This window comes from Amblyomma mixtum, chromosome 3, assembly GCF_055824585.1.
Source record: "Amblyomma mixtum isolate Tamu chromosome 3, ASM5582458v1, whole genome shotgun sequence".
NCBI lineage: Eukaryota > Metazoa > Arthropoda > Arachnida > Ixodida > Ixodidae > Amblyomma > Amblyomma mixtum.
In genome coordinates, this window is record NC_143014.1 from 362,856,205 (window position 1) to 362,998,851 (window position 142,647).

At 49.1% G+C, this 142,647-nt stretch overlaps 7 protein-coding genes, 1 long non-coding RNA gene and 1 pseudogene across 8 annotated transcripts in view; 4 read left to right on the plus strand and 5 right to left on the minus strand.

The window, feature by feature from the left end:
* Positions 1 to 4,367, minus strand: part of LOC149356598 (uncharacterized) — a 10,388-nt gene extending 6,021 nt beyond the window's left edge. The window contains exon 1 of the mRNA XM_089576382.1: positions 4,319 to 4,367. Coding sequence (XP_089432508.1) covers positions 4,319 to 4,367 — 49 coding nt within the window. The remainder of the gene's footprint in view (positions 1 to 4,318) is intronic.
* A 39,267-nt stretch (positions 4,368 to 43,634) lies between these two features.
* On the minus strand, positions 43,635 to 45,411 carry LOC149356599 (uncharacterized; annotated as a pseudogene).
* Positions 45,412 to 45,947: 536 nt separating this feature from the next.
* LOC149356600 (DNA (cytosine-5)-methyltransferase 1-like) lies at positions 45,948 to 46,832 on the minus strand. Its single transcript, XM_089576383.1, has one exon. The coding sequence runs from the start codon at positions 46,830 to 46,832 to the stop codon at positions 45,948 to 45,950; it is 885 nt and encodes a 294-aa protein (XP_089432509.1).
* Positions 46,833 to 49,804: 2,972 nt separating this feature from the next.
* On the minus strand, positions 49,805 to 50,848 carry LOC149356601 (uncharacterized). The gene is made up of 2 exons (XM_089577802.1): positions 50,691 to 50,848; positions 49,805 to 50,136 (listed from the first exon to the last, which is right to left on the minus strand). The coding sequence occupies exons 1-2, from the start codon at positions 50,746 to 50,748 to the stop codon at positions 49,814 to 49,816; spliced, it is 381 nt and encodes a 126-aa protein (XP_089433928.1). The 5' UTR covers positions 50,749 to 50,848; the 3' UTR covers positions 49,805 to 49,813.
* Positions 50,849 to 52,500: 1,652 nt separating this feature from the next.
* Positions 52,501 to 53,340, plus strand: LOC149356602 (DNA (cytosine-5)-methyltransferase 1-like). The gene has a single exon (XM_089576384.1). It carries the CDS (start codon positions 52,501 to 52,503, stop codon positions 53,338 to 53,340), a length of 840 nt encoding a protein of 279 aa, XP_089432510.1.
* Positions 53,341 to 53,632: 292 nt separating this feature from the next.
* Positions 53,633 to 55,393, plus strand: LOC149356603 (uncharacterized). Its single transcript, XM_089577803.1, has one exon. It carries the CDS (start codon positions 53,633 to 53,635, stop codon positions 55,391 to 55,393), a length of 1,761 nt encoding a protein of 586 aa, XP_089433929.1.
* A 6,186-nt stretch (positions 55,394 to 61,579) lies between these two features.
* Positions 61,580 to 62,041, plus strand: LOC149356604 (DNA (cytosine-5)-methyltransferase 1-like). Its single transcript, XM_089576385.1, has one exon. The coding sequence runs from the start codon at positions 61,580 to 61,582 to the stop codon at positions 62,039 to 62,041; it is 462 nt and encodes a 153-aa protein (XP_089432511.1).
* A 2,886-nt stretch (positions 62,042 to 64,927) lies between these two features.
* Positions 64,928 to 106,906, plus strand: LOC149356605 (uncharacterized). Its single transcript, XM_089576386.1, has 3 exons — positions 64,928 to 65,113; positions 65,195 to 65,654; positions 106,653 to 106,906. Exons 1-3 carry the CDS (start codon positions 64,946 to 64,948, stop codon positions 106,904 to 106,906), a joined length of 882 nt encoding a protein of 293 aa, XP_089432512.1. The 5' UTR covers positions 64,928 to 64,945.
* A 22,166-nt stretch (positions 106,907 to 129,072) lies between these two features.
* Positions 129,073 to 133,148, minus strand: LOC149356606 (uncharacterized). The gene is made up of 4 exons (XR_016289826.1): positions 132,587 to 133,148; positions 132,273 to 132,362; positions 131,065 to 131,176; positions 129,073 to 129,187 (listed from the first exon to the last, which is right to left on the minus strand). It is a non-coding gene; the product is annotated as an uncharacterized LOC149356606 (long non-coding RNA).
* Positions 133,149 to 142,647: the final 9,499 nt, after the last annotated feature.

Below are 142,647 nucleotides of genomic sequence, written 5' to 3' on the forward strand. Positions count from 1 at the left end.
CTTTAGCCCGTCTATGCTAAGCTAAGAAATTTATCTTTACATAGCTATGCCCCCGCATCACCAATCAAGGAACAAAGAAAAGTGGTTGTGACAAGAAGCACGCTAGGCCCTTTGCAGAATGCGCCGTCGGAGTTGTCTACGAAATACCACTGACTTGTGGAAAAACGTACGTAGGCCAGACTGGACGCTGCTTGAACGATCGCGCACGGGAACATGGGTTATCGTTAACAACGGGGGAGGGATCAAATTTGGCAAAGCATTGCCTGTCCTGCAGTCACTGTCGGCCACGGCTTAATGAGATCAGAGTTCTGGGCAAAAGTCGAGATTCAATTGCACGTGAAGTGATGGAAGCGTATTTCATAAAGAAAAAAGGACAAGCATGTATCAGTGATTCTTCGGTTGCACTGTACAATAGTGAGGTAGCCTTTCTCGATAAGACGATGTAAGTTCAGACCTTGGTATGCTTTTGATTGCTACATTATGTATAATCTCGATGCGCATGCTCAAAGTGCATTCTATTTTTCTTCCTTTAAATATGTGCCTTGTATTTTGAATAAAATCAGTTGTAAGTTTGCGCTCGTCCCGTAACCTGTCTTGTGTGTGTGTGTTTCGCGCAACTGCCATGTCGAAATTATCTTTACAGCTTCTCTGACCACCTTGCGCCATACGGCAGCGTTTCTAGAAGCAATAAAAATTAAGAAGCCAATGAAACCTAAACAATAACAAAATATGGGGGCATGTGGTTGTGAGGATGACATCAGAATGTCGCAATCCGCTCGGCTTGCTGGCACGGCTGAGATGTACAAACCCACGTGCACGCCGACACATCGTCGTTTGGCGTCATCAGGCGTACACAGTGTCAGTGAACGAACAGCGTTCTGCACACAGTCTGGCGCTCCCCCTCTCAAGGATCCGTCTGACGAAAGCCGCCAGGCAGATGCCGATTGGTGGACTTGCGTTGACAACAGCGAGTCGGCCAATGGAACCGCGAAGGGACACTTCTCTCTGCTTGAAAGACAGTGAAAGGGAGGGATAGTTGGAGGAAGAGAAGAAACGGGCGTGTGGAGGCCCCCCCCCCCCCCCCCCCCCCCCGTTTCTTGCGTCTCTATCAGCCTGCCATCTTCTTTCCGTATCCTCGGACGTGCTTGACGACGAGGAGCCATGCATTCGGCCGGCTCCGTGAAACCTGATGCGGCTGCTTTTGAGAACCGGCGGCTGACGGAGACGTTTACACGGCTGTTGTAGCGGGTCGGCCGAGGCGGCGGCCTCTTCAATCATTCCGCGTCCCGTGCCACGGCGGTGGCGTTTCAGGTGGACACCCACGCAATCCAGCGTTGCCGCCGGCAACCCATGGGGTAGACCCGGGAAGCGAGCTCGTTCTTTCGCACGCTTTTCGAAACTCGTGTGCTGAGTCACGTCGCCCTTTATCCGCTCGCGTGCGGTACGCTTATTTGTTGTTTTGTACAGTACTTCGAAAGGTTACCGCTGACGCGTGTGGGCGCAGCCGCCAGCACCTGTAAATGCAGCGAAACTCCGGCGTCTATGGACAACCTCAGTCCTCGTATCCTCGTCGAGGTTATATTCAGGCGGCGAAGCTAGTTGCCTCGGTTGGGCCTGCACGTATTATTAAGGCGAAAGCCTTTAATGGTTCATACTCGCGGCCATGACTCTGTCCATCCGTCCGTCCATTACATAAAACATTTGTCATTTGGGGCGTTTACAACAGATGACACCACCCATCGAAGCGTGCTAGCCACTATGCAACGCAGACTTCCTGCCAACGTATATGCAGTTCTCCTTGCCCCGCAACGCTCTCCAGAGTCCTTAAGCTAGACAATGAACCTATTCATTGTCTAGCGTAAGGACTCTGGAGAGCGTTGCGGGGAAGGCTTTCGCCTCATCGCACTTTAGATCACCAAAGTGCCCCCTCGATGTTAACTCGTCGAGTACTATACAGGCTAGTATGTTCAGTGTAAAATGGTAAAACTAGCATATTTCTGTTGCCAACTTCGCCACTTGGCACTTTTAGCAAAGATAATGAAGCACTGCATGAACTCAGCGTCTGGTCTGCGCATATATCTCTTAATAATAAATACTGCGAAAACAAAAGCTGCGGTCTTCCGTAAAAAGTTGTAGATGAATCGCCGGGTCGGAGCTCAGTAGTAAGGTCTCCCATTGGTCTTTCGTGTTTATACCTCGTCCCTCCCGGGGGGCATGAGGACATTCCCATAGTATGTGGTCCAAGGTGGCCCTAAGTTCGCAGTTTTCGCATTTGTCTGAAAATTGCCCTGGGTACATAAGACTCCAGAGGGCCGGGTTTGGAAAGGTGCAATTTTGTAACCGGCGCCAGTTGATGGCTTGGGATCTGGACAAGGAGCTATCCGCTGGAGGAAGTCTAGCTCGTTGTAAACGATAGTGCTGCGTAATTTCTGTGTAGGTCACCATGCGATCCCTGTCTGTAAAGACCACCTCGCTCGGGTCCGCCCGGAAGGAAAAGCCTCGGGCGAACTCGTGGGCCGTCTCATTACCAGGCAGGGATGCATGTGCTGGTGTCCAGACTAGTGTAATTTTCCGGTCTATTACATGACGGCTTAGAATTGTATTCGTTAGAGGGGAGACCCGGCCCCTGCTGAAATTTAGTATGGCAACTTTGGAGTCACTGATGATGTACATCGCTTTTGTGCCCACACAAGCCAGTGCTACGGCAGCTTCCTCGGCAGTCTCTGGGTTACCCGAGAGGATGGAGGCACTAATTTTGAGGAGTTGTTTCTTATTGACGACCGCGGCGGTCATCGTTTTCTTACGATACTCAGCGGCATCCACGTAGACCACGTCCTCGTCTTTGTAGGAGCGGAAGCGTTTCTCTAGCGCCTCTGCCCGTTTAACCCGGCGCACTGAGTGATGAATAGGATGCATATTCCTGGGTAATGGAGGTACAACTATATTGTCCCGAATTTCTCCGAGCATGTCAACTTTGGCGGTTGTTCTGTCATCTCGGCTCATCTGACTGGCCGAAGCCGTCGCCGGGAGTCAAGACCTTTCGGCCATCGTATAGGCGGGTAGCCCTCTGGCTACCCTCGGTCTGTTGGACATTAAAAGTTTTCCTATCCTATCCTATCCGTACAAAGATCTGCCGCGAATCTTTGTACTGTTTGTTTGTTCATTCTTAAAAGCTGCCGCATGCGGCTTTATCGCTTTGTTTGTGATGCAAGACAGACTAGATTTATCTCGATTGACTACATAGAGGCAAAGCCCATTTAACGTCGTTCCGGACTGTTGTGGTGACTTTACACGCCGCATCTCAAAACTTTAAAATGTGCACGGCCTAGAGCGGTGGGCATTCTGTTCGACGACCGCCGAGCACGCTTGTTGCTTTCGCCGCCGCCGAGTCATTAATTCCACTGTGGAAGGAGACCAGCCCAATAAAGTTTTCTTTTAGAAGTTCTTGCTGTCTTCATTACTGCCTGGTCTGCCGTCACCACTATAAGTGAGATCTGGTGGAGGTGCTAACGGATGTCCTTGTCGCCCTCACCCTCTGGGAGCCGCCAAAGCAGCCCGAACCGTCTCGAAGACCACGAGAAAGCCGCAGATGCAGTCCCAACCTAAGACGAAGTGCGAAGCAGCCGCTGTCTTCAGGGGCGTTCACCTGAATAGGGACTACTACCGGACCGCACGCGAGAAAAGGACTCCTCAATTCCGACTTCAACCATGGCTACTCCATCCCCCATTTTTTTGCACCAGCCCCGACTGCCACTTACGTTCAACGGTTCAGCGGGGAGGATCCTAAAAAATTGCTGGAACAGTTTGTCCGTGTCGCCGTATTCAACAGTTGGGATGACCAGACTAAAGTAAGCCACGTTTTCTTCGCCCTGGAAGGACAAGCGAGAATTTGGTCCGAAAACCACGAAGCTTCTCTGACGACATGGGAACCATTCAAGCGAGAGTTCCTCAAGACCGGATACCCTTTGTCTCGGGGGAAAAGAAAAAAGGGCTCCCACTATCGCACCTGCTGGCCACTTAGACGGGGCGCTGGAAGACAGCCCGGCGCGACTGCAAAGCGGGCTACCAAGGAGTACCGCGAAGTGATGCGGGTTTCAGCCGTGAAATGTTGACATCGGAATTTGTCTCCAAAGAGAAGGCTGACCCCGCGTACCCTTCCGCGTAGCTTGCCCGTGCATTGATGAGAAACACGCGCGACCAGCTGCACACCTTGGGAATGTCACTCGTGGAGATTCCTGTCTGCACGACGACGATGGCACCTTCCTCTCAAACTCAACACGTGGTGGGGGCATGTTCCCTGGGGAGAGTGCGTGATTACCTTCCACAATGAATTTGGACACGCCTTCCTCCGCAAACACCGTCTCCATCTAGGGATTTTTGGTAAGAGATCCCTTATAAAACCTGGCGCCGAGGACGGTCAAGGACGCCCTCACATTAGTAGCTTGCTCTCATCGAGACTTCGACTGAGGAGCATTCTCAGTTGCTGTACGTGTACATAATGTAAATAGTTGTATAAAGTTTTCCTTGCCTTCCTCCTAACCCAGACTCCTATCATCCTCGTCCAATTATTGGTCCGGCCACGTAGAAGACATGAAGCGGCTTTTTCGACGTGTCGATCCTGACATGACGGAAGAGAAGATGGAGCTTTTGATGTGGGCTGTTGGAGAGGCACTTTTCGGTGGTCTGATCCGCAATCCACCGAAGGCCATCGCTGAATTCTTCAGTAAAGCGGCACGCTGAGAAAATCTTGGAAGCACGAGCCCGCCATTTCCCTTGACAGCTCCAAGTGACCTCGACAACCTTCTCGGGTGGCACGGCATTCGGAGGCAACTTGCGGGATGTCATCCGCAAAATTGTACGAGAAGAGCTGTGTCGCCTGTTACCATCTCCCAGCCAGTCTCAAGTAGCGACCCTTGGGGAAATCGTCCGCATAGAAGTGCAGCATGCGCTTGGCTCCCCTTCAACGTCGCCTCCAACTGAAGCTCCAGGTATGATCTACGCTCTTCGACTTGAACCAGCTGATGCCTAACGCTGCCCCCCTGTCCCCGCCCGCCCAGCCTAGAAACGGCGCTTAAGTCCCAGGAAATGCGACACACCGAGGAGATCCGACAACCGCCCGCTGTGCTTCCATTGCGGTGAAGCCGGCCGTATTCTTCGTCACTGCCCGTACAGCCGTATCGTTATTCGTGGATTTCCCATTGACGCACCCCGACCAAGCTTCGGCCAACGCCTTCAAGAAATCGACGACCACCTGCGTCGAGAGGAGTATGTGCCTAACCAACTTTGTCGCTCACCTTCGCTGCCAGCCACGCGCTTCACGTCGCCATACCGCAGCCACGTAGCGGCTCTTCGCGGTATGTCTCCGAGCCTCCGCAGGGGATACTAATGAAAGCAACCTTTGGAGGTGAGGCTAAAGGGGCTGCGAAACACTGCCTGGGTGAATACCGGCTATACTTCAGGTGGGTTCTTTATGTCACACAGATGCTGACTTAAAAAGAATTACAGGAATCGATGCACAGGAACGGGAGTTATTCAGTGAATAAATTTCAAAATACAAGCAAACAAAACGCTGCCCTCAACTCGATTTTGGCGGGGCTTCCCACTCCTATTTCGCTCTCCCAATGACGGCACGTGGCGCAACCAATCAAAACAGCCAGCCAGAGCACGTCGCGGAAGTTTGTACTCCATGGTTGCCTGCTCTCTGTGAGACTGGCAGCGTTGTTTCCATGCCAGAGCGCCCCTGGTGTTGTTATTTTTATTTTACTTGCCTTGCAGGGCTTTTATCTAAGACAAACAAATTGTCTTTGTTGATATAATATAAAACGCAGACAGGTGACAAAATGTTTCTCTATTTATTCACACAATTTGCAGTATATTTACTGTTTGTCCGGTCATCAAGCTCGCGCCAGGTGATGTCATATCCGCTGCTAAAAACCCGCCACTGTGTGGCGACACCATCAGAGCCATGAAGTTGTTTTGGGGGGGACATTAAAATATTAAAAAACGGAATATACGCGGTGTTACCGACGCTAATAGCACCATTATAACTCACTGTATGCAATCAACAGGCAAAACAGTTAACTAAGATTGTGTTTCTGGGCCCCTTTAATGACGAGCGAAACGACGAAGATACTCCACCGGCCACGTCGTATGAAGATACCGCACCCTAAAAGCCGACGCCGCACCCAAACAGCAGCTCGACCAAGACACAATCCGACTGCGGAATTACCCCGCCAAAAAAACAAAACAAAACATCCGAAAACACGCCGTACACATGCTTAACGAAGGTGTGATCCTACACCGAGGACGACATGCAACTCAAGAACCAGGACATCTGACTTGGAAGACGCTATCGACGGCCGGAAAGTTACCGCTCTAGTCGACACAGGAGCCGATTACTCGGTGATGAATTGAACATTCGCTGCGCAGCTGAGGAAATTCACGACTACTTGGGAGGACCCACAAATTCGCACCGCAGCAGCCCACCTCATTACGCCATTGCGACGATTGACTGTCAGTGACTGTCAAGGACATAGATGACTGTTAAAGTCATCTGTCAAAGGACTGTCAAAGCACATAGATATCCGCGACCTTTGTAGTGTTGCAGATGTTCGCGTGACGTCATATTGGGCATGGATTTTCTAATTGAACATCAGGCGATCATATACCTTCGATCCAAGCTCATAACGCTTTCGACGGATGAAGCCAACCCCTCGATGACTACCATGAAGGAGTATGTTGCTCTGAGTGTCCTGTATAAACCCTTATCAAGCGTCATGGTCACCGTAGGTGCCACGGGTGCCAAGAACATGGAAGCCATCATCAAGGGGAGCAGGGAGTTGCTTTTAGAGCGAGGAATCGGCATCACAAGAGGCATTGCATATTTCTGCGGTGGAACGACGATTCCTTTCTTCGACGAACTATCCGGCATTCTCGACGCTCCACCCTCTCAGATCCGCAATCCGCATCGAAGCTACAGGGAGTGCTTCTCGTCATCGCCGAAGGTCCAACAAACGCTGATTACCAGGCACCGCATTTTAACCAACCAGCACGCCCGACCTCTCTGCCACAGCCCCTACTGTTCGTCGCAGCCAGAACGACAAGCCATCCGGGACCAAGTGGAAGGAATGCTTCGCGACCACGTTATCAAGCCATCGAAGAGCCCCTGAGCGGCACCGGTTGTTCTAGTGACGAAGAAAGAAGACGCTCTTCGATTCTCCCTTGATTACCGCCGCTTGAACAACATAACGAAGACGGACGTCTACCCTCTCCCCCGCATATTGGACCGGCTCTGCAAAGCCAAATATTTCCCATCGATGGAATTCAAGAGCAGCTACTGGCAAATCGAGGTAAAGAAAGAGATAGCGAGAAGACCGCATTCGTCCCTCCAGATGGCCTCTTCGAGTTCAAGGTGATGCCATATGGTCTCTGTTCTGCGCCAGCGACGTATCAGCGAGTGATGGACACAGTTCTGCCAGGACTGCAGTGGCAAATTTGTCAGGTCTTTTTAATGACTCCATTGTCTTCGCCTCGACCTGTGAAAAACACCTAAAAAGGCTTCGAACAGTACAAGAGGCCATGTCACCCGGTCTAACTTTGAAAGCAGAGAAGTACCATTTCGCCTATGAACAGCTGCTGCTTCTAGGCCGCATCGTTAGCAAGTGAGGATTACGCCCAGACCCGCACAAAACAAATGCTATCGCACTGTTTCCACCGCCCGTCGATAAGAAAGCTGTGCGCCGATTCATCGTACTGCGCGTGTATTACCGACGATTTGTCAAGAAGTTCTCGCGCATCGCCCAGCCTCTGACCCACTACCAAAGGCATATGTGTGATTCAAATGGCAAGCACCGTAAGGGGAATCCTTCGAGGGACTTCAGAGCCGTTTACAGTCCTCCAGTCGTTTACAGTCCCCACTGATCCTCGCGCACTTTTATGAAAACGCCGAGACTGAAATTCATACCGACGTAAGTAGGGGGGGGGGGGGGGGCTTAGGTGCTGTCCTCGTTCAGAAAACTGACGGAGTGGCGAAGCTCATCGCGTACGCTAGCCGTTCCCTGTCCAAAGTCGAAGCCAATTATTAGACAACTAAGAAAGAGTGCCTTGCCGTCATCTGGGCTACGTCGAAATTCCGCCCCTACCAGTACGGACGACCGTTCAAAGTGGTCAGCGAACACCACGCACTGTGCTGGCTCGCCAGTTTGAAGGATCTCGCCGCCGCGCTCGGTGGAGCCTGCGCCTGCAGGAGTTTGACATCACCGTCGTCTACAAGTCCGGACGCAAGGACTTTCACACCCACTGCCTGTCACGAGCCCCCGTAGATGCACCGCCGCCGGACGACAAACAGGACGCCTTCCTGGGACCCATCACCTCCAGCTCTTTTTCGCAACAGCAACGCTCGGACCCCAACCTAAAATGCCACATCGAGTACTTGAAAGCCAAGGTTTCTTCACACCCCGCCTCGTTCAAGAGAGGATTGTCTTCGTTCTGTTTACAGAATGATGTCCTCGTAAAGAAGAACTTTGCAGCGAACAAAACAGCCTGCCTTCTTGTTGTACCTGCAAGTCTGTGCGGAGAAGTTCTCCAGGGTTCACACGACGAGCCGACAGCTGGACATCTCGGGGTTTCTCGCACCCTCCGCCGAGTTCAAGACAAGTATTATTGGCCCCGAGTGTCTGCTGATATCGCACATTATGTGAAATCCTGCCGAGATTATCAGCGACGACAGACCCCTCCAACCCGACCAGCAGGATTTCTGAATCCCACTGAACCCCCCTCAAGACCCTTTCAGCAGATCCGCATAGATTTGCTTGGGCCGTTGACCGAAGTCAACATCTGGAAATAAGTGGATCCTTATAGCGACTGGCTACCTGACCCGCTACGCCGAGGCAAAATCCCTACCGAACGGAACAGCAGCAGAAGTCGCCAAATTTTTGGTGGAGAACATTCTTCTGCGACACGGCGCCCCCGATGTGCTCATCACGGACAGAGGAACAGCATTAACGGCGGAACTGCCTCAAGCCATCCTGCACAGCCAAACCAGCCATCGGAGGACAACTGCATACCATCCGCAGACCAACGGACGGACTGACTGACGGACGGACGGACGGACGGACGGACGGACGGACGGACGGACGGACGGACGGACGGACGGACGGATGGATGGATGGATGGATGGATGGATGGATGGATGGATGGATGGATGGATGGATGGATGGATGGATGGATGGATGGATGGGTGGATGGATTGATAGATGGATATATGGATGGATGGATGGATGGATGGATGGATGGATGGATGGACGGACGGACGGACGGATGGACGGACGGATGGAAAAGGCTCACGAACATTTTAAATCGGGGGCCTTTAAAGCATTTTTCGGCCCAATGCGTTCAATGACTGCAGTAACCCAAAGGATCTCGAAGGTGAAGTAACGGCGGAATTTCTGGAATTATTCCGCGGCTTAAGATGCATAAAGAATTGGAGCAAAATGATGCTCAAGGAAGGTTCCCAGGTATTCACCAAAGCGGCACATGCTACGAGAGCCACACAGACGAGAACCCGGCTGCATGGAGTCCTGCGGCACCATCCGGAAAAGAGAGGAACAGACAGGACTGGGTGAGTCGACTAGTCATAGTACAGAAGAAAGACGGTCACATCAGAAGTGTACGATATGGGTGTAGTTATGACGCAGTGAAACGTAAAAATGTGCGAAGAACAGGGCGCCGGACAGGAGAAGACAAGACGAGCGCAGTCCTGCGCTCTCCTACTTCACTCCGGTGTCCTGTCCTTCGTGCAGTTTTATGTTTCATTAGGTAATATCACTGTATGCATGGTTCCACGGCAAGTGAAGGAATCACTTAAGCGCGAACACTTAAGCGTGCTGCTCGGTAATCATTCTCACGCTTAAACGGTCATGCTGATTGTCACGTTATCTCTCTGACTGAATAAATGTCCAGAATATGCACTTTCAGTACGCCCTTTGGCCGCTTTCGGTTTCTTCGCCTGACTTTTGGAATGGCCAGTGCACCAGAGCTCTTCCAAAAGGCCATGTTCCTTTTTTTGACGGCCTCCGATGCGTACTTGTGTGCATCGATGATAACCTGGTGTGGGAGACGCCACTAGAAAGGAGCGTAGCAACCGTTTGAGGAAAGCGCTGGAAAGAGCTCCGACTCATGGTCTGTCTCTTAATTTAAACAACTGCAGCTTTGACATGCAAGAACTCCTATCTTTTAGAGGTGGGGGGGGGGGGGGGGGGTGACAAGATTACTGAACAGGGTATTCAGCCAGATCAGAACTTAGTAAAAACTATTTTGGCGGTGCCTGAATCACATGATAAGCGAGATATTCAACGAATGGTGAGTGTGCTTACGTGCTACTTGAGAACGTACCTTCCCAGGCTGGCGGAACGCACAGCCCCGCTTCGGGAACTGCCGAAAACCAACACTAAGTTCGGTTGGAACAGCGGCCTCTCCAGAGTCTGGATGGACCTGACTAGAGCATTGGCGACGGCCCCTTCTCGCCTAATACTACCCAAAGCTGGAGACAACGGTATCTCTTGATTCATCTTGCTTTTACCTCGGTGCCGCCCTCCGTGAGTGTCACCAGCAGGATTTGAGACCTGCTGTTTATGCTTCTCGAGCTTTGACTGACTGCGAGCGGTGTCAGACAGTAAAAGAGGCGTTAAGCTGTGTATTCGGGTGTGAACGTTTCCACGAGTTTATCTATGGAAAGCACATTCAATTGAAACTAATCATCACCACTAATAAGATCCATATAAAAAAATTACATCGATGACATGCCTCCACGCCTCCAAAGGTTCTTTGCCACATGACCTGTAGCCATGCCTTTAAGTACGTTCCTGGTAAGCATAGTGGGCTTGCGGATGCATTGTCTCGACCACCAATGAGTGCTTCATAACTGCCATTATCACATGAAGACGCCGAGGTTCACGCTGTCTCAGTCCTGTTTGATATGATCACAGAGGCGGCATATCAGATTTTCGGTAGAAACGGCAAAATGGTCAATCCTCTCCTCGGTGGTGAAATGTCTTTGATACAATGAGGCTGTGCAAGGAGAGTTTAAGCCGTATAGTATGAATCGGAACATAGTGTAGTGAACGGCCGGGGTGCTCTTCTAAGGCTCAAAAGTCGTTATGCCTCAAACCCTTCGGACAGAAAGGCTAAGTTGCATGCTGGCCATACAGGAATGAAAAAATGCAAGCAGAAAGCACGCCTATTACTGTTTTGGCCTGGGGCGGCAGCGACCATTGAAGGAATGATTAAAAGGTGCTCCCACTGTAAAAAGTATGCCTACCGCCAACCTATTGAACCATTCAAGATGAGACCGCCGTCAGGACACCCCTTGTTTCGGTTCGGTGTAGATCAGCTTCAGTACACCAGCAAATAATATGTAGTCACAGCACTGCACACATATGCTTCCGCCCCGCCGCTGTGGCTCAGTGGTTACGGCGCTCGGCTGCTGACCCGAAAGACGCGGGTTCCATCCCGGCCGCGGCAGCCGAATTTCGTTGGAAGCGAAGAGGCCCGTGTACTGTGCGATGTCAGTGCACGTTAAAGGGTACAAGGTGGTCGAAATTTCCGAAGCCCATCACTGCGGCGTCCCTCATAGCCTGAGTCGCTTTGGGACGTTAAACCTAAAACCAAACCTAAAGTCAAGGACAACGCAGCGAGCTATGGAAAGGAAAATGATAGGTGTAACGTTAAGAGATCGGAAGAGGGCGGAGTGGGTGAGGGAACAAACGCGGTTTAATGACATCCTAGTCGAAATCAGAGGAAGAAACGGGCTCGGGCAGGGCATGTAATGCGAAGGCAAGATAACCGCTGGTCCTTAAGGGTAACGGAGTGGATTCCAAGAGAAATGGCAAGCGTAGCAGGGGGCGGCAGAAAGTTTGGTGGGCGGATGAAATTAAGAAGTTTGCGCGGATACGGTGGTTGCAGCTAGCAAAGGACAGGGTTAATTAGGGAGACATGGGAGAGGCCTTTGCCCTGCTGTGGGTGTAGTTAGGCTGATGATGATGATGATGAAACCAAATCAAACCATATATGCTTCCTCTGAACTGAATCGCCGGTTCTGGACCAAGGAGCTATTCTCGACGAATACTGTATCCTCCTGACCAAATAAAGTTTTTCCTGTCCCGCCGATTTGCATTAACACAAATCCTGCGGACAAAGTTGAAGGCGATGAGCTCGATTGGCTCAAGGCATGTAGTCTTTACAAAAGGTTCGGGCAAGGTAATGCCATGTATTTATCAAGGTTTTTGTGTCGCTACTTATGCTCCTGCATTTAGCGAACAGAATGTGTTCTGTTATTAACCCATTCATAAGGAGCATCTACAATTCCAATTTAAACGATGCGTGACTTAGAACAAAACGGACTCCAGAAAATATGCCTCACCGCACAGCGCCACCAGCATAGCGAATGGCACCAGACCACTGTGTCGGCTGCTTCAGCTCGACTAATGGTTTGGTTTGGTTTATGGGGTTTAACGTACCGAAGCGACTCAGGCTATGAGAGACGCCGTAGTGAAGGGCTCCGGAAATTTCGACCACCTGGGGTTCTTTAACGTGCACTGACATCGCACAGCACACGGTACTCTAGAATTTCGCCTTCAACGAAATTCAATCGCCGCGGCTGGGATCGAACCGACGTCTTTCGAGTCAGCGGCCGAGCACCATAACCACTGATCCACCGCGGCGGCTGCTCGACTGATGGGATGGACCCAATATGCCATGTGCTAACGACGGCATGAAACAGTGACATTAGCAAGCACGTTAACATGGAAATATTTCATTCTCGTTACTATTCTCGCCCCAGGGAGGCGAGGCCGTTCAGTATTTCGCTATGACAGGCAAAATTACTGACACTACGGCTTTCGACCGGAGTGGATTTAATATCAGGCTTGGCCAAATGTTTAGGGGAATCCCCCAAGGTGGAGTATATTTGTAATAAGGGAGTAATTACTCATTGGCATCCACCCGAGCGCAGCCATACGGCTACAAAGGAAAGCTATACAGCTTTCTCAGAAACTTCGTAGTTAAAGAAAAATTCGTCCTGGTCCGGGGTTCGAACCCAGGACCACCGCTACACCGGAGCAGTCGCTCTACCAATTGAGCTAACCAGGACGGCAAGCTTATGGTAGGGCGAGATCGAATTGATCAATAACTCGAAGTGGGAACAGTGTTGGCCAAATGTTTAGGGGAATCCCCCAAGGTGGAGTAGATTTGTAATAAGGGAGTAATTACTCATTGGCATCCACCCGAGCGCAGCCATACGGTAGCGGTGGTCCTGGGTTCGAACCCCGGACCAGGACGAATTTTTCTTTAACTACGAAGTTTCTGAGAAAGCTGTATAGCTTTCCTTTGTAGCCGTATGGCTGCGCTCGGGTGGATGCCAATGAGTAATTACTCCCTTATTACAATATCAGGCTTTTGTTGCAATTTTGTGATACCATTCGTTCTTGGATTGTATGTTAGCCATGGAGTTTTGCTGCATTCCCTTCTTGTACTTTTTACTCTCCCCACCCCCCTCCCTGTAATGGCAGACATGGCGTTGTGGGAAATTAATTAATTAATTGCGCTTATCTTTTGCGCCTTCCGCTCTCAGTTTGTTGGTGAGCACTCAGTGAATTAAAGGCACGAATTAATTCTAACATTACCATAATGCAATTTCATTCATCCGATACTGTTTCGGTTGTTACCATTTCGTGTGACTGTCTGTTACTAGTGAGAAATAGCGAGGGCATAGGGCAAAACCGAATTGAAAGAAAAAATAATAATAACAGAAGTTAAATTCAAATGAAATCACCATATCACCCCTCACGCTCCGTGGATAACGAAGCACCATGCCACAGCTACAATAGCAATAAAGCTGCAAATACACACAGACTGACGAACAAATCTATTCGCCATTGGAATATACGCCTTAGCCATGAGTGTTCAGCGATGTTTGTTAACAAATAGAGCCTCGTGTTTATATAGACAGTTCCAGCCCAATGAAATAATGTTTTCCAGGCTAGCTGCCTGACGTCAACCGCATCGTTCCGCATGTTACAGCTCTCGCAAGATATATTTTCACAACAAAACGTTGACAACAATGTTTGAACGTCCCGGCCAACAGCTTATGCAAGTAAGACATGATGTTGGGCTAGTCGGTTCATGGTTAGAGCGAAATAGAACTGCGCGAAGACGACGGGACAAAAGAAGGCACGAAGCAAATCGTAGTTCGGCGTGCGTCGATTCTCCTTCGCAATGCCGCCGCAAAGTGGCGTCGAATTCGTGAAAAACACCAATAGGCGAATACAGGCCAGGCACAACTGTTACATACTTTCCTCTTGGGTGGAGTGTAATATGGGAAGTGCATCATCATCAGCCTGACTGCGCCCACTGCAGGGCAAAGGCCTCTCCCATGTCTCTCCAATTAACCCTGTCCATTGTCAGTTGCGGCCACCGTATTCCCCAGCAAATTTCTTAATCTCATCCGCCCACCTAACTTTCTGCCGCCCCATGCTACGGTATAGGCTGCGTGCGCTGGTATGGTGGAGCACCAGCGACCGCATCGCCAGCGCCCCCGCACGGCACTCCTCGCGTTAACTGGATGCCCAGTGTGTTTCAGTCAACCCGTCCGCATAGCAGCCGCGCAGTGACATCGTTGTGAGAATGGCACCTCGGCGGGAGAGCTTTTTTGCGGATTTGTGCAATGTTCGAAATTACAGACATTTCCCCGCTGACAATGAGAAGGCAGGAAATGGAGCATACATTGGACAAAAGAGATGTTCTTCTACAAAAAGGTCGTCGAAAAGATCTTGATAAGATAATCGAAATTGCCCTCATTACAAAAGGCCTGGCAGCAGTTCAACGGTTTGTTTTTGTTTGGATTGCTTTTATTTACGTTCCTGAGCAGAAGTTATGAATTGTTGATGAAGGTGACACCAAGAACGAAAAGTGCGCGTGAGCAGTTCGACAGCACACCGCATAAAAAAAATAACTGCCGACTTGCAGTAAATAGCCATGTCCTTTCGTCCCCAAGGATGTTCTGTAGTGCTGCAAATTCTTACGGTAAGCTTCGTGGCCTGCTGAATGTATTTGGCCGCTGAAAATGTGCTGTACAGCGGTTTAAACTGACCACTTGTAATCCTTGTCAGCTTCTTTACAAGACTTTTTTTCCCAACCGAAAGGTCTCGTTCCCCGAAGACACTCTCGTATTATTCGAAGAAACGAGAAAAGGCAAGTTCCTCCTTTTATGTTAACTCAGGAATGTTTCCAGTAGACTGCAAGATGACTCTGGGAGGGAATGGGAACCTTGCCGAACGTACCAAGGTTAGAGGACTTTTATTTCAGCTATTTCCTCAAAGCACTGATTAAATGAATGCCCAACGGCATTTTGTAAATAATGTACAAAGCTCCCCTGTCCTTTCACGCTATCGCTACCTTTCACTATCGCTGTCTGCAAACTGAACGAGTTGCATCCACCTTTTGCTCCACGGCCACCTGGATCGAGCGCGCGGCGGGGTTGTTTGCCCCCACCTTTCGCCCCCTCTGTTAACCAGATGGCGCCACGCACTCTCCCCAAACTGCAGCGCACGGAGCCTATAGCCTTCTCTTGGAATCCACTCCGTTACCGTTAAGCACCAGCGGTTATCTTGCCTCCGCATTACATGCCCTGATCAAGCCCATCCGCTTTGGTCAGTTGTCATGGTTCAAGAATGCAGCGCGAAAACACAGGGACAAACGAACAAGTGGACAGGACTGGCGCTGTCCTGAAAAAAGAAAGAGCCCCAGTCCTGTACACTTCTCCGTTTTTCCCTGTCTTTTCGCGCAGCATTCTTTAACCATGACAACTGACCAACAAGCTCAAACAGCTACTTTAGTTGGTCAGTTGCTCCGCAGCCTCTGGGGACTAAGCATCATCATCATCATCCTGACTACGTTCACTGCAGGGCAAAGGCCTCTCCCATGTCTCTCCAATTAACCCTGTACTTCGCCAGTTGCGGTCACCGTATTCCCGCCGAGGGTTAATTGGTTTGTTCACAGAAGCTGTGAAGGTGACGGTTGCGCGAAGACGGGACGAACCACAACGAAGAGACACACACAAGTCTCTGTGTCTCTTCGTCACAACAGCATGTACCAACTAGGCCCAACCGAAGTTTCATCGATGTTCACAGAAGGTTGTGGCCAAGTACTACACCAAGGTGGCAAAGTCCTGCTCCGATGGGAGAGTGCGTTGTCGGTTCTGGTCACCGAGTTCAGGCCGCACCCCAGGCCTGGTTATGCAATTTCATCGACATGCGGAGTTAGTTTTTTTCTTTAACCCCGTGGAAAATTCCGCGGCACCGAGATTTGAATCCCGGTCGTCTTGCACGCGAGGCGGATGCCCTACGTCTACGCTGCAACTCTTCAGAGCGTTCCTCCGCATTTCTAATCTAGCTATTTCTCTCTCCGGATCTACAACCTTCCTCACAAATATATTCCCTCACCATTTCCAATAACTCGCTGCCTATGTGGACTTTCGAGCCCAATAAACGCACTCAGGGAGAAAAAAGAAGCAATACTGTATTGAGTTCAGGCGTTAGAAGGAATCCAAAACCGAGCTGCTCGTTTCATAACATCCAAATATGATTCTCGGCTGAGCGTTACTAGTATCAAATCTTCCATTGGTCTAACTCCCCTGTCATCACGACGTAAGATAGCAAGACTTTGCCTATTTCACAAACTTTATCATAATTTCCCGCATTTACGTATAAAAGCCTTATACTGCCCCCCCCCCCCTGGAGATCCTCCCGACGTGTGTTTAATTGCAGTAGTGCTCAGCGCATTCGCGGTACCACTAACGCTTTCAATAATTCATTTCTGCCAACTGTTATATCCGAGTGGAATGTACTTCCAGACGGTATTGTCAATGAAATCAACCCAGTAAAATTTAAACGCTTATTGGTCGCTCATTTTTCTACCCAATTCCTGTAGAAAGCCTTTTTATTCGCTTATTTACTGCCTTGTTAATTTCAATGTGTTTACTGTGTTTATTTGTGCTTGCCACATATATTTGTGTTCTACCTTTGTGACCCGTTATTACCATTTGTAACCCTCCCCCTTGTGTAATGCCCCATTAGGGCCTTTAAGGGAAAATAAATGATGATGATGGTGATGATGATGAAGCGTAAAGAGGGAAATGCCGCAGTCTGTACCCTACCAGAATGCTCCCGAACCCGCAAGACGAGAGGTTCCTTGAGGGGGAGGGGAGGGGGGGGGGGTGTAAGGGCTTGGCCGCCCCCAGGATTATATAAGTATACGTGCTCGGTAACACGCAGTGCCACGGGGCAGCGCAAACAACCGCGATAGCGAGTCGTTCGCAGAAGCTCGACGACGCTGCTGCTGTTGCTGCTCTGCCGGTGTTGCAAGCGACAAGTGGCGACCTGAGGAGCGCTTTCGGCGGAACTCCGTCGTCCGAGCAGCCGGCTGTTTGCTTCGTTTTGTTAATCGCGGTCATTCCTTTTTTATCGGGCAGAGAGGGACGACTCCACTCGCTCGACGCCAGGCGCGGAACAAAATAAAAAAGAAGGTCCGGGGTGCGCATTAAAGCTGTGCCGCGCGAAGTGACAAACCAGTAAACAATAACTCTGAAACGAGCAGTGCATCAAGCAAACGAACCGAGGTGTCAGATCATCGTGGCGAGGTCATGCGTCAGGTGGTAATCCTAGCGTCCCCTTACCCCCGAGACGCCGTGCTTGTCGTCCACATGAAATGAATTCGCTGTACAGCAACGCCATATGAATATTGGCCGAAGAAACACGTGTTGAACAGTGGCGTAGCCAGAAATATTGCTCGGGGGGAGGGGGGGGGGGGCTCATGTTGCAGCGCGGCCTCCTCATAGAATTTGTGGAGGGATGAAACGCAATAATAATAACTGCATTGCCGTATTGACAATGCCATTGTGTATTAGATAACGCTACACATGTCTAGACAAGTGAAATATGTATTTTTTAAAATAAAAGAATACATTCGTATGTCTTAAAAATCGTGGCAGACATAACTGATACCGATGCTTCCATGTTCTTGCGTATTTAGTAAGTACAGAAAATATCACACGAAATCTAGACCTATATCCGTCTGAAACTAGCAAAGTAGTGCACGCCGCTGGTATGAAAAACGTAAAGGCCATGACATTAGCAACTATAGAGGACAGATATTTTAATGAATCTTTGTCGTTCAAGGACCTTTACATTTTTGCACGTATGCAATGGCCAGGAAAAACATCTCAATGACGTTGTCCTTCGTTCCTGTGTCCTGCGCAGCAGCAGCTGCCACCAGTCTTGTATTGCGAGTAATTTCATCGAAATTTTAGTCGCAACAGCGAGCGCATGGACAAACGGGGAGTTCTGCAAAATATACATTAGAAGTGCGAACATGAAACGTAGAATAAGAAATGCGAAGATACAACTTGATAAAGGACACAAAAGTGTCGCTGAAGACATTCACTGTATGTATACAGAAAACCTCGCAACAAGATATTTAAATACACGTACATATGTCTCCATTAAATCTACGTGTCCAAGCAAAAGTCAATCTATATAATGCGTCAAAGAAGGCAAATAAACACCTTGCGCAATCACAGATAGTAAACTTTACACACGGAAAGACAGACGATCCAAGCAAGGAAAAAACTGTGATAGCAGAAGTCGCGATATGTGCGTGGGGCACATCAGCTGGCTCCTAGTCTTGTATTGTCTGCAGCAAAATGAATGCATGGTAAGAGATAAATCTGACCTTGTTTTATTTCTCAATGGTTTGGCACCTCCTGTGCCTAGCAAGAAACGTTTGGTCCACCTCTTTGTTGCATTTCGCTTGTCAGCTAAGGGCTATAATTCCATAAGGGCTATCTTTGTTGCAGTTTTAATGCATTGATCCCTGCCGGCACTTGCAGTTAGAACTGGGGCGCGATTACGAGTCGCTCAAAATCGTCTCAATCGGAAAGTGTCTCAAAAAGTGCCTCATTTGCCCCGTTCCTATTGGTCGGTCGTGACCAGCGGCCATATTGTTTTTTTTGCGTCACCGGCTGACGTCATAAAACGGGCAGAAGTGTTTACGTTGCTTACCTAATTATGCGAGACGATTGAGACGATTTTTCGGGATTGGAACGAGTGGTCTCAAACCGCTTGAGACAGAAAATGGCGGTTGTTTACATGGCCGGTGGCCGCGGGAGCAACGGTGTAAGAGGGTGCATGAAGACGGTTTTGACGTGCCGGACGAGTTTTTTCGACGTTTTGACATAGGAAGGAGCACAATGGCTGTGCGACGAACTCGCCGTTGAACTTGGAGGTGTGCGGGTGAGTGCGCGGTCAGTGGAGCGGCAAGTCTGTGCGCGCCTTCGCCGCCGGTGGGTTTCAAGACACCGTCGGAAATGAAGTAAACGTCGGCGTAGCCCAACCGACTGTGAGCAAGTGTTTGCGGTGAGTTGCGGAGACCACTGTCAAAGTTAAGTCGCAGAAGGTGCGCGCTTTCCGGCGAGACCCCCAAGACAAGGCGGCGGCGAAGGGGGACTTCCTTCGCATAAACTTTCGCCACCACAGTATCCACGGCGGCGTCATCCGAGCATCATCGGAACGGAACGGCAACAACGCCAACACGAATGTCAAGTGCTTAACCCGAAGCGGGCGGCATGAGTTGGTTACGAGGCGTCGTGAGTGATTGTTGGCGCAGTGACCGGGCGCGTGCCGGCTCTTAATTCCCGCAGTGAGATTGCAAGCTCCCAGCAGCTGCACCGGTCTGCTCCCGTTTGTCGGCAGTTGCTGCAGTGTGTGATTATTAGAGAGCGGATTTTAGGCAAATGCCTATTTTTTTCAACGCTTCGTAGGCGTACCATTTTTACATATGAGCACGAATTAGGTGTTGACAATATGTTTAATAGTCTTTTTATAGTGCATATAAATGCCTATTTTGGGTGTCAGTGCCTATAAATGCCTATTTCCGACGTCGGTGCCTAAAAATGCCCGATTTTACAGAAAAGGGCCTTTAAATGCGCTCTGGTTTTACTTTCAGATTCTGTTTACATTCGAATCCATTTCGGTTTTAAGTAGAACACACACGTGGCAACATTAGATGACCTCGTCAGTTGGCTGTGGTCAACACTCCACTACGCCGGCTGTGTACATAATACCTATTTTCCTATTTTCTGCCACTTTATCGAGGCAGCTTATTGACTTTGGCTGTTAAAGTCGTAGCTGACCAGATTGCACCACATTTCGGAAAGTATACGGAGTAAGTTATAGGTAGTCCAAATATTTTCCGGTTGGTTCCATTTGAAACCAACTGTAAAATGTTCCATAAGCCTGCTGGAAACAGTTTAACTGATTAAAATTTCCACCTGGGTATACCCTGCCTTATTTTCGTTCCTTGTGCCCCAGCTGCATGCCATCTTCAAGAAATGGCATTTGGCGGTAATCTCGGAGCAGGCCACACTAGAAAGCTGGCAGTCGTGCGTGTATACGAAAACACATTCGTGCACTCAAGCCATGGAGTAAATGACTCAAACAATATTTATTTAATGCTTGCATGAAGGCCACTCTTCTGGCGTCCCTCCCACGCCACATTCCCTCGATCCTTAAATCGAAATGGTTTCTTGTGCAATGTCCCTGTAAACGATTGTGCAATGTCCCTGTAAACGAACTGCTAACAAAAGCACCAGAAGCGGCGCTGGCGCATCACGAGTTGTCGCATCACGCCTCATTAGTCGTTATTTTCAAGTGGTAAGGGATCTGCACCGGGCTTCTCAGCCATGCCGAAAGGAGAGACCTCAAAGAGCGCATTGATTCGGAAATGGACTACTGATTCCCCATGCTACACTGCAGATGGTGAAGCTGTCTTCCGCCAACCATGCGGAAAGAAGATGAACACGTGTAACAGACGTGTTTTATGGAATCATTTATTGGAATCATCCGAAATTTGTGAGACGTTCCACTGCAGCTCCTCACCACGTTTATTTTACCGCGTGCCGCTAATTCAAGTAGATTGTCTGTGGTTTTATGAAATTTGCGTATTGCCCTCGTATATATTATAGCTCAAAGGCTCAGCTCTTCACGCCCTAGTTATTAGTATGTTTCATATCCTTTGTAGCAGATATCCTTGTGTTTTTCTCGTAGATTTCTTGCGAAAAAAAGTATCATCTGTACCAGCATGAAAAAACTGCAGGACACCAGGCAAATGTCCAACGCCAGAAGCCCTCAACCTCAAGGCGTGTTGTGTTGTGTTGGGTTTATTGGCGCATAAGCAGCTAAGGCTATCATGCGCCAAGAACAAGGTATGGAAAGATTGGCTTGAGCAGAATGTGAAAACAAAGTTGATAAAAACGGTGGTGTAAAGGGCCTAAAAGTTATTTTTATTACCTGGCTGATTAAATACAAACTTTTTAGAAATGGCTGTTTGCAGAAGCTTTTAAAAGTTGGCTAACCTCCGTGGACATCCTTGGCTTGCCAAGGATCTCGAGGCCACCAACTACTCAGATAAAAACCTCAGCCTCCTTCTCAGGACTGAGAAAGTGGCTGAGGTGTATCGTTTTAAGTAGAGAAGCACAGGGTCAGAACATTACAGGTTTTGAAGAGCACCGGCTTCCCTTAAAAAGCTAAAAACATCAAGTATACTAACAGGTGCATGTTCAGCTAAAATCAACGCTGGATGAAATGGGATATGTTCTTTGTAAAATATAGCAAAATATTTTTTTCTTAAGGATTCAAGTTTTGTGCATGATAGTAGTATGTGGTTTACAGTAAGTTCATGTCCGCATTTCTCGCAAACAGGTTTGTCTTCTTTTGTAAGTAGGAAGTTGTGTGTGAGATGTGTGTGTCCAATACGGAGGCGGCATAAAATAATTTCGATGAATCGTTTTTGGTGTGAGCATGATTTCCATTCGTCTAGAATGGGTTTTACTAAATGTAGCTTATTATTTCTTTCGATATTCCATTGCGACTGCCATTTATTTCTTAATTTGCACTGCACCAACTTCATACCATCTTTGTAGGGAATGTACACTTTCTTTATTTCTTTGTTTCGAGCTTTTCCAGCACATTCATCTGCTTTCTCATTTCCAGCGATTCCAATGTGGCTGGGAACCCAGCAAAATTTTATGTCTTGTCCCTGTATTGTGGCGCTTGTTATGTTATGTATGATATCCCCGATTAGTGGTGTGACTGCATTGCTATGGTGAAGTGAGGTTAGTATGCTCAGAGAATCAGTGTAAATGATACTGTTTTGAATGTTCTCATTTATTATTTTTTCGACAGCCACCGAGACTGCGTAACTCTCGGCGGTGAAAATGGATGCGCACTCAGGCAGGCGTACTATTTTTTCCCAATTAGTCTGAACCACAGCACTTCCGACGTAGTGTGCTGATTTTGATCCATCGGTATAAAATGCTTCGTATTCTCCGTATTTTTCGTTGAGTGCTAAATATTCTTGTAATATCTGTTCATGTGGTGTATGTTTTTTCCGAAATTGTGTTAATGTGAAGTCGCACACAGATGGTAGGCAGTACCAAGGCGGAAGTGGATCAGGTTTGCGGGCAATATTAGGCAATGTGTCCATTATATCTAGTTCTTGGCATTTCTCTTCAAAGCGGAGAAGAAGTGGTCTGATTGCTAGAGGTTTGTTGGTAAATAGTGTTCGGGATGGGCACTTTGTAACGAGTGGGTAACAGATGTGTTTAGGCTGGGAACGGATCTTTAAAATGTAAGAGCATGTAAGCATCGTTCGTCTGTCTGCAAGTGGTGGTTCATTGGTTTCCACGTAAAGGCTTTTTATGGGTGATGTCCTGTAAGCACCAGTTGAAAGACGCAAACCCATATTGTGCACAGGGTCCAGTCGCTTCAAGTACGATGGCCGTGCTGATCCATACACTATGCAGCCATAATCTAAAACGGAACGTACTACAGAGCGATAAATCTGTAGAAGGCATACCCGATCAGAACCCCAGTGTTTGCGTGAAAGGACTTTAAGTATGTTCAGTGATAGTGACGCTTTCTTCTTTAGTGCGTTTATGTGAGGCAGGAAAGTAAGCTTTTTATCGAAGGTGATGCCTAGAAATTTGTGTTCTTTTTTAAAGGCAGTTTGGTTTGGTTTAGGTGTAATGTGGGATCTGTGTGCAAGCCTCGTTTGAGTGAAAAAAGTAAGGCTACTGTTTTCTGTGGTGAGAACTGGAAACCATTCTTGTCTGCCCATGTTGCCAGTTTGTTGATTGTAAGTTGTACTTGTCTTTCACATGTAGATATATTGGAAGATGTGCACGCTATCTGAAGATCGTCGACATAGACTGAATATGTTATGGACCTTGGTATAATTTTGTTAAGAGAATTCATTTTTACAATAAAAAGAGTTGTGCTTAAAATACACCCTTGAGGCACTCCATTTTCCTGAATAAAATCCCTCGAAAGGGTTGAGCCTAGACGGACCTTAAATGAACGGTTAGATAAAAAGTCTTTAATGGAGTTCAGTATTCTGCCACGGATGCCAAGCTCAGCTAAGTCCTGGAGAATCCCGAACCTCCAGGTAGTATCATATGCCTTTTCTAAATCAAAAAAGACGCTAAGACAGTGTTGCTTGTGTATAAAAGCTTCTCTGACAGTATTTTCAAGGCGGACAAGGTGGTCTGTAGTGCAGCATCCCTTTTTAAATCCACACTGATGGATATCAAGAAGTTCACCAGATTGAAGAACAAAGGCTAGTCTTATATTTAGGACACTTTCGAAGGATTTGGCAAGGCAACTGGTCAGGGCTATGGGTCTATAACTGCTAGAAGTTGGGGGTTTACTAGGCTTAAGAAGCGGTATAATAATAGCTTTCTTCCAGGCTTCCGGTATTTTCCCAGACATGAATATTGTGTTAAAGAATCTTAAAAGTGCGTCCACGGCTGGCTCGGAAAGATGCGCAAGCATTTCATAGTGTATTTCGTCGGGTCCTGGAGCAGTTTTTTTTCCGGCAGACAGTACTTTGTTGATTTCTTGGAGGGTAATTAGACTATTGTATTCTTCATTTGCGCCTCCACTTGTTGGGAGCCTCTGTTTTTCAGCTGTGTTTTTGTGTTTTAAAAAAGACTGTGTATAGTGAGATGAACTTGAAACTGCAGCGAAATGTTCTCCTAATATGTCTGCCTGTTCCTCTATGCTTGTTTGCGTGCCGGGTGTTGTTAAAAAAGGAATTGTGAATGGTGAAAAGGTGCCAGTTAATTTTCGAACCTGCTCCCACATTTTTTTTGATGGGATCTGACTGTTGATAGATGAAACATAATTTTGCCATGAAGCTTTCTCGGCACTGCGACGGACGTACCGAGCTTTAGCTTTTGCCTTTTTAAAATTCAAGAGATTTTCATGTGTCGGATACCTGCGGAATTTACCCCACGCTCTATTTTGCTGTTTTTTTGCTTCTTTACATTCCTTTGTCCACCATACTTTATGGTTTTGTCGCGCTACTCCTGACGACTGAGGGATAGCTGTGAGTGCGGCAGTTATGATACAATTAGTGAACTTTTCGTTAATCTGGTCAACGGTGAGATTATCTAAAAGTATATTTTCTAAATTTGCATTTGCTCTAAAAAGTGACCAGTCGGCGAGGTGAAGCTTCCAGCGCCGTGGCCTTGTGGGGATTATTTCCGGTGTGGATGTTAAAGTGATTAGTACAGGGAGGTGATCACTGCCATAAGGGTTGTCAATAACGTCCCAGCTAAAATCGTTAAAAACAGAAGGTGAACTAAAAGACAAATCTAAACAGGTCATTTTCCCTGAGGCAGGGGAGCAGTATGTGGCTTCTTCTGTATTTAAAAGGCATACACTATTTGTGAGGATAAAATCTTCGATTATTTGACCCCTAGAGTCACAGCGCTCACTTCCCCAAAAAGGGGAGTGAGCGTTAAAATCCCCGACAACTAGATATGGTTCTGGAAGTTCATCAATGAGGCCTTGTAGATCGTGTACTGTTAGTGTGAGATGTGGAGGAATATATACAGAGCCGATTGTAATTGTTTTGTAGCTGACAATGTTGACTGCAACTGCCTCAAGTTTTGTTTTCAGTCTGATCTCTTGAGCAGGGACGCCGCTTTGTATGACAATCGCGACGCCTCCCGAGAGTCTATTTGACTGCTCACGATCGCGTCTAAATGTTTTATAATGCTTCAGGATGTTCATATGTTGTGGACCTAGAGTGGTTTCCTGGAGACATAAGGCTACGGGTGACATTGACCCTAAAATATTTTTTATGTCATCGTAATTTCTCAATATTCCTCGGCAGTTCCACTGAACTAGAAAAGCCATTTTTATGTTTGGAGTATGAACGATTGGGGGTTTACTTATGTTCTGGGGCCGTTATGGTGGCCCTGCCTTTTTTCCGCTCAAGAGAGCTGTTCCGCCGCTGCAAAGCGGGCGGATCGGGAGTTACCTCCATCACCTCACTGGAGGTGCTGGAGGACCGCGGGGAAGCCGCGCGTGTGTGAGTGTCAGGCCTCCCCCGACGGGGGGAAGTCCTGCGGGATGTCGACCCATGGGCCGGCGCTCCCTGGCTTGGAGTTGGCAGAGCAGCTTTCGCTGTCCCTGCCTGGGGCGTGGGTGGCCCTGCTACAGGCGCAGTAGAACTGGCCGCGGCAGGTGCCGGAGTGCTGTGTGGTGCTACGCCCCCGCGCACCACATCAGCGAAGTTTGGTTTCGCTGTGAAGGAGAATGTGTTGTTAAGTGCAAAACGCCTTCTGGCTTCTTTGAGTGAAATGTTTTCTTTGGTCTTAATGGTGATGATCTCTTTCTCCTTTTTCCAGGACGGACACGCCCTGGAGTATGCAGCGTGGTCGCCTTCGCAGTTTGCGCAGCGTAGTGCTGCGTCGCATTCCTCAGACTGGTGGTCCTTTGATGCGCATTTCGCGCAGGTTTTGTGGCCGCGGCAGCTCTGTGAGCCATGGCCAAACTTCTGGCAATTAAAACAGCGACGGGGATTGGGTATGTAGTGCCTTACGTTGACTTTCAGGTATCCTACTTCGATTGTTTCGGGCAAGCTGCTGGTGTTAAATGTGAGGACCATATGTTTGGTGTCTATTTCCTTGTTATCCTTGCGGATTTTGATCCTGTGAACGTCTATTACATTTTGTTCGGATAGTCCTTGAAGCATTTCAGTTTCTGTTAGGTGGATAAAGTCAGCTTCGGAGATAACGCCTTTGACTGAGTTGAGGGATCGGTGGGGAGTCACGGAGACAGAGATGTCCCCTATGGAATCTATGTTTGCAAGTTTCGAGCACTGGATGCTCTCGCGTAGTTCGAGGAGTAGGTCGCCGCTTGACATTTTGGATACCTTGTAGCCAGGCCCTAAGGTATCTGTTAGGCATTTGGTAACAAGAAATGGGGATATGATTCGGGCTTGCTTTTGTTCACAGTTACTGTGTATAACATGAAATTTTGTGAAAGTTGCTTTCTTTTTCGTGAAAAAGTCTGATGCTTCGTTCCGCACTCTTTTGAGAGAGCGATCAAGTTTGGAAAGGGGGGGAGCCATAAAAAATTGATGTTTTTCAGTCATGGTGCCAGCCACCCACCATGGAGTCCAACAAGGGGACGCGACAGGAACTTGAAAGCAAGTCCTGCCTACGCCAGCTGTACACCTTAACTATAACCTAATATGACTCAACTCAGGGTAGTTGGTCACACACGGTTAACCCTCGCCGCCAGGAAGAAGAGGAAAAAACCAAGAAGGGAGGAGGATACAGGAAAGTTATAAGAAAGGAGATAGGACAGTGAAAGATGGAGAGAAGAACAGGAAAAGGCGACTGCCGATTTCCCCCGGTCGGGTCAGGCCGGAGGTGCCGTCTACAGGAAGCTGGGGCCAAAGTGGTGTGTTGCCTCCGCCGAGGGGCCTTAAGGGTCCAAACGCTCGGCATCGGCTCAACCACCAGGATCCCCTTTTCCCCGGACACGGCGATGCCACGCACGGCTAAGCGCGGATGCTTGGGTCCGTGGTGACGCATTGTTCACCATCATCCCCCTGCGAGGATGTCCCTGCGGATGCTCGGGTTAACCCCGTGGTGTCGCCACTCACCAACGTCTGCATGCTGCAGACGCCTCCCTGCGGGGATCAACCTCAAGGCAATGGTTCTTGACACAAGCCGTTAAAGATAATCGGAAAAATCCTTTCTGCACTGATTTATGCGAGGCCTTAGTGGCGGCAAACATTCCATGGACAAAAATCGAAAATCCGGTATTCAAACAGTTCCTACTGAAGTATTGCAATATCAACGTGCCATCTGAATCTACACTGCGAAAAAACTACCTCAGACCTCTGTATGAAGAAACCCCTTGGAAAGATACGAGATGAGATCGGCGACTCCTGCATTTGGATCTCCGTAGACGAAACAACGGATGCGAAGGGACGGTTTATTGGTCACTTCCTAGCAGGAAAGCTTGAATCTGATGAGGTGGCAAGGCCATTCCTTGTATGCTCTAAGCCTTTGGAGAGGATCAATGGGGAAACTATAGCCTGCTTTGTTAACCAATCCTTAAAAGTGCTCTACCCAAATGGTATGGAAGACAGCAAGGTTTTGCTTCTTTACACGGATGCAGCAACCTATATGCACAAGGCCGCATTTCTTCTGAAGCCGTTCTACCCGCACATGGTCTATGTCACCCGCCTAGCGCATGGGCTGCACCGTATTTGTGAAGAACTCAGAAAGCACTTCAAGGACGCTAAGGAACTTATTGCTTCAGTCAAGGGTGTGTTTTTGAAAGCGCCTTCTCGTGTGTGCGCGTTTAAAGAGCAGTTGCCGGAAGTGCCTCCCCCGCCGGAGCCTATCATCACATGTTGGGGAACGCGGCTGGAAGCCGTTGAATACTACAACTACCACCTTTCTGACTTGAAGACAGTCATAAAAAGTTTCTCAGGTGATGAAAGTGCTCTAGTCAGCAGGGCTCAAGCTGCCCTCTCTCAGGACAACCTCCAAGGAGACCTCGCGTACTTCTGCGCTAACTTCACTTTTCTTGCGAGCACTATAAAAAAAATGAAATGTGGGGGTGTAATGCTCACTACCAACATTGGACTAATTGAGAATGTGCAGCAACGAATCGCTGCTCTTCCTCACGGAGAAGTTGCCGAAAAAATCCGCGCAAAGTTGCAGTCCGTCTTTGACAAAAACGAGGGGTTCTCAGTCCTCAAGCAAATTTCAGTACTTACCGGTGAAAATTCTATGATACCGAACAGTGTAAAGCCATCAAATGTTCCTAAGTACAAGCACGCTACTGTAACATCCATTGATGTTGAGCGTTCCTTTTCAGCATACAAGCTTGTTCTTACTGATAAGAGGCATAAATTTGAGTCCATCAACCTGGAGATGGTGCTTGTCTGCTACTGCTTCGATAGCCTTAACAGTGATTTCTAGATGGATGATGTTTATTTTACCATGGATCCTCGTGGATGTACGTAGGCCCGTGCAGAACTATGATTCTTTTCGGCATATTCCGCATCAAGCAGCACTGTGTGTAACATTTTCTAGCATCTCGTATTTATGGTTTCCAGACCCTTCTAATGGCAAGCACCATTTGATAGTCGCGTGGCTCCAGACACTTGAAGCCACAAACTATAAAACACTGTTTACACAAATGACAACATATTTATTAATGTTGAAGCATCGTGTATGCCTGCAATTAATAAGTTCAATTCCTGTGTGAGCGAAGACTGAACTCATTTGTCAGATGCTTTGAACTGACAATGTTTCTATCAATTTCTAAGTACATGGCCTCCTGTTAAGGTGTTCATTGTTCCTACTTTTGTACAAGACAAGCGAATTGTTTGTTTCGAGGTATACCAAAGTGTTTTAAAAGGGTTGGTAACCGTCGGTTTTCCTCTGCTGAAGCATGTGTATTGTACGAAAAGTTGCGCGACAGCATTAAAAAAAACGGCTTCTAATGTTCGCACCTTGCTTAAGGTCCCAAATCATTCCTGCTGTGTTTTTGTTTTATTTTACGGCAGATATTGCGCGCTGAAGTTCGGAACTGTGTGCACTTTTGATGAAATTTATAGTGCCTATTTCTCTCCGTTAGGTGCCTAAAATGCAATTTTAGCCGCCTATTTATGGCGCCTAAAACGTGCTTTTTAGTGCCTAAAAATCCGGCCTCTAGTGATTATTCATGGTCGCCTGGTATTTTCTGAACAAAAATAAATAGAACCACGCATCGCCCTTTGAGCACATTTGCCGTCGATAGCAGGCTAGGTGAGTTCACACTGGCGAGTCGCGGAGGTCGCGCGACAGGCTTAAATCGATTTATTACGTTCCCTCCCCGCTTTACATGTACTTCGGAAACCGTAACTAATTGACCGAAATCGGTCGCCTAGAATACTAGCGCGACGTTTGCAACTCGCCAGTGTGAACTTGCCTTGAAGCTGCCTTCACCGGTTTTCGAGCCAAGCGCTCCTTCCAAATTGATCTCGACAGACTCGTAGCAATCACTGCCTTTAAACAGATTTTTGCGCGCACTTAAGACGTCTGCGCAGTACTTTGATTCTACGTAATGTGTAAAAAAAGAGGACAGCCGTCGAATCAGCTGATTTTTTTTTTCTGGCTGCCATGTTTACGATGGGTGAATATGTGGGTGGAGGGATAAGGCTGAATGTAGCTGAATCCTTTGAATCAGGCGGCAGCTCACGCCACCTAGCCGACGCTTTTCCAGCGTCAGTGCGCTCTCGCGGCAGCAAAAGTGACTGAAGAGCAAACTTAATTGCAGAACTGAGAACGCTTCTTGTTTTGCTTAATGTTGTTATGTTTGAAACATAGTTTGTTGGGAAAATAAAGCATTCATTTTATTAACGGCTTGTTTACAGCAAAACGTTTGCATACGGTCCCCTATTGCGCAACTAAATGCTTCCTGGGTGGAGCCCTGCTACTAGCCGCTAAAGCCCCTAGCTAGGGACTTCACTGGCCACCGCTGATTGGTTGTCTTCGCGTTCGCATCTCGCGGTGTCGTCATTTTGACGTCAGAGTCTCAAAATTGAGACTAAAACTCGTAATCGCGCCCCAGGGACGGTATTACGAGTTATCGTCTCAATTTGTATCGTCTCCTGGGTTTACAAGGTACATATACATTTCACTCCACATGTGTACTTTTCTCGAGCCACATTCACAGAATTGTTCTTAACAATTTTATATGTATTAACTAACTTATTAGGGGCCAAGAAAATCGCTTTTCCATCATACCTTCTGGCCGCATTTTTCAATTTGTGCGACAATCTATGTACGTATGGTAACACAACCAGTCTTTTGGCATCTTGCTGGCTGGCCCCGGCCTGATTGCGCCGGTCACCGTGAAAAGCTTTCGGCTTCTTTAACAATTTATTGTATGCTCTTGCAATAACCTGGTTAGGAAATCCTGCGTTCATTAACCTAAAATGTGCTCTTGGAAACTAGTCGTCATGCTGTGAAAGCATGACTTCATCAATTCTGAGCCCAGGCTTGACAGTCCAATGCTATCTTTCACTAGCTTGTAATAGCCAACCTGTGTTCAAGTAGCAGCTTAACACTCCTGGGTGAATATCACCAGCGCACATGGTGTGTGCAGATCATCAAGGTAAGGTCCAAAAACCGCAGCTCTTTTTGTGGCGACATTTGCTCCAAGGTAAACCTAAGACAAAGGCCTTGCTCCTTAAACAGCTGGAGAATATGTTCATGTCCCAAACTATCAGAGCCTTTGTAAAACACCAGAAAATCATCAACATAGCAAAGATTTTTCTCCCAGTCCATGCAAGTCCTTGACAATCATTCTATCCACCCTGCTTAAAATATCTCTTAGCACAAGGCCCATCTTCGAGCCACTACATATACCAGATTTTTGAACACATACCACACTACAATAGTCTACAACCATGCTCTTAAAATAAATGCTATTCACTAGCATGCTCTTCAGATAAATTTCAGAAAAGGGTTCTTTCAAAATTTTGTCTGGTTATTTGCAAAAGCATCTGTCTACTTCACATCTTGAAGATCCGTTTCTCGTACTCAATTCGCAGCGTGGTTGAGTATCTTATGAATGGCAATCTAGCGGATTGTCTGGCGGTTAGTGTTGATGTAGAACTATTTTATTCCATCCCGTATGAGGACCTCTTGAAAAGCTTGTGAATGTGTATATCGGAGCATAATGATGAGCTTGTGTTTGGGAACAGGTGCGTAATAGTCTTTTTTTTTTGGACCTACCCCCTTTTATTTGAAGAGCATGTTTGTGGAGTATGGCTGTGCGGCATATGTTCAAAAGTCTAGTATATGCATCGATTTAATGCCCCTGTGCTAAGTAATATTCTCTTAAGCAGGGTGGATGGAGCGATTGCCAAGAACTTGCACTCGGCTGGGGGAAAATCTTCACTGCGTCTGATTTTCTGGTCTTTTACAAAAGGTTGCGATAGTGTGGGACCTGTCCATATTGTCAAGTTGTTTAAGGAGCAAGGCCTTTCTGTCTTAGGTTTTCATTGAAGGAAATGTCCCATCAAAAAGAGCTGCGGTTTCTGGGCTTCACCTTGATGTTCAGCACATGCCATGTATGATGCCGATATTCACCCAGGAGTGTCAAGCAGCTACTTGACTATTGCCCGAACCATTCTAAGCTAGTAAAAGATAGCATTACGTCATCTAGGCTAGGCTCGGTATTGATGAAGTGATGCTTTCACAGCATGACAAGTGGTCTCCAAGAGCAGATTTTAAGGCTTACGAAAGCATTATTCCCCAACCATGCTATTGCAAGAGTGTGTGATAAATTGTTAAAGCTGAGCGTATAAGATGCTAAAGGTAAGAATGGCACAGCATCATGTAATGAGGACAGCAGGAGAGCACACACGCATTAGTGCCAACCTTGGAGCGGATACAGAATCCAAGAGCGTGTGCTTGACATTCAGCGTTGCCAGTCAAGGATCAGGCTCATTCAATCTTGAATATTCAAATCAGTGTTTTCTCATTTCCTTGACTGTCAGTGCTGATTGTCAAGAACGCGCTCTTGGATTTTGTGTCCGCTCCAAGGTTGGCACTTGTGCGTGTGCTTGCTGTCCTGCTGTCCTTATTACTTGATGCTGCGCCATTCTTCCCTTTAGCATGTTAAAGCTAAAACCCCTTCACAGAGATTGGCAGGATACGGCCGGGGCCAGCCATCGAGATGCCAAAAGATCGACTGTGTTACTGTATATACGTAGATTGTCACACAATTTGAAAAATGCGGTCAGAAGGTATGGCGCAGAAATGGTGCTCTTGGCCCTAATAAGTTGTCTACAATCTGTAAAATTGTGAAGAATAATTTTGTGAATTTGGTCCAGGAAAAGCATATGTGCCTTGTAAAATGTATGTGGTGTATCGGATACTGTTATCTTCGGGTTGGGTTTATGTTGGTCAAACTCGAAGGTGTGTGAATGTAAGACTACGGGAGCACAACAGATATTTGGATATTGGTAGGGGTTCTAACTTATCTGTACATCGCAAGGAATGTAAAGGCTGCTAACCATTCCTTTTGGCAACACTCATTTTGGCGATACATTCGGAGCAGATTAACCGGAAAATTATCGAGGCTAGACACATCTTATGACTCGGTGACAAATCTCTGAGTGTGCTGTCCATCACGTTAATATGCAACGAGTTTGACTGTCTTGAGTGTGCTGTCCATCACGTTAATATGCAACGAGTTTGACTGTCTAGATAAGAGGAAAGTTAAGGGCGATCTTTTACTCATGTTGTGGTATAGCTTATCTGTAACTGTGTGGTTTGTGGTGTTGTTTGGGTATGTACTCCCTGTTTACTTCCATAAACTTCAGTTGCGAGTCAGCGCCTGTTTTGTCTCCTTTCTTGTCATTGTCTCGTGCTGGTAGGTTCATGTACTTGCAGAGTAGATTCACTGAATTGTATACTTGCAGAGGCTTGTGAAGAAAAACCAGAAGAATTTTCTTTCCTTTGTCTGGAATGGAAATTAAAATTTTTTTCGCATAGCTGGATGTTTGCAGCATGAAATTCCATTCTGGAAGGGTAAACCCACTAAATTGTACATTTTGTGTGCAAGGGTACTGATGCTTGCATGAAACTGAAAACATTCGTCCAGGCTATCTGGCTAGCTTCCTTCTTCCTTGTGCCCAGATTTTTTAAACAATACTTTGCCAGATTTATTTTGACCAGAATTTCTAACATGTTAATACACCACATTTCGTGATCATATACAACAAAATTCAAAACATGATGATCACTGGTATGGTTTAGTCTGGGGTAGAATGATGAGAAGTTCCTAGTATATAGTAAAATTTAATATTACTAGTCTACAAAATTGCTCTTTTTTTAGTGGAAAATTTTGCTACCAGAGAGTTGGAGTGGCATGGCGTGATGAAGACTTGGATAGTATGCATTCCAAAGTACCTGTATTCATGTCGGCACGAGAACTTGCGCGCACTGCTTCAAAAAGTTGGTGAGTACTTTGGTGCTGTGCTTCTGCTTAAATAGATAGGTAGATATTTTATTTTAAATGTGCCTGAACAGCCAATTGGCCTAAACGAGTGCACGCTAAGTCAATACAAACACCATGACGTGAACAGACATAATACAGAAAAATGATCACCAATACGATGATAATAATAGTAAAGAAAAAGAAGCATAATGAAATAAACAATGAAAAAAGCAAATTAGGCAAATATTTCTGTGTCATAAAAAGTTGAATTGTATTATTTGCAAACGAGTCATTGGTGAAATGGCATGCATGTCAGGATAAAATCTATCATAGCATTTGGTGGTTTTTCCCTGAGGCGCACGAAATCGCAGTAACATCAATAACTGCTCACAGTCAATAGAGCCGAGCACAACTTTATGTAGAAAATGCATGTCACGCGTGAGTCACCTGTCATAAAGAGGTCTGCTAGAAGAAAGTCGTAGTCTTAGAAACGACAGCGCTCAATATATCTATCACAAAGGATGCATACAATCTTCTGCTGAACATTTTCGATTTCATTGCCAGAGGTAACAGAGGCACTATTCCAAGCTACTGATGCAAACTCGAGACGTGGCATCACGAGAGCACAGTAGCCAAATTATATTTTTAATCTGAATAAGAGTGTGTATCTGAAAATTTGAGCAAAAATTGAGTAGCATTTAGGTATTCTTACACGGAATACCACTGTTAAAATTGGTTATAAATGATGTCTCACATGTACACTTATCTGCTGAATATAGTAAGCATGGATTGCGACCTGAGTGCCTCCGATGTATGAAAAAAATGGCCAGGTTACTGCATGACACGTGGAGCAACCCAGTGTAGCACATTCAGGCTTCATGGAGTGGAGAATGAAGGCAGTAATAACTTTAAGAATAGAAAACACAGGACCAGGAAGCTGACAGAACACACTGACACTCGGTGCATGAAGGGCATTATGGAGTTGCCTGTCGTGTCGTGCAAGATGGAGGTCGCACAGACATGTTAAACATGAGTCGATGCAGATACCTTCTGTCATTACGTAGTACTCAATGCAGAACTCAACAAGCAAGAAGGAAAGGTAACAGCTGACCATGGTCAGACTCTTGTGCTTTCGCTCGACATATACATCATTGCTGCATGTGTCGGGGAAAAGTACATACCCTTGATATCAAGTGACAGAGCATTCACAGTGCCCAGTAACAGCTCACTGAGGTGTTCTGATGCATCTACAGGGCACCTCATGAGAGATTGTTAGGCTTCATAGCACTCAATCTACAGGGCGCCTCATGAGAAATTCTTAGGCTTCAGAACACTCAGCCCTTGCAGAAGTTGTTTCAAAGTTTGTTGCCACATGAACCTCTTCGTAATAATGACCCTAAAAGGTGAGCCTTGCTTTAGTGTCACAAAAAGGCCTAGGACATGGGTCTTTTTGCTCCTTCATTAGAACCAAAATGTTTGCGAGCGAGATCTTTCACAGATATGGAATGATTTCACGAAATGTCAGAGAAGACTGAAGCTGTGCGAAGCAATACCAGCAACAGCCCTGCCGCAGTGGCTCAGTGGTTACGGCGCTCGGCTGCTGATCCGAAAGATGCGGGTTCGATCCCGGCCGCGGCGGCCGAATTTCGATGGAGGCGAAATTCTAGAGGCCCGTGTGCTGTGCGATGTCAGTGCACGTTAAAGAACCCCAGGTGGTCGAAATTTATGGAGCCCTTCACTACGGTGTCCCTCATAGCCTGAGTTGCTTTGGGACGTTAAACCCCAATAACCAAACCAAGCAATACCAGTAGCAAACACATCACAGCTGTTGAAGAAGCTGGAAGATTCATGCCTTCATCCTTTTTCTACATCAGACACATGACTACACTTTGTGTTTCTGGGCCATCATTTTGAAAAGGTTAACATGGCAGCGGCCTTCCGTTAAATTTCTGCAAAGAGCCCTTTGTGGAAACTTGAGCATCTGTTCCTCGTGAGGCACACTGCAGAGATATTTGAATACCTTAGTGAGCTGCAACCAGCACCTGTGACTGCATTTTCGCTGACATCATAGATTAGTACATTTTCTTACAGATGCTGAGATAATGGAAACTATGACTGAAAGCATAAGGTTTCGGGGAAGTATGCTTCCTGATTGCTTGTTGGCAAGTGCTGGGTTACCACCAATCCAATGGGTACAAACTTTCTCTTCACCTGGTGCTCGTCTTTAGGGTAAAATGCCTGCCAAATGGTTCGTTGCCCCACCTTGAGATGAAGAAAATACCTTGTGCCATGGTGCTCTTTGTCCTCAGATTTCCTCGCGCCATCAAAAATCACAATCATCATCATGCTTGTGGGCAAGTGTCCGGCCTTTTTCAGATGTTACCAATGTTCCTTGCTCGCTAAGAGGGCCAAATTTTGGGGTGCGGACACTTTCCTTGGATGATGGAAAATCGGTGCGCGGATCTTTGGCTCTCGGCTTCGGCTCGACATCACCTCAAGGTCGCCGACAGCGGGAGCTGAAGTCGTTTCATGCTTAGTAGAAAAAAGTTCATATTCGTTCTTAAGCCACCGCGAAAACTCTACTACAAAAACGATTAAGCCGTTGCATGTGCACTGCGCGGTGCCAAACTCAGACTGAACCTTAATGAAAAATTTTAGGACGGCCATCGAAGCAAATGCCCCAGCTTGTTCCCAGCAACCATCCCACTTCTGAAACTCCACTCGTGAACAACTTCATAAACTGTACTTCCGCGATAATTAGTTCGAAGTGAATCTACATTTAACTAAACATTTGTATGCTGAAAATATTCAGGAATGTTCAAATATATTGTAAATATTATGCTTCATATACTATGCCGTGTTGAGACAGACGGTATTGAAAAGTAAAAAAAAAGGATGTGAGATGTATGCAGCAAGTGGTTTTGTTCGTGCCGCAAGCGCTCGTATTGGCACTTTCATTGCGCGTACGAGACGCTAATTTATGTGTCTCGTGGTAGACACGCGTGTCGCATGTCTTTCTCGTGTTTTTATTCAATAACAGAGCGTGGAAAAAGCGCGAACTTAAGAGCGCGCGCATGTGCCAGCCAACTGCCCGGACGGCGAGCGAGCGATGGCCAAAAAAGCGTGCCCTGTGCAGCCCGCGCAGCCGGCGGGCGAGGATATTCGAGGAGGAAAACGCCGGAGTGGAGGAGAGTGTCGCTACTTTCAAATTATCGAGGGGCTTTATAGCTACCGGGTACGTAGCGCCATCTGGCGACGTCATGGAGATTTGCGCATGCATTGGCGTGGCCACCGCGATCTGCTCCGGCAGCGCGCCGTTGCTCCGGCCGTCCCATTCGGCGCCTAGCCCAGCAGAAGAGTAATGTTGCTAATTCCCTAAAACGCCGCGAGGTGGCGGTCTTAGCCTAACCATCCTTGACAGCCGTGCTGACGTAGGTTCAGGTGCTCTTCGGATCACGCGTGGAGACCGGGACCGGACCGACTGCGAGAGCGACTGCGTAAAATAGATGAGTACTTTCCTTTCATAGTTTTAAAAGTGTGTTTAGTTTTTTTAGGCTATTAGGGGAAGTGCAGGTTAAAGAATATAATTTAGGTCAGTGACCTATATTCGGCCGGGACTATTCGGCCGGCAGGTTTTTTTGTGTTTTTGTGTGCGTTATCCTTTAGAGAGATACCTATTTTTTCTAAGTGATCGATCGGCATTTGCGGTAGAAAGAATTTTATTTTATTTGTGCACGTGTTTTCAAGTGTGTTTGTCTTGAGCCTGTAGCTATCTTAACATTTGGTGGAAGCAATAATCGAATGTTGCTAACATGTTTAAGCTACTGAAGGTTAGTTGTACGGAGTGTAAGGCGTCGGTGAATTTAAAAGAAACGCGGTTCGATTCGGTGGAGGAGGCCAAAGACGCAGATTTTATGTGCAAATTCTGCGTATTAGGTGCACGCCTGGACAGGCGTGCACCTAATCCTGCAACCACACTGTCATGCATAAATGTGGCCGTTTCAATGATGCAGTGGACCTATCGTGGCATGAGACATCACTATGATGATATGTCCATATTATAAGAGGAGCACCGATGACACTTAGTTTCTGTTCAAGGAACACTGTTAAACAACACAGTGAAAAATCTTTAGATAATGTTGGCACCGGCGGGGGGTGGTGTTGGCATTGTTGCGAACTCCTGTGTAATTGTCAAGGAGTTAAGCCTGAACACTCTTTAGCAGCTGTCGCAGTAAGGGTTCAGTTCAAATGTCTGAATACTGTGGTATTCGGTAAAGGACCTCCTAGACCTAGTCAGTTAGTGATCAACACCTTTTCTGATTCATGGAGACATGGAGGAAGGAAAACTCAGGAGAGGCCCTTCGTATTCCCAATGCATTGGCGAGAATGTGGCGGAAGTGACGTCAAAATTTAGGCTTAAAAAGTCAGGCGCCTAGCAACGTTGTCGTTGTTGCTAAAAAAAACTCGGGCCACTAGCAACGGCGTATGGCGTCGTTGTTGCTAGGGGCCCGAGTGTTTCTCGGTGGCGGTGGACGGGCTTTCGGCACGGTGTGTTCGGCCTTGCGTGTTAAAGTCTACATGCCTCGCGTCGTGACGTTACGCACGCATCTAGGATTGTTTTTAAATGCGGCGAATAACCGCTCATTTGATATTTTGTTCGTCAAACTTGGTGTCGTTACGCGGAGCGATCGATGCATTGAAATGAATCTCGCGAAAAGGTGGCACTCCGGAACCGCGCTTCGACACGCGAAGCGTTGAATGTTTTGATCAGCGAATTTTGCACCTCACCAAACAGCACCGAAACGTGAAGCCGCTCTCGGCGTTGCTGAGCTGCGTTTCGAAGGCCACACGGCCTGTGTACGGTAGCCGGAGGCGGACGGTGCGCTGCGTTATAAACGGCGCGCAATGTCGTCTTTCTCGGCCTGGCGTCGGAAAAGGTTCACCGCACCTGTGCGCCGCTCTGTGTCTAGGTGCGTGTTTGCGGGGAGGGAGGTGTAGGAGTGTAGCGGTGAGCTGCGCGGTTTTTTTAGATACCTTTCTTTTACTAAGCGCTTGAACAACGTAGCGTCGGCGGGGTCTCTGTTCGTCGTACGCTGCTGGTGCTGGCATCGGATCACAACGGCGCATTTCATACTAGCTGATCTTTTGCGACTGATCTGTGCGTCGACATTTTACACTACTGACGTGTGTCTGTAAGGAGATAGCGCCACCGAGCGGCGTTCGTGAGGAGAAGACAAAGCACGAGGAGCGCGTGCTGAGGGGTACGCCGGGACAGGTCGAACAGGATTACGTGGCAGAGAAGAGAAGAGCGCGGTGGGCGACGGACGTGGACGAGTTCTGCTGGCTCCCCGAGTTCCGGGCTTGGGCCTTAGCCGCAGACGTCCGGGCCACCTGACCTGGACATCCATCGTCGAGAGCCTCAACCACCAGGCCCAGGCGCTACTCTTCTCCGTCCATCCGTCAGCTGCTCTACATAGGCCGCTTCTGGCGCCTACGTGACTTTTCCGGGATACCAGACCTGGAAACCGTGCCGGGAGCCCACGAACGCTGACGCTGCGGTAGCATTGCATCGACGTTGGAACGCCAAGAGACTCCTTGACTACCCGACACCCAGCCAGTCCTCTCCGCTCGTTGCTCGAATAAGACAAGTAGTGTGACTTTCCTCTTTGACTCTTTTTTCTGCATTTTTCGTAAGCACCTTGTTCTGTTTCCCCGTGTGTTTTTCCCGTGTGTTGTTGCGTTGTTCTCTTGTTCCTTTCCTTTTTTTTCTCGCTCATATTGAAATTGGTTTCCTTTTTGATAAAATCCGCCTCGTTTATTGTTTGTACTTTTGTGTTTATTTAAAATAAGACCTGCAATCTCTCACAGACCCTCACAAATTTGGCGTCCACTACGACAGGACGAGGTCAGTTTTTATTTATTTGCCTGTTGTGTTAATTTAGGAACAATATGAGCGCTTCAGATTTGGTTGCTTTAGGCGAGCGCATGGGCTTGTGCGGCGCGGAGTTACGAGCGTGGGTGGAGGACGAGCTTCGTAAGGCACGGGAAGAGAGAGCCGCTGAGCGTGAAGCTGCTGCGAAGGAACGCTTGGAGTTAGAGGCGCGGAACTTGCAGCTACAAATAAGGCTCATGGAGGGTGGCGCAAATCCTCCGAGTGACCGTGGAGAGCGTAGCGTCTCATCGACCAGCTCCATTAACCCGCACAGCCTCATACCACAGTTCAATGAAGCGCGGGATGACCTCGATGCCTACTTAAAGAGGTTTGAGCATGTGGCCACGGGGCAGGGTTGGCCAAAAGAAAAGTGGGCAACGGCGTTGAGCTTGTGCCTTGGCGGCGAAGCACTTAGGGTCTTCGGTCGGCTCTCGCCTGAGGATTCCGTGGATTATGACAAAGCGAAGCTTGCCTTGCTTCAGAGGTTTAGGTTCACCGCGGAAGGGTACCGAGAGAAGTTTCGCCAGAGCAAGCCCCAGGATGGAGAAACGGCCTCGCAATATGCTGCCAGGTTATTTAGCTTCTTTGACCGTTGGGTCAAGATGCGGGGAGAAGGCCGCACTTTTGAGGTGGTTCGCGAGATGGTCGTGAGCGAGCAATTTCTGAACAACTGTCATTCTCGTTTAGCCCTTTTCTTACGTGAGCGGGAGGGCAAGACAGTTGCCAAGCTGGCGGAGGCTGCCGATCATTTTCTTGAAGCACAGCGGCAAAATAACTTGTTGTTCTTCAAAGAACAGGGGGAGCATACGATGAATAAAGCCAAGGACGAGGTTTCAGGTTCACAATCTCGCCTGCGGTGTTTTCTTTGCGAGAAGACTGGGCACAAGGCGGCGGATTGTCGGACGAAGCCGAAGCAATCGTATTGCACCTGGTGCCGCGAGGTAGGACATGATGCCCAGTCGTGCAAAGCTAAGAGGCCAGGAGACCGTGAGGAGTCCTCCTGTTGCATGACACCTCGATATTCACATCCCGATAACCCTGCAGAGGTAACGCGCGTAGAGGGCCAGTTGGGAGAGATGGTCTGTCCTTCCAACCCGGTGGAAACTGCTATGCCCGTGGGGCACGGTGAGGTGTTCGGCCAGCCTGGTTCGGTATTACGGGATACGGGCAGCACCGGTATCGTTGTGCGTGAGTCTCTTGTACCGCCACAGGGAAAAAGGCTACATTATTCTTGGCCAATGGGACCCGTGTAGAAGTTCCGGAAGCGGAGGTGGTGATTTCTTCTCCATACTTCTCGGGTAAGGCCATCGCGCGCTGCTTGTCTACACCCTTATACGACATTATAATAGGCAATGTTCCCGGGGCTAAACCTCCATTCCCGGTTGACCCGCCAGTTCTCACTGATCAGGCAGTTTCCCTTGCAATGACGGGTGCGGTCGATGTTCCTTCCCTTATGGTGACAGAAAAGGTTTCAGAGAGTAGTAAAAGCCCCACTCTGAACACACTCCACTTGTCACGGCGGGAGTTTCGCCTCAAACAGGAAGAAGACCCGACCTTAGAGGTGTGTCGCAGGAAGTTGGGGCAAATATTTCGTGGCAAGGGACAGACCGCCCACTCTTTTGATACAGATGACGGTGTTCTTTTCCGGACGTACCAAGTGTGTCCCGGCCAAGTCGTTGAGCAAGCGGTGGTACCGAAGTGCTTACGCACGCAAGTTCTTAAGTTGGCACATAAGAGTGCATTATCCGGCCATCATGGAATACGGCAAACAATAGCTAGGGTGCTCAGTGAGTTTTACTGGCCCGGTGTACAGGCTGACATTAAGAGTTATGTCAGATCGTGTGACATGTGTCAGCAGACTGTGTCGAAGGCAAGGGAGAACAGAGTGAATAACATCATAGGACGGGAACATGTAAAATCATGGTGGAAACCGAGGTCGGTTTGGAGAAAACGGTTTCACAAAGGAAAACGGAAGTACTAGCCGGAAAAGTTCTCGCGACGGTGAAGTGGTTTGATGTGAACAATGGAATACTGAAGAATGTAGCCCACAGCTGTTCTTGTTGGAATTGTTTTTGTTTGTTCATGTTTGTTTTTGAGTGTCGGCTATCTACTTTTTATGCTTTCCGTGTTTCTTCGCCCTCTATGGATGCTTTACGTTGACTTTCCATGTGCTCTCTGTGCTGTGTGTGCGAACGTCTGTGAACGCTTCGAACATTGACGACCGTCGTATTGTGTGTGGTGTGTAGTGTGCGCGCTGTGGTGCGGTGTTCTGTGTTGCGATCGTCGAACGCGTCTGGTGTCGCTCTCCTGAAGTCGAGTTCTTTCCCTTGGAGAAAACTTCCGAAGAGGGGGCCTTCTGTAAGGAGATAGCGCCACCGAGCGGCATTCGTGAGGAGAAGACAAAGCACGAGGAGCGCGTGCTGAGGAGTACGCCGGGACAGGTCGAACAGGATTACGTGGCAGAGAAGAGAAGAGCGCGGTGGGCGACGGACGTGGACGAGTTCTGCTGGCTCCCCGAGTTCCGGGCTTGGGCCTTAGCCGCAGACGTCCGGGCCACCTGACCTGGACATCCATCGTCGAGAGCCTCAACCACCAGGCCCAGGCGCTACTCTTCTCCGTCCATCCGTCAGCTGCTCTACATAGGCCGCTTCTGGCGCCTACGTGACTTTTCCGGGATACCAGACCTGGAAACCGTGCCGGGAGCCCACGAACGCTGACGCTGCGGTAGCGTTGCATCGACGTTGGAACGCCAAGAGACTCCTTGACTACCCGACACCCAGCCAGTCCTCTCCGCTCGTTGCTCGAATAAGACAAGTAGTGTGACTTTCCTCTTTGACTCTTTTTTCTGCATTTTTCGTAAGCACCTTGTTCTGTTTCCCCGTGTGTTTTTCCCGTGTGTTGTTGCGTTGTTCTCTTGTTCCTTTCCTTTTTTTTCTCGCTCATATTGAAATTGGTTTCCTTTTTGATAAAATCCGCCTCGTTTATTGTTTGTACTTTTGTGTTTATTTAAAATAAGACCTGCAATCTCTCACAGACCCTCACAGTGTCACATCTGATTGAGTAAAAAGTAATTAATTGCTTCTTTTGCTATGCCGGTATGGTATTGGTGCGGAAGTTTCGGTTGACAAGGATAAATTTGCTCCCGAGTGCAGGTACGAAAACAATTAGTAAGCAACTCATGCACGTGCTAAATATATACACCTTTAAAGTGTGCACTAGTAGTACAGCTACAGTGAACAGAATTTCTCTTTATATGTGTGTCTTCTGCAGCACATCTAGAACACCGTAATAAAAATCTCACTCAAGGACTTTTCAGCTCATGAAGTGAATTTCTTTGCATAAAATCTCTGAGCATTATGTGCACCTGCAACCACTGCTGAACATGCAGAGCTTTCATGAGATCAGCAAACCTGCTTGGGAGCACATCACTGAAGTCATCGCTGGGTGGCCAGTCCTTCAACTTGAGTATCATGTACTCTCCATCTCTGTCCTTCATGCGTTTGTGCAAGCTTTCAAAGCCTTCCCAAAATACCCGCATCGGCTGGTCTCGAAGAATCCGGCCTGTGCGGCAGTCAATCAGGTCAGTCTGCATGTGGCCAAAGTCACGGCAGAAGCCGTCGGGGTGCCATAAAGATGCATCGAGGCGGTTGAACACACCGGAGACCAGCACGGGGTGCTCAGACCAGCACGGGGGAGATCCCTTTCGTATTCCAGCTGCAGGAACCTTCGAGTTCAGAATGTCAAAGAGGTCATTTAGTAGCATCGTGAACTGTTCCGTTCCAAAACTGTTGGCGAAGCCAGGTACCATCATTTGTCTGTAGACCTTCAGGCCAATCGACACACTTCGGCTGAAGAGCTGCAAGCGAAAAAGAGTAAAAGAAATTTGTAAAGCTTGGAAAAACATGACGGCAAATTAGTTTTGAAAATGCCTGGACGCTGACAAGCACAGATGTAATGTATAAGCATGCAGTTTTATGGCACCAACTGCTTAGAATGTTTACAATGAGTGAATGGCCAACTTTACCTGAGTCGCCAGACGAACGTTCATGGTCTGGAGCTTCTGTGGCTTGACATGGTGCTCAGTCAACTTAGGAACCACTTTTATAGCGGCCTTTTTTTCCGCCTCAAAAAGACGTTCATAGTGCTGGAAATTTGCTTGGTATTCACCTACCTGCCACAAATTATTGTACACCATTTCGTTATGTGCAGTAATTAAACATAGGTGAACAAGTCTCTGTTACACAGCGTCATCACTCAAGAGACATGCATATCCAAGGAATTATTTAACTTCCCTGACCATATTCGTGCTTCATCATATGATTCCGGATGCATTTCACGATATGTGGCACGTCACAAATGAAGTGGAGGAATGTTCCCTCTGGAAGGCAGGGATGTTCAATCTTGCACTGTGGGTGCTCCACCTTTCCACTGATGCCGAGGTGTGTCCACATCGATTTGTTATTTCCGGCACCATCGCTTTATCACTGCCAGTATGCGAGCACCATGTTCATGCAATTGTAGCACTGAGCTCATTACCACCTTTGCCAAGACCCATCCTGGCGCTGCACCCTTAGCTGCAAAAGTTGCTATGGGTTGGACCCATGACGCAAACATTCGGTTGAACATAACAACCAGTGCATGGTCTGCCAGCTGGTCTGTGCCAACTTTAGTAATATCCCCGTAATCTACAAAGCCATCAAATTTGTAGGACGACCTGTTAAACTCGGTTCCTTCCCTGAGTTTCACTTCATCGATGATTAGACAACCATATGTGTAATGTTCTGGCTTGCCAGCCATATGCAGTTTTATGCTACCAAGGGCAAATTTGTTTAAGCCGTAGCCACATGGAAGACCTTTCAGTAGCTGTACAAGGCGGTTGGCACTTGGCAGGGCCAAAATCTTCATGTCAGATAGAGTTCTGTAACACTTTGGGCTTGTCAGCCTCAGAAGCAGACAGATCATAAGCCAGTCTGTACTGTACCCGTGCCCACGTGGCGACTTGGCCGCTTGTTGCATGACGGCTGTCTGTATGACCATCTTTTGTGCTGCTGGCAGGTCCTGTGTCACTTCACCTAGACTTGTTGAAAACGCTTTCTTCAGTTTTTCACTGAGTTCGCTAATTTCTTTCTTCATTTTCTCCCGAGCTGCAGCGGCACGAATGAGCCTCTTCCTCAAAACAGGTGCTGCAAGGCACACCTTTTTCTTGGGGTTCAGCCCACTTCTTCTTTTGAGGTCCGTCGTCATTTTCGCACACTTTATACAGACTCCTTTTTCTGCCTCAGTAAGAACTCTGCACTGCTTGTAGTATACAGTTCCTCCCCTGCTAGAGGTGCAACCATGACAGGCTTGCATAGTTTGTACAACCTGCACAATTGCCTCTACGTCTGCTAACGAAGTGATTGCCAAATCCATGGGCAGCGTCGGCACCAGTTTTCCGCGGGCAGATAACACATAACTCATGTCTTCGCGAAATACGACACTCTTGAGTACTGTATATACATCTGCCTCCAATCCTGCCGTGTAAAAAGCAATCTGTGATCGGCGCCCATTTTCATCTTCAAGAGCTGCCGATCTCCACTGACGAGGTAACCTCAAAGCACTCTTCTCCACCAGCTCATTAACATGCAAGCAGCTGTCTTGCACGGGCTCTGGTTGCTCTCGCTCGATATCGATATCTTCTGCAGCGTCGCTCTGCGTTGCCACTGCGTCTCTTGAGACGGTTGCTCTCTTTTTCGGAGATTTTCGCCGTTTACGATTCGAGAAGTACAGCGGGAGATTAGGAAATATGGTAGGAATTGCATCACTCCTTAGAGACCATACACCGCGCTCGATTTCAATCACTTCTGCGTTGATGACATGCTTATATGACTTCAGAATATCCCCTTCTTGGAAATGGGCGTCGCACACTTTGCATGTTTTCCCCAACACCTTGTCTCCACGGGGTATCGCTCTCGACCATTTTGCAAGGACATTTGGATTGGTTGGCGGAGAAAAGAAGTGCCTTTTCTCCGTGTTGCGCCGGTACCCGCTGGTACATCCCGGCACGAAACACGTTGGCATTTGGTTGACAGTCCTAGCACACTCTAAAAACCATAAATGACGCGCAGCACCTACCCTCTGACAGCGAAAAAATCCAAAACTTGGCGCTCGAGAACATTCGGCAGCCCACGCTACTTGCAGGTTGGTTCCGCACCATGAGCGTCCTCACCCGACCACACCGAAAGCTGCTGAAGCGTAGTGCACAAACACTCAACTCATAACGAAAGGATCACTTGATAACAAAAGAACGCGACGCAAATGAGCACGACAAACGGAGCCTCAGAAACGTTGCTGCACCGCGGCGTGGCTAGCTAGAGTCGAGCGTGGCGCAAACTTCGACTGCAGCGCCATCTCAGTGGCCGGGCGCAAAACGCGGCCGCTTCGGGAGGAGAAGTTTCGAAACTAAAAAAGCTTTATAAACGGTGAGCAGCGGTGCGTGTAGATGAGGCGATACGCGGGGGTGCCGTCGCTCAGCTCAACCTCCCGGTTGGGAAGGTCGCGCCAGTCCGACCCAGCGACCTTGGGGATGGCGGCGATACTAGCCTGGGACAACGGCGTCATCTTTTTGTAGCAGTCGTAGTCGATCTGGCATATCCGCTGGTGACAACGGATGAAGTCTGCGGACCTCTGTCAAACTTTGCCTCAGGATCACTGAGGTCGGCAATCGCATCCCTTAAGGTGGTCCTCTGGTACGGCGCCGCAGAGGTCAAGTTCAGAGGACTGCTGTAGGCGCGACCGTCCACGGCAAATGATAGGTGGCACTCGGGCACTTCGAAAGTGCGAGTCGGCAAAGGAAAAGCTGGCAGTTTTGCTCGGCCGCGCTTGGCCCCAAAGATGACGAGGCGCCGGTGTCTCTGCGGCATACCGTAGCAGCCATCCTGCAGCATGCTGCAAGAAGTTTGATAACCAAGGTCCAGAAGGCACTTGAGAGCCAAGGCAAGGCCGTCGCCGTTATGGTGCCGGACGGAGCACCTCTCGGCAACGAGGACGACGTACGAAGGGTCAAATAAGGCACAGAATCCGAGAAAAGTCACTAGTTGAGAATTCCTGAGCCCCTGTTTGTCACAACCCTGCAAAAATCGGCAGCTCTTGTGAGATTCGAAGGACGGGCTCCCATCTTCTTTCTCGATGTCTCCTAGAATGTCGGTCATCCCGCCAGCGTGGAGCTGCTTGAGCACTTTTGACGGACAGGCGTGAGACGTCGGCACATCGGGGAAGTTCTTCCTTAAAGTGGTCAAATGGTGCTCGTTGTCGCTGACTGCGAGCACGGGGCTTGCTAAGCAAGCTTTGGCTGGACCGAAGGACGGACCCCCGCAGCCACCGTATACGTCGACACTGTTGAGGGTTCTGTGCGGCTTCTCCACTTCGGAAACGAGGCGGGCGCCAATCTTCTGCTCCTCGGTAGATGGCTCTGAAAAGACACCGCCTGCACTGGCGCACATGGCGCGCACTCCAGGTCGTGCCGTATTTGGAAGACAGTATAATAAATTATTAACTTGAAGACAAAAGAGAACATATCCTACCCATAATCTAAGAAGCGATTCATCTTCGAAGAGAGGGGCACTTTTTCTGAAGCGGTGAAGCCGGAACCGCAACCGTATTCAGTTTCAGTTGGCCCACAGGTGGAGCTGCTGGACCTGGTGCGACATCAATGCCCCAACCCCGTCGACAGTCCTTTCTAGGAAAGATCATGTGATCTTCGCCGGAGGCCTTTCTTTGGCACCATCGGCAATCGCCTCATCGCTGATGGGCGGCCAGAACACCAACACCCAGCTAGACCTGCCCTCCCAACCTTACAAAAGAGCCAAAGACTGCTCCAATAGATTCTACTTCTAGAGCGGAGTCTGATGCAGCTGCTGCACCAGAAAAGTATCGCGCGAAGGCCACGAGCCATCGCAACGCCGAATTAACGGCCAGCTCCTCTGTGGAGGATATAGAGGTCTCGGTAACCGTACCTGCATCTTTGCCGCCGAAGGACCGCCGCCTTTCTGGCGGCCGTTGTGGTGGCGGCAAAGGAAAACCCCGTATCACAACTCCTGGTAACAACGTTGCATAGTCCGTAAGGCATAGTTTTTTTATAAGTACGAATTGTGTTCCTCTTCATATTTATCCTGCAACCACACTGTCATGCATAAATGTGGCCGTTTCATTGATGCAGTGGACCTGTCGTGGCATGAGACATCACTATGATGATATGTCCATATTATAAGAGGAGCACCGATCACACTTAGTTTGTGTTCAAGGAACACTGTTAAACAACACAGTGAAAAATCTTTAGACAATTGGCACCGGCGGGGGGTGGTGTTGGCATTGTTGCGAACTCCTGTGTAATTGTCAAGGGGTTAAGCCTGAACACTCTTTAGCAGCTGTCGCAGTAAGGGTTCAGTTCAAATGTCTGAATACTGTGGTATTCGGTAAAGGACCTCCTAGACCTAGTCAGTTAGTGATCAACACCTTTTCTGATCCATGGAGACATGGAGGAAGGAAAACTCAGGAGAGGCCCTTCGTATTCCCAATGCATTGGCGAGAATGTGGCGGAAGTGACGTCAAAATTTAGGCTTAAAAAGTCAGGCCCCTAGCAACGTTGTCGTTGTTGCTAAAAAAAACTCGGGCCACTAGCAACGGCGTATGGCGTCGTTGTTGCTAGGGCCCAGAGTGTTTCTCGGTGGCGGTGGACAGGCTTTCGGCACGGTGTGTTCGGCCTTGCGTGTTAAAGTCTACATGCCTCGCGTCGTGACGTTACGCACGCATCTAGGATTGTTTTTAAATGCGGCGAATAACCGCTCATTTGATATTTTGTTCGTCAAACTTGGTGTCGCTACGCGGAGCGATCGATGCATTGAAATGAATCTCGCGAAAAGGTGGCACTCCGGAACCGCGCTTCGACACGCGAAGAAGCGTTGAATGTTTTGATCAGCGAACTTTTGCACCTCACCAAACAGCACCGAAACGTGAAGCCGCTCTCGACGTTGCTGAGCTGCGTTTCGAAGGCCACACGGCCTGTGTACGGTAGCCGGAGGCGGACGGTGCGCTGCGTTATAAACGGCGCGCAATGTCGTCTTTCTCGGCCTGGCGTCGGAAAAGGTTCACCGCACCTGTGCGCCGCTCTGTGTCTAGGTGCGTGTTTGCGGGGAGGGAGGTGTAGGAGTGTAGCGGTGAGCTGCGCGGTTTTTTTAGATACCTTTCTTTTACTAAGCGCTTGAACAACGTAGCGTCGGCGGGGTCTCTGTTCGTCGTACGCTCCTGGTGCTGGCATCGGATCACAACGGCGCATTTCATCCTAGCTGATCTTTTGCGACTGATCTGTGCGTCATTTTACACTACTGACGTGTGTCACATCTGATTGAGTAAAAAGTAATTAATTGCTTCTTTTGCTATGCCGGTATGGTATTGGTGCGGAAGTTTTGGTTGACAAGGATAAATTTGCTCCCGAGTGCAGGTACGAAAACAATTAGTAAGCAACTCATGCACGTGCTAAATATATACACCTTTAAAGTGTGCACTAGTAGTACAGCTACAGTGAACAGAATTTCTCTTTATATGTGTGTCTTCTGCAGCACATCTAGAACACCGTAATAAAAATCTCACTCAAGGACTTTTCAGCTCATGAAGTGCATTTCTTTGCATAAATTCTCTGAGCATTATGTGCACCTGCAACCACTGCTGAACATGCAGAGCTTTCATGAGATCAGCAAACCTGCTTGGGACCACATCACTGAAGTCATCGCTGGGTGGCCAGTCCTTCAACTTGAGTATCATGTACTCTCTATCTCTGTCCTTCATGCGTTTGTGCAAGCTTTCAAAGCCTTCCCAAAATACCCGCATCGGCTGGTCTCGAAGAATCCGGCCTGTGCGGCAGTCAATCAGGTCAGTCTGCATGTGGCCAAAGTCACGGCAGAAGCCGTCGGGGTGCCATAAAGATGCATCCAGGCGGTTGAACACACCGGAGACCAGCACGGGGTGTTCAGACCAGCACGGGGGAGATCCCTTTCGTATTCCAGCTGCAGGAACCTTCGAGTTCAGAATGTCAAAGAGGTCATTTAGTAGCATCGTGAACTGTTCCGTTCCAAAACTGTCGGCGAAGCCAGGTACCATCATTTGTCTGTAGACCTTCAGGCCAATCGACACACTTCGGCTGAAGAGCTGCAAGCGAAAAAGAGTAAAAGAAATTTGTAAAGCTTGGAAAAACATGACGGCAAATTAGTTTTGAAAATGCCTGGACGCTGACAAGCACAGATGTAATGTATAAGCATGCAGTTTTATGGCACCAACTGCTTACAATGTTTACAATGAGTGAATGGCCAACTTTACCTGAGTCGCCAGACGAACGTTCATGGTCTGGAGCTTCTGTGGCTTGACATGGTGCTCAGTCAACTTAGGAACCACTTTTATAGCGGCCTTTTTTTCCGCCTCAAAAAGACGTTCATAGTGCTGGGGACGCGCGGTTGCACGAGTCCTGCGAGGCAGCGAGGGCCGCGCAGGAGGCGGGACCTTGGGAGGGAGCAAGGGCCGCGCGGGAGGAGGAATTCGGGGAGGTGGGGGCCGCTTGGGGAAGGGAGGGCACTTTGCTGGGGGCTGAAGCCCAGGGGCTCGCAGTGGTTGCCAGGCCGGCAGCGGTACCTGGCAGAAACGCTTCGGCAAAACGCCTTTTGCGTCCGCCGCCACGGTCCACCGAACCTGGCAACCACTTCCTAATAAACCCCTGCGCTTCCACCACATCCACCCCCGTCTTCTCACAGATGGCATCTGCATAAGATAAGCGTTCATTTTAGGCCAGCAGAAAAAGTTTGCTCGTTCACAGAAATATAGATTATTTCAGCAACAGAGAAAACAGAGAAGGCCACAAGTACATGTTATTACTCAAAGTGCGTGCCAAAATGAAAGGACTACAGTATCCAAGTACAACTTGAGGAGAAAATCCACCTGAAAGCTCTTCTAACCAACTGTATAAAGCTGCTGCAACATCACGGTCGACCACTTTGCACTACTAACATATAGGAGCACAAATGGCTGGCAGATACAAGGCACGACTACGATCCATGACAAGAGATGGATGTGACTGGTGGGAGGGCTTTCTTTGAAAGGCATCTGCTGACTCATATATCTTCAGATGCACATGCATGAAAACTGCAGATGATTACCCCCATAAAAACAGTGACAAAATATTCACCTGTAATGAAAAAGAAAAGTGGTAAAGTATCAAATGAAAAGAAGAAAAGAAAACAAAGTGCAGGAGAACATGGTATATTTTCTTCCACTCATCCTTTAAAATTCAATTAAAAGCTACTGCAAAAATATACCTGTTGCCACCTTGCATAGCTTCAAGGCAATAAATGATCGCTTCCAACTTGCGGCCATGGAGGCTGTACACCCTCTGTACAGCCACCACCATGATGGCGGTCATTATGTTCGATCCCACCTCCCTCAGGCCCTTGCCCCCCAGGCGGACCAGCTGCTTTCGCTGAAAAGAAACACCACAGGTGCACAAGCTATTAGGCGCAAACATCAATTATAATTTCATTTAGTTTTGCAGAATCGAATAGCTAAGACAATTGTGTGACTACCCGTCAACAGCCCATGCGAGTACCTACAATCATAATGCATAATTTCTGTATGATACAATAGCTTGGCTAGTTGCAACAAGCAGAAAGCACCACCACCAATATGGACATTTTTTTTCCCCAGTTTATTAAGAGCAGAGAAACTTTAGCAATTAAGCAAAGGTTGCCAATTCCTACCCATTATGCTTTGCATCCTGGAAATAATTATATTATAACTATTGCCACGTATCATTGTAGTGTCTGTTCGTTCGCGCTCAAGGCTGCAGGAAAGGGTTTTATCACTTTTGTTCGTGACGCGAGAAGCGACCAGTCTAATCCCGATTGATCGCAGCCATGAAAGGCTGCATCTAGGTTTTTCTAGATTACTGTAGATGATCTTGTCCTGTTATCTGGAAGTTTCCTTGCCGCCTTTAAATTGAGCGATGCCGCGAGCGGCGGGCATTCGTAGATCGACGACCGACGAGCACGTTTGTTGCTTACGCCGCCACCGAGTGATTCAGTTATTTTGAGGGCGCAAGTCAGCCCAAATAAAGAGCTTCGTTTACAAGACTTGTTGGTGTCTTCCTGACCGCTGGACGGCCGTCACTATAACGTGACAATATGAAGAGGAACACAATTCGTACTTATAAACTATGCCTTACGGACTATGCAACGTTCTTACCAGGAGTTGTGATACGAGGTTTTCCTATGCCGCCACCACAACGGCCGCCAGAAAGGCGGCGGTCCTTCGGCGGCAAAGATGCTGGTACGGTTACCGAGACCTCTATATCCTCCACAGAGGAGCTGGCCGTTAATTTGGTGTTGCGATGGCTCGTGGCCTTCGCGCGATACTTTTCTGGTGCAGCAGCTGCATCAGGCTCCGCTCTAGAAGCAGAATCTATTGGAGCAGTCTTTGGCTCCTTTGTAAGGTTGGAAGGGCAGGTCTAGCTGGGTGTTGGTGTTCTGGCCGCCCATCAGCGATGAGGCGATTGCCGATGGCGGCAAAGAAAGGCCTCCGGCGAAAATCCCATGATCTTCCCTAGAAAGGACTGTTGACGGGGTTGGGGCATTGATGTCGCACCAGGTCCAGCAGCTCCACTTGTGGGCCAACTGAAACTGAATACGGTTGCGGTTCCGGCTTCACCGCTTCAGAAAAAGTTCCCGTCTCTTCGAAGATGAATCGCTTCCTAGATTATGGGTAGGATATGTTCTCTTTTGTCTTCAAGCTAATAATTTATTTTACTGTCTTCCAAATACGGCACGACCTGGAGTGCGCGCCATGTGCGCCAGTGCAGGTGGTGTCTTTTCAGAGCCATCTACCGAGGAGCAGAAGATTGGCGCCCGCCTCGTTTCCGAAGTGGAGAAGCCGCACAGAACCCTCAACAGTGTCGACGTATACGGTGGCTGCGGGGGTCCGTCCTTCGGTCTAGCCAAAGCTTGCTTAGCAAGCCCCGTGCTCGCAGTCAGCGACAACGAGCACCATTTCACCACTTGAAGCAAGAACTTCCCCGATGTGCCGACGTCTCACGCCTGTCCGTCAAAAGTGCTCAAGCAGCTCCACGCTGGCGGGATGACCGACATTCTCGGAGACATCGAGAAAGAAGATGGGAGCCCGTCCTTCGAATCTCACAAGAGCTGCCGATTTTTGCAGGGTTGTGACAAACAGGGGCTCAGGAATTCTCAACTAGTGACTTTTCTCGGATTCTGTGCCTTCCTTGACCCTTCGTACGTCGTCCTCGTTGCCGAGAGGTGCTCCGTCCGGCACCATAACGGCGACGGCCTTGGCTTGGCTCTCAAGTGCCTTCTGGACCTTGGTTATCAAACTTCTTGCAGCATGCTGCAGGATGGCTGCTACGGTATGCCGCAGAGACACCGGCGCCTCGTCATCTTTGGGGCCAAGCGCGGCCGAGCAAAACTGCCAGCTTTTCCTTTGCCGACTCACACTTTCGAAGTGCCCGAGTGCCACCTATCATTTGCCGTGGACGGTCGCGCCTACAGCAGTCCTCTGAACTTGACCTCTGCGGCGCCGTACCAGAGGACCACCTTAAGGGATGCGATTGCCGACCTCAGTGATCCTGAGGCAAAGTTTGACAGAGGTCCGTCAGACTTCATTCGTTGTCACCAGCGGATATGCCCGATCGACTACGACTGCTACAAAAAGATGACGCCGTTGTCCCAGGCTAGTATCGCCGCCATCCCCAAGGTCGCTGGGTCGGACTGGCGCGACCTTCCCAACCGGGAGGTTGAGCTGAGCGACGGCACCCCCGCGTATCGGCTCATCTACACGCACCGCTGCTCACCGTTTATAAAGCTTTCTAGTTTCGAAACTTCTCCTCCCGAAGCGGCCGCGTTTTGCGCCCGGCCACTGAGATGGCGCTGCAGTCCAAGTTTGCGCCACGCTCGACGCTAGCTAGCCACGCCGCGGTGCAGCAACGTTTCTGAGGCTCCGTTTGTCGTGCTCATTTGCGTCGCGTTCTTTTGTTATCAAGTGATCCTTTCGTTATGAGTTGAGTGTTTGTGCACTACGCTTCAGCAGCTTTCGGTGTGTGGTCGGGTGAGGACGCTCATGGTGTGGACCCAACCTGCAAGTAGCGTGGGCTGCCGAATGTTCTCGAGCGCCAAGTTTTGGATTTTTTCGATGTCAGAGGGTAGGTGGTGCGCGTCATTTATGGTCTTTAGAGTGTGCTAGGACTGTCAACCAAATGCCAACATGTTTCGTGCTGGGATGTACCAGCGGGTACCGGCGCAACATGGAGAAAAGGCACTTCTTTTCTCCGCCAACCAATCCAAATCTCCTTGCAAAATGGTCGAGAGCGATACCCCGTGCAGACAAGGTGTTGGGGAAAACATGCAAAGTGTGCGACGCCCACTTCCAAGAAGGGGATATTCTGAAGTCATATAAGCATGTAATCAACGCAGAAGTGATTGAAATCGAGCGCGGTGTATGGTCTCTAAGGAGTGATGCAATTCCTACCATATTTCCTAATCTCCCGCTGTACTTCTCGAATCGTAAACGGCGAAAATCTCCGAAAAATAGAGCAACCGTTTCAAGAGACGCAGTGGCAACGCAGAGCGACGCTGCAGAAGATATCGAGCAAGAGCAACCAGAGCCCGTGCAAGACAGCTGCTTGCATGTTAATGAGCTGGTGGAGAAGAGTGCTTCTTTGAGGTCACCTCGTCAGTGGAGATCGGCAGCTCTTGAAGATGAAAATGGACGCCGATCACAGATTGTTTTTTACACGGCAGGAGGAACTACGACACTCAAGAGTGTCGTAGTTCGCGAAGACGTGAGTTATGTTGTATCTGCCCGCGGAAAACTGGTGCCGACGCTGCCCATGGATTTGGCAATCACTTCGTTAGCAGACGTAGAGGCAATTGTGCAGGTTGTCCAAACTATGCAAGCCTGTCATGGTTGTACCTCTAGCAGGGGAGAAACTGTATACCACAAGCAGTGCAGAGTTCTTACTGAGGCAGAAAAAGGAGTCTGTATAAAGTGTGCGAAAATGACGAAGGACCTCAAAAGAAGAAGTGGGCTGAAACCCAAGAAAAAGGTGTGCCTTGCAGCACCTGTTTTGAGGAAGAGGCTCATTCGTGCCGCTGCAGCTCGGGAGAAAATGAAGAAAGAAATTAGCGAACTCAGTGAAAAACTGAAGAAAGCGTTTTCAACAAGTCTAGGTGAAGTGACACAGGACCTGCCAGAAGCACAAAAGATGGTCATACAGACAGCCGTTATGCAACAAGCGGCCAAGTCGCCACGTGGGCACCGGTACAGTACAGACTGGCTTATGATCTGTCTGCTTCTGAGTCTGACAAGCCCAAAGTGTTACAGAACTCTATCTGACATGAGGATTTTGCCCCTGCCAAGTGCCAACCGCCTTGTACAGCTACTGAAAGGTCTTCCATGTGGCTACGGCTTAAACAAATTTGCCCTTGGTAGCATAAAACTGCATATGGCTGGCAAGCCAGAACATTACACATATGGTTGTCTAATCATCGATGAAGTGAAACTCAGGGAAGGAACCGAGTTTAACAGGTCGTCCTACAAATTTGATGGCTTTGTAGATTACGGGGATATTACTAAAGTTGGCACAGACCAGCTGGCAGACCATGCACTGGTTGTTATGTTCAACCCAATGTTTGCGTCATGGGTCCAACCCATAGCAACTTTTGCAGCTAAGGGTGCAGCGCCAGGATGGGTCTTGGCAAAGGTGGTAATGAGCTCAGTGCTACAATTGCATGAACATGGTGCTCGCGTACTGGCAGTGATAAGCGATGGTGCCGGAAATAACAAATCGATGTGGACACACCTCGGCATCAGCGGAAAGGTGGAGCACCCACAGTGCAAGATTGAACATCCCTGCCTTCCAGAGGGAACATTCCTCCACTTCCTTTGTGACGTGCCACATATCGTGAAATGCATCCGGAATCATATGATGAAGCACAAATATGTTCAGGCAAGTTAAATAATTCCTTGGATATGCATGTCTCTTGAGTGATGATGCTGTTGTTGTTGTGTGTTGGGTTTATTGGCGCATAAGCAGCTAAGGCTATCATGCGCCAAGAACAAGGTATGGAAAAATATGCTTGAGCAGAGTTTGAAAACGAAGTGGATAAAAACGGTGGTGTAAAGGGCCTAAAAGTTATTTTTACTAAGTAGCTGATGAAAGACAAGAATTAAAAAAAAATGCCTGATAGCAGAAACCTTTAAAGGTTGGGTTACCTCCGCAGACATCCTTGGCTCGGCAAGGATTTCGAGGCTCCCAACAGCTCAGATAAAGACCTCAGCCTCCTTCTCGTGATTGAGAAAGTGGCTGAGGTGTATAATTGTATGTAGTGAAGCACAGGGTGAGTAGATTAGAGTTGATGAAGAATACTGGCTTCCCTTAAAAAGCTAAAAACACACGGTATACTGACAAGTGCATCTTTGCCTAAAATCAATGCTGGATGAAAAGGAATGTGTTCTTTGTAAAAGGTAGTAAAATGTTTTTTTTCTTAGTGATTCAAGTTCTGTACATGAGAATAACATGTGGTTTACTGTTAGTTCATCTCCGCACTTTTCACAAACAGGTTTGTCTTATTTTGTAAGTAGGAAGTTGTGTGTGAGATGTGTGTGTCCAATACGGAGACGGCATAAAATAACTTCGATGAAACGTTCTTGGTGGGAGCATGACTTCCATTCTTCTATAAATGGTTTTACTAAGTGGAGCTTATTATTTCGTTCAATATTCCATTGCGACTGCCATTTATTTCTTAGCTTGCACTGTACCAACTTCATACAGTCATTGTAGGGGATGTTCACTTTCTTTATTTCTTTGTTGCGAGCTTTCGCAGCACATTCATCCGCCTTCTCATTGCCAGTGATTCCAATGTGGCTGGGAACTCAGCAAAATTTTATGTCTTGTCCCTGTATTGTGGCGCTCGTTATGTTGTGTATGATATTACCAATTAGTGGTGTCACTGCATTTCTATGGTGAAGTGAGGTTAGTATGCTCAGAGAATCAGTGTAAATGATACTGCTCTGAATGTTCTCATTTATTATTTTTTCTATAGCCACCAAGACTGCGTAACCCTCGGCGGTGAAAATGGATGCACACTCAGGTAGCCGTACTATTTTTTCCCAATTATTCTGAACTACAGCACTTCCCACGTAGTGCGCCGATTTTGATCCATCGGTATAAAATGCTTCGTATTCTCCGTATTTTTCCTTGAGTGCTAAATATTCTTGTAATATCTGTTCATGTGGTGTATGTTTTTTCTGAAATTGTGTTAATGTGAAGTCGCACACAGATGGTAGGCAGTACCAAGGCGGGAGTGGATCAGGTTTGCGGGCAATATTTGGTAATATGTTCATTATGTCTAGTTCTTGGCATTTCTCTTCAAAGCGGAGAAGGAGTGGTCTGATTGCTAGAGGTTTGTTGGTAAATAGTGTTCGAGATGAACACTTTGTAACGAGTGGGTAACAGATGTGTTTAGGCTGGGAACGGATCTTTAAGATGTATGAGCATGAGAGCATTGTTCGTCTGTCTGCAAGTGGTGGTTCATTGGTTTCTACGTAAAGGCTTTTTATGGGTGATGTCCTGTAAGCACCAGTTGAAAGACGCAAACCCATATTGTGCACAGAGTCCAGTCGCTTCAAGTACGACGGCCTTGCTGATCCATACACTATGCTGCCATAATCTAAAACGGAACGTACTACAGAGCAATAAATCTGTAAAAGGCATACCCGATCAGAACCCCAGTGTTTGCGTGAAAGGACTTTAAGTATGTTCAGTGATAGCGACGCTTTCTTCTTTAGTGCGTTTATGTGAGGCAGGAAAGTAAGCTTTTTATCGAAGGTGATGCCTAGAAATTTGTGTTCCTTTTTAAAGGCAGTGTGGTTTGGTTTAGGTGTAATGTGGGATCTGTGTGCAAGCCTCGTTTGAGTGAAAAAAGTAAGGCTACTGTTTTCTGTGGTGAGAACTGGAAACCATTCTTTTCTGCCCATGTTGCCAGTTTGTTGATTGTAAGTTGTACTTGTCTTTCACATGTAGATATATTGGAAGATGTGCACGCTATCTGAAGATCGTCAACATAGACTGAATATGTTATGGACCTTGGTATTATTTTGCTAAGAGAATTCATTTTTACAATAAAAAGAGTTGTGCTTAAAATACATCCTTGAGGCACTCCATTTTCCTGAATAAAATCCCTCGAAAGGGTTGAGCCTAGACGGACCTTAAATGAACGGTTAGATAAAAAGTCTTTAATGGAGTTCAGTATTCTGCCACGGATGCCAAGCTCAGCTAAGTCCTGGAGAATCCCGAACCTCCAGGTAGTATCATATGCCTTTTCTAAATCAAAAAAGACGCTAAGACAGTGTTGCTTGTGTATAAAAGCTTCTCTGACAGTATTTTCAAGGCGGACAAGGTGGTCTGTAGTGCAGCATCCCTTTTTAAATCCACACTGATGGATATCAAGAAGTTCACCAGATTGAAGAACAAAGGCTAGTCTTATATTTAGGACACTTTCCAAGGATTTGGCAAGGCAACTGGTCAGGGCTATGGGTCTATAACTGCTAGGAGAAGTTGGGGGTTTACTAGGCTTAAGAAGCGGTACAATAATAGCTTTCTTCCAGGCTTCCGGTATTTTCCCAGATATGAAAATTGTGTTAAAGAATCTTAAAAGTGCGTCCACGGCTGGCTTGGAAAGATGTGCAAGCATTTCATAATGTATTTCGTCGGGTCCTGGAGCAGTTTTTTTTCCGGCAGACAGTACTTTGTTGATTTCTTGGAGGGTAATTAGACTATTGTATTTTTCATTTGCGCCTCCACTTGTTGGGAGCCTCTGTTTTTCGGCTGTGTTTTTGTATTTTAAAAAAGACTGTGTATAGTGAGATGAACTTGAAACTGCAGCGAAATGTTCCCCTAATATGTCTGCCTGTTCCTCTATGCTTGTTTGTGTGCCGGGTGTTGTTAAAAAAGGAATTGTGAATGGTGAAAAGGTTCCATTTAATTTTTGAACCTGCTCCCACATTTTTTTAGATGGGATCTGACTGTTGATAGATGAAACATAATTCTGCCATGAAGCTTTCTCGGCACTGCGACGGACGTACCGAGCTTTAGCTTTTTGAAAATTCAAGAGATTCTCATAGGTCGGATACCTACGGAATTTACCCCAAGCTCTATTTTGTTGTTTTTTAGCCTCCTTACAGTCTTTTGTCCACCATACTTTATGGTTTTGTCGCGCTACTCCTGACGACTGAGGAATAGCTGTGAGTGCGGCAGTTATGATACAATTAGTGAACTTTTCGTTTATCTGGTCAACGGTAAGATTTCCTAAAACTATATCTTCTAAAGTTGCCTTTGCTCTAAAAAGTGACCAGTCGGCGAGGTGAAGTTTCCAGCGCCGCGGTTTTGTTGGGATTATTTCTGGTGAGGAAGTTAAAGTGATTAGTATAGGGAGGTGGTCACTGCCATATGGGTTGTCAATGACATCCCATTTAAAATCATTAAAAACAGAAGGTGAGCTAAAAGACAAATCTAAAAAGGTCATTTTCCCCGAGGCAGGGGAGCAGTAGGTGGCTTTTCCTTTATTTAAAAGACATACATTGTTTGTGAGGATAAAATCTTCGATTATTTGACCCCTAGAGTCACAGTGCTCGCTTCCCCAAAAAGGGGAGTGAGCGTTAAAGTCCCCAACTACTAGATACGGTTCTGGAAGTTCATTGATAAGTTCTTGTAAATCGTGGACTGTTAATGTAGAATGTGGAGGAATATATACAGAACAGAGAGAAATTGTTTTATGGCTGACGACACTGACCGCAACGGCTTCAAGTTTTGTTCTGAGGTTTATTTCTCGAGCAGGAATGCCGCTTTGTACGATAATCGCGACGCCTCCAGAGAGTCTATTTGCCTGCTCACGATCGCGTCTAAAAGTTTTATAATGCTTCAGGATGTTCATATGTTGTGGACCTAGATTGGTTTCCTGGAGACATAAGGCTACGGGTGACATTGACCCTAAAATGTTTTTTATGTCGTCGTAATTTCTCAATATTCCTCTACAGTTCCACTGAACTAGAAAAGCCATGTTTATGTTTTGGGGTAGGAGCAACGAGAGGTTTACTTATGTTCTGGGGCACTGTTCCGCCGCTGTAGAGCAGGCGGGCTGGGAGTTTGGTCCATCACCTCGGAAGAGGTGCTGGACGACCGCGAAGAAGCCGCGGGTGTGTGGTTGTCAGGCCTCCCCCGACGGGGGGAAGTCCTGCGGGATGCTGACTTGTGGGCCGGCACTCCCTGGCTTGTAGTTGGCAGAGCAGCTTTCGCTGTCTCAGCCTGGGGCGTGGATGGCACTGCCACAGGCGCGGTGGGAGTGGCCGCGGCAGGTGCCAGAGCGCTGTGTGGTGCTACGCCCCCGCGCACCACATCAGCGAAGTTTGGTTTTGCTGTGAAGGAGAATGAATTGGTAAGCGCAAAACGCCTCCTCGCTTCTTTGAATGAAATGTTTTCTTTAGTCTTAATGGTGATGATTTCTTTCTCCTTTTTCCAGGACGGACACGCCCTGGAGTATGCAGCGTGATCTCCTTCACAATTCGCGCAGCGTAGGGCTGCGTCGCATTCCTCAGAAGGGTGGTCCTTCGAAGCGCATTTCGCGCAGGTTTTGCGGCCGCGGCAACTCTGTGAGCCGTGGCCAAACTTCTGACAGTTGAAACAGCGGCGGGGATTCGGGATGTAGTGTCTGACGGTGATTTTCAGGTATCCAACATCGATCGTTTCGGGCAAACTGCTGGTGTTAAATGTGAGGACCATGTGTTTGGTGTCTATTTCTTTGTTGTCTTTGCGGATTTTGATTCTGTGCACGTCAATTACATTTTGATCAGAAAGTCCTTCAAGCATTTCGGTTTCTGTTAGATGGATGAAGTCAGCCTCTGAGATAACGCCTTTAACTGTGTTAAGAGATCGGTGGGGAGTCACGGAGACAGAGATGTCCCCTATGGAAGCAATGTTTGAGAGTTTCGAGCATTGGATGCTCTCACGGAGTTCGAGGAGTAGGTCGCCGCTGGACATTTTGGATACCTTGTAGCCAGGCCCTAAGGTATCTGTTAAGCATTTAGTGACAAGAAATGGGGATATATTTCGTGCTTGTTTTTCTTCACAGTTGCTGTGTATTACGTGATACTTTGTGAAAGTTTGTTTCTTTTTCATAAAAAAGTCTGATGCTTCGTTCCGCACTCTTTTGAGAGAGCGATCTAGTTTTGAAAGGGGGGGAGCCATAAAAAAATTTGGTTTTTCGGTCATGGTGGCAGCCACCCACCATGGAGTCCAACAAGGGGACGCAACTTGAAGGCAAGTCCTGCCCACGCCAGCTGTACACCTTAACTATAACCTAATATGACTCAACTCAGGGTAGTTGGTCACACACGGTTAACCCTCGCCGCCAGGAAAAAACGAAGAAAAGAGGAGGAGACAGGAGAGTTGTAAGAAAGAGATAGGAAAGTGGAAAGATAGAGGGGAGGATAGGAAAAGGCGACTGCCGATTTCCCCCGGTCGGGTCAGGCCGGAGGTGCCGTCTACAGGAAGCTGGGGCCAAAGTGGTGTGTTGCCTCCGCCGAGGGGCCTTAAGGGTCCAAACGCTCGGCATCGGCTCAACCACCAGGATCCCCTTTTCCCCGGACACGGCGATGCCACGCACGGCTAAGCGCGGATGCTCGGGTCCGTGGTGACGCATTGTTCACCATCATCCCCCTGCGGGGATGTCCCTGCGGATGCTCGGGTTAACCCCGTGGTGTCGCCACTCACCAACGTCTGCATGCTGCAGACGCCTCCCTGCGGGGATGAGATAGCTTGATTTGGCTGCAGTGCAAGGTATAAAAGTAAGAATAGTAACGAAATAACATTCTCGGAGACATCGAGAAAGAAGATGGGAGCCCGTCCTTCAAATCTCACAAGAGCTGCCGATTTTTGCAGGGTTGTGACAAACAAGGGCTCAGGAATTCTCAACTAGTGACTTTCCTCGGATTCTGTGCCTTCTTTGACCCTTCGTATGTCGTCCTCGTTGCCGAGAGGTGCTCCGTCCGGCACCATAACGGCGACGGCCTTGGCTTGGCTCTCAAGTGCCTTCTGGACCTTGGTTATCAAACTTCTTGCAGCATGCTGCAGGATGGCTGCTACGGTATGCCGCAGAGACACCGGCGCCTCGTCATCTTTGGGGCCAAGCGCGGCCGAGCAAAACTGCCAGCTTTTCCTTTGCCGACTCACACTTTCGAAGTGCCCGAGTGCCACCTATCATTTGCCGTGGACGGTCGCGCCTACAGCAGTCCTCTGAACTTGACCTCTGCGGCGCCGTACCAGAGGACCACCTTAAGGGATGCGATTGCCGACCTCAGTGATCCTGAGGCAAAGTTTGACAGAGGTCCGTCAGACTTCGTCCGTTGTCACCAGCGGATATGCCCGATCGACTACGACTGCTACAAAAAGATGACGCCGTTGTCCCAGGCTAGTATCGCCGCCATCCCCAAGGTCGCTGGGTCGGACTGGCGCGACTTTCCCAACCGGGAGGTTGAACTGAGCGACGGCACCCCCGCGTATCGCCTCATCTACACGCACCGCTGCTCACCGTTTATAAAGCTTTTTTAGTTTCGAAACTTCTCCTCCCGAAGCGGCCGCGTTTTGCGCCCGGCCACTGAGATGGCGCTGCAGTCCAAGTTTGCGCCACGCTCGACGCTAGCTAGCCACGCCGCGGTGCAGCGTTTCTGAGGCTCCATTTGTCGTGAGGCTCCGTTTGTCGTGCTCATTTGCGTCGCGTTCTTTTGTTATCAAGTGATCCTTTCGTTATGAGTTGAGTGTTTGTGCACTACGCTTCAGCAGCTTTCGGTGTGTGGTCGGGTGAGGACGCTCATGGTGTGGACCCAACCTGCAAGTAGCGTGGGCTGCCGAATGTTCTCGAGCGCCAAGTTTTGGATTTTTTCGATGTCAGAGGGTAGGTGGTGCGCGTCATTTATGGTCTTTAGAGTGTGCTAGGACTGTCAACCAAATGCCAACGTGTTTCGTGCCGGGATGTACCAGCGGGTACCGGCGCAACACGGAGAAAAGGCACTTCTTTTCTCCGCCAACCAATCCAAATCTCCTTGCAAAATGGTCGAGAGCGATACCCCGTGCAGACAAGGTGTTGGGGAAAACATGCAAAGTGTGCGACGCCCACTTCCAAGAAGGGGGATATTCTGAAGTCATATAAGCATGTAATCAACGCAGAAGTGATTGAAATCGAGCGCGGTGTATAGTCTCTAAGCAGTGATGCAATTCCTACCATATTTCCTAACCTCCCGCTGTACTTCTCGAATCGGAAACGGCGAAAATCTCCGAAAAATAGAGCAACCGTTTCAAGAGACGCAGTGGCAACGCAGAGCGACGCTGCAGAAGATATCGATATCGAGCGAGAGCAACCAGAGCCCGTGCAAGACAGCTGCTTGCATGTTAATGAGCTGGTGGAGAAGAGTGCTTCTTTGAGGTCACCTCGTCAGTGGAGATCGGCAGCTCTTGAAGATGAAAATGGACGCCGATCACAGATTGTTTTTTACACGGCAGGAGGAACTACGACACTCAAGAGTGTCGTAGTTCGCGAAGACGTGAGTTATGTTGTATCTGCCCGCGGAAAACTGGTGCCGACGCTGCCCATGGATTTGGCAATCACTTCGTTAGCAGACGTAGAGGCAATTGTGCAGGTTGTCCAAACTATGCAAGCCTGTCATGGTTGTACCTCTAGCAGGGGAGAAACTGTATACCACAAGCAGTGCAGAGTTCTTACTGAGGCAGAAAAAGGAGTCTGTATAAAGTGTGCGAAAATGACGAAGGACCTCAAAAGAAGAAGTGGGCTGAAACCCAAGAAAAAGGTGTGCCTTGCAGCACCTGTTTTGAGGAAGAGGCTCATTCGTGCCGCTGCAGCTCGGGAGAAAATGAAGAAAGAAATTAGCGAACTCAGTGAAAAACTGAAGAAAGCGTTTTCAACAAGTCTAGGTGAAGTGACACAGGACCTGCCAGAAGCACAAAAGATGGTCATACAGACAGCCGTTATGCAACAAGCGGCCAAGTCGCCACGTGGGCACCGGTACAGTACAGACTGGCTTATGATCTGTCTGCTTCTGAGTCTGACAAGCCCAAAGTGTTACAGAACTCTATCTGACATGAGGATTTTGCCCCTGCCAAGTGCCAACCGCCTTGTACAGCTACTGAAAGGTCTTCCATGTGGCTACGGCTTAAACAAATTTGCCCTTGGTAGCATAAAACTGCATATGGCTGGCAAGCCAGAACATTACACATATGGTTGTCTAATCATCGATGAAGTGAAACTCAGGGAAGGAACCGAGTTTAACAGGTCGTCCTACAAATTTGATGGCTTTGTAGATTACGGGGATATTACTAAAGTTGGCACAGACCAGCTGGCAGACCATGCACTGGTTGTTATGTTCAACCCAATGTTTGCGTCATGGGTCCAACCCATAGCAACTTTTGCAGCTAAGGGTGCAGCGCCAGGATGGGTCTTGGCAAAGGTGGTAATGAGCTCAGTGCTACAATTGCATGAACATGGTGCTCGCGTACTGGCAGTGATAAGCGATGGTGCCGGAAATAACAAATCGATGTGGACACACCTCGGCATCAGCGGAAAGGTGGAGCACCCACAGTGCAAGATTGAACATCCCTGCCTTCCAGAGGGAACATTCCTCCACTTCCTTTGTGACGTGCCACATATCGTGAAATGCATCCGGAATCATATGATGAAGCACAAATATGTTCAGGCAAGTTAAATAATTCCTTGGATATGCATGTCTCTTGAGTGATGATGCTGTGTAACAGAGACTTGTTCACCTATGTTTAATTACTGCACATAACGAAATGGTGTACAATAATTTGTTGCAGGTAGGTGAATACCAAGCAAATTTCCAGCACTATGAACGTCTTTTTGAGGCGGAAAAAAAGGCCGCTATAAAAGTGGTTCCTAAGTTGACTGAGCACCATGTCAAGCCACAGAAGTTCCAGACCATGAACGTTCGTCTGGCGACTCAGGTAAAGTTGGTCATTCAGTCATTGTAAACATTGTAAGCAGTTGGTGCCATAAAACGGCATGCTTATACATTACATCCGTGCTTGTCAGCGTCCAGGCATTTTCAAAACTAATTTGCCATCATGTTTTTCCAAGCTTTACAAATTTATTTTACTCTTTTTCGCTTGCAGCTCTTCAGCCGAAGTGTGTCGATTGGCCTGAAGGTCTACAGACAAATGATGGTACCTGGCTTCGCCGACAGTTTTGGAACGGAACAGTTCACGATGCTACTAAATGACCTCTTTGACATTCTGAACTCCAAGGTTCCTGCAGCTGGAATACGAAAGGGATCTCCAAAAATTAAGGTGCCAGAATTGTTTTATATCGCCTTTTTACTGTGGGGAAAGAACCGAGACTTAAAACTTTGCACTCATACACCAATTTTCTCGAAACACTGTTTTATGTTTCCATTTATATGTTTTCAGTTTTTGGACTTCTTCACAATGTTGAACGAGACGGAATCTATTCCTAATGTCAAGCTGTTCGCATCTAGGCAGACTATCGAGTCCCTACGTGTAACACTGATGTCTGTGCTGTCACTTGTGGAGTTCCTGTTCAACCAAGGCGTGAGCTACATTCTGACAGCAAGCCTGAACCAGGATCCACTCGAGGTAACCGTATCCCTTCCGTCATGTTTCCTCTTTCAGCTCCTCATAATCACAGTTGTTAAGCTCAAATTTCTTGCTTTGCAGCGATTCTTTGGGCTCGTGAGGTCCTTCGGAGGAGACGAAGACCATCCAACCGTCACCAAATTCAGCCAGCTTTTCAGACTACTGTCCCTTTACACACCTGTTAAGCTTGCCACAAAAGGGAACTGTGAAGCAGGGGATGAACGAGTTCTGCTGAGCACATTTGAGAGCCTTGGAGAGAAGCGGCGTGAAGCACTACTACAAAAGAGAAAAGTTAAAGATGAAGTCTTCCAGCGACTCACATCACTGCCTTCGAGGGGGCTGTCAGCCCCATTTGACGATGACGTGCACAGTGTTTCAAGTCCAGAAAAGGCGGCATTGTACTATTTAGCGGGATACGTGGCCCATAAAATGATGAAGGTGACCTCCTGCATGGAGTGCAAAAGCGATGCAATGGCTTCACAAGACTCTCTACCGCCTGAAGCTATGCTTGTGATTGAACGAGTTTGTGACTGGCAGCCTTGTTGGTCCTTCAAGGAAACTGTTTGCATGCGTGAAAAGCAAGAAGAGACCATTGAGCAAACATAAAAAAAAGAAGCCTTTGGGGACCTTTTCTGGAATGTATTAGATGCCCTTGCGAAGAGAGGAACTAACTGTATCGGTTGCCCAGAGCATAGCTGTGATTTTAAAGCACAGATTGTACACTTCTATTTGGTCACACGAATGCACTTTTTTTCCCGGAAGAAGAGCCAAGAGAACGACAGTGCCAATAGAGCTCGGAGGGAACGTAAAAAAGCAAAGCTTGTGTAAATAATGACCGAAGTGAAAAGGAAGATGCCTGAAAGTGTGTGAAGAGTTTTAATAAACTGTAATTCGCTGATGCAACTCCACTAAAGACGTGTGTGTGTGATTTTTTTATTCTATAAGTACTAAAGACGTGCGTGTGATTTTTTTTATTCTATAAGTACTAAAGACGTGTTTGATTTTTTTTATTCTATAAGTATTTACCAGAGGCAGCACAAAAATGTCAGCATGATATTTATCGGGCAGCTCTCTATATGTGCCTTGAAAACTAATAAGTCGCTTTATGGAACCTCTCGGGACTAGTGTGGAGGGTTCTTCTAATCTTTAATAAAATCGGGGCAGACGTTCAGGCTTTCTTGTCTGGCTGACTTTCGCATTTGGAAAGCAAGAGTAAAAATTACTCGCGACCAATGGGATTGATACAGAAGGGTAAGGTCACCGTTCACGCGCAATGCGATGGAAACGCCGCATTCTACAGACGCACGAAAGCAACTATTCAGCCCGAAGCGAAACGTAATCACTGATGCCCATCTTTTTATAAAGCTTCTAAAGCACTGGTCGCTTCTACGCACACGTAGTTTAACTATTTAAAGTTACGAAGCGCAGATAATGACGCCACGAAGCGTGAGAAATGTCTTCGGTTAAGCGCCGTGAGGGAGGACAGCGGAACGGTACGCGTCTGTAGCAGACGACGCACTTCCTTGGCGCAAACTTCGACAGCAGCGCCCCGGTGGCGGGCGCGGCGGCGGGCCGCATGCTCCCTGTTGGCGCGGCGAGGAGATGCGGAACTGAAAAGGATCTATAAACGATGCCGCTGCTCGGCGAGCCCCTACATGCACCGGCGCGGAGTCTGCGCATGCGCCGAAAATGACAAGGCCTTGTGCGACCCCATGTACCGCCAGGAGACCCACACACAACCGGCCGCGGCGGTTCTCTGTTGTTCTCCGCGTCTCGCGCTAGCGCCGCGCGCTCTCCCCTCGCGCTCGCCCCGCGCCTCTTTGTACACCGCAGCGCGCTCTTGGTTGCGTAGGTCGTATGCCGTTACAATATAGAATACATAGTTATTCTTCAATCTCTCGATCAGTACTCTGTAAAAGTTCCGTGTTCCGAAATGACTCCGTTAAAATAGTTAAGGCTGCGGTGAGGTGTGACCTGCAAATCCAGTTCGCCAAGCTTTTTAAGTTAGCAGTCTGATGCTTTAGGCTTTAGGTCTCCTGACGGTTGCTTCTTCGCTCTGAATTATTTTCCAACATGGTTCCTAAATATTCTTTGCAATTGCAAAAGCTGACAATGCACAACAAAATCTTTAGAAAGATTTCCGTTGACATTTGCGGCACACGTTTAACGTCGGTCCCCCCCCCCCCTTTTCAGGGACCGATCAGAAGGATGTTTTGTTAGCCATAACATGGCATATGTATTCGGTAACCGGGCTGGTCGCCCAGCATGGAGCCCATCATGGGAATGCGCTACACGCACTGAGCATACGCGGCCACTCTAACTCCATGCATAAGGGCCAGATTAGACCAGTAGGCACAGGGTTAACCCTCGCTGCCCAGAAAATAAGGAACAAGTGAGATGACAGGATAGGCGGGAGAGGGAAGATAAGAAAGAAAAGGGCAGACAGTGAGACAGGAAATGGCAGCTGGCTGATTTTCCCCCGGGTGGGTCAATCCGGGGGTACTTTCTGTGCAAATCGGGGGCCTTTAAGGTTCAAACAATGGGGGTCTGCTCAGCCACCAGGATTCCTTTTTCCCCAGAAACGACAAAGCCACGCACAGCCTAAGCATGGGTGCTGGGGTAGTGGCGCACTACTCACCAACATCCCCAAGCGGGGATGCATTTGCCAGTAAAAGCATGCTAAGGCCATAGGGACGCCGTAGTGGAGACTCCGGATAATTTCGGCCTCATGGTTTTTCAACATGCACTGACATCGCACAGTGCACCGCATCTGCCATTTCGCCTCAAAATGTGAAATCAATATGTGGCCTCTGTGGCCGCGATCGACCCTGGGTCTTTCGGAACATCCGAGCACCATAACCATTCAGCCACAGCGGCAGCTATTTCTCAAGGCTGGGGAAGAGATGATAGCGGATTTCATCGGTTTCCGCCAGCATTTGAACCAGTAAAACCCAAATATATGAAAAAGTTTAGGTAGAAGTTTATCCGTAACATGTGTAGCGTTAAGGAACAGTCGTAGTCTAACCTTCCATGCATAAAAACACAGACCAGGGTTTCCAAATGCGGTAACTGGAAAGCAATGCGAAACAAAGAATACGCGCATAGAAAAGTCATATACTTTTGCCTCATGTTATTATTATTATTATACTTTTGCCTCATGTTATTATTATTATTAGACTTTGAAAAGATGGCACATACCTACACTGGGGGTTCGACCAAGAATACAGAGGCAAAGGTTGCTGCCTCATGTTAAACCGCATCACTCTCGCGCTGTGCGCTCACCTCGTCATCTTCTTCTATCTGCGGCGCGAACAGATCAAATCACCTTAACCTCAGTAATATCTCGCCAGATGTACCGACGTCCCACCAAAGAAAAACCATAAACAAAATATGCTAAACATACGCTTTCGCAAGCCTCCTCGGTGATACTGCGTTAAAACACTACAGTTTCTTTCCACTAGGCGTACGCTGTCCGCTGTCTTTCTCTTCCGGCGCCATCAGCTCTCCTATTTCTCCCTACTGCTCTCATGCCCTCTCTACTACGTCGCCTTCTCCGGCTATGTTTCCTCTCTCTGAAGCTGCTGCGGTAGCTTCCTTGAACACTTCTCGCCATATCTCCACGCTTACCCCATTTTTTTTGTACGACGCCAAGAACAATAGGATTTGTCGTAGAGGGACATAGAGGGCTAGCAGCACATTAAAAGTAGACAACTTGGCTGCAGACAACGGGTGCAGCGCCCAGGAGACGATCTGCTGAGGCCTCAAGAAACTCCACAGCGTTGCGAAGACGTGGTACGACGTTCTCACAAATGTTCAGACAATACGGCCGAGTGAAAAGCGTAACGGAAAGGCGTTTCCGTCAGCACCAAGGTTGCAGAACATCTTCCGGGGCACAGAACCACGCTAGGAGCGCCACGAAAGTATATATGCGTACTTTTACGACAAACTCACCAAAGCAAGAAGCTGCAACATCGGCGACAAGGCATGCATCCGATACCTGACCACTGGACTCTCAGATAAGGTGCGGCTCCTGAGAGTCAAACTATGGTAGCCCACACGAGCTGCTTCGATGCATGAAGCAACTCTATGAACGAATGGATGCCTTAAACAAAATCGGAAGCCAAGATCCCCTATCACGACGACCATCAGCCACCGGTTACTCACCGTGTGCGCCTCACCAGAGACGAACGATCGACGAGGGTACCAAGGAGAAAAGTACAAGGTGAGAGGCGAGCCTACTTAATTTGTTTTAAATGCTCTTCACACGGGCAGTTTTCGGCAGCATGCCCAAAGCACCAGCGTAAGCACCGACGCAAGAATTGCGGAAAAGTGGGCTACGAGCCAAAAGGTTGCTTTTTGCAGAGGTTCAGGAAACACACGCAACGGAAGCTGCAGTGCTAACAAAACATGACAGTAGGTAGCATGTAAACCGAGTCAGAAGCATGTCATGAACGCCAGCCTGGTCGGAGAAAATATTAAAGTATTACGTCGACAAGGGAACGCAGTGCATAACGGTACGACAAAGCGAAGCAAAAAAATATGCACCGTTCTTACACCGACGAAATCTGCGACGGAGAAATCAGTGTTCTCGGCACGGGCTACAATATTCGCGCGCATCACACCCTCCGAGCTGCGCCCCGACCAAACAAAAAATGACCGACGGCAATCGGCGGCGCACTAAAAAAACAAAAAAAAAGAAAGTTTCAACAAGCCACGAAGAACAGCGTCAAGCCATCAGCAGGCGACATGGTGTCGCTCGAAGGGAAGCCGGCTGCAAAGTTAGCAACGCCAGTTACGCGAAGCATACGAAGGCCCAAAGACCACCGTGCAAAAGCTTCCCAACGAAAGACAAAGTGCCAGCCTTCCCCGAGGACCACGGATTCGCGCGATTCCACGAATACATGCTACCCGCGCACAGGATCAAGAACTTGCCCGTAGGAACCACGACAAGCACGGATCCATCGCCGGACACCACCAGCCACGCGGACGAGGCAACGAGAAAAAAACTGACACAAAGACAGAACGCAGTAGTAAAAATTTATTGAAGCCAAACAGCGCAACGACGCAGACAGCGTCGAAGAAAACACAGCACAAGCGCTGACTCACAACTGAAATTTATTAAGGAAAGCAGTGCAGTTTATAGAAAAGTGGCCAACTTATCAGCTATAGCACACTGACAAAACCCGTTTCTACTTGGCACCGAGGTATGCAACCTCACTGTCATATAATGAAATAGATGGCTTTCTGACGCACAACCTTATCTTTTTCTGCGTCGTTGCGCTGTTTTCCTTCAATATGTACCACCAACTCGCCCGTTTGGCTATAGTGTAAAAATTTATGTTACTATGTTGTTCGTTCTTTCCTTCTCTCTTCTTCACTCGTTGTTGCTAGTTGTTTCTTCTTCTTAGTAGGTCCCGTTTCCCTTCTTCGCCCAATGAACCTCTCGAATTGGCCGGATTAACTGAGAGAACACTCATTTAATTAACACTTGATTACAACAAAAAGGTACAGTACACTTATAATCATAACTGCAGCATAGAACAGAACAACTGAGCTGGGCCACCCCTGGACTTAGGGCAATCCGTCATCCTAAGCGAGCATATGGGAAGAAGTCTGTCTCCTACCCAGCTCCAACCACAACTGCCGCCCGCACAGAGCTCGCGGCCGTCGCTGGGTTTCCTCCACAGAAACAATTATTCGTTCAGTGCTCCCATGTTCCCAAGGACAGTTTCCCCGGTTTCGGGGAATGCATGTACCGCAGACGGGGCTGGGATGCCGGCACGTCTAGGCCCCGGTCGGCAATGTTAGGAAACAAATTCCAGCGGAGAAGCGCAAATTTAAGACAAGTGGCTCCGACGTCCGGTAAAGAAAAGCAACGCAAACCCAGGCACCAAACAGATCCGCGGGGTGTGTTTTGTCGAAGGCGGCCGGAGCCCCGTACGCTAAATGATGCGCGAAGTGGCGCCGTCTACAGAGACAGACGGCACTTCACACGTTAATGCCAGAACAAGGCGGTAAAGAAAAGCAACGCAAACCCAGGCACCAAACAGATGCGCGGGGTGTGGTTTGTCGAAGGCGTCCGGAGCCCCGTACGCAAAATGATGCGCGTCTACCGAGATACACGGCACTTCACATGCCAATGCCAGAACAAGGCCCCACAAAAGAAGTAGTACACTGATGCTCACTCCACGCGAAGTGCGAGTTCACGGGCGGAAACAAACACAACAAAATGCGGGTGATGAACGCGCGGGCCGTCTCGCCGAAAGAGTCTGGGCCCCGCTCCTTACGACAAAAAAAAAATACAGGGGCACTTTGGCTCTCTAAAGTGCTGCACGGCGAAAGCGTTTCCTGGCGCACTGTTTGCTTTTATTTGTGAAATTTTCAGATTTTATCGTTTTGTTCTTTTCTTATTTCTGTTTTTTTCCTTTCCTTACTGTTATTTCACTTTATTTCTTTTTATTTGTTTTCTTATATTTAATTTTTCATTTCTGTCTTTTCTTGGTTTTTCCTTATAATTTGCTTTGTTTCTTTATTTCATCTTTTATTTTATTTACCAAACCCATAGTAAATTTCACAAGTTCTTTATCTTCCTTCTTCGCACCAGAGGTGCCCCGCCAGAGACGGTTTGCTTAACTGGAAGACCGAAGGTTTTCTTCGCACCAGGGGTGCCCCGTCAGAGACGGTCTTGCGATGAGTTACGATGCAGGGATAAAGGAAATGCTTGAAGTTTATGTACAGATATTTACAACGCATAGAAAATTAGGCACTAGAGAAACATTAAGCAGCAAAAAGAGAAAACAACAAAAAGTGGAACTGGCTAACACTAGGGGAGGCCCCTACTCGGCATAGCCGAAGATGCATAGCACCTGACCTTAGCCCAGAACCCTTTTTTCCGGCTCCGGGGCCCGGTTTTAAAGCCCGTAAAGCCTGGCCCACATTTGGTAGCTTCCAATCATGCTACTCTTCATACGATTGGCTCATCGAGAGCATGGCCAGCCCTCTAGCCTCCGTAGGGCAAAACACCCTCTCCATTGCAAAATAAAAATAAAAACAAACACAAACGCACAGCCGTGCCAGCCAGTGCGGGGTAGAACATTCTCTCCCTCCAAAATAAAAGTAAACCCAAACACAAAACACGCTCGAGCGAGCACGTGACGTCGGTTTCCCCAATCACCCCCCGACCTTTGCGTCGTCTCGGAATTGGGAATTATCGGGCTTAAGCGGGCAGTTACCGCTGTAACTGCCACTGCGAGCTCGGACCTGCGTTCCAAGGCGACTTAGCCTTCCCAAGGCTGTTTAGTCGGCGCCTCTCCGGTACCCGGTCAGTAGCGTCACCCAACTCGGGCCTTCGCTGCTCGCGGCTAGCCGCGCTGTCGCCGGCTATTCCTCATCTCTATTGCCACCCCTCGTCAACTGCGCCCTGACGCCATTCCGTCCGGCAGTGCTTAATCCTCAGGAATTCTGCAGACTTTTCGAACCAGACGTTCGTCGCGAGCTTGTGTCTCGGCTGGTGTCCGTTGAGACGAGGGGATTAAGACAAGGGGGGGGGTGTCGTTGTGTGGCCGCTGTTCAGCCCCAAGCTGCCACCGCTCTTTTGCCTAGCCGTCGCGAATCGGCCCCAAAGGGCGATGGACGCCCGAGCGACCCCGGCGCCTTCGCATCGTTCCACGAAAGGTGACACAAAAGGTCGAGCGCACCCCTCCGTCCCCTCCCGCCGGTGGGGGCGGGGGTCCATTGAAGACGGCAGCGGCGGGGTACTGAGAAAGAATTAGCGGTAGTAATGACCCTGCACGCACTACCGATTCCTTACACCCATGCGTTCACTAGATGCGCCTTTATTCATTGCTCACACCATGAGCCTTCGTGGTGGAGTGGCAGCGTCTCCACTTCAAATGCCAAAGGCCCTGCTTCGATTCCCGGCGTCGACACTGCTTTCTTTGTTAAGTAGTGACACCGAAAGGCGGACACATCTGCCGACATGGCTGCTAACGACAGTATGAACATTAAAGGCCTTCGCCTTAAAAATTCCGCCCCCGAAGGCGCGCGGCTCGGGGGTGCCGCTGTACGAAACACAACTGCAAACTAGGGGTGTGCGAATATTCGAAATGTTCGAATATAATTCGAATATTATATTTTTAATATTCGTATTCGATTCGAAATCCAAGTATTCGTGTTGTTTCGAATATTCGACACGACGCGAATATTCGTATCTAGCTGAATATTCTATTGCGAACACCGGCGTTCATTTCGGTCCGCAAGTCCTATCGACAGAGACATAACAACATGGCGGCGCCCAGAGCAATGCGTAACGTTGGGCCATACCGTGGCTGACTGCACTGGTGAGCTTCTTTGTGGCTATACCTGCGAAGCTGGTATAGTCAGAGCTGTGCACGAAATACCTCGCAATACGAGCCAGTTCAGTGCCAATTGAGAGGACATTTTCTCTGGCTGGAGAAGTCGTTTCAGCCAGAATGGAACTACTTCTGCCAGACTGTTAGGGTGGCTAGACTGGGGTCTAGCCACCCTAGCTATGTGGAGCAGCCGGTTTTCCTTCGCGACAACCTTTTATGTTCATCCCAGCAACGCGCTTTTGTGCTTATGGCAAGCTAGCCTTGATCAATGATGTGGACTAGCCATCTTCTCTGATATTTCTTTTCTTCTAAGAACAATGTTCGAGACTTTGATACTTTTTGTGCAGCCACACACAGCTTTTGTGCTCATTTCATCACTGATAGTTGAACTGGGAATGTTCTTGGGTGCTCAAATAAATGTTTTGTAGTGGTTAAATACGTCTGTCCTTGATTATTCGATTCGAAATTCGGAATTAAGTATTCGTATTCGAAAAATTACCGACGATTACGTTACTTCCTAATGCGAAATTTGAGCGCAGCAAATAAGCTGTTTCACCTTTTCGATAGATTGAGGCAAAGAAATCGAGCAACACATGTATGCGCTATCACAGAATTTTTTTTTTATTTTTCACACGTATTCCTTTAACAAAGACTCCACTAACAGTTCTTGACAGTCATGAAGGAAGCTTTGTGGTCCATTTGAGGAAAGGTGACATTCCGGAGACTCGCAGGAAGAGGGGGGAAGGGGGCGGCGTGTACACCCAGCGGCAAACGATGGGGGCAGAAGCGCGCGCAGCAAGCGGACAACACGATAAAGGGAGGAGGGAAGAGATAGCAGCGACTGACTGATGCCGCTGACGCCGATAGTGAGTCAACCCCAGCTGCGGAGTTGGTTTCAGGGACAACGCCGCCGATGCCAACACAAACAATATGATACCCTCGCTTCCGCAGCGCTAAGAACCAGGTCTAGCCGTGGGAAGGTGGTCACGTATTCGTCGACGTGCCGGGGCCTACGTGAAATAACCGGCGCGTCGGCAACTGAAGAGCACCCTATCCGCCACACAAGAACAGGGGGGGGGGGGACCCTTTCCTCCTCTTTCTGCATGGCGGCGACGGTGTTCTATGCAGTCACGTTATCTTGACTCTCTAGCGGCGTCAGCGGCATCCCGCGGTATCAGTCGGTCGCTGCTAGCGCTGGGGGGATGAAAGGGGGGCGAGCTGGTTACGAGGCCGACGACAACGCCGACGACGACGCGAAACCCAGGAACGGACGCCAAAGAGCTGCGCTCTAAAATTTGATATTCGCACACCCCTACTGCAAACAGCATACAAAAGAGAAATAAAAGTCTCCCGCCCGGGACGCCCGGCGAAGCGGCGCGGGGTGCAACTGTATAAAGAACACAAGCAACAGAAACGCGTGCAAGCGGGTGCGCACGACGACCTTACAGCAGTCCAACCATGCGCAAAGCGCGGATGAAGAACAAAAAAAGGCATGGCCGACTGTGGTCGAGAAGCGGTTCGCACCTCTCGAGCAACTGCGCAAGCTGAGCTGGCCTTCGAGCCCCGAGGCACAAAACTGTGCGCGCCGAAAACTCCGGCTCCTAAGAGCAGCCAGTGGGTTCGGGGAATGACCAGTCGTTGTGCGGTGAGCCCGGGCCCATTCCTCTACAGCCGCTCGGAGCGGGACAGTGTCGTCAGTAATCAACGAAAGGCCGGCCACATTTTCTGCTCCCTCCGTGCAAACGCAGTTTCAAGCAGCGCTTTCATGTAACGAGGCCGGAAAATAAACGTGTAGCTTCGTTTCTTTTCTGCGACAGAAAATGAGAAAAAAGCGCCTGAGCGCCACAAACAACAAAACATCCTGTGGCACGCACAGAACGACGCGGTACAAGAATATGGCCGGCAGACCGTACACCTACTCACATGAAATATCGCTGCGACCACGCCGTCGCGGCATCGCCTGAGAAGGCGAGGCGTCCTCGTCCATGAACATACTGTCCGGTTCCTGTCACCATCGCAGACAGCCAGAGAGCAGCCAGTAACGGTCCTACAGGCATTCCCCTCCGCGTCGTTTTCGCCGCCTTTACAGAGTCCACCATCACGGGGTTCCACAACACACGCGAACCATCGCCTCACCAAGCGACACTGGCGCGCGCTGCTCTATACATTATGTGGACTCCGTCACGCAAGATGTTAGCAGCACTGCAGCACTACGAAAGGTGGAGCTCTCTCGTCTAGTCAGAATGGAAGGGGAGAGGTTATTGGTGATGACGAAGGAAGAAAGGGACGAGGCGCGTTCAACTGCCTGCTCTTGTTGAGGGAATCACCACCGTTGCGCCACGCTAGGAGGAATGGGATTAAAAAGGATAGTGATGGAAAGGGTCCGGGTGAAGGTAGGAAATGAGGCAGGGCCATGGGCAAGAGCAAGAGCAGACGAAACCGGGTCTGAAGTAAGGAGAGCGAGCCTTCGCCGTCCGTGAACGAGGTCGGCCAGAGCCGGTAGACGCCGCGATGGGAACAGGGGTGCATGGACGACGAGCAGAGCGAGCGAAGCGACCGACCCCAGCACGCGCCGCAGGAGAACTGCGGGGAGAGGGGGATGCCTCCGGAAAGGCGCGGCCCCTAATTGGACAAGAGGTTGGGCGAATCCCGAGCCAGCGGAGTCGCACGCAGTGATTCCGCGGAAAGCGGCGGCGCCGAGCTGAAAACCTCGCGAGTAAAAGCGGGCACGAATGCGCGCTGGGAACAATTTGTTCTGAAGCGCGCTCGTGAGCACGACTGCACAAGAAATGAGAGAACAAGGTTAAATGCGCGACGTATTTCGTCGCGTGGGTCTCTAGGAAAGAGTATATCATTGAGACACGCACAAGGGAGAGCGAGTCCTCGAAACCATCGCGGAGAGTCTGACGAGGAGCGTCAAAGCAAAGCGGAAAGTTGGGCAAGTTGGATAACGTTCATGATGTAAAAAATAGCGCACAGGGAACACAAGGGACGGAAAGTAAACGACGCAGACAAGCGCTAACTCGCTTCTTGCGAGTTAGCGCTTGTCTGCGTCGTTTACTTTCTGTCCCTTGTGTTCCCTGTGCGCTATTTTTTACATCATGAGCGTCAAAGGACTGACAATCACATAGAAGATGTGAAAGTGTTTCTACTGAACCGCAATCCTGGCAGAAAGGAGGCCACGGAGGCGTAAGAGGCGCTTGGCTGGCCAAACGCAGCCTATGCGCATGCGTTCGTAAATGCCGAATTCCCCAAAGCTGAGGGGGGCTGCCTGAAGAGACGCGGCTGTCGGGATGCTCAGAGAGAATACGCCCATGTGTAGCTAAATGTGCGACGTCGAATTGGATGACATCGGACGAGATAGGAACGTCTTGATCGTGTGCAGACTTAGCCAGCTGGTGTGCCCACTCACTGCCGCTAATGCCAACGTGTGATGGAAGCCAGTGGAGCGAAATATGGACCCCCCGGTCTTGGGCAGAGCGCTGTAGTGCCCGGACAACAAGGAGATGATGTACCCCTTGTTGTAGAACCGCAAGAGCTGCCTTAGGATCGCATAAAATAGCGACGCATCGAAGGCTTGGGGTTTCCAGAATAGAATCTGCGGCCAAGTTAAGTGCGGCAAGTTCGGCTGTCGTGGATGAGGCACGAAACATGATTCGGCACTGCTTCGTTAACCAGGGATAGCACTAGCTGCGGTGACAGATGAGCCGCTGTTAAGGACTGGCTCGTCTGTGTAGACGCTGTCACGGAGTTCTTCCTCAATTACAGCATCGGCCTCTTGTCGGAGAGCACAGAGGGGTGTGTTTCGCTCAGCTCTGAGGCCCGGAATGTCAACACGGATTTTCAGAGCGGTGCGGGGGGCATTGCGGAGCCGCCCAGGGAGGTAGATCCGCGATATGCGAAGAGTCTAAGGGGCGTCCCATTTTTTAATGCGGCGCTGCGAAGGGCGCTGCGAAGAGGCGGAAGATGAGCAAGAAGTCTACGCTCGGTGTGTTCCTGTAGCGCGCAACGCCATGCAGAGCAACGCGCTGGGCGCGGAGTGAAACGGCAAGATTCTGGACGTGTGGCAGCAACATGGGAAAAGTGCGGGAGAAAGCAGCGGATTGCACTGCGCTGGTCAACGCCGATGGAGCGCCAGAGACGAGGTTGCAAATCCAAGAAAGGAAGGGCATAAAGAAAGCGGGCAACAGAAATGCCGTTGTAGAAACGCAATGCGAGGGAGGGTGCACAACCGTCATCCCCTTTAGCTGTCTGTTAGCTGCCGAAGCGACTTGTTTAGCTTGCTTTCGCAAGCGAGTCACCGCTGGGCGCCAAGAGAGTTTGGAATCGACGATTAAGCCCAGATAACGAGCTCTATCCTTCCGTGGTATGCTAGTGCCATCGAGTTTTAAGGGAGGGATTAGCCTCCGCGCAGAAGGACGAGGGTGGAAAGCAAGAGCTTCGGTTTTGGTAGGAGAAAGGGTTAAGCCGACAGAGGAGAGAAAATCTCGGACGGCATAGAGCGCTAGTTGGATGTGGGCACGCAAAGCTCGCCCCTGTAGAGTGGGACCGCGGCAGTAAAGGTTATCGTCAGCGTATATACAAACGCGGACGCGGAACTCAGCAAAAGACGGAATGCATTGCGGACGTTAAGCAAGGACAAGATTAAAGAGAAATGGGGTGAGAACGCTGCCCTGTGGAACACCAAAAGTGAGGGAGCGAGGGGTGCTGAGGGCGTCACCTGCCTTGACTTGGAAGGAGCGGTCGGTTAGGAAGGCTTGTATATATAGCGGCAAACTCTTCCAGCCACACCAAGAGAGCGGACAGCATCGAGTATACAGGCATGAGAGAGGGAGTCGAAGGCAGTCTCGACATCCAAAAGTAGAAGTTAAGCGCCCTCCTTTTTGTGTCCAGCTTGTTCCAGGAATGAAATAATTTCGGAGATTGAATCAGCAGTAGAGCGAGAGGCACAGGAAGCCGCTCTGCTCTGGTGCGAGAGATTGGGTCGCCTCAGCAATCCACTCGAGGCGATAAGAGTGCGAGGGATTCCAAGCTTTCCAGGCACAGAAGTTAGGGAGTCTGGCCGGTACGAGTTAATGTTGTCGAGTGGTTTGCCCTTTTTTAGTACAGGAACGAATGTGGCAGTGCGCCAGGCGACAGGTATATCTCCGCTGGCGAAAACGAGATTGAAAGCTGAGAGCATACGACCGCGTTGTTTGGAATCTAAATTCCTTATTTGATCACTGATTACGTCTGGGCCTGGGGCGCTCCTACGCTTACGAGAGGCAAGGGACCTTTCTAACTCATGGATAGTGAAGTCCTGCATACCCAAAGCCAAGACGTCATCAGCTATATCTGCTGAGACCATGGCAAAACGAATGGAAGCGGCAGTAGATGTGGAGTGACTCACGGCTGCGGCGAAGTTGTCTGCCAGGAGATTGGCGAACACAAAGTTGGAAATCCCACAGGATACAGCGATAGCCAGACCTGGCTGGCGTGGCGTTCGAGGATGGCAGCAAGGATGCCCCAGCCGTGAGCCACGCCGGTCAAGGGAGTGGCAGTCGCCGCGCCCTGACACCATTCCGTCCGGCAGTGCTCAAATTTCAGAAGGTCGGCAGACCTTTCCACCGCTCCCTGGGTAGCCGCCGTGAATCGGCCCCAAAGGGCGATGGACACCCGGCCGGTCCGGCTCCTTCGCGCGCGGTCGCATCGTTCCGAGAAAGGTGACACAAAGGTCGAGCGCACCCAGCCGCCCCCTCCCGCCGGGAGGGGGCATTGCAGACTGAGAAAGAACTAGCGGCACTAATGACCCCGCACGCACTACCGATCCCTTACGAACTCAATTACCATATTGGCGGATTGCACAAAGCTGATATGCAAAAGTACCTTGAAGCCCTGTCTGCTGGCATAAATAATAGCCGCGCAAGTTTAGAAATCGTACTATATTTGAAATTTTAAAATAATTTGCATACATAAGTAAAAAATACGGACACTGAAATCATTACGAGCGACACGTCCAACGATGCGTATTTTTCGGTTAGTGCCCCTCTGGGCATATCAGATTTTATGCGCTATCATTGCAGAATACTTTGCACTCCCCCGGCTGAAAATCAAGCAGTGCATTGCAGCGAATTATATTTATTAATATTCAGGGAGTTTCATTAACCTGAAGTTCGAAATATTTACGATTGCATTACGGTTTGCCGCTCACGCAACTATACACCAAGCACACTTCAATCTCGCGGGCAAACTACAACTCTTCTGTTGCCCGAGTGACGGATACCAGGTTGCTCTCTTGGCACATGTTTGTTATTTGCGCCAGCACCCGTGGCGCAGTGGCTTTGGCGTAAGGCTGCTGACCCCATGTTCGCGGGGTCGCTCCTCGGCCGAGGCGGTTGGATTTCCATGGAGGCGAACCGCGTGACGCCTGTGTACTCTACAGTGTCAGTCACGTAAAAGAACACCAGGAGTTCTAAATAAAAAGCAGCAGGAAGTTGGGATAGTTGGCTAGTCTGCGTAGTAGAAAATAGCGCATAAAGATCACTAACAGATGAGGAACAAGTGCTTGTCCTTGTAACTCCCCATCTATTCGTCGCCTCTATGTGCTATCTTCTGTCGGCTCTACATTAAACCGTACCGCTTAACCTCGTCGCTTCTCGTAGTCCAAGGGCTTCGGGACGGCAAGTAATTTGCATTTGCTAGTTTTCCTGCGGTACCTTACTAAAATTGCTATCTACATAACTTTCCCCGCAGAGGCATGTCCTGTGAATAGGTGTGTGGCGTACTGTGGCTCCAGTCCTGTGTCCCAGCCACCTAGTCTACATCTAGACCGAACATGCACATGCCTGCACTTGTTTCTCTTCTCACTGTACAAACCGCTCTTCCTTCCTCCGCGATGTGATCTGGTGATGACCCAGACTGAGGCAATGAAAGCGCACTTTGTTTCCACGCAGCCTCCTACTTCTATCTCCACAACCATTCCATTAACACGAGTCATCGGCCATCGACCTCTCGCCTGCTCTTGGTTGCCTACTGACAAACTTTCTAGCCGCTGCCTGCCAATGCTGGAATCGCTGGCTCCCTTTCTGTGGTTATCTCGATTGGGCAGGAGTATCAACCTCGGCGGTTGGCCCGCGTGGTGGTCAACACAAGACGGGTAACGAGTGGGGTCCATATCACACCTTGTATAATTTTCGAAAGCGTCCTATTCGGCGACACACGACTGGCTGAAACGCCGAGAACCACTCGTCAGTTTGGTTGCGGCGGGAAGCGACAGCGGTATTCACCGCGTTGCCGTTGCCGCAGCGAAACATCCGGTAGAATTTTGGCGATAAACGCAGCACGACCGAAGAACAGATGAGCCAGAAGTTTAGTTCCGCACCAGATTCAATAGCAAAGAGGAAAATCGAAGCTGCTCCGTACACCCAGCGTACATAAATAAATGAACAACATTGCGCATACTCTTTATTTTACTTTTAAAGGCTACACATGAATTCAAGAAAGATAATTCACATAACTAAACCGTAGTTGGCCGATCATAAACAACAGGCAGCCAGCTTCTTCGCTAACCATGGCGTCACATATACTATAGCTCGAAACCAAAAAGCAAATACAAGCAAAACCTTCGGCGTGCACTCACTCGCTGCATAAGTGATTAACGCTGCTGCCTTGTTGAAACAGCAACATGTCGTGACGGTCTCCCTTCTGCAGCGTTGCTAAACGTAAGTGTCTGATGTGAGCGGACCTCTGATCTTGTGGTAAACAAGTTGCTCATTCCTTTGGTTTAGTTTATCGGTTCATTGGGGTTTAACGTCCCAAAGGAACTCAGGCTATGAGGGACGCCGTAGTGAAGGGCTCCGGAAATGTCGACCACCTGGGGTTCTTTAATGTACACTCACATAGCGCACTCATTCCTTTCATGCAGACTGCAGGAATCGCAAGGTACTTCTTTGCGCGACTGAATAGTAGATAAACAAAAGGGTGATGTTTGGAACTTTTTGTTGTGTTTCTTGCCGTGTATGCGTTTGATGACTTCAAAGACGAAGGTTTCAGAGGTTCACCATGACGCGAAGCGCACTCATGCACACTAGTCCCTTAAAACTAACTCGCGAGCTAATTCACGACCTCGGCGCGTAGCCACCGCACTGCAGACAGAGAGCTGCGGGATTACACTCTTCTGTGACCGAGCTATCGTCAGCCGTAACTGAAGCCGAAAAACTCCTCGATGTCAAAGGCGTCGGTGCAGTGATGCGTCGCTGACGGCTGACCATTCACATGATGAGCGGATTCGTGCTTGCAGACTGTGACTTTCATGATTTGCGACGTTCCTCCGCTAGTAGATAGTTCCAGAACAGCGCACACGCATTTGCGCACTCTAAATAGAAGCACATTGCGGGACGTTGCACTGTTGGTCACATCGTTCAACGTAAGAAGAGGCGAAAAGTCCAATGATAGTGGCGCTATCGGGCTTCAAAAAATAAGCCAACACTATCAACAAACCGGTGTTTCTTCTTAAGCTAGGTGATGGGGAATGATCCAACGTAATAAACAAAGGGTCAATTTATCGCTCATGCATTTCATTATAGATAAGAGAGGACAAAGCCAAAGCCTTATGCCGAACATCTAACTGCTGAACATCCAACTGCTCCAGAGAAGAACCATATCCGATTCACATAGTACACAGGTCCGCAGCAACAAATTTAAATGCCCACAAAAGAAACGACGGCGCCCTTCGGTTTGCGTTCAGAAGTCAAATGCTCCCTTAGAGTGAGCGACACCAGTCGATGCCTCCCTTTGGGTCGAGCAACGCGCTTCAGTAGCTGCCTCCGGGCCGAGTGAATAACAGGCACAGGCAGATGAAAAAAAGGAAACCAGCACCCCGTTCATGGGTAGAGCAGCCCTCCTTGCACAGGATAAGAAAGGCACCAGCCCAAGCGTGCTTTCTTGCCTCGCTGGTTATGCACCTAGCAGTCGTCGAGCCAGCCACAGGTCAGACCCGTCGAGTCGAGGCTGCGGCATAACAAATCGGCCCGCTAATGCCAAGACGAATGAGCGGGAGACGAGGAGCTGGGTTCTTTATCTCTCGCCCTGAGAATTTCTTGTTGCAAGCACGCATTTGAAAGGTGCGCATATGGAGGTCGAAGGAGGGTGCACGCGCAGCTTAGGGCTTAGATGACCGCGAGGAAAAACAGGTTGGAGAAAGTGATTTTCTGAAATCGCAAAGAACACTACAAATAGCGCTTAGCGCGGCGTATCCTATCTCCTTTTCGGGGAAGGGTTCGGCCGAGAGGAAAGGTGCGGAGATGGGTCTTGAAGGTAATAGAGGAGGAGACACAGGAGGCTCGTTTGAACAAGTGAAATGGGTCGCAGTGATCGTAGAATGCGTGATGGGCAATGGCACCAAGAAACGATGCCGCTCAGTCGTCAAAGTGGACCACAAGGAAAGCAAGATTAACGTTCCGCGCCAGAATCCGTTCAACAGAAGAACACACAGGTGGCCCAACGGTTTCACCCAAGCGGCTGCAAACACTCCGGTTATGTGTGCAGCCGTCTGCTGTGGCACCTGGTGGTTGGAGGTGGCATAAAAATGGTAGAATAAAAATACAAACAACAATTAAAGTATTACTCACGAAAAATCTGTCCGCCATGAGTGTTTGATATAGGACAGATGTGAGCAAGGAATGCTCAGCATTTTGCTCCCCACCACGAACTAGACGCATTCGCCCGAGCCGTGATCAAGTGGCGCGCCCGTGCCTGCTTTCACTGGCTTGACGTGACGCGACGCGCTTGCAGCGTCACGCAAGGAAAACCCCAAAACGAATAAAAACGGGTAAAGTTGCGATCCGTACCAACTCACGATGCATTTTGTCAATAAAGGCTATGTTTAAACGAAAAAAAAAGGCTGCACGAAGGTAAGCAAAAACAAATCCACTAGCAACAAAAAAAATATGAAAAGATCACAATAAAATACAAAAACAAGAATTTACATTATATTTAGTAAGGAACGAACGCAAGAAAATGCAGAATCACATGCCGGTGTGTACAAAACGTATGTACAGACCAGTTGTTGCGGAGCTCAACGGAAAAACCTGAAGGAAGCCGACAGCCCACAGGATGGTGGCAACAGCAAAACAGCGAGAAAAAAAAAGATGTCAAAGTAGTGCGGTGCAATCTGCGGATAATGAGGAAAAAAGCATACACAAAACGGCATGAAATGACTGTCTGGAAGAAAAGAAAAAATGCACGTAGTAGGGAGGTGAACTCTCGCGCGAATCGATGTCCAGGCCGCAGACGCAGAGGAAGCCCTCGCCAGTATAGGCCGCCTGGGCGGCCAGGACCTGTAAACATCAGAAGCGGCGCGAGATATCGACTAACGCTCGAAAGAGCCAGGACGACGACGAACAACCTCAGGGACAATGACCTGAGTATTTACAGCATTGCGATTGAGAGGGCGTGTGCCGGGCGAGTCCAAGAGGCGTAATGCGGCGCCTCTTTCGGCGTAATGCGCACTAGTCCGTCGCCAAGGCCGCTAACAACGGAAACAGCGAAGGGAGATGTAATAATGTGAGGATGGACATCACCATTATGAGCACCGATTGGACATGCTCGATCGATGCACAAGTCAAAGCGCCAGAAATAGGCGGGCAGCGCCCGTGGCCAGCGAGAAGGGAGATTAATACGCACGTAGGTGGAAGGTAGCTCGGTGTTCTGGAACAGTGGGCAACCATAGGAAATTTGCTGAGGTAGCTTGCACGAGCATGTCATGTAATAAGTACGAATCTTGTTGGACCGGAAGTTCCTGTGTTTTAGGTCTCGCTTGTTAGAGAAGACAAAAACGGTAGGGGGAGCGAGTAAGAACGCTCGACGCACACACAAATTACTGAGAATGAACAACGCGTATAGTGCAATTACAACTCAATTCCTGTTCGCGCACTTGAGTAGGGCTCGCACTGCCCCAGGCACGACCGCACGCCATTCTCGCGCACCACACACTGCGCTTCCCGCCGTCCACGCTGCTGAGTCGACACTCGCAGCAACAAAGATCACAAAAAAAACGGCGTCCAGAGGGCGTCGGGAGGAGAACGAGGAGGATAGGCAGGCCAGCGCACGGAGCTAGACATCACGTGTGCCCCCCCCCCTCCGAGGAGACGACTGCCGCCGTCGGGTAAGCGCAGACGTGCAAACGACGATATGCGGAATGCGCGCAGCGCCATATCTCGGCGCTTCGAGAACTAAGTCCCCCATGTTGGCTCGGTTCGCAAAAGGAAACCGTGGCCCAGCGTAGGGTTAAAACCGTTGCGCTTCGTTTGAAAAGAGAAATGCCGATGCAGACTTGCGCTACGCTGTCCACTATGCAAAGACACTACGATGCGTGCCAGAACCGGGCGCGTTCCAGCTTTTCTCTTTTCTATTTTTTTTTCTTGCTCTCCGAACGTTCGTTAAATGCCATGCGATCGAGGTATAAGCCGATGTCGTGCATTTATTAACTCTCCGATAGCGGATAGTCGGTAGGACGAGAATATATATACCCGCATACTTGAACAACGTAATAGAGAAGGCAAAGAGAAGGAGGAACACAGGCCTGCGCCTGTGTCCTTCGAGTGTGTATTCTAATTGCGAAGCGCGTTCATTAATGTGCCGGCAAATCGTGGCCATGAGGTCTCAGTGCGCTCATCTGAAAGCCTTGATAACTCGTGCCGTGGCCAACTAAATGCACTCGAAGAACCAATGCCGATTACTGCATTGTTTGCTACGTGTCAATAAGTTTTAGAAGACCTAGCATGCACTCCTAGCTGGATCATGCAGTTGTTGCAAGGTCCTATGCACTGCTTTCTAATTATGTTGTGCGATCGCGCCCGCATACGTCTTGTGCGCGTCCATGCTTCTTTGCGCAGCAGAAATACTCCCTACCAATAAAAACTGACGTGCGAATGCTTTATTTTTGAAGGATTCCTAGATTAGATATCTGGGGCGATGAAAGCCAGTGAAAAAAAATTGGACAACGTAGCTACTTTATCGTGAAGGAGGGACGCCTTTCCAAAATAGTCAGAACGTGCGACAGTGTTGTGAAAACGCTTCAGGCCGTCTGATTTTATTATCATTGTGTCACGCTCCAACAGCTTGCTTCGCAACAAAGCCATTTTTCCAGGTTTGGGAGCAAGCGAATGAAGTGTCGGAAGCGACCGAAAATGCAAATTTCACTCCTGCACACACAGCAGGCTTGACCAGCGTATCGAGTCCGTGCATGCACCTACAGCTGTAGAATCTTTCTCTAATCGAGCCGCCGCGGTGGCTCAGTGCTTACGGCGCTCGGCTGCTGACCCGAAAGACGATCCCGGCCGCGGCGGTAGAATTTCGACGGAGGTGAAATCCCACACAGGCTCGTGTACTATGCGATGTCAGTGCATGTTAAAGAACCCCAGGCGTTGCAAATTTCCGGAGTCCTTCACTGCGGCGTCCCTCATAGCCTCAGTCGCTTTGGGATGTCAAACGCACGAACCAAAATATATAATCTAGCGCGCGCTTCATGGCAGCGGGGTATAAAGATCCGTGCTACTGTCCGCGCTGCCATTTAAAGAGGTTGAGCGGCCCTGACTTCTTCTTTACGCAAATTTTGCCTGGCTTTTCACGCAACATCTTGAAAAAATAAGGATATAGTTCGACTCAATATCGCAAGTACGAAATCTGAAAAGTAACCTACGTCTTTGCTTAAAATATTTTGAATTATATGTGCCTACTTTCCTCTTGTTAGTATCGATGGATAACATCGCAATACTCGCTTCAACTGCGTCTTAAGCAAGACGCGGTTTCAACGAATTGTGGCGAAAAACAACCGGCGCCGGGCCCTGAAACGGTGATATAGAAAACCGCGGATGTGCATTGCACACTGCATCACTGCATTAAGACATCAACCAGGACCTCTGCCCATTCTTGGAACTCGGATTGCACAGAGCTGCCGAGCATGTTGAGGAGCTAGGCCTACCATCGCAATTCCCGGAGCCGCACCGACAGCCACCAAGCGAATCAGCGGAGCCGAGCGCCGTCGAATGTAAATATGCACTAAGCCTCAGAGTGACACTCCCATTTACTATAATGAGTTTGTATATAAGTTACTAGGCAACCACTCATTCACTGCAGAACTATCTGCCACTGTCAAACCATGCTTATGGTCGTTCATTGGGGGAAGGCGTGGAACAATTTGTATTTGAGCATCCAATGCCATCTATAAAAAAACTGCAGATAACTAGGAGTGAGGATTATATCGGGCATTCAAATGACATTTTCAATGCATCCAGAGGTGTTGTTTTGAATTGTGGTTCCCTGAAACAGAATGTGTATCCACATTGAAAATCTGTGGACATACATTTTTGTTTGAAGAGTTATGAATTTGAAAGCTCCATGGGTCTATATGCGTTGAGTGGCGTCATAACCGATAAGGATCATAACCGCTAACATGACAAAACCAAACGAAATATTCGTTACATATCTAAGTCGCTCTTCTAATGTCACCGTGACAAGTTGTCCGTGCACGTCAAACCATTGGGGTAATAAGAATATTACTGACTTTGTAACCACTCTAGGCTACAATTTGCATCGACATGTTAGGCAACTGCACACCCTCAGAATTCAGATGCCAAAAAATTCAGTGCATGGGAGAAATTGGCCGACATGTTAGCCAACAATGACATACATGAATTGCAAGTGTCGCTAAACGACTTATATCATTGGTGACAAAAAATAATACATTTAACAGTACATTTGTAATTTATGCCCCCACATCAGACGAAATGTTTAAAAATAACTTGCTTGTGTCGCTACACCAAATGTAGTCATAATGCCGCAATTTGATGTGTATGGCTACACATTGCGCCACACAGTTATCATGGCGAAAATCACAAGCCCGGTCAGACAACTTGAGTGCACTCGTTATCTGAACGTTGCTTCACGATATCTACAAAAATTGTAAACTGGGAGGGTTTACTTCCTGAAGCCCATGAGGGGCACCGTAGTGGGAAGGCGCCAATTTAATATACACCACAGTCGCACTGCACATAGGCGCGTTTTGTGTTTCGCCCTTATCGAAACGTGGCTGCTGTGGCTGGCATTGAACCCAGATCCTCTGGCTCAGTGCCGAGTGCCCTAACCACTGAGCTACTGCACCAGGTACACGCTTTGTAGTCGTTTCGAGAGACTACATTTGCGGGTGACTTCCGCATTGTCCTTTAGCTTGGTCAGTTCCACCACGTTTCCTACTGTGTTGCTATCACTGGCTTAGCTAAATGACTATCTTGCAGTTGTTTTCTTCTGCAGCAGTATCTGTGTTTGGGAGGCCAAGTGACGCTTTGTTGCCACAATGTTAGCACTTCAGAATGGCTATCTCCTAACTTCGGAACGAACATGCACCTTCTGCTACTGATGTGATCTATGCCTCTGGGCCTAAGATTTATCACTGCACTTTTGTTGGAAAGAAGCCACTGTTTTGCTTCAAGTTGGACGAGATATACCGTATTTGCTGGCCCATCCTCAGTAGCCGCTTCGAGAGACATTGTTCGCGGGCGACCTCCACCATGTCTTCCGGCTTTGCGAATTCCACCATGGTCCCCACTCTGTTGTTTGTCATCACCACCTCAGCTTAGGGAGTTTTTAGATGCTGAAATAAAACGTTGCCTGGCAAAAGAACCACAATAATGTCTGCCCTTTCATATTTTCTGTGCAAAAAACTTTACTTACACTTATATCCACATCTAGCTGGATTGTAAAAAAATAGGGGTCTGTGGACTCTGCCGGAGCCTGGAAAGGTGCAGTGGAAGCTGGAGGGTCAACAACATGGGTATAATTCTCTAGTTCTTTGACACTGCCCCTCTTGTAGATTCGCATAGTATCTACTTTCACTGCAGCAACTGCGTGCTGCAAAAGTTGGCTGCACAGTCAATGTCAGTTTGAACTGTGGTCTTGCGGCTGTGGTCTGCTTATGTGATAGAACTTCAGCTGTTCACACGTTGTTGGTGCTCCAATAACAAGTATCCAGGCCTTTTTATCTCAAGAGTGAATTTGCGGTGTAATGGTCCTTGCTGCAGGAAATGAACAGAATTAATTGAACCTTTCACAATTAACTCGTTCTTTTTCTCTTTTAGAAAAGGTGGCTATAGAAAAGCGTACTCATGTAGGGCTGGACTCTTCGAAGCAGGCTCTTAAATCAGCTGGAGAGTACTCTTCATGAAAAGGAAGGATTGGAGAAAAAGAATTCCAGTTTCATGCATGTACTGTTCCACTCATCTGAATGTCATGCAGTAGTGCACAAGTCTACGAGTAGTTTGTTGCAGCACACATTGCTTTTCTCCTTCTTCTGGGCACATGCAGCTATTGTGTGCAAATTTTCAACCAGGTCAAACCTTTATTCGTTATGAACTCATGCTTACTGAACCCCTGGCACTGAAAAATTTTCGTTGACATAAGTGAAAGTGCAGATGGGAAGGAAATTTGGAGGGGAAATTTAAGCTCCACCTTAAATGTTACGACGCGATAGCCTTAATGGGTTAATGCTCCCATATATGTGGAATTCGTCATTGTCTACTTTGAATTCATAGATCGTAGGGAGCTTTCGTAGCACTCCTGGCCTTGCGATGGCAGGTTCTGCCACCAGTAATGAGATCCAGGTTGTTCTTCTCGAGCAACCTGTCGACACTAATCATTAACACGAGAGAAGCGGGTTCGATCCTGGTCAGGGCGGTCATATTTTGATGAAGATGAAATGCTGGATGCCCATTTACTGTGCAATGTGAGTGCACTTTAAAGAACCCCAGGTGGTCTAAATTACCGGAGTCATCCACAACGACATCCCAACAGCCTGAGTCGCTTTGGGATGTTAAACCCCATCAGAAGACCAGCAATGTCAGTGACCGTAGCCGAGTTGGTAAATCGTGACACCACGAGGGAAGTGGCAGAGAACATGTGCAACCGGTACGTTGGTCCAAGGAAAGCCGCAGAATCCGAGACCGTGTCCGGAGTAGTTAGATGCAATGCTAAGAGAGAGCATTCAGAGATAGCGTCTACACGAGGATTCTCCTACAATTGAGGTAGGAAGGGCAACGGACACCTTTGTAGGAATTGTTGAGAGCGGGACCCTTTCGGCAGAGCCGATACAAGCGTCGGACCGGCAGCACCGCTAAAAGGGAGATATTCCTACCGTAAAAGGTTTTCGAGTTGAAACAAAGGAAAACCCTTTAGACAGTAGTGACCGCGGGCCAGTTGAGGTGTCACAGTGGCAACAGTGACAAAAGATCGGGAGAGGCTACCTTGCTTATGCTGGCGCTCGAAGAAGGCGAGGCTGCCGAACAAACAGATAGCAGTAAGAGCCAGACTTCTAGAGAAGGCAACTCAGTTGTAGCTGAGCAGCGTAAGAGCCAGACTTCCAGAGAAGAGAACTCAGTTGTAGCTGAGCAGTGCAATGCAGAAATTCTACTCAGAACGACAGACAAGCTAGAGCTATTTTGGACCTATTTTGGAGTATGGCTGTGCGGTTTGGGACCCTTCGAACAAGACGCTTACTGAGCACATTGAACGAATCCAAAACCGTGCAGCCAGGTTTGTCTTAGGACGATTCCGAAGGCGGGATAGCGTAAGTGCCATGAAGAATGAGCTCAACTGGGAACTACTTGCTTCTCGCCGAAGGAAACTAAGACTTAAACTCTTATACACAATATTTTATAATAAAACCGGTATCAATAGAGAAACCTATCTGAAAGAGCCTCACTATGTTTCCAGGCGCACAGACCATAGTCTCAAAATCCGTGAGTATCACTCAAGGACTGGCACTTACGCAAACTCCTTTTTTGTTAAAACAATTGGCGAATGGAATCGACTCAGTGAAATGCAGGTGTGCTGTACCCACGAGGATGTATTTTTTTCAATGCTGTAACCCCCCTGCTGTAACGCCTATGGGCGCTGCGGGGTAACCTCTGAATAAAGAATAAAGAGGACAAAACCCCCAAAGGAATGAGCTGAGGATCTCAGGGGCAGCTTTATGTCCGCCTGTCAGCTGCTTGGAGCTCGCACTCTGCTGCGAAGGCACAGAGGCCAGTTTTGAATTGGAGGAAGGTTTCCGGGGTGCGACTGAAAAACAAGATACCTAATTGTGCTCAGGAGACGCACACGGAACAGTCTAGGCGAAGAAGGAAAAGGGCCAAGAGAAAACGGATCAAATTTGAAGCCCTAAGTTCAGTTGTGCGGACAGCTGCTAATGCTATCAAAGGAAGGCATGCGGTAGAAGGAAAGGCGAAGCCTTCCCGCGTTACACCTCGTATAGGTGCAGCAGTAGCTGCTGGTCAGGCGGCATACGCAGGTGGCTCTAAAGCTGACCGCAGTAACGCAAAGAGAACAGCGTGTTTTCCAACCAAAGCAGGCGCGAAACGCTTCAAGGGGCATCGGCCTGTAAGAAAGGCTATACCGCACCGTCCTAACAAAAAGGCAGACAGAAAATAGGCAACGCGGCCCGAATCAGAGGGCGCCGGGTTCCGCGACACTCAGCGCATGGGAGAGCAGGGGTCGAACAACCGAGACAAAGCATGCAGGCGTGTTAGGCGGGCGCCCTTGGGAAGGTTTCATGCTTCACTTTTGGCACCGCATTCTAGGAAGCGCGCATAGCGAAAGGGTTGCCTAGCTTCCTGCTTATGGCGAGAAAAAAGGGTACCTTCTCGCGCTGCTCACTGCTCGTCGTCCAGAGTCGCTTATCGAAATTGTTGGTCCTACAAAGGTTGTCCGAAAGCGTGGAGGGGGCGCGGAAACGAGAGTGAGAGTCAGGGATCATTTTTTTCTGTAGCCTTTTGTCACGAGTTGACAGCAGTAGTCAGTCAGAGCGCGACCCCGGTGGCCGTGTCTGAAAGACTAATCCTTTCAAAGCGACGGAGGTGAGTCAGCTTTCACCCCCGCGTAGCCATTCGAAGCTGTTTTTTTCTTATTGCACTGTTTTTTTTTTGTGCAAGTGAAATCGGGCAGGGAAAGGCTGCTTTGTTTAAAAACTTTGAGTTGATCGAATGTTACCGTTTTTTTTCCTTATCTTAGAAAAAGGCTATGGTGCCACTGAGTTGGAAATGATAGGTGTCGATTTCCCATGCTACCAAGTGATAACGGCACTTCCAGGAGTGCAGCTCACGTAGAACTACATGTAGAGTCACGTAGATGGAGCTTCGATTCCTTGACTGACACCTTACGGAAGGGAGCCTCACTGACCTGCACTGAGATTTCCTATCTCAGTGCTAAGAGAAAACTCTTTCAGGAGCCCCTACAGGATGCGCTCATGTCTAGACCCTTGTTTCGGACCCCTCACTATGGTTGGGAGTTTTTTAGTCCAGTGTGACGTTAGAGATAGAGAACTGGGTGCCGTTTTAAGCCAAGTTGGCGACGACCACGACGAACACGCGATTCTGTACGTCAGCCGCAAGCTGACCTGTAGACAGGAAGCGTACAGCGCTTCAGAAAAAGATTGCGCGAGTTTCGTTTGGGCGGCACAGCAGTTGTCGGGTTACCAAGGTTACCTGTATGGCGCGAAGTTCGCCTTTGAGACTGACCATTGTCTCTGACGTGGCTATGACAACTGTCTCCCAAAAATGGTCGCTTACTTATACGGAGTACTGCATTCCAAAAGCAAATTTCACGGTGCAATTCAAGAAGGGAAAACCGCACGGAAATGCTGATGGCTTCAGCCGATTCTTGTAGGTAGGAGAATTTAGTAGCAGCACTTCCTGTGTTTCTTCACTTCTTTTTTTTTTTGAGCAGTCCGTCTTTGGCCATTTCAAAGGGGGCACTTCTCGATTTGTCGGCACAAAATTTACGCCAAAATTCAGTCATATTTTAGTAAACTGTGGGAAGCCTGGTGGGTCTTTGGCAAATTCCGAGCACTTGCTTGTGGGTCAGTGCCCTGTCGCGGGGAACAGTTCACTGATGCCTTTTTTTGTTGATTGTTCGAGCTTGGATGACCGTTATGGAAACCAGCCCTTTAACTCGGTTCCAGCCTCATCTCTTCCTGCCCAGCGGTGGTGAACGTTGGCCATTCGAGATTCTTCGGGCCGCAGAGGAGCTGTTAAGATCGGCGAACACGGACCTCGGAAGAATTAGTACCGGACGTGACTCATCGCATGGAAAAGATGCGGTGCGGGCTGGCGACAGCAGCGGCGGAAGCAGACGATGGCGGCGGCGTAGTGTCGCCAAGTCTGTCCTCGGGTCGCCAGACGGTGTGTTGCTACGCAAGGTCAGGCTGAGGCTGCTAATTGAAACAGCTGTGTCCTCGACAGAGGTATCATGCTTTGGTCATCCAGCGGGGGAGTTCGAGTAGTGCACTGCACGGGCTCGGGCCGGCCCGAAAGCCCGGGCCCGGCCCGGCCCGCGGGCCGGGCCGGGCCGGGACATGATTTGTTTTGCCGGGCCTGGGCCGGGCCCGGGCCTGAAGTTGCGGGCCCGGGCCGGGCTCGGGCTTAGTTGCGGACCTGAGCCGGCCTTCGGTCTGTACAGAAACGGCTGGTGTCTGACTATTCATTCACTATTGCAGAGTGAAGTACACAACTGCAGCATTGGAGCAGCGACACGGATGAGCTTTGGTTATACTACGCGCTGAGAAAAAACTAAGCTTTATTCACTGACTTATTTATTTCCCTATTTCCGCGCCGCGGTGGCTTAGCGGCCAAGTTTCTTGACTACTGAGCCGGTGAACCAGGGTTTGCTCCTAGCCTCGCGGCCGCATTTCTATTTAGGCGGCAAGCATGACAGCCATGCACTTTGTAGTATCATTGCTCGTTGAAAAAACCCAGGCGGTCGAAATGATCCGGAGCCCTTTGCTTCGGTGTCTCTCACAGCCCCAAAACATAGCTTTTATTTTATAGCTATATTTTTCTCATGAGAGAAAATTTACAAACTAAAGCGCGTTTGGTTTTCTTTGATCAGGTGACCGGAACATCTCGTAAATTAAATAGCCACAAAAGCTCGCGAGAGTTTGTAAATCTCATCTCATAACCATATCTATCGCTCCTCGCTTCTTCAGCCTGGTTGTCATGACAAGTGTTCTGCCCTATAAGTTATCACGTGGTTCGCGCGTTATCTTCTGCTCCACCAGTAAGAGTAAAATTCAACCTGCCTTAAATGGCCATTGATCGTTCGTCATCCCAAAACATATCTATACACTATTAGAAATGCATTCGGGAAGAACATATAAGTTTAGGACGCTTATAGTCTTCAGATACACACCGCGAAATACACAAGCCTTTTAGCTTTTCGTTTCTGCTGAAAGGCGAATAGTTCGGCTATGAGTTCAACCTGAGAGATCGCGTTCACTAAAAAAATGTCATTCCACTGCTTGCTAGGCAGGTTTAATGTTTATACTTCGCGGGCGGCAAAGTATAACTGATGAAAATCATGGGGGAATGAAAAGTCTATTACGCTCGTATGCAGCCCTTTTTATTTTGCTCTCGGAACTTCGGAGTTTATCTTTGCGCACGTACACGAGATCACTGTCCAAAAGACGGGCCTGGCGAGCGCTACTCTTCATCACTTGCTTCTCGGTTAAAAAGAACCAACTTTCTTCAAACCAAACTGTGGTTTCAAAACCTTTGTCGGCGAGTTCCTTATCGGTCTAGTCGCAGTGTGCTTGCTCAGAGTGAGCAGCGTACCTCAATCGTTACTGTGATACGGGCCGGGCCGGGCCCGGGCTGGGCCTCAGTCCGGGATTCACGGGCCGGGCCGGGCTCGCTAGAGCGATAATTTAGCGGGCCTGGGCCGGGCCCGGGCTTGAAGCCGCGGGCCTGGGCCGGGCTTGGGCTTCAGGTCTCGGGCCCGGGCCGGGCTTGGGCCTCAGATTGTGGCCCGTGCAGTGCTCTAAGTTCGAGGACGTTCATTCACCAGCAGGGAAACTGCAGGAGACTCCTCTCCCGCAGAGGCATCGCACAGAAGACTTGCCGCAGTGGTCAAGGTGACGCCTCTGTGTTTGATGACTGTCTTCCCCTTCCCATCAACCTAGCTGCGAGAGAGCCCAGCACCGCCCCCTGATGTGGGTACCACCAGTGTCTACATCTGCCCACCTGATTGGTCATTGTTCTCCGAACTTTATTCCCCAGTCAGGGTTCTCGGGAACCCAAACCCTATATAACGGGATGTTGTTTTGTGAACGGAGCACTGCCATCTCGACCTTCTGTACAGTTTCCTCCATATTGGAGTTCGACACCGTCCTTCGGAGCCGGGACCTGCGGGGCTGAACGAGTCAGTTATCTCCAGGACCCTTCCATGTTCAACAGCATGCTCCCTACGCTCTCGTGTTCGCCAGCGCAGGAGAGCTGCGGTGCAGGCCGGGCATGGCAGTGCCGATAGCCAAGCACATTTACTTCTGGGGTCGAATTACGAGTCGCTCTCAGTTCCCATAGCATGACAACGAAATGTCTCCACGAGACGCTGACCACGGATTCAACCAATCAGCAGCAAGGTTGCGGTGGCTACTAGTAGAACTTCGCCTCGGAAGCATTTATTTGCACGATAAGAGACCGTAGGCTAACGTTTTGTTTTGATGTAAACAGGCCATGAATAAAATGCACAATGTTTTATTTCCCTAACAAACCATGCTTGAAACTCAACAATTCTAAGCAAAATAAGAAGCGTCCTCTTGCTCTTCAGTCACTTTCGTTTCCGTGAGGGTACGCTGACGACGGAAAAGTGTGAACATGACGGCCTGCTAGAAAACAGCGGATTCCACAGGTAGTTCCTGCTTTTTGTTGCGTGTCGTGTAAAATCAAAGTACTTTGTGGATGTCTTTAGAGAAATCAGAAAATTTGATGAATGCAGTGAGTGTTATGAGTACGCAGAGATGAACTAACAAGGAGCGGTGGGCTCGAAAATCGATGAAGGCAACTTATGGTGGTGTGTTCTTTATCGGTGCTTACTATCGATGACAAAAATGACCCAAAGATGCTCTTGGGGTGACGTGTGTGATGTTTGGTTCTGTTTTTTGTTTTGGAAATAGAAGACGACTGTGAAGAGTGAAATGCGGGGCAAAATAAAGTTGTATGACCATACGTCGTCTGTTCATCGCACGTAGGCGCGCAAGTTAGCAGCGAACAACGACGAGAAAGACGAATAGGACCAACCGTCTTGCTTGTCCTTGCTGCTTCGTAATTTTTCTTGGTATAAGTTGTTGCAATACAGCGCACGTCTATGGTCTGCTGTGTGAACCCAAGTTACCGATAGCCCACGTCTATGCTGTGTTAACCCAAGTTGTAGATTCCCCGTTACTCCCTGCTTCATTCCCAGGGCAATACCAAAAAAAAAATCGACCAAGGAATTGGCATGATTCACTATTATCATTCTAAACGGCATCCGTTAAGGCATCCGCTCGGGTCTCACGAACAAGAATATATTCAGGGTGCGGCTGCAAGTAGAAAAATTACGGTGAATGCATGGGTAGCCATGTCCCGAAAAGTATGAGTCAACTCAACTGAACTGAAGGTAGCCTGACGTCTAACAAATACTGCGAAATCCTCGATTATATACCGATACCGTACCTCTCGAATGGTCGGTTCCTTGACGGAAACATGAAAAAACACCTCTGCCCAGTCCACCATGCAAGACGCGTGATCAGTTGGGTGGAGGATATTAGTGCGTAACGGCTTCAGTGACGTAGGGCGAGCGAAGCCTTGGACTCTGCGTCCTGCAAAGACTGAACGCAGCTGAAGAAGCATATTACGACATTCGGGGTGACACGAGCCGTGCCGAAACTCTTTGACCGTCCCGAAAATACATTCGGCTATCCACGACCATGGAGGAATGGACGCTCTTGAGCGACTCTAGTTTCATGTTCTTTTTGTTTCTAAACGCAATGCATAGTTCCGTCTGGTTTTGTGTTTAGTTGCCTTAGGGTCAATGAAAAATGCTTGGCTCAGTAGCATGCGCTGCCACTAAAAAAAAAAATTGTACCTATCGTGAACTAGTCGTTTCTAGCACGCTGGCTAGAAATTTGTAGTTGAGACTTCCGCGTCAGCGTAGAGGTCCCGCAAACAACTGAACGCGCCGGTACGTGGCAAGAACGGCGCCTTGAGATTGTGATGGCGAACGACGCAGGCAGCCTACGGATGCTTGGAATGGTAGAGTATTTACATTTCAGGCACGCTTTTTATAGGCGCCCCCGTACCTTCACAAAGCGCTGCAGCCACACGGTGCCACGCAGCAAGTCATAGTGAGCGCACCAATAGCTAGGACAGCCTTGAGTCGCACCGGATCCATTCCATTCTTGGATGGAACTTTTTAATGGGCCTCAGCCCCTTTTCCAGACTTGCCCCGGAGCTCTTCGTTCGTGAACACGTGCCGACGAAGGATTCGAGTAAACTTTAGAACCTGATAGTGGGCATGCAGCGGATGAATAACCTTGCTCGACGACCACGCCGCGCTCCATGTCTACCTCCGTATGAGGTACTTGAAGGGCTACACTTTCGGTTTGGTTTTGTGGGGTAACTTAGTTAGTTGGGAGTTTATTGGCGCAAGGGTGACAAGGCCAAAAAAAAGCGCCAAAGCAATGTTTATCTAAATCTAGTTTATGTGAAAATGATGTAATTATCAAACGGTACTCTCAATAAGGAAGTAAGACTAAATTACCCAGTGTAAAAGGCAGGAACAAAATAACGAGATCTAAATATTAATACATAAAATGTGGTGCAAAGATGGCGGTAAAAACATTGAAATGGAGGCTTTGCCAAGAGCAAGAGGGCGAGGAGTTGCCTCCCACCGTTCATGGCTACGGCGCCTCCTTGTCTGTGACAGGGTGCCCTTTAGATGATGTGATATGAGAGAGAAAAAACTTTATAATTCCAGTCTGATTTAAAAATTGCATAACTTTGGCAGAGGATACCAGGTTGATCACGTGACAAACGAGATAGGATGAAACGCGATATTTGTAAAGGTTTGCAAAATTAGTATCAGGATGTCTTTCATAAAATGGGCAGGTTAAAAGGATGTGAATGACTGAAAGCAGGCATTTGCAGTGCTTGCATTCTGGTGGTTCTGCTCCCTATCAGTAAATTACTGTGTTAATGCTCTGTGCCCGATTTGTACACTTCAATGTATGACTTGATAAAATCTGCTCCATTTTTTCCATTCTTTCATGTTTGGCTTTAAGAGGTGCATTTTATTATTTTCTTCATTGTTTCATTCAACCTGCGATTTCTATTTCAGCGCTCCCTTAATTGCTCCTTTTTAGTCGTGGCACGGCATCTTCATTTTGTTGGCATCGCTTGTGGTTACATTACCTGCGACGGACTGAGCGAGTGTTTCATGAAATCCCAACATGGCTCAGTACCCAGGAGAAGTGTACACTGTACCCGCGTACCGCAAGGTGATGGAGTTTCTTGCAGGATACAGATGGCTTGGATTATGGGGCTTAACATCCCAGAGCAACTCAGGCTATGACAGACGCCTGCAGGAGAGAGTAAAAGAGGGTTTTTTTATCTTTATGTCGAGCTAACTGCAGTCATAGCACTTCTGGAGTCTGTGTATATTACTACATTTTTACTGTGTTGATTACTTATTTCGTCCAGTGCTGTTAATATGCCACACAATTCAGAAGTGTACACGCTTGCTTTTGGGTTAAATAAAATGGCACAGCCGGCTGCACCCTTTTGCACAGCAGCTGCACTAACACAGTCGTGATTTTGTGTACCAACAGTACAGCTTTCTTATCGTACTTGGCCAATTCAACATTACACTGCACGGGCGTTCACACCCAGGGTGCAACGTCATTTTCATACAAGAACATATGCTCTACAGAAATTCTGAATTGACATGATTCGGTGGCCTGGTTTATTGATTCCTATGGTTGGTATGAAGTTTGTCTAATTTGGCAAGAGTCGTCTGACGTGTATTTTCCAAAATAGGATTGCAAGGGTGTTCCGGCAATGAAAATGCCTTTTGAAATTAAATTGAAAAAGTCTTCGCTATTTCAAGGATGCTTCATGACATTCCACATTTAGAATTTCAATAGGTGACTTTCGGTATGCGCCTAAAGTAATCCTTAAACCAAAATGATGCACGAGGTCTAGAGCCTTCAATGTGGATGGTCCGGCTGAACAATAAACTCACCCGTAGGCCGTCTTTGTGCAAATCATTTACCGATATAGGTGGAAGTAAGCACACCCTGTACGCACCCCGTCTTTTGGGAAAAACCTCAAGGATATTTATTGCTTTCTGAGTGCGGAGCTTCAGCTGCTTGATGTGTTGTCCGAATGTTAGTTCCGAGTAAAAAATCAAACCAAGACATTTTTGTTCCCTTTTTACGAAGATGGTTTTTGCATTGAGATGCAGGGATGGATGTGGAAGCAGGCCTCGTGTGTGTGAGAACAAGACTGAAACTGCTTTTTTCCGGAGAGAACCTAAAGCCATTTTCATCCGCACACTTGGTTAGGCGATTGACAGTTGTTTAAATTTTTCTTTCGCAGATAGCAAAGTTCCATGATGTAGCATTGATTTCCAGATCATCTGCATACAACGAGTACTGCACACCAGGAGGGATGATATTAGTTACCGAATTTATTTTTAGAGAAAAAGCGTCACACTCAACAGGATACCTGGGGCACAATATTTTCTTGAAGAAACACATAAGAAATAGTTTTTCCCAATTGGACTCAAAAGGTACGGAAAAGCCTTCAATACAGCAGAGCATTGTCCCGGCAATTCCAGTGTTGACAAGGTCATGAAGGATTCCATACCCGCTGGTCTTGTCGTATGCCCTTTCTAGATCAAAAAATACCAACAGACAGTTTTGGCCATTTGCGCGGGCCTGTGGTCCAAGACGCACGAATAGGTCTACCGTAGACCGGTGACGTCCACTGGAACAGGGTATTGACCTTGAAGCTGCAACGATGATTATCATTGTGACCGCAGAACTTTCGTTATCTATGGTTAAATGTGTAAGATCATCGTGAGTGATTAAGGAATATTCTTTAAATATATCCCACTTGGCATGAACCAGCTTCCAAACACGGGGCCGAACAAACGGCGTTGGGCATGGAGTTGTGGCTTCAAAGAAGGGAAAAACTGTCACTACCAAACGAGTTTTTGTATTGCCTTCCACGAAAAATGCAGGGACAATACAGACGATGCAAATGATAGGTCTAATGTAGAGTAAGATCTGTTTGCGGTGCTAAAATGCATCGCTTAACCGTTGTTTAAGATGATGCTGTTTCTTGGGCCAAGTAACTGTTCAGTTGTTTTCCAATGCATGAGCATTCAGTCTCCATGCATGGAGGAAGGAAAGAAGGAGAGGCCCTGACGTCACTTTTTGTGAAGCCGCCTCGCAACCGGAAGTTGGCTCGCCTCTCACTGGCCGCATTTGTTTTTCCAGTCCTGGACTACTTGCTGACAGGTCTCGGCTTCTGCTCTGACAGGAAACAGCCTCATGGTCACATGACCTACTTGCCATAGGCTGCTTTCGAACTCGGCGCCATAGCCGGGCTCCCCCTCGGTAGGGTGGCTACCCTACCCTCGGTTACTGTACACGGACACTGGGCCTCTTCGATTAACCGCGCTCGGGCAGCCCGCTGGTGGCCCGCAAGTTCGTCTCTGACAGGAAAACGCATCATGGTCACGTGGGCTGGCGGCCACCGGAACCAGCCTGCCGGCAATCACGGCGGCAAGCAAGTCGCGGATCACGGAGGGCAGATGCTCTCTCTAGCTTCGCGTTCTACGTCTCATTGCTACGCACGCGTACGGTCGAAATAGGCTGCTTGGTATCGAAAACAACGACTTGCAGTTATTGAGGGCTGCGTGCCGCAGACTGCAGAACATGCAGCTGATCAAGCTCGCACTCGTATACATCGGCAACGACAACGCGAGCGTGTGCCTTCGGTGCACTGTGTACCTCATACCTAGCTTCAAGCATAGGACGGAAAAACTGCCCCTGCGTTGTTTATCAAACGACAAGCCGTACTCTTGGATTATTGCGTGTTTGCTTACTACGCAGTAAGTATATATGATTGGTATGACCGCCGACGATCGACCCTGGAGGACTCTGCTGTCGTTGTTGCGATTTCTACGCTCATAACCTGCTTCCTGTAAGCTGTAAGCAGAATAGAATCGGGATACGTTCGTTCAACTGTAGTCTGTCGGCCGCCGGCTTTTGCTGCGGGCAAGGAACGCATAATCTCGGCAAAAGCGCATATCAGCTTGTTGAACGTCCACCTAGAACAAGCGGGTGCAGTGTATAAATTTAGCTGCGTATCGTTTCTGTAATATTTATAGCAGAGAACTGGTACTTGAATGAAAGGCGCTACAATAAAGCCCTGCGTGTCGGCGCCACACGTTCCGCGTGTGTTTGCATGACGATCAGCGCTAGAGCTCATTTTTCTATTTTTTTTTAATGAGACAAACGCGAGGAGGTGCATGCCTGCGGTACTTCTCAGATATTTTGAGCATATGTGGCAGAAGGCCCGAGCATGAAGCTGTACAACAGTTGGCGACGACAGAATCAGCACTTGGTCGGCGCGACAATTCTGTGTGGCCACATATATGCCCGCAGAGATGTCTCGAGCAATGTGCTCGTGAGGGCTTTTAATAAAGGACATGTTTCAGTCAAGCGTTTTTCAAAGCATATCCACTTTTGCACTGCGCCAAACGCAATGAAGACCATACGATCCCGTATCGCGCTCAACCAACACTTCGTAAAACACGTTCAGCACATGCATATATGCGCGCGTCTGAACGCGTACTCGGAACTGGAATCCGGCTGCTCTCGTGAAATGCCTCGAACACCATCGCAATATCCGCCGGGCGCACGAAATTAACAGCCGAAATATTTTGTGAATCAGAAGTATGCGAGGCGGTGAGACGATCGAAATATGATCGCGCATACGCACGCAAAACATATCAATAAACGGCGAGAACTACCGCAAAAGGTGCCATTGCAGGTGACACAGCCGATATGCACCGTGGCCTAGTCGAAACAAGCGCCTGCATCGCGCAAAACATCGCATGAAGAACCGCGGTCCTTCTAGTCCTTATAAAAATGGCCGCGCGAGCTTCCCGCTACCGTACACCTCTCTGTCGTCTGCTAGCTGTCCGAGCGCTGCCAGCATAAAATCGTCCTGGCGAGACTGGCTGCCGGCTGGCAGCCCGAAACCGCCCTGCCAGAGAAAAACGAACGCGTTCCGGGCAGCCACCGGAAGTGGGCGGAGCAACCCGCGAAAATCGAGCGCGCTCGGGCAGCCCGCAAGCAACCCGCGGGCTGCCAGACGCGGATAATCGAAAAAGCCCACTGTCATCTGCTAGCAGACGATGCAAGCCACGGCCACCACGACGCCGAAGCAACGCCGAAGCAACGCCGTGCGCTCGATCATGATACTGAGTCGATTTAAAGACTGTACTGTCAGCTTAGCGTAGGTGCATTACAGAACTCAGCTTCGGAGGTATGCTCGCCGCTACTGCTTGCGGCGAAGTTCGCACCAAGTAGCCCAACTCGTTGCGGATAGGCAGATAGACGAAAGCCTTCGCAAAAATGTTGACAACAAGCTCTATAGCTGCTCCAGTATACGAGTGGTTCACCTGCGATGCTTTCAGGTAAGTGTACAGACAGCATGTCGCAAAACAAGCGAACGAGAACCTCTTGACGATACGAGCAAACAATACGCGCTCGCAGCTTCGAACGCGCGTCCGTGTGCGGTGGATTTCAAGAATATAAACGAAGATTCAAGAACAAAAAGTCTTTCGATGGCTCAGAGAGCAGCTACGGAGCTCATGTGAAGGTTTAACGCATGATATCGACCTCCAGGAACACGAAAAGTACTCGAAATGCACACGGAGTCTAACTCAATATGGCTGCCAGCGCGGCGCGCAGCTATCGTCTGCTGCCTTCTCAGCAGCCCCAAGCAACCCGCGGACTGCCATAGGCTAAAAACGAACGCGTTGCTATAGCGATGCAGGCAGGTGGGCGAAGCTTTCGGGCTGCCCGAGAAAAACAAATACCGGACTCGAGTCCGCAAGTAGTCCCGGACAGTCCGGGACTGAAAAGCAAATGCGCCCACTGTCTTCTTTCTCCGCCGAGCTTCGGGGCGGCGGTCGCGCGCGGCTCGGGTAGCTCGGGTAGCGCCGCGTCGCTCGAAGAGAAACTTCTGAATGTGTTGTCTCAGGCCACACAATCTCGGGCCACACAAGGACCGAGATGAATGCGATGAGTTCGGTGTCACTATAGCGAACGCTCTCCGGCAAGTGCCACAAGGCCAACACAGGCAGATGGCCAGCCTGTTGGCGTATGAGGCTGTTGTAAAATACCATAGGGGCCTCAGGTTTACAGAAGTGGAAATATTTTCGGAAGCACACAATGAATAGAAGGTCTCGCAGGTGATGTGTGGCACCTATTTATCTGCACATAGTGCACAACATACTTCGCCCAAGCTGGAGACTTCAATGTTCGTGTGTTCGTGCGTTGTAATAAGAAATAAAAGTCTGTCAATTACAAAAAAGAACCCTGAAGCTACAGCTGGCAAAAACCCTGAAGCTACAGCCTCCCTTGTTCACTATGTGTTTTCAGGAAACACATTTGGTCTATGCACAGTTGTGTAGTCTTTTTTTTTTGTGGAGCTCATATCCTGAAGCTGTGTTTTAGCTATAAGAAATGCCACACTGAACACCTGTCACCAATTGATGTCGCCCATCTGGGGCCTTTACAGTGTTTCTCAGCCCATGGACATTTTTGCTTTTTGTTGCCAATGAAATGTGAATGCTAAACCTGAGATAACACTTGCAACTCATGCTAAGCAGCTGAATACTGTACCCTCTGCATCACCACAGCCAGTGAAGAAGCATTTGGCTTTCTTTAAGTCTTGTGCAGCATTTCGAGCAAATAAGGCGAATATAAACAGGCATGTGCACTTTATTGCTTTGCTCATGTCTGAAAACTTTCACATGTTTTATCCCAGTGCTAATTCGTTCCCTTTTTCTGTATACATTGCCTTGGTTTCTGTCTCTTGCATTAGTAGGAGGTCATCCTGTGTTTGCAGGTGACAGCAAGATTTCTTCCGTCAAAGTCGAGGATGCGCCCCCACCCCCTATATTCATGTAGAGTAATGCATTCATGAACACGCCTTTTGAGGCATTTTTTTTTTCTATACATATTTTCACTCTACACCATCATTGCTTCACTAGGATGACTGTACACCGCACATTTAGCTTTAGTGCTTACTTATGTCCTGGCTGCATCAAACATACATGGTCTAGATTTTTAAACTGTGTTTGCAGATGGTAGCAAGTGTTGTCCTTCAAATTATGAAATGTCTGCAGGCCACTCTTATGAACACTTTGCTGCTAGAACAGAATATCTGCAGATGACAGCCAACAATTAACATTCATACTTGCATATATTACCCGAAAAATTTGTTCTACTTTCAGTGTCGGGTACCGATGTTTATAGTGACATACTGATATTGTAGCACTACACTCCATACGTGTTCAGTGGCTCCTTATGTTGCTTGAATGAGCCTTAACAAATGTTTTTGACCAGTATGCATTTGTGCTCAATGCATTACTTTGACAATTGAAGATATTAAACAACCACTGCAGTGAAAGACAAAGACTTTGCATATTATGTCGGCCATACTCGTTAGACTATAGCCAGCAGAAAATAGGTGACCGTGCTTGGAACTAAGGGAAAAATAAGCTGCATTGGATGTGCACTGCATATGATGAAGACGCATGAATAAAATAGCCCATATGTGCGCTTAGCAGCACTATCCCAAGACGTACCTTGTTACACAAGGCTTCGAATAATGCTGTGTTCTGCAGTGGTTGCACGTGCACATAATGCTCAGATTTTATGCAAAGAAATTCACTTCATGAGCTGGAAAGTCCTTGAGTGAGATTTTTATTACGGTGTTCTAGATGTGCTGCAGAAGACACACATATAAAAAGAAATTATGCTCACTGTAGCTGTACTACTAGTGCACACTTTAAAGGTGTATATGTTTAGCACGTGCATGGGTTGCTTACTAATTGTTTTCGTACCTGCACTCCGGAGCAAATTTATCCTTGTCAACCAAAACTTCCGCACCAATACCATACCGGCATAGCAAAAGACGCAATTAATTACTTTTTACTCAATCAGATGTGACACACGTGAGTAGTTTAAAATGTCGACGCACAGATCGGTCGCAAAAGATCAGCTAGGATGAAATGCGCCGTTCTGATCCGATGCCAGCACCAGGAGCGTAAGACGAACAGAGACCCCGCCGACGCTACGTTGTTCAAGCGCTTCGTAAAAGAAAGAGGTAGCTAAAAAACCGCGCCGCTCACCGCAACACTCCTACACCTCCCTCCCCGCAAACACGCACCTAAACACAGACCGGCGCACAGGTGCGGTGAACCTTTTCCGACGCCAGGCCGAGAAAGACGAAATTGCGGGCCGTTTATAGCGCAGCGCACCGTCCGCCTCCGGCTACCGTACACAGGCCGTGTGGCCTTCGAAACGCAGCTCAGCAACGCCGAGAGCGGCTTCACGTTTCGGTGCTGTTTGGTGAGGTGCAAAGGTTCGCTGATCAAAACAATCAACGCTTCTTCGTGTGTCGAAGCGCGGTTCCGGAGTGCCACTTTTTCGCGAGATTCATTTGAATGCATCGATCGCTCTTAGTAACGACACCAAGTTTGACGAACAAAATATCAAATTAGCGGTTATTCGCCGCATTTAAAAACAATCCCAGATGCGTGCGTAACGTCACGACGCGAGGCATGTAGACTTTATGACACGCAAGGCCGAACACACCGTGCCGAAAGCCCATCACGTCCACCGCCACCGAGAAACACTCGGGCCCCTAGGAACGACACCGCGCGCCGTTGCTAGTGGCCCGAGTTTTCTTAGCACCAACGACAACGTTGCTAGTGGACCGACTTTTTAAGCCTAAATTTTGACCTCACTTCCGCCACATTGTCGCCAATGCATTGGGAATACGAAGGGCCTCTCCTTAGTGTTCCTTCCTCCATGTCTCCATGGATCAGAAAAGGTGTTGGTCTGACTAGGCCTAGGAGGTCCTTTACCGAAGAACAACTATTTGGTAGAAGATAAGGATAAACCACAGTATTCAGACATTTGAACAGAACCCTTACTGCGACAGCTGCTAGAGTGTTCAGGCTTAACTCCTTGAAAATTACACAGGAGTTCGCAACAATGCCAACACCACCCCCCGCCGGTGCCAACATGATCTAAAGATTTTTCACTGTGTTGTTTAACAGTGTTTATTGAACACAAACTAAACGCCATCGGTGCTCCTCTTATAATGTGGACATATCATCACAGTGATGTCTCCTGCCACGACAGGTCCACTGCATCAATGAAACGGCCATATTTATGCATGACAGAGTGTGGTTCCAGGATAAATATGAAGAGGAACACAATTCGTACGTATAAACAATGCCTTACGGACTATGCAACGTTCTTACCAGGAGTTGTGATACGGGGTTTTCCTTTGCCGCCACAACAATGGCCGCCAGAAGAGCGGCGGTCCTTCGGCGGCAAAGACGCTGGTACGGTTGCCGAGACCTCCATATCTTCCACAGAGGAGCTGGCCATTAATTCGGCGTTGCGATGGCTCGTGGCCTTCGCGCGATACTTTTCTGGTGCAGCAGCTGCATCAGGCTCCGCTCTAGAAGCAGACTCTATTGGAGCAGTCTTTGGCTCCTTTGTAAGGTTGGGAGGGCAGGTCTAGCTGGGTGTTGGTGTTCTGGCCGCCCATCAGCGAGGAGGCGATTGCCGATGGCGGCAAAGAAAGGCCTCCGGCGAAGATCACATGATCTTCCCTAGAAATCTTGAGGCCTGTGGACGGGGCTGGAGCCTTGATGTCGACACCAGGTCCAGCAGCTCCACCTGTGGGCCAACTGAAACTGAACACGGTTGCGGATCCGGCTTCACCGCATCAGAAAAAGTGCCCGTCTCTTGGAAGATGAATCGCTTCCTAGATTATGGGAATTACAGCAACTACAGTCCTTCGGAAGACGACAGCAGCTCTACAGACTCGGAGGAGCCAACGGCCGTCGGCCGCAGGGCTGTTTCGGCTCGGCCGTCGCAACCGCGAGCGTCAGGGTCAACAGAGGCTGGCAATGGACCGGCACCGCGTCCGCGCGTAGATCGCGCTAGCGGGACTGCGCCCTTGGTCGCGCCGAAAGCCCAGTGGTACTACAAAACGTACTACCCGCCAATCGTGCTTTATCAGCCTCTTCGCGTCGGGCACTTCCTCCGACGCGCGTCTGTGTACTTCCGACGGCACCGGCTGAGACGTCAGGCCAGCGGCGGGTCTCGCTCTTGTCCCTTCGGAGGCTGGTGAACGTCGCCACGCCGATCGCGGTGGTCAACTGCCAACGGCTGCAGCAGAGCCGGCTGAAGAGCAGCGAGTTGCCGAATCCACCGAAGGTGCAGTGCCTGCTCGAGAACAAGTACGCGCAGTCGGCAATGAGGTTCACGCGCTGAGTGCGGCGGTCTCGGAGCTCCGTTCCCGAGCATACGTAGCTCGTGTGAGCTCCTAGAGGCGCTACTTTGTGTGGCCGTATGAAGTGGTGCAGTATGCCACTTCTGCAAGTTTGTTGTGCAAGTTTCGCACATTTATGTAGAGTCTGCAAACATGCAGGACGGAAAGGAAGACTATAGTGTCAGTTGTGCTAATTGCTAATTGACAATAGCTTGGGGCAAAATTGAAAGCCTCTGTCTGATCTCATCGCTGATCCTTCCCTGCCCGGATGACATCGAGAATCGTTTCAATTTGTCCGACCGATTCGCAGACCAATTGTAATCTTCCTTCTGTATCTTGATGTGTCATGCATTATGAAAAAACTTTGAAGAGGTCCCAAAACCTGAACCGTGCATCCGCTACGCACTTCGTGTTCGTTCAGGAAAATTTTTTTGTTTCATTAAGATTTTACATAGAGGGAAGTCTGAGTAATCAGTTTTCTTTGGTTTTGGCCTGGCGGGGCGAGTGGGCTACAGACGGCACTTGCTTTTGCGGTCTGTGGCTTGGCGTTTGTGGTTCCGTTTGGCTCGCCTTCCAGAGAAATTCCGAGAGCTGGACATCGACAGCCGATGAAGAGAGGCCTGGAGAAGTGCGGAACGAGAGCCCCTTCTCGCCCGTCCTGTGAGCCGAGCTGCGTAGGAGCGGCTCATCTTCCGGACGATTTGTCTTGTGGCGGGGGTGCTGTTGTGTTTGGAATGCCTTCCCCCCTCCTGCCTGGGTGGATTAAGGCAGCTCGCGCTCCCCTCCCGCCTAGGTGGATTAAGGCAGCGGACCCTGACCGGCGAAGGCCGAAGATGCGGCGGGGGCTGGCAAAGGCGGCAGCAGCGGTAGGAAAAGCGGCGACGTGGCGGCGTCAGGTGGCCGAGTCGACCCTCGGGTCGAAGGATGTGCTAATTGAAAGACGGCTGTGTCCTCGGCATCTCGTGTTTTGGACATCCGGCAGGGAAGCGTCAAACATGTGCAGGAGGAAGGTCGTTCACCTGCTGATAGACTGCTCTACCCTTTCCCATCGACCAAGCTGCGAGGAGCGGGCTAGCTAGCACCGCCCCTGCCGTGGGTGGCATCAGTGTCCACAACTGTCCGTCTGATTGGACGTCATTCTTCGAACTATATTCCCCAGACAGGGATCTGGGGAATCCGTGCGCTATTTAACGGGTGTTGTTTTGAGGACTCCAGGGCACTCCCGTTGGCGAAGTCCTCATCCACTGAGATTCATTCTCAGTTGCCCTTTGTTGTAAATAATGTAAACATTCCTGTATAAAATTCTTTTCCTTGTTTTATCTTCCTAGCCCCGTCTCCCGCCGTCCTCGTCCCTTCTCCCCCCGACCACGCTCACGCGATCCTAATAGTCTCTCGTCTCGGTCGGGATCGCGCAGAAGCCGTTAAGCCACGAAACGCAGGCTGGAGGGGCTCCGCTGCGCGAGAGCTGTTTATTGCAGCCTTGGACGAAGCACTTAGGGCCATAAGTCAGGTCGAGATCGCTCTCCGGGTACAACAGCGCCCCCACCGCCAGACGCTGCATCAGGAGGTCGAGCTGTTCTGCGCTGCTCGGCTGACTCGATGCGTTGACTCGAAGCATCCAGCGAGTGGTCGGTTCAGCTTTCAGTCGAAGCTCTCGTGCTTTCTGTTGATGTCTTCTTCGCCGGACTCAGCGGCACTTCCTGTCAGGGATTTATGTAAACTTGGCGCACCCAGCAAGACCGCCATTACCAAGCACACCCAAAGCAGAGAGCACCCCGCGAAAACCACTCGATTCGCTAGATCTTCAAGGAAACGATATGTTTCCAATTAATGCGCTAGCTACAAAACAAACCGGAGTGCTAGTCAAGTTTAACAAGCGCAAATAACTACTTTCACTAGAGTGTCGTCCCAATGAGACAGATTTATGCAATGCGGCTAAATAAAAGTACAAAATAAATCAGGATACACATCAGGCAAGCGAAGGGGACAGCTCATTTTACTAGGAGCGCTGCGTGATTCCCATTCTGAGTCTAGCTGTTTCATATTTAAAGCTAGCTTCGTTACGATCCCTTCGAAGTTTCGCAAGCCTTCGGACATTTGTGTATACATTCTTTGGAGCACAGTAAAACTGGCGGCATGCATTAGGACGCTTCTTCGACTACATGGAATATGCAGTGTTATGAAATCTGAAAAGTTAATCTGATACAATGGTTTCGGTTATACAGTTACACACATAGTAACTAAACGGCTCAATTCATTTTAGAAGGCTCGACTGAGACCGTCAGCATTGGTGTTTAGCTTCCCTATCTTATAGCGCACTTCAAAGTTGTGCTCCACCTATGCTATGCTCCACCTCAGTAAGCGGCGATTCTTAGATGAAATGCCCTGTAGACACGTTAAGGGGCAGTGGTCCGTCCCCACCGTGAACTTTGACCCGGCAACGTAGCATGCAAGCTTTTGCACGGCCCAAACGAGGCATGCGCATTCCTTTTCCGATGTGGTGTATGCCTCTTCTCTGACGCTCAACTTGCGACTTATGTACAGAATGGGTCGCTCTTGCCCATTAGAGTCTGTCTTACAAAGAACAGCTCCCAAACCTCGGTCGCTAGCGTCGCATTGAATTATGAAAGGCTATGAAAAATCTGGAGCCATGAGAACCGGCCTTTGACTCAACGCTCGCTTTAAACTCTGGAATGCAGCCTCTTTCTTAGTGTCCCATTTAATTGTTATGGGCTCAGTTTTTCGAAGAGAGTCTGTCAAGGGACTTGCAGTCTCGGAATACTGCTGGGTGTAATGCTGGTAATAACCAGACAGGCCAAGAAATGCCCTCATTTCAGTCTTAGTTGTCGGGCGGTGATAGTCGACCACCGCAGCTATTTTGAGTTCAGACGGTCGGCGTTTACCCCGCCCAACAATATGCCCCAGGTAAGTGACTTCCGCGCAGCCCAAGTGACATTTCTCTGCTCTCACAGTGAGTCCTGCTTCCATCAACCTTTCCAACACGATCCGCAGGTGATCCAGATGATCTTACCAGGTATTGGAAAAGATCGCTACATCATCGAGATACGGAAAAGCGAACTTCTCTGGTCCGTGTAGAACGCGGTCCATAAGACAGGAAAATCCGTAAGGAGCATTCTTCAGCCCAAAGCTGAGCATCACTGGCCGTAAAGTCCCTGGCGGTGAAATAAAAGCTGCATAGCGACTCGCACGCTCAGTAAGCGGAACTTGCCAGTATCCGCGAACAAGGTCCAAGGTTGAAATGTACGTGGCCTTGGATACTGTCTCCACCCTGTCTTCAATATTGGGTATAGGGTACGTCTGATCGACTGTTACCGAGTTTAAACGCCGGTAATCTATGCAAGGCCTCGGATCTTTGCCTGGCACTTCAACTAAAATCAGCGGCGAAGTGAAGTCACTCTCAGCTGGGATTATCACACCCAGGTCGCACATCCGGTAAATTTCAGCCTCCATGATTTCCGTTTGCCTCGGATATACACGGTATGGCTTCGAACGGATTGATTTATCCTCCGTCAGTTCGATGTCATGCTCTATCAGGTTTGTTTTGCCTGGTTTGTCTGAAAAGACGAAAGAAAAATCTCGGACTACGTGTCCTAAGTAGCGCTTTTCGGTTTCATTTAAATTTGGTTCTGCCTCAATCTTGGCCAGCAGGACGCTGCTCGCAGTGTCTCCAGTTGTCATACAAGGAATCTCAGCGATTTCCTCTTCTGGCAGGTTAAGTGCTAAATTTACCACCGCCTCTCGCTGAACATAAGGCTTCATGAGGTTACTATGGTACACTTTAGAATGCTTTCTTCCAAGTTTCACCTCATAATTTGTGTCTGAAAGCTTCGACACTACTTTGGCTGGCCCTTCCCATTGGACATCTAGCTTCGTCTTTTTCGAAGGGCACAGCAGCATGACTTCGTCACCCTCTTTGAAAGTTCGCTTTCGAGCTGTTCTGTCATAGCGTGCCTTAGCAAACGTCTGCGCCGCTTTCATATTGCTTTCAAACATTTCACGAGTTTTCCCCATGCGCTCCAGCAGTTGTAACACGTAGGAAACGACGTTAGGATCCTCTCCTTGGCGCTCCCACGATTCTCGCAACAATCGGATCGGACCCCTCAAGTTACGTCCGTAGACGAGCTCGGCCGGACTCCTGCGCTCTCGTGAGGAGCCGACCTCAGGGCAAACAATTTCGCGGGAATGCAATCTTCCCAGTCATGCTTATTTTCGAAACAAAGAGCCCTTAAAATACGCTTCAAGGCGGAGTGCATTCGCTCAACAGGGTTCGACTGCGGGTGGTGAACAGAGCTGTGGTCGACCTTAATTCCGCATCGTTCTAGGAATGTCGTCGTAAGACAGCTAGTGAACACGCTTCCGTTGTCACTTTGGATTTTTGACGGGAATCCGACGCGCGAGAATATCGCCAATAAGGCATCAACAACGCAGGTTGAACTTAGCTCTTTCAGGGGGATTGCTTCCGGGAATTTTGTGGCGACGCATAGCGCGGTCAAAACGTAGCGGCAACCCGACTCCGATACTGGCAGCGGCCCTACGATGTCAATAACGAGCCGACGGAATGGCTCAGTAATTATGGGGACCAATTTCATGGGCGCCTTCACTTGTCAGTGGACTTTCCAATCATTTGGCACGTGTCGCACGAGCGAACGAATTCCTCCATTTCCTTCCAGCAACCGGGCCATAGTACTCCTGTACTAGCCTCGTTTTCGTTTTTCGCATGCCAGGTGGCCTGCCCAAGCGTTGCTGTGTGCAATGTCGAGAAGCTGTTTACGATACTTCTGCGGTACCAACAATTGGTCGTACACACGTCCTTTAGTGTCACAGTATCGGCGGTACATTAGACCCTCTTTTTCATAGAACGAAATGTTCTTTCTGGAGCAGCCTTGTTGGACGCTTTCTAGCAGGGTGCTCAGTGAAACGTCACTTCTCTGCTCGACAAGAAGCGTCGCCTTGTCTCGCTTAGCGAGCTGCTTCCAACTGTCGGACGCAGGAGTTAACACGGAGCCTACGTCCGGGTTTTCTTCAGCTAGTATAGCAGCTTCTTCTGTGCTCTCAGTTCTCTCTCTCGCCTGACCCTCGGCATCTGCAGCGTGAGGCTGAACGCCTGTCGAAATACTCCTTAGTTCCGCATCTGTTGCATCTACTGTTGATGCTACTGCCTTTGCGCAGTCCAGTTTTCCGGAGAGTTCTCATGTCCTCGAACGGGTTAACGCCATGCACGCTATGTTAGTGGAGAACGACTGCCCCCTTCCTTCAGCACCTGCTCGGATTTGTTAGAAAAGAAATAAGGAAAATGGTCAGGTAGGCTAGCGGAAACTGCCGCCTCAGTGCACAATTTTCTGAAGGGGCCTTCGATAACTACCTTCGCAAGTGGAAGGCAGACACTTTGCTGTTCTGCCACCTGACGGATCCACGCGCATTCCCCAGTAAAGTGCTCAGGAGAAACGCAAAGCGGATGAGCCACATCCATGGTGGCCGCAGAATCTCTGAGAACTCTGCATTTCTTGCAGTTTAATAACAGCTGCTGCATGTCCGGCTGCAAAAGCCGCAGGTTCGTCAGAGTCCTGAATACTCGCGAAAACGACTTTCTTTTTGCAGTTTCTAGCCAAATGGCCTCGTTCCTTGCAGTTAAAACAAATCACTGCCTTTCGCGCCTCACACGCGCGTGCGCTCTCACCACGTGACCCAGACAATTCTGCTGACTTGGACGACTCATCTTGGACGTCCATTAACCTCTCACGTACCTGCGGGGGCTACCTTTCGAAGTTTTTAGAAGGAGGAAATCTCTTTCCTTCGGGCTTGCGAGAACCATAGTCTGCTCTGTCGCTTTTATCCTGTTTTGCCGATTTCGAGCGTAAATTCCTGCGAGTGTAGTAATCTTCAGCCAGTTCGGATGCTTTGTCCAGATTTAGTTCAGTTATTCTGTCTTGCATCCAGAGTCTAGTGTCCTCCGAAATTCCTCGATAGAATTGCTCCAGGCAAATGCACTCGACCACTTTGTCGTGATCTTCATATGCACCTGCGCTCTTCAGCCATTCTTTCACGTTAGCTTTAGTCTGATAAGCAAATTCTTGGTGGGACTCTGCACCCTTCCTCGCATGTCTACACCGCTGGCGAAATGCTTCAGTCGACAGACCGTATTTCCGCAACAGCGCCGCTTTCACCTTGTCGTAGTCTTGTGCATGGTTATTGCTAAGGCGTGCGACTACCTCGGAAGCCTCGCATGAAAGTACGGTCAGCAATTTCTGTGGCCTTTCGTCCTTTTCTAAGCCGGCCTTTTCGCATGTGCGTTCAAAGTTGACGAGAAAAAGTGCTATGTCCTCGCCCACTTTAAACGGCTGCAGAAGGTCCTTCATTTTGGACTGTATACCTGAAGAAACAGTGCGCCCCGTAGGAATTCGAAGAGCTTCTATCTCGAGTTTCTTTATCTGCAGTTCATGCTCTCTTTGTTCGGCTTCTTTTTTTCTGTCGAGCTCCTCTCGCTGAGCTTTCCGCTCAAGCTCTACAAGCCGCTCCTTTTTCTCTTCGCGTTCTTTCCTGTCTAGAACTGTCTTCCAAGCCTCATCGGCTTCTTCCTCGGTCACCTTCTCTGCCTGCATTAGCTCCAAAATTAGCTTTTTGCGTTTTGCTGAGCCAACTGAAATACCCAGCTCCTGGCAGATTTGAAGAAGGTCTTGGACTTTAAGCTTGTCCATTCTGACTTCGCACTCTGTGCCGTTTGCCCTCAGCTAAATTTTGTACACAGACAACCCAATTCTTGGTCTGTGGAAAATTTTCAGCAATGATCTAAATGCACCAAACCACATTAACGCTAGAGATATCTGCGCTAGAGATATCTGACGAATCGAGAAGCAAACACGCGGCACTCACCACACCAGGATAGCTGACGCCGGCTGATCCCACCGAGCTGCCATCCTCTGTTGTTGGGACTTGGTCAGCTACATCGACGCTTCCGGCGTGGTGTCGAGCCCGAGTCAATAGAGATGCGAAGATGGGGGAAGACGAAGAGCTTTATACAAAAGGTTATATATTGCGCGTTATCGACGCGAGAGCTGATATATTGTCGCGTAGCGAGCTTCGCAGGTTTCGCGCGTAAATTTCTCTAACAAGCTGAATGTGTTCTCCCCGCGGTGCGACTGTCGCTGTCCGTGTACTCGCTGCTGTGCAGGAAGCCATTAGAGGGGCTCACACTCCGACATTTGGCAGAGCCGTTTTCTCTGGGGCTCTTTGTGAGCAGGCATTGTGCGCCCCCCCCCCCCCCCCCCCCGCCCTTGTTTGAATGTTTAGTTAGAGTAAAAACGCAGTAAACTGCGAGGGAACGAGGTCTCCCAAGGCCGCGTCCGGGCCACCAGAGCGGGCGCGCGGACCCCCTGTGGTTTGCAGGAGAGTCGCGCGAAGTGATTGCTTCATGCGACACACTGCCCGGCGGACCAGATACGCCGGAGACGCGCCGCGAGGGCTGAAGGCGCGGACGGCGGGTCGCGTGGTGCACCGACTGCGAGGTTTGCGTTCCCTGTGTTTCGGGTGTCGTTTTGTGTGTTTGTATCTGTGTGCCGAGTGGAAATGCGCACGTCTTCGTTGAATTTACGCGGTGCTCTCGAGTAAACAACCTCGTGGGCACCGGCGTGCTATTGGCTGCTTCTGTTTTAAAGAACTCCTTCTCATTGGCTCCGACAACAGCATTTCCGATTGGCTACTAAAAGTGTCCCCAGAATCCTGCGCAAACGTATTTAAGAGCGAGTTCTGGCGCGAAGAAGAGAGATTAACGGCTGCGGTCCTGCTGCTCGGGACCACTGCTCGGGACCACTGCTCGGAAGATGTTGCGCGCCCCCTTGGTATGACTGCCCACGTTATTATTTACTCTTGTGTATCAGTGTGTTCAGTTTAAATCATGTTTTAGACCTATTTTAAATAGATCGACTTAATTCATGCTACCCATCTACACCTGCTGGTCAACTTCTTGGAGGCGGCGAAGCCACCGTTCCGTCGCGACTTACGCTTCGACTTACGCTTCGGTGGTGCTCTGTATAAGTAGAGTAAACGTTCCCCAGGTCCCCACACATTGTCCCTATGTTTTCCCGTCACGTTACGTAGTCGTGGGTGAGGGATTGAAGGACCGCCCATGGGGTCGAAGGGCAGCTTGACGCGGGTTTGCTTATGAGCCGCGCAAGCTGCGCGGCTCGTCGGAGGTTAAATCCGAGCTTCTGGGAGCAGACCGCGGAGTCGGTCGCGTTCATTGCACCGCTGGGAAGATGGCCCCGGAGTCACGCCTCGGTCGTGGCGCGAACAAAATGGACCAGATCAGCCGGAATGCACGTTGTAAACAAAGTTCTTGTGCGACCGTCGCTCACTGCTCAGTCTCTCGTCACGGTCGGGATCGCGCAGAAGCCGTTAAGCCACGAAACGCAGGCTGGAGGGGATCCGCAGCGCGAGAGCTGTTTATTGCAGCCTTGGACGAAGCACTTAGGGCCATAAGTCAGGTTGAGATCGCTCTCCGGGTACAACAGGATATAAAGTCTTGCGCAAAGAATAATTTTCAGTAGATAATAAATTTTAGCGACGAGAAGCAGATTGCATGCCGTCGCCCTGGCAAAAATCGGGAGACCACGGGGCACAAAAGTCTTAGCATAGCGCAAGAGTTTGTTTGCGGTCTTGAAGTAATTTGCAGTGTGCTTATAGGCACTCAAAGGAACGCCTAGGTACTCTGGTGGCGTACGTGCTCATTGTACACAAGCACAAGGCGGCAGGCGTCGCTCCCCACATAACAAACCATAGACTGTAGCTCTTGGAACGACCGATCCGAGCGCCTAACACTGAACAGAAGTCTTCTGTTAAACAAGTAGCCTACTAGCATTGATAAGGTTAGTAGGCAATCCTACTAGCATTGATAAGGTTAGTAGGCAATCTCCGCAGCCGAAAACGCCTCATGTTATTCTTATTAGCCTTTGAAAAAGATGGCACATACCTACACTGGGGGATCGGCCAAGAATCCAGAGGCAATGGTTGCTGCCTCATGTTAAACCGCAACACTCTCGTGCTGTGCACTCATCTCGTCATCTTCTTCTATCTGCGGCGCGAACAGATCAAATCAGCTTAACCTGAGTAACATCTCGCCAGACGCACCGACGTCCCATCAAAGAAAAACCATAAACAAAATATGCTAAACATACGCTTTCGCAAGCCTCCTCGGTGATACTGCGTTAAAACACTACAGTTTCTTTCCACTAGGCGTACGCTGTCCGCTGTCTTTCTCTTCCGGCGCCATCAGCTCTCCTATTTCTCCCTACTGCTCTCGCGCCCTCTCTACTACGTCGCCTTCTCCGGCTATGTTTCCTCTCTCTGAATCTGCTGCGGTAGCTTCAGTTGAGTTTGCGGGCCGCCGGGCAGCGGGCCATCTCCATATCCCCCCCCCGGGCGCCGCCGACTTGGTCCTTATCTTAAGATGTTTTAGGCGGCGTAGCTTTTAAGCAGACAGAGGAAACGCTGGGGTCAAAGGGCTGCCGCCCCAAAAGGTAAAAGCAGCAATGGCAGCGAGGGGTGCCGGAAGGGGACCCGTTCCGCGTACGAGTCGCGTACCCCGGCTATTGTCGGGGTTAAGTTCAATGGCTTTTCGACGGCGGCGTCGAACAGTGCGAAAGAAAGCTTCAGGGACACTTGAGGGGGAGGCTTGTGTGGGAGGCAGCTGAGTGCAATTACGAATGGTCGTGAGGCCGGATGGCGGGTAACGAGTTGTGATTACTCTGCCTCTGGCCAGAGGGCTCAGATGCCACCCTGTAGTGTTTGGAGCCACAGCTGATGGAAGTGGTGCTTGCGTGCTTTTGTGGTATTGTCAAAGTGTTTTCACTGTATGTGGAAAAGCGCAAAAGCGCTATCGGCTTCTTCAAAGGCATGCGGCCCTCGCGAGCAAACAAGCTCGTGGGTCTGTTGAGTTGCAGAGAAAACGCTCTGATTGGTTGTAAGAAGCCCATCTCTCATTGGTCACTAAGTTGGTCCCCAGAATGCTGGGGAAACTTATTTAAGGAGGCGTTATGGCGCCAAAGAGGGAGACTTGGGCAGGGACTCTTGGTGGAGAGTCGGAATCGCGAGACGGACAGGGTCTAGCTTTGCGCTGGCCACGTTCCGGAGGACGAGGAGCCGCTACGTGTAGCGCGAGTTCAGTCGGCCAGGCAGGACAGGGTTTCGTAGGGGCGAGCTCTGGCCTGGCGCTCCCGATCGTCCTGAATGCTAGCGACCACCCTGGTCGATGTGTATATGTGTAAATAGTTGTAAATAAACCCAGCTTGTACATTTCCGCAAAGAAGTTCGTCTACGTCTCATCTCCCTCCTGCAACATGTCGCGCCCAAACGGACCCCCATCTCCACCACCACAAAAGAGGAAGACCTGAACCCGAGTCTAACTGGCGCAGTCGACAGGATTGGGCGGCGGCTTTCTGCGGAGGGTGAGCGACTTCAACTGCACTGTACAGAAGATTTTAAGCTGGTCCAACATCTACGAAGAGGATCCAGGACCTGCGCCTTCAAGCGAACGGGGCTACAACGAAAGATCCTGTGAGGGCGACTCGCAACGGAGAACTTGAACATCCAACCCCGAGCGTCCAGGTTCCAAGCAACGACTTGCACCGGGCTGCTGACTTTCTGACGTGTGGCGAACTGACCTTGGACGACAGAACTTGGAGCGACATCACCGAGTGTGCCAGGCGAAAGTGGAAAGCACCGAAGCAAAGGTGGGTCTCTTCCCTGTTCGTTTGCCGGCGGGGCATGGTGGTCACCACACGAGGGACAGCTCAGAGGGAAGACGGGATGGCGAGCCAGAACTCTGATCGGGCGTCAGTAACAGATGAAACTGAAGAATATTCGGCATCGCAGGAAATTGAATCTTCTCTGAGCCCACCAATTCATGGTGGTCCGCCGATCGAGAAGGAAAGCAGTGATGCAATCCTTCTAAGGCAGCTTGATATCAAAAAATTGGAGCTCGAAATTGAGCTCCTCAGACTCAAACAGAAGGGCCAGAGCAACAGCACGCCGGGAACTCGAGACAGTAGAAGTAAATATGCCGAAGAGTTAAAGGCGGTCCTTGCTCCCATGCCAGCGTCTGACGAGCTGGTACCTGCTTGGTTTAAAAATGCAGACAATATGCTGAGGAGCTGCGCAATTCCACATGATATTCGAGGAAGCATAATATTGCCGTTGATGAATGAGCAGAGTCGCGCGCTCATAGCGGATAAAGCGGGCGAGAAGCTGCTGTCTTATGAGGAAATAAGAGTTCGTGCTGGCGGAACTTAAGCTCACGCCAGAGGAATACCAACGCAGGTTTTTCTCGGGGAGAAAGGGCAAAGAAACCTGGAGTCGATTTGCGACCAGGCTGCAAGTGCTCCTCGAGTACTACTTGAGCAGCCGGAATATAAAGTCGGTAGATGAGCTGCGTACATTGCTGATTTCTGACCGGCTCAAACAGCTCATGAGCAATGATCTAAGAACCTACGTGCTGCAGCACGAAACGGGAGAATGGTTCAAACCTGGACAGTTAGCGGAACTCGCGGAAAAATATGAGGACAGCATAAGGAGCCCCCGCCAAATTGATCAGGGAGGCGCAGACACCCAAAAAGGGGATAAGTCGAGGCAGCTAGGCCTGAAGAACACAAACATTGGTCGTGGGCCTGCCCCCAAGTGTTTCTCTTGCGGCCGTATCGGCCACTACCAGCGGAATTGCCAACAAACTATACCGAAAGAGTGGGAAACGCAGGAGGCAGCTAAAAGGTCGCAGGCCGCCAAACTAACCGCGAGGGCAGCGTGCGACGCCGTGCCAACATGTGACGTATATGTAGTGAATGCGGCAGGGGGAGGTGCAAAAATGACCTGGGTGGAGCTGGTTGCGGGAGGAACGCCTTTCAAGGCCTGTGTTGACTCAGGTGCAGTGATCACTATCCTCAAGAGAAGCGTTGTCCCACACGTGAACCCCTCAGAGGGAGCCGGCAAGATACGACTCAAAGACGCGTTCGGGCATGCGGTCATAGCTGATTTAAGGTATGTGCCCTTGAGTCTGTCGAGGTCATCACAGGATGCCAGTGTAAATCCCCCTGTGCTCATCCAGTGTGCTGTAACTGAGGAGCTTGCGGAGGAAGCCTTGTTAACACCCGAGGCTTTTGAGGAACTGAAGCGAGTTCAGAGTAAAACTCAAGAGCTTGCAGTACACAGGGTGAAAACAGAGATCGAAGCCTTCGTTGATGAACCCACAGAGGAAGTAATAGCTGTCAGAGCGGATGACGAGGAGCAGAGAAAGGCATGTTCTGCGCTTGCCGTAGAGGGGAAGGAAGCGGTAAAGCAACCGCCACCGAATGAAAGTGAAGGGCCCGATAAGACTTTTGCCCAACAGCAACAGGTAGACAGTGGTAGCCACCATGTTTCGCCGGGGACGGAACGGGTGGGGATCTACCGATGCGGGTTTCTTGTACTGTGCTGTGTGAACTGGTGCTTGAGCATGTGTGCTCCTGGTTGTTTGCGACTTGGTGATGTGTGTGCAGTTATGCTTCGTCCATGTATGCAGGCTATCGTTTGTACAATTTCGGTGCTTGCAGGGATGCTTTGTTTGACCCATGCTTACGTCATGAGTACGCCTGATTTGTTTTTCTGTGTGTGTTATTTTGCTGTGGGTTTGCCACTTTTCTTCACTGTTTACCCTCGAGGCGTCAGCTGATGGCAGTGCATGGAATTTGTTGTGCGTACAGCAAGTGTACCCACAACAATCTTGGTTGGGAGGAGTTGAGTTTGCGGGCCGCCAGGCAGCGGGCCATCTCCATATCCCCCCCCCCCCCCGGGCGCCGCCGACTTGGTCCTTATCTTAAGATGTTTTAGGCGGCGTAGCTTTTTAAGCAGACAGAGGAAACGCTGGGGTCAAAGGGCTGCCGCCCCAAAAGGTAAAAGCAGCAATGGCAGCGAGGGGTGCCGGAAGGGGTACCGTTCCGCGGACAGTGCGTACGAGTCGCGTACCCCGGCTATTGTCGGGGTTAAGTTCAATGGCTTTTCGACGGCGGCGTCGAACAGTGCGAAAGAAAGCTTCAGGGACACTTGAGGGGGAGGCTTGTGTGGGAGGCAGCTGAGTGCAATTACGAATGGTCGTGAGGCCGGATGGCGGGTAACGAGTTGTGATTACTCTGCCTCTGGCCAGAGGGCTCAGATGCCACCCTGTAGTGTTTGGAGCCACAGCTGATGGAAGTGGTGCTTGCGTGCTTTTGTGGTATTGTCAAAGTGTTTTCACTGTGTGTGGAAAAGCGCAAAAGCGCTATCGGCTTCTTCAAAGGCATGCGGCCCTCGCGAGCAAACAAGCTCGTGGGTCTGTTGAGTTGCAGAGAAAACGCTCTGATTGGTTGTAAGAAGCCCATCTCTCATTGGTCACTAAGTTGGTCCCCAGAATGCTGGGGAAACTTTTTTATGGAGGCGTTATGGCGCCAAAGAGGGAGACTTGGGCAGGGACTCTTGGTGGAGAGTCGGAATCGCGAGACGGACAGGGTCTAGCTTTGCGCTGGCCACGTTCCGAAGGACGAGGAGCCGCTACGAGTAGCGCGAGTTCAGTCGGCCAGGCAGGACAGGGTTTCGTAGGGGCGAGCTCTGGCCTGGCGCTCCCGATCGTCCTGAATGCTAGCGACCACCCTGGTCGATGTGTATATGTGTAAATAGTTGTAAATAAACCCAGCTTGTACATTTCCGCAAAGAAGTTCGTCTACGTCTCATCTCCCTCCTGCAACGTGTCGCGCCCAAACGGACCCCCATCTCCACCACCACAAAAGAGGAAGACCTGAACCCGAGTCTAACTGCTTCCTTGAACACTTCTCGCCATATCTCCACGCTTGCCCCATTTTATGCGAAGCATACTACTTTAGCTACCACTTCAGCCCTTCACCGTGGTTATGCGCCTCCAAGTCACGTGATACATGACGTCACACCACGTGACACGATGACGTCACGACAGTGGAGAAACGGGGGCCCACCTCGCGCCGTCGCTGTGGTTGTGCGCCTCCAAATTACGCGACACGATGATGCTTCGCATTCTCCAGGCTTAACCAAGTGAAGCCTCAGCCATTTGTTTTTTGTACGACGCCGAGAACAATAGGATTTCTCGTAGAGGGACATAGAGGGCTAGCACATCAAAAGTAGACAACTTGGCTGCAGACAACGGGTGCAGCGACCAGGAGACGATCTGCTGCGGCCTCAAGAAACTCCACAGCGTCGCGAAGACGTGGTACGACGTTCTCAAATGTTCAGAGAATACGGCCGAGTGGAAAGCTGAATGGAAAGGCGTTTCCGTCAGCACCAAGCTTGCAGAGCATCTTCCGGGACACAGAATCACGTTAGGAGCGCCACGAAAGTATAGATGCGTACTTTTACGACAAACTCACCAAAGCAAGAAGCTGCAACATCGGCGACAAGGCATGCATCCGATACCTGACCACTGGACTCTCAGATCCGGTGCGGCCCCTGAGAGTCAAACTATGGTAGCCCAGACGAGCTGCTTCGATACATGAAGCAACTCTATGAACGAATGGATGCCTTAAACAAAATCGGAAGCCAAGATCCCCTATCACGACGACCATCAGCCACCGGTTACTCACCGTGTGCGCCTCACCAGAGACGAAGGATCGACGAGGGCACCAAGGAGAAAAGTACAAGGTGAGAGGCGACCCTACTTAATTTGTTTTAAATGCTCTTCACACGGGCAGTTTTCGGCAGCATGCCCAAAGCACCAGCGTAAGCACCGACGCAAGAACTGCGGTAAAGTGGGCTACGAGCCAAAAGGTTGCTTTTTGAAGAGAGGTTCAGGAAACACACGCAACGGAAGCTCCAGTGCTAACAAAACAAAACATGACAGTAGGTAGCATGTAAACCGAGTCAGAAGCATGTCATGAACGCCAGCCTGGACGGAGAAAATATTAAACTATTACGTCGACAAGTGAAGGCAGTGCATAACGGTACGACAAAGCGAAGCACGAAATATGCACCGTTCTTACACCGACGAAATCTGCGACGGAGAAATCAGTGTTCTCGACACGGGCTACAATATTCGCGCGCATCACACCCTCCGAGCTGCGCCTAGACCAAACAAAAAATAACCGAAGGCAATCGGCGGCGCACTAAAAAAACAAAAAAAAAAGAAAAATTCAACAAACCACGAAGAACAGCGTCAAGTCATGAGCAGGCGACATGGTGTCGCTCGAGGGGAAGCCGGCTGCAAAGTTATCTACGCCAGTTACGCGAAGCATACGAAGGCCCAAAGACCACCGTGCAAAAGCTTCCCAACCAAAGACACAAAGTGCCAGCCTTCCCAAAGACCACGGATTCGCGCGATTCCACGAATACATGCTGCCCGCGCACAGGATCAAGAACTTGCCCGTAGGAACCACGACCAGCACGGGTCCATCGCCGGACACCACCAGCCACGCGGCCGAAGCAACGAGAAAAAAACTGACACAAAGACAGAACGCAGTAGTAAAAATTTATTGAAGCCAAACAGCGCAACGGCGCAGACAGAGTGGAAGAAAACACAGGACAAGCGCTGAATCACAACTGAAATTTATTCAAGGACAGCAGGATATTTTATGGAAAAGTGGCCAACTTATCAGCTAGCACACAGACAAAACCCCTGTTTCTACGTGGCATCGAGGTATGCAACCTCACTGTCATATAATGAAATAGATGGCTTACTGACGCATAACCTTATTCTTTTCTGCGTTGTTGCGACGTTTGCCTTCAATATTTACCACCAACTCGCCCGTTTGGCTATGGTGTAAAAATTTGTTACTCTGTTGTTCTTCGTTCTTTCCTTCTCTCTTCTTCACTCGTTGTTGCTAATTGTTTCTTCTTAGTAGGTCCTGTTTCCCTGCTTCGAGCAATGAACCTTTCGAATTGGCCGGATTAACTGAGAACACTCATTTAATTAACACTTGATTACAACAAAAGGTACAGTACACTTAAAATGATAACTGCAGCATAGAACAGAACAACTGAGCTGGGCCACCCCTGGACTTAGGGCAATCCGTCGTCCTAAGCGAGCATATGGGAGGAAGTCCGTCTCCTACCCAGCTCCGACCACAACTGCCGCCCGCACAGAGCTCGCGGCCGTCGCTGGGTTTCTTCCACAGAAACAATTATTCGTTCAGTGCTCCCACGTTCCCAAGGACACTTTCCTCCGGTTTCGGGGAATGCATGTACAGCAGACGGCGCTGGGACGCCGGCGCGCCTAGGCCCCGGTCCGCAATGTTAGGAAACAACTTCCCGCGGAGAAGCGCAAATTTACGACAAGTGGCTCCGACGACCGGTAAAAAACAGCAACGCAAACCCAGGCACCAAACAGATGCGGGGGGTGTGGTTTGTCGAAGGCGTCCGGAGCCCCGTACGCTAAATGAAGCGCGAAGCGGAGCCGTCTACGGAGACACACGGCACTTCACATGCCAATGCCAGAACAAGGCCCCACAAAAGAAGTAGTACACTCATGCTCACTCCACGCGAAGTGCGAGTTCACGGGCGGAAACAAACACATCCAAATGCGGGTGATGAACGCGCGGGCCGTCTCACCTAAAGAGTCTGGGCCCCGCTCCTTACGACAAACAAAAGACAAACAAAAAATTCAGGGGCACTTTGGCTCTCTAAAGTGCTGCACGGCGAAAGCGTTTCCTGGCGCACTGCCTGTTTGTTTTTATTTGTTGAATTCTCATATTTTATTTTATTTTTTGGGTCTTTTCTTATTTCAATTTTCTTTTTATTTTTTATTTGTTTCTTTCTTATTGTTTTTTTTTCTTTTATTGTATTTATGAAACCCACGCATTCACTAGATGCCGCTTTATTCATTGTTCAAACCCTGAACCTTCGTGGCGAAGTGGTAGCGTCTACACTTCAAATGCCAAAGGCCCTGGTTCGATTCCCGGCGTCGACACTTTTTTCTAAGTAGTGACGCAGAAATGCGGAAACATCTGCCGACATGGCTGCTAACGACAGTATGAGGCATTAAAGGCCTTCGCCTTAAAAATTCCGCCCCCGAAGGCGCGCGGCTCGGGGGTGCCGCTGTACGAAACACAACTGCAAACAGCATTAAAAGACAAACAAAAGTCTCCCGCCCGGGACGCCCGGTGAAGCGACTGGGGGTGCAACTGTATAAAAAACACAAGCAAAAGAAACGCGTGCAAGCGGGTGCGCACGACGACCTTACAGCAGTCCAACCGTGCGCCAAGCGCGGATGAAGAAAAAAAAGGCATGGCCGACTGTTGTCGAGAGAAGCGGTTCGCACCTCTCGAGCAACTGCGCAAGCTGAGCTGGCCTTCGAGCCCCGAGGCACAAAACTGTGCGCGCCTAAAACTCCGGCTCCCAAGAGCAGCCAGTGGGTTCGGGGAACGACCAGGCTCATCTAAAAGTCGTTGTGCGGTGAGCCCGGGCCCATTCCTCTACAGCCGCTCGGAGCGGGACAGTGTCGTCAGAAATCAACGAAAGGCCGGCCACATTTTCTGCGCCCTCCGTGCAAACGCAGTTTCAGGCAGCGCTTTCATGTAACGAGGCCGGAAAATAAACGTGTAGCTTCGTTTCTTTTCTGCGACAGAAAATGAGAAAAAAACGCCTGAGCGCCACAAAACAACTAAACATCCTGTGGCATGCACAGAACGACGCGGTACAAGAAAACGGCCGGCAGACCGTACACCTACTCACATGAAATGTCGCTGCAATCCACTATTCGCTGCGACCCCGCCGTCGCGGCATCGCCTGAGAAGGCGACGCGTCCTCGTCCATGAACATAGTGTCCGGTGCTGGTCACCATCGCAGACAGCCAGAGAGCAGCCACTAACGGTCCTACAGGCATTCCCCTCCGCGTCGTTTACGCCGCCTTTATCGAGTACACCATCACAGGGTTCCACAACACACGCGAACCATCGCCTCACTACGCGACACTGGCGCGCGCTGATCTCCAAATTATGTGGACTCCGTCTCGCAAGATGTTTGCAGCACTACGAAAGGTGGAGCTCTCTCGTCTAATCAGGATGGAGGAGGAGAGGTTATTGGTGATGATGAAGGAAGGGGGGGGGGGGGACGAGGCGCATTCAACTGCCTCCTCTTGTTGAGGGAATCACCGCTGTTGCGCCACGCTGGGGGGAGAATGGGAATGAAAAGCATAGTGATGGAAAGGGTCCTGGTGAAGGTACTCAAATGAGGCAGGGCCATGGGCAAGAGCAAGACCAGGTGAAACCGGGCCTCAAGTAAGGAAAGCGAGTCTTCGCCGTCCGTGAACGAAGTCGGCCAGACCCGGTAGACGCCGCGATGGCAACGGGGGTGCATGGACGACGAGCAGAACGAGCGATGCGACCGCCCTCGGCGCGCGCCGGACGAGAACTGCGGGGAGAGGGGGATGCCTCCGGGAAGGCGCGGCCCCTCATTGGACAAGATGTTGGGCGAATCCCGAGCCAGCAGAGTCGTACGCATCCGCGGAAAACGGCGGCGCCGAGCCGGAAGCCTGGCGAGTAAGAGCGGGCTCGAATGCGCGCTGGGGACAATTTGTTCTGAAGCGCGTTCGTAAGCACGACTGCTCAAGAAATGAGAGAACAAGGTTAAATGCGCGACGTATTTGGTCGCGTGGGTCTTCAGGAAAGAGCGTATCATTGAGACAAGCACAAGGGAGAGCGAGTCAGCGAAAGCCATCGCGGAGAGTCTGAAGGAGCGTCAAGGGACTGACAATCACAAAGATGTGAAAGTGTTTCTACGGAACCGCAATCCTGGCAGAAAGGAGTGCCAATGCTACGGAGGCGTGAGAGGCGCTCGGCTGTCCAAACGCAGCCTATGCGCATCCTAAGGAGGGTTGCGCGTTCGTAAGTGCCAAATTCCCCAAAGCTGAGGGGGGCTGCCTGAAGAGACGCGGCTGTCGGGATGCTCAGAGAGAATACGCTCATGTATAGCTAAACGTGCGACGTCGAATTCAATGACTTCGGACGAGATAGGAACGTCTTGATCGTGTGCAGACTCAGCCAGCTGGTGTGCCCACTCACTGCCGCTAATGCCAACGCGTGATGGAAGCCAGTGGCGCGAAATAGAGACTCCCCGGTCTTGGGCAGAGCGCAGAAGTGCCCGGACAACAGGTAGATGATGTACCCGTTGTTGTAGGAGCTGCCTTAGGATCGAATAAAATAGCGACGCAACCAAGGCTTGGGGATTTCAGAATAGAATCTGCGGCCAAGTTAAGTGCGGCAAGTTCAGCTGTGGTGGAAGAGGCACGAAACGGGATTCGGCACTGCTTCGTTAGGCGGAGACCAGGGATAACGCACTATAGCTGCGGTGACAGATAAGCCGCTGTTAAGGACTGGCCCGTCTGTGTAGACGCTCTCACGGAGTTCATCAATTAGAGCAGCGGCCTCTTGTCGGAGAGCACGGAGGGGTGTGTTTCGCTTAGCTCTGATGCCCGGAATGTCAACACGTATTTTCAGAGTGGTGCGGGGGGCATTGCAGAGCCGCCCTGGGAGGCGGATCCGCGATATGCGAAGAGTCTAAGGGTGCGTCCCATTTTTGAATGCGGCGCTGCGAAGAGGCGGGAGATGATCAAGACGTCTATGCTCGGTGTGTTCCTGAAGTTTAGCAAGGACAAGATTAAAGAGAAATGGGCTGAGAACGCTTCCTTGTGGAGCACCAGAAGTGAGGGAGCGAGGGGTGCTGAGGGCGTCACCTGCCTTGACTTGGAAGGAGCTGTCGGTTGGGAAGGCTTGTATGCAGCGGAAAAGTTTTCCCGCCACACCAAGAGAACGGACAGCATCGAGTATATAGAGGCATGAGAGAGGGAGTCGAAGGAATTCTTGACATCCAAAAGTAGAAGATAAGCGCCCTCCTTTTTGTGTCCAGCTTGTTCCAGGAGTGAAATAACTTCGGAGATTGAATCAGCAGTAGAGCGAGAGGCACGGAAGCCGTCCTGCTCTGGTGCGAGAGATTGGGTCGCCTCAGCAATCCACTCGAGGCGATAGAGTGCGAGGGATTCCAAGCTTTCCAGGCACAGAAGTTAGGGAGACTGGCCGGTAAGAGTTAATGTTGTCAAGTGGTTTGCCCTTTTTTTGTACAGGAACGACTGTGGCAGTGCGCCAGGCGACAGGTATTTCTCCGCTGGCGAAAACGAGATTGAAAGCTGAGAGGAGACGACCACGTTCTTCGGAATCTAAATTCCTTATCATTTGATAAGTGATTGCGTCCGGGCGTGGGGCGCTCCTACGCTTACGAGAGGCAAGGGACCTTTCTAACTCATGGATAGTGAAGTCCTGCATACCCAAAGCCAAGATGACATCAGCTATATCTGCTGAGACAATGGCAAAACGAATGGAAGCGACAGCCCCGCCGCGGTGGTTCAGTGGTTACGGCGCTCGGCTGCTGGCCTGAAAGACGGGGGTTCGATCCCGGCCGTGGCGGTCGAATTTTGATGGAGGCGAAATTCTAGAGGCCCGTGTTCTGTGCGATGACAGTGCGCGTTCAAGAGCCCCGGGTGGTCGAAATTTCCGGGTCCCTTCACTACGGCGTCCCTCATAGCCTGAGTTGCTTCGGGACGTTAAACCCCATAAACCAAACCGAATGGAAGCGACAGCAGATGTGGAGTGACTCACGGCTGCGGCGAAGTTGTCTGCCAGGAGATTGGGGAACACAAAGTTGGAAATCCCACGGGATACAGCGACAGCCAGAACTGGCTGGTGTGGCGTTCGAGGAGGGCAGCAAGAATGCGCCAGCCGCGAGCAAGGGAGCCACGCCGGTCGCGGGCCCAACTTTTGCGGCGTAGGCCAGCGCTGGATTAAGGGGGGGGTCTAAGGCGGCTGCAGCCCAGGGCCTCACCTAGGACAGCGGGAGAAGGGGGCCCATTCATTCTAATCTGCTTAGTATATGGAACCACGGGCAATGGAACTTCGAGCGGCACGTATGAAGCGAGAAAACGAGAACGAGGAGTCGCCCCCCCCCCCCCCCCCCCAATATTACTTCGTTTAGCCTAATCAGTTGGGGGGAGCTTGTCCAGCTGCAAAAACAGGAATTCCTCGCCACCCCGGCGGGGCCGCCTTCCTTACGAAGCGATGATGTGCATTTCCTTACGGATTGCAGAAGGGTTTTCGTGTTTTCCTGTCAATCCCCCCCCCCCCCCTTCCAGTGGCGTCTGAAGGTGTAGTGTGTTTGAGAATCCTGGCGTCGGCATAACATCCAATTTTACAGAGCTGCGAGGCGGCACTCCCGCCTCGGCGCCAAGCGTTCCGCTGGAGCTGTTTTCTTAATCCGCTAAAAAATCCAGTAATTGTTAAAACCACAAATATATCCGCTGAGGTGCAATGCGGTGCTCGATGTGAAAAAATACTTGCATTGCGCCTTTTGCGTGCCTTACAAATGGAAGGAAACGGAACGCTTTAGTGTAGGGTAGACAAACGAAACCAGAATGCGCAGCAGCGTTTGAAGCGGCGTCTACACTCTAAGAAAAAAAGGTGTGATCTTAGTCTTTTTGAGGGGTAAAACACTTGTCGCTGAGCTGACACCTTTTTGGGGGTAAGGTTACGCTGTTTCTTGGAGACTAAGTATTTATGCTCTCGCACATAGAGTAATGTTACGCTCTAATAGCCTAAACTTGCACTGACATAAGAAGAGTAACTTTAAACCAGTTAGGTATAACATTACGCCTTTCTAAAAGGGGTAAATGTTAGCCTGAGGAAAGCATAAACATATCCTAGCATGCAAGGTGCAAGTTTGCACCTTTAGCAGGTAAATTTATGCTACGTATAGAAGTGCAAAGTTACTTTGTCAAAGACTAAACTTATACCGTCATAAACAGAGCAAAGTTTGCACCCCTGTGGTGCCAGCTTATACCCTTACATGATGGATAAAGTTACCCTTCTAGTGGTACAAAGTAATGCCCTACTGCAAGGGGTATCTATGCACTACTCGGTGGTGTATTTATACTATCCACACGAGAGCATTATTACCCTTCTGTAGCGTAAACCTGCCCACTGAATGCAGAACTAAAGTTGACCCATACGGTAGAAGCCCGAGTCTTTCTGGAAGTGCAGGCAGTGTCAAAATGTTGCGACGAATCTTTCATGTGAGATGGTCTGTGTCATTGTGTGTTCAGGTGCAGGTACTACTGCAGAATGTACACAAAGAATTCATAAACGAATGGGAGAAAGAAACATACCGTCATATTTATTTTGCCACATGCTACACCATATTACAGCAATGACCCTGGCAGTCTTCTTCATACAGGTGGAGGCAGTATGTACCATGTATTTGACCTGCACAGAGAAGAAAACATATAATGAATTTTGCAACCACAAAGCTCAGAAGACGTGACCATGGGCTTAGTTAATTCAGGTCAAAAAGTGTAAACCACACAAAAGGCAGGGATAAATGGAAATGCATGAAAACAATGCCACAAGTGCAGGCTTCTGTTTATTATTGAGAACCAAAATCAGAAAAGATATGCAGGAAAAACAAAACATGTCTTAAATGGCAGCTACTTAATCACTCACATATGCTGACATTATCACAAGCACACTGGCTTCTCAGGAAAAATCCAGACTATTGTGCCCAGCTGCACGGTCAGGCTGTAGGCATCCCGGATGCCAGACTAAGAAGAGGGTCATATCGAGAAACAGAAAAACATGTGCATGAAATGGAAGCTACTAAAAGGTGATACTAAAATGAAATGCCGTTTAACAAACCCTTCCCTCCATTCTCGTTTTTATTTCTCCGTATCTAGAATGGTTAAGGTTTCATGCAGCCCTTGCTAACAATATGTCTCTGGTCTCTGATGCCATTATATGTTTTGTTGCCCATACAGTGAATTTTCTTCCTAAAAGGGAAGTGTAGGTGATTATCTGAGCATCAATGAGTGATACTTCCAACTGTAATTTTCCCTGCATATATTACCTGTGAATTCATTTCCAATTAGCAAACAGCAGGAAGCTTGTCCCTGTGATGGCATTTTTGGGTGCATTCCATTGTCACAGCCTTTCGATACAGTTTAAATACCTGGTGAAAGGCCTATGCACAAAGGCTATGCACTATAAATCTTAGCGTACCACTCCTGGAAAACAAAGAAAAGCTTTCGGCTAAATGTGAAATAATAGCAAGGGCAACTTACACATCTAAAGAATTGTCTCCATGCATGAGGTAACGTCATACCCAAAAAATTATTTGGACCACATTATAATACAGATACTTTTTATTCACGTTCATAGCCTGTTTCATACTACACCTCTACATTATGCCTGTGCAAAAAGCTTTGGTTATGGACTGGCCTTCACTGACAGACTACATTAACTACACAAGCAGCATAGAACAGTCTCCTTCTAAAGCACTATTTTTGCTTGAGGAAATTACAAATCTCGTCTTTTTATTTAGACAGTGCTGCTTCATCCAATGCTTGCAGCATATGCAGCAGCAGTAATTCTCATGAATTACATTTTGCTGGCACAATAGAATGTTACCTTTACACATCTTTTCAGATGCTTAGCATAATGAAATTGTAAACACTGACTGACAGCATTCAAGAATGGCTATTAAAACAGTTGCCTTCCATATCTGCTGTCACATGCAGGGAACGTGAGCTTAATTAAATTTTAAGTTCGCTCCGATGTGAAATAAAACTAATATGGATTCATGTGAGTTGTTGGAAATTATTCACATCAGTGAACAGCACCTTCCTACTCAAAAAGAAAGTGTGAACAGTGCAAAGAAGATTAACAGCCTCACGTAGCTGCATATCACATTAAGCTTCACATGCATAAACGGTGCTAGTCATATTAGCTTGGTAGCATGCCACCCTGCCAAGCATTACCATAATTGTGTCATTTTTTTCTGACATCAGCAACATGGATTGTAGGCAGCACCTCTCAAACTAATTCAATATGAAATCTTTGCTGAAGTCCAGCCTACTTTTGCAGAAAAAAAACTGCATTTATACTTCATGCCATAAAAAGTGGTCACAATTAATCAAACCATTATTCAGAAATTCTTCCAGAACTAAGTCCTCGAAAACATTGAAAAGCTCTAAAATCTCTGTAATAGAATGGCTGCAGCTGTGCAACATAGCATACTATGTTCACGGATGGACATCAAGTGATGATGAACTTGCAACAATGTCCCAATTACATAAAAACATACATACCACACACATCTAGTCCCGGCCACTTGTACGGTTTTGAAGAATCCAGGCTGAACTTCGGTGCTAGGAGTGACAATGGTTGTGCACCTTTGCATCCCTCCTTCTCCCAGGTGCACTGCAATAGAGGCGTCATTTATAGCGTTAGTGTAATGGTTAGTGATAACTTATATGTTCATTAAACCACGTAACGGCAGCACACATGCTCAAAAAACTACAGGAATATTTTGAAAATAACAAACAACTTTTTATTGCAAATTTTATCCATTACAGCACTTGCCACATATTTATAAGAGGCATAATTGACGCAATGCACTGGCACAGTAAGCCTACACAAACTTCCACAGCACAATGGCCTATTACCAGTGAATTGCCACTAAGTGCCTAACATAATTAACATATTTTCTAACAGCCACTGCAGAAAAAAGAAAGAACTATACTGCTACTGCTAACGAGATTGACAGTATTCATTACAGAATTTTTTTTTCGTTGACAGATTACAGCAGTGCAACCAAAATCCTTATTGTTCTAAACAGAAAAGCTTAGATACTAGCATATTCTTCTATTCAACCTCCTAGAGCGACATCAAACCTAAAGTCTCCCTCTTTCATAAGAGAATACAAGAGCACAAAAAGAGGTGACATAGACTGTACGCTTTTGTGAGCTAATGTTTGGCCACCAACTAGCCCCGACCTTTTCACTAGTAAAAAGAACTAAACAAGTTCACTTTTCTCTATTAGTTCTCAGCCTGAGTGAAGAGCCAGTTACATATCAACTTAACACCATTAGCAAGCGCATCTTGCCATTCGAATGCAGTAAAACTGCTGGCATGATAAGTCACATTCTGGGTTAGCAAAAATATTGCAAGGTGTAAGCGAAAACGGCCGCATGCCAGGAAGCGCAGAGCACAAATGAGCTGCTAATTTCGTGCCTATGCATAAATAAATTTCACGTTTACTGTTTTATCGTTTGCTTGCTAGTCCGTGATAAAGAAAAAAAAATTGACGCCGTCCATTCGCAAAAAAAAAAAAAAAGCGGCCTGGCAGAAGGAGTTGCCTTGCAGCGCTAAAATTACAAAGGGATTATGGTCCAATAAGAATCACATATACAGTGCTGCAGTAGATGTGAGCACTGCGCGCAGTACTACGTGCCACAGAAGCGCGCACCCTAATTTACTCGCCCCTTTCTGAACGGAGACTGCGGCTTGGACTTACCTTACTGAATGGTCGTGAGCAGGGACAAATACTTGGCGTTGAAGAGACGACCGGCAATGTTCTTTCGCACGGCAGACGAAGGATCAGGGCCTGCAGCGAAAGAAAGCATGAGAAAGACGCCGGCAGATTGCGCCGCTGCGATCGTGTGTTGTACACGATAGGCTCCCTCCGGCCGCACGCGACCGGCTCAAAACAAGAAAATAGCAACAAGCAGCGGCTCGCGCACACAATCCATGATAAAAAAATCTGTACTGAACACACCATAACTTGATGGCAGGAAACAACCCGTATGACCAAACGAAAATGTCACTTACTTGTACGGTTGAAATTGGGCGCAAAGAATCCGTACGATGAGGGCGCCGCGACGATCTGGCGTGCGCTGTTTCTTTCAGACGTTGACTCTTTCGCGAAGATGTCGCCCACTGCAGCGTCACACATCGATGAAGCTTGCACGATGAAGTAATCGCTGAACAGAACCTAAACGCACACAGGCCCGTACTACAAGATGAAAACAGGAATGCGCGTCGCGACTTGCACGACGGCACCCAGGCGCGGTAAACAGCGGCTTCGTCTTCGACTCTACGCGAGCGGCCAATCCAAATAGACAGGCACGTGACCTGAAGAGAGAGAAGGGAGAAACCACGAGAAACTACAACCCATCGCCAGCCATCGCTTCCAAAGCTTGCTTCGCACCATAGAGGAATTACAGAGGAGGTTTTCCTTCCTCCATGCTTCGTGCCTTTCTTTCGTTCCGCCGGACCCCGCGCTTCCCCTCTTTTCCTTTTCTCCGCTGACTGAAAGAACGTCTGCGTTCCCAGTAGTGTCCCAAGGTCAAGCCGCCCACGTGCGGGCGACAACCTTTGGTCGTTGCAATGTGCTGGTAGCTTATTATTTTTGCATGCGCCTCACTGCCCTTGTGGCACGTATTTTTCCGCGCTTTCGGCGTGCGCACAACTCTTCCGTTATCGGAGACAACGAGCGCGGCGAGACTCGTCTTGTCAGTCCTTGCAGTATCCCTTTGAAGCTTTTAATGCAGCCAGCTATTACGCAGTATGAATTACGCAGATGCTGCCATAAATGTGTGGCGTATGCAACAGAATAGTTTTCAGAGCAGCTGCAGCTTAAAGTTACGAGCATCATTCGGAAGTTCTCGTCAGCTCTCATTTACTACCGCGTACAGAAGGCACTGCGAAATATATATCAATAAACTGCCCTTCCTGTACTTCTAAATCAGTCATAGAACCGGCTAAAAAAGCGATGTAAATGCTGCAGCATTATTGATTCAATGTCAGGCACAGTAACAGTTTTAAATACTGATATTGCCGCGTGATATTGCTGCGAGAAATTTCAACTTTCTTTTGTGCTTATGGGGCCGCACGTGTGAGGAGAATCCGAAGAAAGAAAAACCACTCTGTTCAAAAATAGTTTAACTCAATCGAAATAGATACAGCTGTAGAAATATTGATTTAATAAAGCCGCATCGAGTGATCAGAAGCGTCAGGCAAACAAAGGGGATTCACAACATTTGAACATTTGAGGAAGATGGCGCAGAAGAGGGCTTCAAACGACAGTCGACCACTGCTGATGCAGCAGTTCTCACCTCTCATCGTTCCAGTGTTCGCGAAGTTCTCAAAATATTTTCAAAATGGGTCAACAGAGCAGAAATGGAGCACTGCCAGCGCTATGCCAGCAAGCATCCGTTAAGACTCTTCAACCGACTGGTTATTCGGGCGATTCCGTCTATTATACGCGCTTTCATTTTATTCAATATAGGCAGTTGCCACCGCTGAATTTATGCTTTTGTTAAAGATTGGTTCGTCAGTGCGATACAATGTGTCCTTTAGCTCAGTTTTATTTGTGCATACAAGACAAAAGTCTCAGTCATCCGAAGCAACTTACGATGATGAAGGAAAACCTGCCGGTTTATACGCCGTAGTTTCATTTATTTTCGAGCTTGGGTCTTCGGGCAGCGTCTATCTAGTGCAATGTACTGTTTAGTGCTTATCATTAGCCTCTAAAAGAAAGAGTTATTTCCTGACGCATGAACCATTCCATAAGAATTCACAATGCACTGCCTCAATATAAGCGCCTTGATTACTGTTTCCTCTGGCACCCGGTTTGTTGCTGAATTCGATGCTTCCATACCGCTACAGTTCGAAAAAAAAAAATTGGAGGCAGTCAACTTCATTTCTGAATATCAGTACTATACTTGACTGCATTAAAGCTGCGCGGAACAACCTAAAAGCTAAAAGTTACGCACACGTACACTGAGTTTAAGCTAATTTCTGCTCTTGTAGGCGTGCAGCACAATTTCATACGCAAGAGAAGTTCGAATAGACTTAAATCGCGTTGGTCACCTCGCTCCCTGTTTATCAATTTAAAATAAGCTGAAATTGAATTGCTTCTATGTGAAACACTTGTACGCGCCAAAACATGATCAGGAAATGCAGCTATCTCGAAAACTGATTACTATGGGCTTCGCTATCTTGTGCCGAGAGAAAGGATCCGTACACTTGATGGAAAGGAAACGCAGAAATGTCTTTTACACTGCGTTGAGGAGTTTCCGAGCAGATGTACAAATGCTGGTGATCTCATAGTAGACCAGCAAAAGTGCGACTCTGAGGCCTGGCTCGTGTCTTGGTAAAAGTGCTCTAAACAAAAATGTACCTATATATATGGAATGGTCAGGCCACGTTCACAACTCAGTTCAGATGCAGAATTATTCCTTCCCTAGTTTCTTGCATTTTTGTTTTTCAGCGTTGTCAGTATTAGTGGTGAAGATCACGCGTTTATCAGCGAGTAGGGCTCTTTTTTGCTGTTGAAATGGAGCAGAAATATGAGAGTGCAATTTATTCGGGATTTGCGTTACATTGCATCTTCAGCTAACATAAAATTACAGCGTCAACAATCTCGCTCGTTCGTCTGATTTTGATTTATTAACTTGTATGCATGTTAACCTGAACCCTTTCTGTTATTCGTCTGTTATTTGCTCAGGAACATGTGCCACAACGAGGGGTTATTCGAAAAGCAGTGCACGTTATTCGAAATTGTACGGAGGGAATTAACCGCCCTGATACTTATCGTACGCTATTAGAAAATGAAGAACAGCGCGGACTAATAGAGCTTACGCTGGCTGTGAAGCAAAACTGTTCCTTTTAAAGCTTTTATTACCTCTTTAATAAAAGCTTAACCACAAGCCGAAATTATAAGCGCAATAATTTTCATGCCTCTGGTGTGTTGAAGCGCTAAACTGTTGATTTCGTTCAGAGCTGCGATTGGTCAGAGGAGTAACACAGCACCGATCATGCCGTCTGTCTTTGCTGACTTACTTCTTTTTTAAAATGATATCCAATCATGAGTATGAAAGCACATGTACCGAATATTAGTGATTATTTTGGTCGTTAGCAACCAAGAGCATGTTTGCATCCGTGATGGTTGTCGTGGCCGATCGCGGCCAATGCACCTTTCTTCAGTAACGTTCTGTGCATCCGCCAAGCCGTTTCGTCCGCCATTATTGCCGACCATGTCAGGCGGAGATGGGCAGAAGATCGCTGTACGTGTTCTTCGAAGAAATAGCTTCTGGTCCCTTGAAGAAGCGAGGAGGCGCGGTCAGTGTCGCCAGCGCGGGTGAAAGGATCAATGCAGTGGGGGAGCGTGAGCCAGCATAGCTTTTAACTATTGTCCTCAAAATAACCCCGCCACCCCGCTTTCGGGAGAGGGCCATCTTCGAGAGGGAGGGGAGGCGGTGAGGGCTGCATACTTTGCTGTACAGCGTCTTCGCGCAGAGGGAACACAGCTGGTTTGAAGAGTAAAAAAGGGGGTAAGTTTTCTGAAAGAGACTAACGGCCTCCACCACCTCCACACGGGTGTAACGATGCACTCTGCAAAGTGCTTCTTTAGTCCATGCGCCTTCAGATAGCATAAGTCGTGAAGATGCACCCTTCTTACACCCTTTTTTCTTAGAGTGTACTTGTGCAAGTATCATATAAAGACAGTTGAGGAAATAAACGCGTGCAGTAGTATGCTTCGCTCAGTTTCACCGGTGGATTGTTCGAGTTCAAGTTTCGTACAGATATTTCATTTGGTTGTCAGAATTGTTTTATACAACACCGCGTTTTTTTTTAACTTTACCTAGTCGAAAAACAAGTCAGGCTGTGCTATAGTAGGATACAACTTAAAAAAAAACAGCAGTTGCTAACATTGGACCGCTGTCCGCGGCGTCTTACATTACTCCGCTGTCCAATCGCAACAGTAACCGAAATCAGCTTTTTAATGTTTGGCCATATGAAAGAAACAATCCACGTATCAAAATTCTAGAGTTCATAATTTTTTTTCTTGTGATAAGCTTCTTGTCTAGGTAACAAGAAACGTTTAAGCAGCGGACTGCTTTTTCGTCGTAGAGGAATTCTGTGCGCGGAGGCTGAATGTGGGCGGAGCTTCACTGCAGACTTAAGCTGTATCCGACTATAGCTTCCTGGAAGACTCACAGTTTCACTTCGCGCTCCGGCGTCCACTAGGAAAGCTAAACACTCGTTTATCTTGTTTAACGTCTCAAATCAAGCCCGGCTATGCGGGACGCCGTAGTGGAAGGCTGTGGGTAATTTCGACCACCTCCGGTTCTTTAAAGTGCGCTGATATCGCATAGTACACGGGCCTCTAGCATTTCGCGAAATGCGACCGCCGCGGCCGAGCCTATTTATTTTGTTCGTTCTTTTTTCTTCGGATTGGTTTCGTAGAGCCAGTTTAAAATTTTCAATTTTTGGAGAAATAAAAGGCGCAGCAGCTGGTTCACTACTAGGTGGACACCTCAACCGCGTCTTGAGGGGAGGTGTGAATAAAAAGAGAGAAACATGTGCCGTAGTGAAGGGCTCAGTAATAACCTCGACCACATGGGGATCTTTGACGTGTTCTGACATCACACAGCACACGGGCGCCTTTTTGCATTTCGTCTACATCAAAACGCGGCCGCCGTGTGGGTGGGTTTGAGCCCGGGTACTCGACTCAGCAGCCGACCGCGCTAACTATTCAGCCAGGACTTAAATTCTGCTTTTCAAATGTGCCACACGAAGGCTGTAGAAAAAGTTCTTCGTGAAATCAAGATAATTTTAACCTTTACTATTACCCTCTCGGGGCAATAATTAACGAGGGTTTCTATTTCGTAGTCGCTGCCGGAGTACCCAGCTCAACTGTGGGAAGCTAGCTCAGTCTGCTTGTCTTTCATGCGTTAGCAATAAAACAGTGCTGCGAACGAAAACCCGTCTGTCGGCTTTTGTGGTGGCTTTGTTTGTGTACGGCGTCACTGAAAGAGGAGAGGAGGCGGCGCGCGCTGCTACGCAGCCCAGCATGTTGTCGGTAGGCCCACGTGGCACTTCCATGACGATCGGCGCTCGGCTACGGACAGACACGTGTCGCGCGCTCCAAGAGTCGCGTTTGTGTTCTGTGCGCACTAAAACTAATAATGCGTTACTGTTGCATGAATCCCATTGATCGCACTTCGCTCTTTTAAATTTGGTGGAATTAAAATCAAATATTGGATATATTCCAGTAGTGTAGCAGGGGGGAGGAGGGCTGTAAAGGGAAAGCCTACATGCGCATTAGCCCAGGGCCCCCATTTTTCTTAATCCGGCCCTGGCGTAGGCGCTTGGAGTGCATGGCGGCGACACAAGACGGTTATACACAGTCCAGTGTTCCGGCTTGTCTGTGCCTTGGGCTCTGCGACGGGCAGCGCGCAGGTTGAGCAGTTTGATGTCCGGCACTGGAGCACCACACTGCACTGAGTAGTGGACGACTTCGCACAGTAGGAAATGTGCGCGAAGAAGTCGTCGTTGTTGGATTCCTCCGCGCAGAGCTGTCGGAATTGTGACCAGTTAACGACGGAATAAGTCTTTCTGGCAGGAAGAGCGATGGTGGGAGGGGTGATCTCGATAACGAGGTGGTCAGAACCCTCAGTGTCAGGAGTAGTGCACCAATCGTAGTTGCAGTGTGAAGAGACAAGAGTGAGGTCGATAGCTGAAGGGTGTTTACCCAGAGCTAGCTGTGCGTTGGGTCATTGAGAACCAGTGGCACAGATGGCATCGCTTAGGCGGCTACCTTGTCGTGTGGTAGTGCGGCAGCCCCAAGCAGCATGATGCGTGTTGAAGTCACCGCACCTGACATGATCGGGAGTCAGGCGTGCCCACAGGTGAACAACAAAGCGAACGTCCCAGTGAGGATTGTTCGGCCGCACATACACAGAAGCGACTGAGGTCTCACAACCGCGCATACGCACTGTGAGAGCAACACACTCTACACTATCGACGAGTAAGTCGTTCGCGGGTATTAGGGAGTGCGGAAGAGATGCACGCACTTAGATTGCCGCACGAGGAGAGCCACGCGGGCGGGAGGGCTTGGTGCATGGAGAATCCGCGCACGTATAATCACTCGCGCACTCCGTGGCACTGGTGTATCCAACGTAGCCAGGTGGGCTCACTTCTCCCTCTGCGGCGTAGGTCTCTTGAAGTGCGAGCACATCAGAGGACCTGAGTGGGAGAGAGGAGGCTAGTTCAGCTTGTCGGCGGCGGAGGGTTCCATTGAAGGATCCGCGGCCGACACATAGGTTGCTTTCTAGCCATCGCAAAGCAGTCACTCTTGTGCGGCGAGTCCCGCTGCGCACAATTGACGCGGTGGAGAGGAGTCTGGGATCTCTTCCATTAAGCGGTAACCGAATGAGACGATATTCCTCCGCGATGCGTCGCGCGATGACGACGCCGTCGCCCACCGCTGGCGCCAACCGCACGAAGCGACGGGACTCGGCGTCGGAGCGGCGCGTTTTCACTTTTGCTCGACTGGGGCCACTTCAGCGTTCAGTCATTTTGCGTTAATTAACGCGTAGAACAACGTTCCTAAGGCTCCATACAAGATAAAACACAATAAAAACCCGAGGGACCCTGCGATGCGGCGCCAGGCGACATCTCGGCGCTTTTGCGACTTGGGACATATCCCACAGCACCCTGTCACCTCATTAATGAGGCTTTCATTAAATTATTGCAAACCTGCCATGGTGAGGGGTTTGTCGGCTGCTGCTCCGCTGAAAAAAAACGACGACTTTCGCGCGCAAAACGGATCGGAAGTTGCGCACGCGCAAGACCTACCGTCATTGGCTAGTCTCGCACGGCCCTTCCGGGCGATGGGCGAAATTTTCTGCAAACCCAGAAACTGGGCGACGGGATGAGCGACAGTGGTTCGGCGGCCCTCAGCTCATCGCGCGATGCCATCGCGCGGCGCGTCGCCGCGAATTATCGGCTCATGCGGTTAGCGCTTTAGAGCTCGCACAGCGGAGGTCATTGCCGCGATGACCGTGTCACGTTGGTCATGCTGAGCACTAGACGGGAGGGGAGGGGCTGTGTGCCCAACGACGGTGTCGCGGAAGCAGCGAGCGTCTGAAGATGGAGCGGGAGCATAGTTAGGTGCAGCGCCGGCGCGTGTTGCAGGCGGAGGTGCTCCTGAGTTACATGCAGCCTCGCACGGAGGTGTGACGTTGTCTTGCAGGCCAGCGTTGGTAGAAGACTTGTCTTTTGTTTGCCGGATGGCCTTGAGAGCTTCTTGTCTCGTAAGTGGCTTGGTAGAAGGTCCGAGGGCAATGGCAATGCGACGCTCTTCCTGCCAGCGAGGCTCGGTGGCAGCGCGCCTTCCACGACAGTTGACGCAATGCGATTTGGGCGCATCGCATTGCGATGTGTGGTGATCACCGCCACAGCGCAGCAGCGAGGTTTCCCTGTGCAGGCTGCAGTCGCATGACCAAAGGTGGCGCATCGAAGGGACTGCAGTGGGCGAACTGGGCGACGAAGCTTAAAAAGCGATATTTTTGCGGGCGGTTCACAGCCCGCGAACCGAACAATGACGTCGTCGCCGCTTCGAAAGCAGCCTAGCACAGGGACTTTGCTTCGGATGCCTGCAGCGGTTTCGTCGTCTGTGATCGAGCGGCCGACACGGAAAACGCGGCCACTGCAGCTGCGTCCGCCAGCTTCGTTGGCGCGGACTTTGATGCCGCAAAGGGTGTCAGTGCCAAGGAGGGGGTCGAGATCAGCCGAAGGATACATGTCAACATTACGGCGGAGGTTCGCGCGCACAGCCTTAACTCCGGGCAGCTTTGAGAGCTGTGCAGCAATGGCATCTTTGGTAGTGGTCAGGTAGTTTGCCATTCTGCCGGCTGGGTGATAAAGGATCGTGGGTGACCCAGTGTTCTTACCTTGTTAGGGAGGCCCCGAAAAGCGCGCAGCACTTCGGGCGACAGTTCGGGCAAGGGGAACCTGTTTAGCGGCTTGTAAGCGGCGTTGAAATTGAAATTTGAAATCAAGAGGAAGAAATGGGCTTGGGCAGGGCATGTAATGCGAAGGCAAGATAACCGCTGGTCCTTAAGGGTATCGCAGTGGATTCCAAGAGAAAGCAAACGTAGCAGGGGACGGCAGAAAGTTAGGTGGGCGGATGAGCTTAAGAAGTTTGCGGGGATACAGTGGCGGCAACTGACAAAGGACAGGGTTAATTGGAGAGACATGGGAGAGGCCTTTGCCCTGCAGTGGGTGTAGTCAGGCTGATGATGATGATGATGAAGCGGCGTTGGTGATTATTACGTTGAGGACAGGCGTTTGCCGGACCGTCGGGCCTCGTTGTAGCGGGAGAGGGAGGGGGTTGCCGCCAGGCAGGAGTGTGGCCGCCGCTTTTGTTCGCGTGTGCGAGGGAGAGCGGTGGTAATCGTCCGCCCTGAACGCGTCCTCTGTTGCGGTCGGGGTTGCTGTGACGGCGACAACAATAGCGTCTGGTGACTGCTTTGCGTTGTACCGCAGTCCCGAGCGCCTGTGTTGACGGCGGCGTTGGGAAGATGAGCACGCTGCTCTTGAGGGCCGTGCGTAGGCGCTCTTGAATCATTCCAGTTGCTGTTCGTTCTGCAGTCCAAGTGAGGTGGCTTGCGGCAAAGTCGAGACGGAGTCGTTTCTGATGTGCAGTGAGAAGTGGCATCCGACAAGCGACGCGACTATACCGTCCGGCTGACCGAAAGCGTTTCCTAATCGTCCACAAAGAGACTCCCCTGGAGGCCCAGTTCCTGTTGTATCTCGGCAGCGGTAATATGAGGGCTGCGGAAGGCGGCGGGAATGATCAGCCGATCTTGCTCCTCAGGGCCCATGGACGTCCGCTACGCTCCGCGTCGCCAATCCTCTCTTCTTCTTGGAAGGCACGCACATTGCGGGTTACGATCCCTACTGCGCACCCTACTTCGGCAGCATTGCTTCTCCGGGCCAAGCCCTCCTGTACTAATGTCAGGATTTCCGCTCTTGTAGCTAAGCTGACGCGCGCCATGTCTTTTTTCCTTCTGGCGAGATCTGTAGTGCGTGGGTCTATTTTATAACACCTGCTATCGCCCATCGCGAATATGGTGAACGATATCACCGTTTTTCTTCGCTTGGTCTATCGCTTAGGCAACATCCAGTAAACTATGCTATTTCAGTCACTTGTTTCTTCTTCTTTCACAGTCATCCTTCCACAGCACGGCTGAGGCTGCTCGCCAAAATAACTGCCAAACAAGAAAAAAACAAACAGCTGCCCTATTATTCACCAGTTGCCTGCGGGAGCAAGGCTGCATTAGAAAAGAGAGAGAGGGTAAGACAGAAAAATAAATTTTGCTGCGCCGTGACATTCCCCTGAACCCCCGTAATACTGCAGAATGGGAACGGCCCGGCACTCCTTTATCAGCCTCTTCGTCGCCCGCAGCGCCACGCGTTGTCATTCTGGCGCTCCGGTGTTCCGTCATATGTGCTAATCTTTTTTACTCGCGACTGTACACTGCGTTGTTCTCTTAACGGCGCTAAACTCCGCAAGCCGCCCTCGCCAAAAGGCGACACGCTCCAAACGGAGCGCAGCACGCGAGTGCCCATCAAGGTCGCAAGTCGCAGTCTTGTGTTTGTTTGCGTCGATTTCTTTGCAATTGTCGGTCCGTATTGTCTTCTGCTAGCTGCAGTAGCTGGTATCCGCTATGCTGTGACGGTGCCAACATCGACATGCACCACATTTTAACACGACAGCCTTAAAGCGGACGTTCGGAGGAAAAGCCGTGCGCGTTGTTCCACTATTTCCGTATTGGTCGCTAGGGTTGTGGCACCGCACGTTGAGCTCAGTAATTAAACACATCGAAACGAGAGTAAAATTGTGACTGCGAGGTCGCAGCTTCGCTGAAATGTCAATTTTATACCGTGCTCTGCGACTTTATCGGCAAAGGTTTGAAAAATTATTACGCCACAACCGTTGGCTCGTTTGAGGTGAAACCGCGCACGAAGCTTCCTTATTGTTGTCCGTTTTAAGGCATGGTCAGTATAAAAGTGGTACTTACCAGGTTTGGTCACGC

Bases quoted from the DNA above. Each gene is read 5' to 3' on its own strand.
- LOC149356600 (XM_089576383.1), bottom strand. From the start codon at position 46,832: ATGTGCGCCAGTGCAGGCGGTGTCTTTTCAGAGCCATCTACCGAGGAG.
- LOC149356604 (XM_089576385.1), top strand. From the start codon at position 61,580: ATGCCGCAGAGACACCGGCGCCTCGTCATCTTTGGGGCCAAGCGCGGC.
- LOC149356601 (XM_089577802.1), bottom strand. From the start codon at position 50,748: ATGGCCGCAAGTTGGAAGCGATCATTTATTGCCTTGAAGCTATGCAAG. The intron at 50,137-50,690 runs GTATATTTTTGC...TATCTTATGCAG, and splicing joins GCTATGCAAGGTGGCAACAG to ATGCCATCTGTGAGAAGACG.
- LOC149356603 (XM_089577803.1), top strand. From the start codon at position 53,633: ATGCCAACATGTTTCGTGCTGGGATGTACCAGCGGGTACCGGCGCAAC.
- LOC149356605 (XM_089576386.1), top strand. From the start codon at position 64,946: ATGTTGAACGAGACGGAATCTATTCCTAATGTCAAGCTGTTCGCATCT. The intron at 65,114-65,194 runs GTAACCGTATCC...CTTGCTTTGCAG, and splicing joins TGAACCAGGATCCACTCGAG to CGATTCTTTGGGCTCGTGAG. The intron at 65,655-106,652 runs GTTGGTCCTTCA...GTGCTTTATCAG, and splicing joins AGTTTGTGACTGGCAGCCTT to CCTCTTCGCGTCGGGCACTT.
- LOC149356602 (XM_089576384.1), top strand. From the start codon at position 52,501: ATGACCGACATTCTCGGAGACATCGAGAAAGAAGATGGGAGCCCGTCC.